Below are 144179 nucleotides of genomic sequence, written 5' to 3' on the forward strand. Positions count from 1 at the left end.
ATTCCAAAATGCCCTCAAGCTGACTTCAAGTTTTCTGCCCACAGCTCTGTAGCCAATTTGGGGCATGTGTAGCGTCCACACCATTCCATGACCTGGAAGTTGGCGTGGAAAACAAAAATTGCACAATCTCCCTCATACGTGGAATCTAAAAAATTCAAACTCATAGAAATAGAGAGTAGAATGGTGGGTGCCAGAGGATGGGGGCATGCGGTGTATGTTGGTCAAAGGGTACAAAGTTTCAGTTAGACAGGAAGGATAAGTTCTGGTGATCTATTGCACAACAAGGTGAGTGTATTTGTTTGTTCTGGCATTGCTGTAAAGAACTATGTGAGACTGGGTAATTTATAAAGAAAAGAGGTGTAATTGGCTCATGGTTCTGTAGGTTGTACAGAAGGCATGGCTGGGGAGGCCTCAGGAAACATACAATCATGGCGGAAGATGAAGGGGAAGCAAGCATATCTTGCCATGGTGGTGGAGGAGAGAAAGAAGGAGTGAGTGGGGAGCTGCCACACACTTTTAAACCATCAGATCTCATGAGAACTCCCTGACTATCACAAGAGGAGCAAGAAGGAAGTCCACTCCCATGATTTAATCACCTCTCACCAGGCCCCTCCTCCAACACTGGGGATTACAATTTGACATGATATTTGGGTGGAGACACAGAGCCAAACCATATCAGTGACTGTAGTTAATAATATACTGTAGATTTTTAAATTGCTCTAAAAATTGGATTTCAAATGTTCTCACCATAAAGAAATGACAAATATGTGAAGTGATGATTATTTTAATTAGCCTGATTTGTTAATGCCACAATGTATAAATGTATAAAAATCACATTTTAACCCAAAAATATATGCAATTATTATTTGTCAATTAAAAATAAAAATAAACTGAAAACTAAAAATAGTAAAGGGAGTTCCCTCCATGAAGGATCAATGAGTACATGCCATAGATTTAATTTTGGCAGCAAGAAACAAGAAGGTTGCAACAGTCCAAACACTGTGTGATAAATGGTTGCTCTTAAAAAGATTTTAATAGTTTGCCTCAGTAAGCTAGGACATAAGTTATAATCTATTAGGTAGGAGTATATTCATTCAGTGGCTCACTGTTATACTCATAAACAGCTTCATCCTACTTACCCAAGAAGGTTAGTTTTCATGAAGACTGCTCATCTGAATAAATTTGGTTGCAAATACTAATTATTGAAATTAATGGATACCTACTGTGGATGTCTATTGTTCTAAGTATTCAACACATATTCAAGTGGGTTTCATCAATGACTAAAGCAAGGCTCTATTAACCTATTTACAACCAAGATGGCAGCCCACCGTGAGACTCATGATGGTGGCCCACTGTGAGACTTCTCTCCCCAGACTCTGGTAATCGCCAGTCTACATTCTATCTACATGAGCTCCACCTTTTTGAGTTCCCACACAGGAGTGAGAATATGCACTGTCTTCCAGTGGCTGGCTTACTTCACTTAACATCATGACCTCCAGTTTCATCCACGTTTGAACAGTTTTAATCAACATGAAATTCACAAGAAAGCGAAACAGTGGAAACAGAGGACTGCAATCAATTGCCTTGATCAGAACCTGATCAAGAACTAGTCACCACTTTGGAAAGCACCATCTACGGAAATCCTCCTGCTGCTATTTGAGTTGCCAACACAACACACCAGTGTTGGCAGTTCTGGTATCTATCTCAATGATTAAATCTAGAGCAAACCTGTGGGTCTTTTGTTCCATCCCTACCTTATCACTTACCTATTAAAATGCCATGGTGTTTTAAAATAAGAGTTGCTTTCCTGTTACATTTCTGTTTTACATTGCAGTTACAGCCTCAAATACATGTTTTGAAAATTATTTGTGCAGTTGTGTTCATTATCAGTGGTTTTCATTACATTTTTGTAAAAGGAATGCTATAAAACATTCACCATGAAAGAGAGTCTAACTCTGAGAAAATGTTCCTTGGAGGCATTAACCTATTTACAACCAAGATGGCGGCCCACTGTGAGACTCATGAGACTCAAAGTGGGCTGCTATCTTCATTGTAAATAGGTTAATGGAGCCTTGCTTTAGTCATTGATGAAACTCACTTGACTCTGATTTACAGGTGTATGTTGTTATTTGCAGCTTGCTGAATGGGGAGACATACAGAGGTTTAGAAAGTAGTCTGTGGACTACTACCTCTTCTTCTTTATATAGTTATAGCTTGCCCAAGTTATATTCTGATACCATTCTTTCAATTTTCTTAGATCTTCTCTTTTGTTCTTTTTAAAATTTTATTATTATTATTATTATTATTATTATTATTCTTTTAGAGACAGGATCTTGCTCTGCTCCTCTGGCTGGAGAGCAGTGGTGCAATCATGGCTCACTACAGCCTCAAACTCCTGGGCTCAAGTCATCCTCCTGCCTCAGCCTCCCAAGTAGCTGGGACTAGAGGCGCATGCCATCACACCTAGCTAAATTTTTTAGTTTTTTTGTAGACACAAGGTTGCACTGTGTTGTCCAGGCTAGCCTCAAACTCCTGGCCTCATGCAATCCTTCCACCTTAGCCTCCCAAAGTGCTAGGATTTATAGGTGTGAGCCACTGTGTTCAGTCTTAGATTTTCTTAAAGCCTGGAAATGTTTGATCTCTGTGTCTTATATTGTAATGTTTCAATTTTTTTAAGTCCCTGTGTGGATTTAATCTGCAACCCCACCATGATATATTAAATCTTCACAGTGTCCTCATAAACTGGCTGCTCCTTTCTGAATTCCACCCATTTAGTCAGCTGAAACACAGAAAGCTTTGGTATATATAAAGAAAAAAAGGCAGGTTGGTCCAGGAATGACTCACAGTCTTGTTTACTAATTAGGTCATGATCTGAATGAGATTTGATGAGAGAGATTGCAGTCCTAACCAGTGGTTCTCAATGTCGAGGGAGCATTAGAAGCTTATGGAGGGCTTGTCAAAACACAGAATGCTAGGTCCCACTCCTTCTCATTTCGTGGGTCTAGGGAAGGATTCTAGAATTTGCATTTCTACCAAATTCCCAGGTGATGAGGCTGGTCCAGGTACCACACTTTGAGAACCACTGGGAAGACTGAAGGAAGTAACATGGGAGTTTTTCTAAGACATTTTATTTGTAGCCAATGAAGAAATCTTATAGCCTTCTCCCTTTTGAAACTTTGTGTGCAGGCAAGCAGGACCTGAAAGACTTACCCAACAACAGCTGTCTTGGACTATGTGTTATAGGACCACTGAGTCTGTATGCCCACTGTGCACTAACAAACCAATACACTGAGACAGCAGGGTTTGCAGCAGAGAAAGAGCTTAATTATTGCAGCACACTGAGTGAGAAAAATGGGAGGAGATTCTCAAATCTGTCTCCCTGTGGAGTCCTGAGCTGTAGTTTTTAAAGGCATTGTAGAGGATAAGGGGCTGGAAAATTGGGGTCATTGACTGCTTTGGGTAAGGAGGATGAAGTCATCAGCATATGGAAACTGCATTCTGTGGTGAGTTAGCTTCTTGTGGTGTCCTTCAGACCAGCTGGCATCAGTAGTTTCATCAGTATGCAGAACCTGAAAGAATATCTCAAAGGGAAAACTTGTTTCATAATGTTGAAGTTGTTATCTAGAAAGCAGTTAAGGGAACTCTAATCTAGGGTCTATGTGATTCTAGGACAAGAGGCACCAAACAACTATGACAAAGCAGGTCAGGGAGAAAGCTGACCTCAGGATGAGTGTCGAGTGTGCTGTGAGCTTGGTTTATTTTCATTTCTCCCCTTTCTTTTTCCCCTGTTAAATTTTATAAAGTTTATAGGGATGATTTCACATGTGTGTTGATAGTTCAAGATGTAGCTCTGCCCTACTATGAAAAGTACAGAAATCCTTCTCACAAAGATCATAGAATGAGTAAAGGTTTGGAAAAGTAGATTCAAGGGAAGTTATCTTTCAAGAATAAAACTAGGTTGTCAGCAAGACAAGACCATATAACAGGTCCATATAACCACATGTGGGCTAAGGAACATGATATATTACCTGTTCTTGGTTCTTGTATCACCAGGACATAATTTAGGGACCAAGCTTTAGAAAACTTAGCACAAAAATTCATGGAGGGAGGAAGGGAGTAATATATTAACAAATTGGAAATAAACTGAAATTTTATCTTTCAGAGAGATGTGCAGAAATGATGGATTCCAGGGTAGAGACCAGATATGGCCAACAATTTGGGAATGAGCTCATGAAGAGAACACATTAGTTAATTATGAGAAAATTGCTATTAATTGCACACAGAATGCTGAGCTAAAATGATGGTAACCTGTGTTTAAAATGTATAAAAATTAGTGTGCAGGCACTGATTTGAAGCATGCTAAATGAAACTTTCCTTCCCTACAACTTGGCCTGAGATCCCACCTTGCTTGATTTTTGTTTCCCCCTTCCCCCACTCTGGATGGTTCCACCAACATTCCTACAGGTTTCTTGGGAGCCCTTCCTCTCAGGGTCTACTTCTGAGGAATCACATGGATATAACAAGGCTTGCAAATAAAATGAGAGGGAATCTGAGTATTTAAAAAAAAATAATTGTATTTTTAATTATTTTAAAGAATGAAATTTAAAACTGATGAAAATTGGGTTTTGCTTTTGCTTTTAGGATGGATGTATTGAATACCCAGATTCCTGTTTTTCTCTGGGAATTTTACCCATGGGAGGCATCTAATGCTGGCCATGCACCAGCAAGAACTGCACATTTATTCTAATTTTAGTCCAGGATCTGCAGAAGCACAAGCCTTGCCATGGTGCTTCCTCAGAGGATGTCAACTGAATAAACAGAAAAGTTTGACTCAACATTGCACCTTTCCACTGTACAAAGCAGTTTTCACTCCACTGTGGCTCCAATAGCAGGAGAAAGAACTGATACTCAATTCAAGAACCTTGCTCTTTCTTTCGTCCAGCCGCATGGCCCATTGATGGAGGAAGCCAGGCACCCAAAGTTCTGCTTATACAGAAGGAACAGACAAAGAAGTTTTAGAGACCTAAACAGGAGAGTCTTCATACCCATACTTCTTAGGAAATAATTAATGTTTCCCCTTTGTCTCAGCAAAGGAGATGACATTATACTTTTTTTTAAGAAAGGAAATATTTTAGATTTAACAAAATTTAGTTTTTCATAGTTTAGCTTGATTAGTACATATTTTTTAATAGACTTTATTTTCTAGAGCAGTTTTAAGTTCATAGCAAAACTGAACACAAGGTACAGAGAGTTCCCCAGACCCCCTGTCCCTATAAATGTATAGCCTTCCTCAACATAAATTTATCAACAATGGAATGTTATTCAGTGCTAAAAATAAACGAACTATTGAGCCATGAAAAGTTATGTATCTTTGTTGTACCAGTATCTATATCTATCTTGAAACATATAAAACGTATCTAGAAATATGCTGAAGTTATATATATAATATTAGAATGGAATATATATATCGGAATGAAATATTTTCTATGTATTTATATATAAATATATAAAATATATGTATATAAATTTTTACATAAATATATATTTACATATAATATATAAATTTATATAAATATATAATATAAATATCATATATAACCTATATATATTTTGTATAATATATTTACTTATTAAATATGAATATCATATGTAATATAAATATATATATAAAACCTATATTTGCCTAATGGAATACACGAATATAGGTTTAAAAAGTTTGTTATGAGTATCTGCTATGGTTTGAATGTGTCTCCTAAAAAGCATGTGTTGGAAACTTAATTCTTAATGCAACAGTGTTGAGAGGTGGAGTCTTTTGGGAGATGTTTAGGTGATGAGGACCCCACTCTCATGAATGGATTATAAAAGGCTTTGAGGTTGTGAGTTTGATCTCTTGTTCTCTCTCACCATGTGATGCCTTCCCCATGTGAGGAGACAGCAAGAAGGCCCTCACCAGATGCAGCCCCTTGATTTTGGACTTCCCAGACTCCAGAACCATGACTGAAATAAATTTCTGTTCATTTTCAATTATCCAGTCTGTGGTATTCTGTTACGGCAGCACAGAACGGACTAAAATGTTATCTCTTGGTTGACATACCCCTTAATCATGGTTCTCATCTTTTCCAGCCAGGCAAAATGACACTTTCAGCCATGAAGAAATGTTCCCTATCTTTCCATCTTCTCAATTCAAGGACCTCACTTTTCCTGCTAATTATTCTAGTAGATTTTCAATGCTCTCTCGGCAAAAGCAATACATTTTGTGGCCGTATATTTTGCAGAAATCACCTCATAAATTGTTCAATGCATAATTAAACAAAAACTTTATTTCTGCATTGCTTAATATATATATGTATGTATTGAGCCAGTTAAAATTGTGCATTCAGAGTACATTGTCTAGAAGGCCATCCATGTTGTTGCTTTTCATTATGACTGACATGCCAGGAACCACACCAGAAATCCTAAAGGTGATAATAATTATCATTAACTATGCAATAAACCCAAAACATCGTTGAGATTTGTTGTTTACAGGCAAGAGTGCAAAACTCAGCTTCATCTCTTCCTAGAAGTGCCACATAAAACTAGTTCTCTTCTCTCCCTCAACTTGGGCTTGGGGCCATGTAGTGCATGCACACCTCTGGGGTTTTCTGAAAGACTGTAGACTTCAGTGCAAAATGCCCAGCCCAGTGCCTAGCTCAAGATACTCAGTCAAGAGTCATTAATATTGTAAGTAATGTTAAGGAAAATATCAGAAAATACACATTAAAATATGGTTATTAAGGAAAATTTCAGAATGGAGCCACTTTATTTGACCCAACAGAGACATGACATGTTTAGAAGCCTTCCGTTTGCATGAACTATTGGGAAAGCAGCTACAAGTTGATGTTGGATCCCGGTTAAATGCTGAAGTACATATACTAATTCTCCTGTTTCTGTGTCAGACTCTCTGCAGGAGGATCAAGGAGTAATAAAAAGAGCAGAATATCTGCAGCTGCCAAGACCTCGGCTCTAATTCTAGATTTGCAGCCCATGGCAGCACAATAGGCACAAGAATGAACCAACGTGACCACCAAGGAAAGTGGCACAGCTGAGCTGCACCCACGTCTGACTCCAAGGGACCAGCTATTGACAGCTATTCACCATCTAGTTTCTGTGAGTCCCAGTCCGCACATGGAAAATGGGCAAATATTATCTGCTTCATCAAGTATTCCTGGGAACCTAGAGGAAGCACTAGCCAACATCATTCACTTATCATACCGGAGTTACCTTTCCATTTTCTTAATTCAAGAACCTTGCTCTTTTTGCCAGTTATCTTAGTAGATTTTCAGTGACCTCTCGGCAAAAGCAAGACATTTTGTAGCCTTATCTTTCGCAGGAATCACTTTATAAATTGTTTGATGTACAATTAAACAAAAACTTTATTTCTGCATTGCTCAAAGAATATATATTTCATTTGTTATAAAATATTATAGCATTCAGCTAAGTCTCATACATTTATTTATTTACTATTTATTTATTTATTTATTTTTATTTACTTTTTCTCTCCAAATTCTATTTTATGTTCAGAGAGTTCATGTACAGGTTTGTTAAATGGATAAATTGCACGTCACGGCGGTTTGGTGTACAGATTATTTCATCACCCAGGTAATAAGTGTAGTATCCCACAGGTAGTTTTTTGATCCCCACCCTCCACCCTCAAGTAGGCGTTGGTGTATATTGTTCTCACCTTTGTGTCCATGTGTACTCAATGCTTAGCTTCCACTTATAAGTGAGAACTTGTGGTATTTTGTTTCCTGTTCCGTTCCTGTGTTAATCCGCTTAGAATAATGGCTTCCAGCTCCATCCATGTAGCCGCAAAGAACATAATCTCATTCTTTTTATGGCTTCATAGTATTCCATGGTGTACATGCACCACATTTTCTTTATTCAGTCTGCTCTTAATAGGCATCTAAGTTGATTCCTTATCTTTGCTACCGTGAATAGTGCTGCAATGAACATACACGTGCATGTGTCTTTATGGTAGAACAATGTGTATTCCTTTGAGCATATACTGAGTAACGGGATTGATGGGTCGAATGGTAGTTCTGTTTTCATTTTTTGAGAAATCTCCAAACTGCTTTCCACAGTAGCTGGGCTAATTTACATTTCCACTAACCGTGTATAAGTGTTCCCTTTTCTCTGCAATCTTGGGAGCATCTGTTGTTTTTGACTTTTTAATCATAGCCATTCTGACTGGTGTGAGATGGCATCTCATTGTGATTTTCATTTGCATTTCCCTGATGATTAGTAATATGGAGTATTTTTTCATGTTTGTTGGCTGTGTGTTATGTCTTTTTTTTAGGTGTGTCTGTTCATATCCTTTGCCCATTTTTTCTTTTTTTTTTTCCTTTTTTTTCTGAAATAGTATCTTGCTCTGTTACCCAGTGTGGAGTGCAGAGGCATGATCTTAGCTCACTGCAACCTCTGCCTCCCAGATTCAAGCAATTCTCCTGCCTTAGCCTCCCATGTAGCTGGGATTACAGGCATGTGTCACCATACCTGGCTAATTTTTATATGTTTAATAGAGACAGGGTCTTGCCATGTTGGCCAGGCTGGTCTCAAACTGCTGGCCTCAAGTGATTTGCCTGCCTCAGCCTCCCAAAGTGCTGGGATTACAGGCATGAGCCACTGTGCCTGGCTGTTTGCTCATTTTTTAATGTGGTTGTCGAACATTTCTTTGACATCAACACTGTACACTGCAACAATATTGGTAAGTGTTTATGTATATTATTTTGATTATTTTTTGCCTTAATAATGCTCTCTTATCACTTCCATCACAGGATTCCCTTCTGTCTGTCTGAATGTTTTCTTTTCCAGGCTTCATCTGGTCATGTGTTATTGCATGACTTTTGTTAAATCTTTTAGTATCCTTGGTCTACGTGGCTTCCGTTATTACACATCTTCTAATAAAATGAGAAAATTATAATGAAGGGTTTTTCAAATCTTATGGCAGTACTTCTTGTTCTGCCTGACCTTCCTTTGTGCTCCCATGGTTACAGTTACCAAAAAATAAAATAAAATATCTGATGGACTGCAACTGCATACAAGTATATAATTCATCTCGACCTCTTACTTTACTAGTGCACTTACTAGAGATTTCAGCTCCAGCATGATTCATTCTATAGGCACGTGGAAAGAGCTTTAAAGAGATTTGGGAGAAGTGCAAGCTTTTGTGGGCTCCACCCTTAAGACTGAAGCCATGCACCAGGCCCGAACGAGCCCAGCTTGCTTTATTTATCCTGGCAAATTAACTGGCAGTGGGTGGTTGTTTTGTGGGCATAAGGCTGCACCAAGATCAATTAAACCTTTCAACTAATGAGAATGTCCTTCATCTCATTGAACATATACCATTTGTGATGATGAAAACGGAACACATTGAGTCTCCCCTCTCTTGCAAAGCAAACGTGATTTTTTTAACCCTTCTTAATTTTTCTCGTGCTTATTTTGTGGCTGACAGCGGGAGAAGCAGAGTCTGAGTCACGTCCGTGGCCTCAGTAAAAGCTGCACCCTGAGGTTGTCTCCATCCCTCTGTGAGTCTTTGTCGTGAATACCCGCAGGGACCCATGATTTCTGGGCTTTCCTTGCAGTGGGCTGTGGTGCCCCCAATTCCTGCTGGATGACCCCATGGGCCATGAATCACAGTGGGGTCTCAGCAGTAAAGTCTGCAATTCTGCAGGCCAGCTGGGACTGTTCCTCTGCCTGTGGTTCCCTAAGCTGATTTGAACGCACTTTTTGACAAAGGCAGATTTTCTTGTTTGAAGCTGCATTGCCTCAGTTGGGGCTAATTAAGGAAGGTTTTATAGGAAGCTAATAAACCTTTCAGCAATCTGCAATCAGCGCACACTTGGGATTATAATAATTGGATCTCAAAACCCAAATAAAAATTCCCAGTGTACTTCCTTCAACACTTTGCTCTGTGTCTCCAAATCCTTTTTGTACCTGGCTACGGTTTTATTTTTGTCCTCATAGTCTAAGCTTTCTTCTCTTTGTGTCTTTGGCTTTGAACATACTAATAAATATTGAACAGTCAAAGAAACTGAACTTTAAAATAATGGAAAAGAAAAAACATCTTAATGTGATTGTTTCTGAATCTGGTGATATTGAATGGAGATCTGTCTTTGTTATTTTTAATTATTTGCATGATGCCCTCAATTCATTATCTAGAAAAACAGTCCCCCTTTCAGCCTCCCCACTCTGGTTGAATGAGACATGTTACTCATAGTCACTCAGGTTCAAACATTTTTTGGAACTTATATTTCCTTTTTTACATGCAGACAATCACCAAATTCTAGAGAAGCTCTCTTATATTTTGCAACTATTTTTTGTAATTTCTATTTTCTCTAGAACCACTTTATATCAAACTTTTATTAATCCTTGTCTAAATCATGACAATCACCTCCTAACTATTTTTGACCAGGTGGTCAATTAATTTTCCCTAATGAAAATCAATCCAACGCAATCCCCTATTAATTTTCCTGAAATTTCTCACTGATCTGACAATCACCGCCTAATTTTTATGAGAAAGCCGATTAATTTTTTCTAATGCAAATCCATCTAAGTCGCCATGCCTCTTTTAATGTTGTTTAAATTCCTTACTGATTACATACTCCAAAGTATCTCGCTAAACCAAACAAAAACCCCACAACTGTTCCATATTGACTATCCAATTCATTCCAATATGGAACATGCTTTAAAATGCAGTACAGGGGCTGGGAACAGTGGCTGACAGCTATAATGCCAGCACTTTGGGAAGCCAAGGTGGGAGAATCTCTTGAGGCTAGGAGTTTGAGACCAGCCTGGGCAACATAGTAAAACCCTTCTCTACAAAAAATTTAAAAAGTTAGCCAAGCACGGTGGTGTGCACCTGTAGTCCCAACTACTTGGGAGGCTGAGATTGGAGGATCACTAGAGCCAAGGAGGTCAAGGATGCAGTAAGCTATGATCACGCCACTGCACTCCAGCCTGAGTGAGAGCGAGAGCCTGTCTCTAAAAATAAATAAGTAAAATAAAAAAGTAAATAAAATGCAGCACAACACGTCCAGCATTTTCTTCCACCCCAAACCCCATACAAGCCATCTTTAAGCCAAACTGAACCACTCATTCTTTCCCAAAATCACCCTAAAGAACCACATCCCTGGGTCTGGCTCAAGCTGACAATTCTCTGCTAAAGGGGCTTGTACAAATCACAGCCATCCCTGACTGACTTTTCTTCTAAGACCCATTTCTAACCCAAATTTATTCCCTTTATAGTTCCCTCATCTACCTCTGCTAATGAACGTATAGGAGGTCATCTAGTCTGTCAACACTCACTGAGGCGTCTGTCTCGTTTCTTCCATCAAATGGTGAATCATGTTCAATGGTAGGTATTCACTCAATATGGAAAAGTGTAAATGACTGAAACTGAAATATATGGAACAACACTGAATTATCACATCCCTTTTTGTTCAAACTGGCATGCATGGTCAACTACACTTGGAATTCTGTGGCTAAGAACTAAAGTTTGAGTTCAATTAAAAAACAACTCATTCATAAACATGTTGTCCTGATATTTCATCAGCTATCTTAACAGCAAATACAATAGAAACATGATGCTTCTATTGTATAAAGGTAACACAAATAATGCTTGGTAAAGTAAACTCTGTTGGCACCTTTAGTTATTGACAAACTCAAAGCAGAAAAGGCAGTCGTGGAGGGGAGAAAATTCCAAGACCCTACTTAAATATGTATGTGGAATTTGGGTGGGAAGTTAGAGAATATGAATTACTCCAAGTTATACTTTTATTTCATTGCTTTTCAGACCATGTGAAATTCATTAGTTTTTTTAAATTATAACTCAGGTTTGAGGGTACATGTGAAGGTTTGTTGCAATAGTAAACTTGTGTCGGGGGGGCATGTTGTGCAGATTACTTCATTACTCACATATTAAACCCAGTACCCAAGAGTTATCTTTTCTGCTCCTCTCCCTCCCTCCCTCCCTCTCTCATCTCCTTCCTCCTACCTTGCCCCCTCAAGTATACCCCAGTGTCTGTTGTTTCCTTCTTTGTGTTCATAATTTCTTATCATTTACCTCCCACTTGTAAGTGAGAACATGCAGTATTTGGTTTTCTGTTCCTGTGTTAGTTTGCTAAGGATAATAGCCTCCAGCTCCATCCATGTTCCCGCAAAAGACATGATCTCATTCTTTTTTATGGCTGCGTAGCAGGCAGAAATTCCCTTTGACCCAGCAATCCCATTACTGGGTATATACCCAGAGGAATATAAATCATTCTTATATAAAAACACATGCACGTGAATGTTCTTTGCAGCACTATTTACAATAGCAAAGTCATGGAATCAACCTAAATGCCCATCAATGACCGATTGGATAAAGCAAATGTGGTCCACATACACAATGGAATTCATTCTTTCTATTTTCTGGGGAGCAGTCTGCCACACAGAGAGAATTATGTATCTGAACACCAAACGGCCAGACTTGGTGGTCACTTTACTTGTGAGAAAGCAAACCTGGGAAGTCTTGAAATGGCAAACCTTTCAGAAGAGATGGCAGAGATGCTTCACCACATTCTACTCTCAATGCTCTATCTTGTTCTTTCCATCCCAGATCTCCCTCCCGTCAGTCTTTTACTACTCAGTCCTGAGGCCTGAACGTACCCACAGAAGTGAGTTCTATTGATTGTGGTAAGCTGTTAAAATAAAATATGCTTTCCCTGAATGTGATGTTAGGAAACAACTGTTTATGTATTTATGGGACAGACCAAGAGTCTTGCAAAGTGGCATGGTCAAAGTCGACACATCATTTCTTTGGGGAAATCTTGCATCAGATTTCAATACACATCTGTTTTATAAACTCTGACAGCATCTGACATCTATAGTACTGATCATAACTGTATTATCAATTGGTTATTGGGATAATTATTCATTGAAACTTTGTCTTCATTACTGAAATTTGTGTTACATTCTTCTTACCTTGTTTGGCATATAAAATATGCCCCTTATTAAATAAAGGCATGGATGAGATTATCTATATAATAGGTGGTGTGCTAAGCAAACCATCTCTCAAAATACACACACATACTTGTTAGTGGTGTTTGCCAATTCCCACGGTGTAAATTCTCCCACTATGGTTCATTTCAAGCTACATACGGTTGGACAGATGGCCACACAATTCCTGTATGTTTCATGGTTAGCTCCTAAAAGTCAGAATGAGCCCATTCCAGAGCATCGCTCATGCATAAAGGTGTGAGGATGCCCTTGCTCAATTTCAACAACCTTTCCCAAAAACAGAGTACACTTAATAATCTAGACTTGGGAAGATTCTTCTTAAATGTGATGGACATTTTCTTTTGGCTACGGGGTGCACATTTTCTTGAACAGAGAAGTCCTTTTTTAGACAATCTGCTAAAATCAGAACCAGAGTTGAGCATTACCTACAAAAGGCTGTCCCAGGGACATTTTTCTTCTCTAAGAATCAGAAACATTGCCAACCACAGCTTTGGAAAGTGGCCAGTAAAATAAAACAAGAAAAAGAAGCCAGAGATATAACTATGGGAAGAGAGGGAAAGCTATATTTTTCCACAGGCAGTATGACCAATTAAGTAGCTCAGCCGAAAATGATGCAAATAAATAAGACCTTCCCAAGAAAGTTTAGCAAAAGCGTTCAAGGCTTCTACAAAGATGCTGAAAACCTGGAAATATATATGTCCTTGCATGGGAAAACACAATGTTATAAATAATACATACTAAAAATTTGATTCGTCTTTTAAAAGAAATCCAATTAAAATCTCAATGACTTTTGGTGATAAATATTTAGTAAATGAAATTTATCTAAAGACAAAAATTAGTATGAACACATATAACAGTATGGAAAATATAAGAAAGCATGGGTTTTCGTATTAAAATATGTTGTAAGACACCCTACAATAAAACAGAGAACAGAAACTCACATGGGTATTTAATGTGAGTGACATTTATGGTCACTGAGGAAATAATAAATTACTTAATACGTGATGCTATATGGTTTGGCTGTGTCCCCACCCAAATCTCATCTTGAATTGCAGTTCCCACAATCTCCACATATCATGGGAGGGCCCTGGTGGGAGGTAATTGAATCATTGGGGGTGATAGTCTTATAAGGAGTTTTTACCCCTTTGCTCAGCTCTCATTCTCTCTCCTCCTGCCCTGTGAAGATGTGCCTTCCACCATGATTGTAAATTTCCTGAGGCCTCCCCAGCCATGTGGAACTGTGAGTCAATTAAACCTCTTTTCTTTATAAATTATCCAGTCTCGGGTATTTCTTCATAGCAGCATGAGAACAAACTAACACATGATATTAGAAAAATTGGTTTAATATTCAGGTAAAACAAATTTAGATCTTGATTTCACACCATATTGCCAAGTGAGTTCCAAATGCTTTAAGTTTATATATATATATATACATATGTACATATATACGTGCACCCCGTAACCAAAAGAGAGACCTTGCCTCTAAAATATATATATACACATGTGTATATATATATTTTAGAGGCAAGGTCTTGCTTTATTGCCCATGCTAGAGTGCAGTGGCACAATCATAACTCAATGCAGCCTCCAACTTCTGGACTCAAGCAATAGTCCTGCCTCTGTTTCCCAAGTAGCAGGGACTACAGGCATGTGCCACCACACCCACCTAACTTTTTTAAAAAAGCTTTTGTAGAGACAGTTTCACTGTATTGTCCAGGCTGGTCTGAACTCTTGGCCTCAAGCAATCCTCCCACCTTAGCCTCCCAAACTGCTAGGATTACAGGTGTGAGCCACTGTACCTGGCCAAATTCTAATATTTAAAGATGAAAAAATATTATAAAAGTATGGGAGCAATATCTCATGTCAGAAAGAAGAGTGACCTTCTAAACACAAACAAGAGTGAATAACAAAGGAAAAAATGAAAGATACAGCTACAAACAATTTAACACTGCTGTAGCTTCCAAAAATGCAGTTCCATAAACAAAATAGAAAGAAAAATGATAACTGTGAACAAAGTATTTTTTATATTTAGAACAATATTAATGCCTTCTTATGTATTTGCTATATTTAAGGCTCGCTATGTAGATTAATTCTTACTGCTCAGCAAACTAAGGCTGAACAGCTCAGTAGATAAAGGATACAAAATTACAGCTAGACAGGAAGAATAAGTTCTAGTGTTCTATGTCCTTGTAGGGTGACTATAGTAACACAAATATATTATATAGTTTCCAATAGCTAGAAAGAAGGAACTGAATGTTCCCCACACAAAGAAGTGTTATATGTTTGAGATGATGAATATGCTAATTACCCTAATGTGATCAGTATCCATCATGTGTATCAAAACATCATTATGGACCCCCTAAATTATCCTACGTCAGTTAAAACTTTAAAAAAGAAATGTAAGGACAAAACAAAAAATAAAACTCTTCCAAGAGATGGCCAAATTAGGTAGTTTGGCAAAGAAGAAGGGGGTCGGGAGGAGGAGGAGTAAAAAGAGGAGGGGGAGAAGGAAAGAAGAAGAAAGGAAGAAGAAGGAAGAAGAAGCAGGAGGAGGAGGAGGAGGAGGAGGTCATTGAGACAGGTGACTTTGCAAAAGGTGGGGTGTGTCTCAGTGCTGGTGTGCATAAAAGAAGTTGAGGCCAAGTAGGGATGTTGATGGCTCAACTCAGCATAGCGATTGGAATTTGGAGGTTTACTGCTACCACTTGGCGGGATGAGAGGTTGGAGTAAGATTGCATCTAAAGATTCAATCTAAGATTTCATCTTGTAATAAAAGTAAGGAGATAGAGTGAAGACTACAGAGACACAAGCTAGAACAGCAGTTCTCAATCTTGGCTGAACATTAGAATCGCCAGGGAGTTTGCACAAATACCAACACCCAAACAAAAAATAACCAAGATTTCTCTTTAATTATTATTTGTGCTCCTGCAAGACGAGGAGGAGGAGGAGGAGGCAGGAGGAGGAGAATGAGGAGAGTGAAGAGGAAAGAGAAGAGGAGAGGGAGGAGACAGGAAGAGCATACCGCTTTGTGGCTATCAAATTACGAGTTGTTAAAATGATAGTAATTCTTGGGAAGTGTGGAGGTAAAATGTGCACTCTCATAGGCTGGCATGGTGACAATATAAATTGGAAAAATCTCTTTGAAGGGCATTTTGGAAATGTTTTGCAAGAGCCTTAAATATGCTCATACACTTCACTGTGGCCATTCCATATCTCAGAATTTCAGAGACAACGGGGATTCTTTGCAGAGGTGGGCAAAGTTGTGAAACAGTCTAAATGTCCCCCAAGATAGGATTAAATACTTAGTGACACATCTATACATCCACAGGATGAGGCTGACTAATGTTGGGCTATGCAAATCACATATTGGGGTTTTGGGGGCGGAGGTGAACTTTACACCACGTGATCTGATTTATGATCCAAACTGCAATTACATCGTGTGCATACACACTAACCAAAATCTGGGCATGTTCAGGATATTTATCTTTGAGGAATAAGATCGCAAATAATGTTTATTCATTCTTTTCTATTCAAATATATATTACATTATATAGAATATCATATTCTAATATATGTCTATGTCTTGTTATTTATAACAGTTACACTATGAAATAAGGGCTTTTCACAAAGACAGAGGCTAGTGCCAGCTATGTGTGTGAAAATGCTGGAAACTTATTTTTCCCCTCCAAAGAGGGGCCGATTCTCCTTCCCAAATGCCCTTAAAAGAGTTTTTTTTTTCAATTTATATTGTCACTATGCCAGCCTATGAGAGTGCACATTTTACCACGCTTCCCAAGAATTGCTGTCATTTTAACAACTCCTAATTTGATAGCCACAAAGGGATATGCTTTTCCTGTCTCCTCCCTCTCCTCTTCCCTCTCCTCTTCCCTCCCCTTCTCCTCCTCTTTCTCCTCCTCCTCTTCTTCTTCCTCCTTATCCTCCTTCTCTCCTCCTCCTCTTCCTTCTTTCTCCTTCTCCTTCTCCTCCTACTCTTCCTCTTCCTTTCCTCCTCTTCCTCCTCCTCCTCCACCTACTCCCCCTTGTCCTCCAGCCACCTGGCTCCAGGGTGGATTTTTGTGCCTGCTCTTGTTTCAGCAAGGAGGACATCAAGACAGATTATCTTTCTCTGTTTGAGAATGTATTAAATGCAGTATTTTCTGTAGCAAAATATCAGTGGTTATTTTTTTTCCTATTAGTTTAAATCCTTGCCTAATAAAAGTCTCACTTTTCCAGAATCAACAATGAAAAAATAAAACTGCAGTGGGTTTTAATCCAGTCATCTGAAAATCATTTTTTATCTTTTCCTTTAAGTACTTACTTAAAATGAACCTCAGCCTCCTACCATCGTCTAGCAAGGAAGATAGAAAATGTTTATACATATAAGCTATTTTTATAATGATTCAAAGCCAAATCTTGAGGAAAAACCATGAACTTCAACCCCTCAGCCAGGCCCAGAAAATGTATGATTGCATTATGTTGACATATTTCACAAAAGCTTATATAACATAAAATAATGAAAAAAGACTGTGTGAGCCTTCTGTTATACATGGAAACTCTTAGATTTTTCATTTGCTTGTTTTTTCTTATTGTCTTAAAATTCACGTTGCTGGACATTAATGAAAAATAGCTTTGCTTTTTCTCTTCCAAAAGCCACATGTCCATAGTTCTTTTTCATAACAGAAAGTTGAAGCTAGATTCCACTAACAATACTTCACTATTCCCCAACCTCTTCATGGCTTTTTTAAAACATAAAATATGCTTGTTTAGAAATCTCTTAAATGATAAAGAGGGTTAACAGTCTTAAGATTGTGAATAGAGACTTGTAGAAAATTGTAATGTATGCTGTGATTAATAACCCAACTAAATTGTACCAAGGACACTTGCCTGGGCTGCAGACGACATTTCTCTATCACTTACTTGTGGGGAGAACTTAAGTTGATACATAATCCCATGAACCCTAGTACTCTAATCTGGAATAAAGAAATAATGTTCAGCCTACAGTATTGTTACACACTTTAAACGGCAGTATAAGGATATGCTTTTAAAAAATTACAATTCATTGTGTAAATTGGAGTTATGCTATTAATACCATTGCATCCAAGAAATAATAATCATCATCCTCAAAACAATAATAGATGGTATTTATGTATCATTTCTAGGGTAGCCTTTCACAAATACTATTTCATTTAAACATGACAGGCCGGGCACGGTGGCTCACGCCTGTAATCCCAGCACTTTGGGAGGCCGAGGCGGGCAGATCACCAGGTCAGGAGATCGAGATCATCCTGGCTAACACGGTGAAACCCCGTCTCCACTAAAAATACAAAAAATCAGCCGGGCGAGGTGGTGGGCGCCTGTAGTCCCAGCTACTCGGGAGGCTGAGGCAGGAGAATGGCGTGAACCCTGGGGGGTGGAGCCTGCAGTGAGCCGAGATCGCGCCACTGCACTCCAGCCTGGGTGAAAGAGCGAGACTCCGTCTCAAAAAATAAAATAAAATAAAATAAAAATAAACATGACAACATTTTGTGGCTTTGTGGAAATATACTATGGGTAAAGTAAACCTCAGTCTAACAGAGGCATACCTTGATAAGTATTGCTTTCTGATGTCAAGAGCAAGAGTGTTTCTCAAGAGGTATGGCAGCAGTGAGGATAAGAAGATAAGGTATAGTATGATAATAGCCTTTGTGGACACCCATTGAAGGTGCTCTGAATTCATTCAAGAACTCAAGTTCTTCCCACCTTGCCTTCCCCATACCCTAGTGCCTTATAATCCCTTTGTTGAGTGGGGAATGAGAACAGAGAGGTAGAAAAGCATCCTTGCTTCTTTACTCCTGAGCCTAGAAAGGACACACACGATTGATGGGAATTCATCACATCACCCTGTTGGCGGGAATCCATCACATGACACCACCTCAGAGCAAAGGGGCATGGGAAATGTAGTCTTTGCCTCGGGATCTACATTCAATGTGGCAGGCGGTGCGTGGCGTTTGGTGGACAGGTAGCCAGCTCTGCCTCAGGGCAGTTGCATCGCCATCAGCGTTGCAGGTCAAGGAACTGGGCAATTCAATTACTGGGAGTCAGATGTAGGTCCAGGCTACATTATGGCAGAACTGCTTCTTTAACATATGTTTTCTTTTGCACTCAAAAGGGAGGAATGTGTCAAACAAAAAATAACCAAGATTTCTTTTTAATTTATTATTTGTGCTTGAAAATGTCCCCCAAATTATGTTTTCCCTCCTACATGTGACTGTTTGGATTATCCATCTCTCCACTTGGAATCCCATCTCTTCATTTCTCCATCTGTTATTCCATAACTTCCAAAGAGAAATAGAAAAAGACTTTTAAAATAAGAATGAACAATTCAGGCTACATTAAGATGTGTCCAAGAAGTTGGATAATATTCACGAGTGTGGTATTCTCTTACACATAGGAAGCTTTTTATAAACAGATGACAGACATGCTCGAATGAAATTCTTTAACTGGGTTTAATGAATCCTAAAGGTGCAAGGTATGCTATTTTTATGGTGTGGACTAAAACAGGCAGCAGTAATTACAGTGTGAGATTTGGGTAAGTGTTTTGTGTAATAAAGGAGTTATCAGGTTATTTTTACATTGATTTAATAGTAGTCTCAAAAATGAGTCCCTCGATCTTGAATCTATTCATACACACACATACTCATACACATACATATAATTTTATACTTATATTTTATATTTATATGTTTTATATTATATACTATATATTCTATCTATCTACTTATCCCAGACTAATAATTATTTTTAAAATGGCTCAAATAACATATATTCTGAGGCTAGTTTCTCTTTAGAAGGAAAAAAATACTATTTAAACCAGTGCACTAAGGTGCCAAATAATTCCATTTGGAAAGAAAATTGTTATTTTGGGGGAGTAAACTAAAATGTCAATGAGCCTTTTTGACTTTGCAAAGGATAGAGTGTGTCCCAGTGCTGGTGTGCATGGAACAGGTTCAGGCAAAGTAAGGATGTTGATAGCTCAGCTCAGCATAGTGATTGGAATTTGAAGGTTTACTGCTATCAGTTGGGGGAACAAAAGGTTGGAGATTCAAGCAAGATTGGATCTAAAGTTCTTAGAATGAAAGTAAGGAGGTAGAGTGAAGTCTACAGAGATGCAAGCTAGAACAGACGTTCTCAATCTTGGCTGATCATTAGAATCACAGGGAGCTTGCACAAATACCAACACCCAAAACATTCCCTAAACTAATTAAATCTGAATTACTAACAGTGGGGTAAGGGGAAGAGAGAGATGTTACCAAACATCAGATTTATTCAACTCTTATGATGATTTCAAAGTGCATCCAAAATTAAGAACCACTGAAGAGATTTATCAGGGTTTGACATTTCCATTGCCTTAAGGAGTGGTGATAGTTGAAGTTTTATTGTCCCCATGTGCCCCATCCTGTATGATATTGCCTTTCATTATCTTCTATCCCATGTTCATGTGACAAGGTTGTACAGAGGTTAAGATAATGGAATGTAGAGCAGAAACTTCCATGTTCTGAAGTTCTCACAGAACAGAAGAGGAACATGAATATAAAGCACAAACTTTCTAGATTTAAAGTTCTCATTAAGAAGGTAGGAAGATGGAACAGTAATTGTACCATCTTAGAACTGAATGACCAAAGGCAAGCTGTAACAGAAGAGGAACATGAATATAAAGCACAGACTTTCTAGATTTAAAGTTCTCATTAAGAAGGTAGGAAGATGGAATAGTAATTGTACCATCTTAGAACTGAATGACCAAAGGCAAGCTGTTCAAACTCACTGTGCCTCAACTTCCTACTATGTAGAATGCGAGCAGTGGTATTGGCACCAATTTTGCAGGGTGGTTGTGATAATCAAACAAGTAACATATGGAAACTGGCCAAGACTGTCAAGACTCTACATAGATACAAATTACTATCATCAGTATTGAATTTGGAAGATGAAGGAGAGAAGTTGAATTTGAGATTGGGACAAATTTACCCAGTCATTGAGACAGAAGCCTTCCAAGGTCATACATTGGCAGGTAGAGTAGATGGAGAATTTTGCCAGAAGCTGGAGATTGAAGCAAGAGGAGGCACATTGCAACCCAGTGGCTATGAGAACAATTATTCACCTTTCTCCCACTGAAGCACCTCAGAATAGGAAGTAGCTATGGGCTTTCCGTAGTCTTTGGGAGAGTACCAAAATCATTCTACCGGGATGTTTAAGTGAAGGGCAGAGGGAGGACCCGAGTCATTTGGGTGACACACATAATGAGCAAAGGCAGTTTTTGAGAATTCTAGAGGCAGTAAAAGTCAGGAATGCAGGGGAAAGTGGTATAACTGGGAATATTAGTTTTTAAATCACCATCATAGAAAAGTCAAAGGCCATAAATGTGTGAAAGGATAAAGACAGGAGATCGAAAATGATACATAGCTGCTCACTGAGCCTGGAAGACCTTCCCCATATCCAGCTTCTGAAAAAAATTATATTAATAAAATAAACTTTCAAAAAAAGAAAATAAACCAGTACCATTTTTTTACATTTATCAACAACTGATAATTCTCATCTAATTGTTTTCATAATCTTTGTCCTTTGTACATACATCATTTGATGCTTATCTTATCATGTTACAATTAATGTCTGAATCTACAACTTGTAAGTTCGCTGGGATACAGGAATCCCATGCAATTCACTTTTCATTCCACTGTCTGACTCAGTGCTTTTCCCATGCTACATCTCAGTAAATGTTGACCGAATTCTGAGAGCACGGTGAGAGTAAGAAAGACAAAGAAATCTTTTACAAGGTCTGTGATTTTCATTTCTAGTTTACCAAGTTTGTTTCAAAGAGGCAAAGCTTTATTTCCAAAGGGAAGCTTTTGCAAAATTTTACCTCCGCTGATGTCCAGTCTAAGCCTGCATAGTCTGAAAGTGCAATGGCCAAAGGGAGAGAGGAGTAAGAGGAGTGGCCTTGCAGTTGATACACAGGATGATGATGCTGATATCAATGATGATGGTGATGATGGTGATGGCTGTGATGGTTGTGATGATGATGATGATGATGATGATAGTGATGGTGAGAAAAGTCTTTGATAGAGGGTCACAAATGTTTGGGTGACAGATGGAGTAAAAAATGAAATGGAAGACTTGAAAGGTAGCCAAAGCCCTTGTTTACTAATCCAAAGTGGTGGAGTTTATTACGTAAATTTGAAGATCCAATCTGAGGATTTTTGACTGAAGTAGCATGACTGGAACTCTAGAGCAGAAGACTAGCTTAGCGGTATTGTGTGTTGAATGCATTAAGGTGAAGACTTTAATAGGCAACATCAGCAATAATCCAAGTGAGATCTCAAATTCAGTATCAGCACCAGAGCAGTGATAGACCAGGAACAGGGAGAAATAGAAGGATAAGATCTATGTTACAAAGGTATCTCAACATAGCTTGCTGAGTGATTGAAAGGAAAGCAAGAGAGAGTAAGTGTCATAAAACATTCTAGGTTTATGAACTGAAAGAGGTGGTGGCATTAACAGAAATAGCAAAGGAGGAAAAGCTAAATTTGGAAGAAAGATAGTGTATATGTCAGCTTCTGCTGCAGTAACAAATACTCCAATTCAAAAATAAATGTGCTTGTGTGATAGGAAGGCTGCAGGTCAGCTACAGCTCAGTTGGGCTCTGCTGGGTTCAGCCAGGCTGGATTCCTATTTTGGAACCAAAAGAAACTTTTCCTGCTGACCTCGTGGTGGAAGGCAGGAGGTACAGGATTAAGGAATGTCTTGAGTCCTTTGCTTGGATAAAATTTACATCATATCCACTAACATTTCACTGGTCTAAACATGTCATACGGTCATGAGTGAAGCTGTATAATTTCCTTCTTATCTGAGGAAGCAGCTCATTGGGAACATGATCTAATTTGTCCCAGATGGTGAATGCAGTTTGGAACACAGTGGAAGATTCTAGTGAGTAGAGAGAGAGAGAGAGAGAGGCAGCAAGTTGCAGAAAAACAAGGAGAAACGAAACTAAAGAAAAAGTTAGAAACATAAGTAAAATCCCTTAATATATAAAAGTTATGGTTGAAGCTAGTGGGATTCATGAGGGAAGACAGAAAAGACTGGATTGAAGATAGAAAAAGAAGAAAATTGGGTAAATAAAGGTTGAGGAAGAAAAAAGACATTGGAGTATAAAGAAAATCAACAGTGACAGTTATGGTGGGACCCTACCATAGAACAGATATAAAAAGTAAAGGAATATGTAGAATTTCCACATTGTTCTCAAAGGTCCCTTGGTCATAAAAAGCTTAGACAATATCGTGGATGTTTGCATCATGGTTCTACTCACTTGCCCACACGTGCACAGAATTGGGCTACTGTGAAAAGCTCATATGAAGATCACCCTTGCTTTTCTTACATGCTGTAGTTCATTTGAGTGGGTTTCAGGTGGGAAGGGAGAGATAATAAGGGCAGGAATCATTTCCTATCCTTATGGCATTCTACAAGCATCACAAAAACCTAAAAAATTGTATCCCTGAAGATACCCAGCAGATAAGCATAACATTGGGTTAAATGGCAGTGGATGCCTTCCTGGAATCAAAGAAAAGATGATAGTGGGAAAGGAGCATCCTTATTTTTGAGAATCCATGATGTGGCAGACATGAGATAAGAGTTTTATACCCCAATCTAAGGATTTCCAGTTTTGCCAGCCTTCCAGGGACTATCCTTAATTAAGTGACGGCATACACTGAGTCAAGTTGAGTGTCAAGCAGATTTGCGGTCTTTCCCAGTACTTCAAATAGTCACAGGCACTGTTTACCTTCTTCATCTGGATTTTGATAATCTCTCAGATCTTTATATTACGTTTATTCAGGTTGTTGTTTTTCCCTCTCAAAGTCTTCATCAACAGAAGAGAAAGCAGCGATCTTTCTTCATGCCCCAACACACCACCAACCCAAGGTTGCTTTGTGCCACAGAACTTTACCAAAGTTTTGCAAATATTGGAGAATGAAAATTGTGCATAAGTGGGCACAAATTAAGAAGGAATTATAAATATAACAGTCCATGTGATCCTTATTACTGCCATAAAGCTCAGAATTCAAGGCTTTCCCCGGAGGAAGACAAAATGAAGTCAACTTCATAATCATCTCCCAGCCAAAGAGAACATTCAAATACGTTTATTATAGCCACTCAAGACATTTTTTTAGTATCTACCATGTTCCAGGCACTGGCCAGGTCAATGTGCACACATCACTGAAGAAACTAGACAAATGTCTTCAACCAGGCATTGTGAGTAGTGGTCCTCTTCTATACCAGCTTTCCTGTCACCAGTTTCCCTTGTCTACTTCCTGTATATCTTCAGCTCTGCATGGCAAGGAGGACGTCCCCAACAGAGCTTCTATCAGCTGGCTTGTTACTGAAGTCAGCAATGGGACAGGTTAGCAGGAATTTGGAGGAGAAGTGGGAGGAATGGAAGGTGGGTGCATCTCCTCTGTTTCAGCCTTGGGCAGCAATGTTGCAGCCACAACTGATACATCTTCACTCTGCAACTCACTCTCTGAGGTGCCTACTGCTCTAGTTGGGCTCGTCAGCCCTTCCTTTCCCTCTGCAGACAACACCATATAGTAATTCCCCTTGACTGAAAACACTCCGACTATTTAGCCCCTGAAGTTTTTTCTATTTACCTAATTAGAAAGCATCATAGAGTGCTTTCTAAATCAAAAAAGGTACGTTTTTCTTTCAGATAACTTATGCTACCCTACCAGGGAGTGGACACAGTTTCAGTGTTTTTCTTCTTTTTTTAATGGAACTTTCAAGTTTTGTCCCACCAGCTATATGCAGTGGCTTTCCCAATGACCCGGTAATGTGAGTGGTGTCATTCCCATTTGACACACACAAAGAAACAGAAGTTTAAGTAGATGACATCTACGCTACCACAGCTATTAAAGAACAGGACCTAAATTCAAGCTTGTGTCTCATTCACTTGAAATCTTGTTTGGTCAGCCATGTTTTCCCAAAGCTCCCCATCCACCCAAAGCCTTGTTTGATCGGCCATGTTTTCCCAAAGCTCCGTGGTTAGGCACAACACAGCGCAGCACACACGCTGGTTCTAGCTTTGGTTTCTAGTTTTGGTTCTGCTACATGGCTTAGGATGCATAAGCTGCAGCTGAAGTTGGATGGTGTAGGATTGGACTTACACCAATGCTCCAATCCTACACCATTATAGTGGTCATATCTAAGCACGCTTCTTCAGAATTCAACTCTCCCAAGAGTGGTTGTGATGCTTAACTTGAATGCACTTTGGAAACCATTGCTCTTCAAAGTACTGGAGAAATGACAGCGATAAATATGAAAATAACCAACATATACTGAGTACTTGTGATTGGACAGGCTTTGTTCTGAGAATCTCATCTTCTATTTTCACAATGGCCTTATGAGGTGAGTGTCCTATAAGTTTCCTCTTTCCCACAAATTTGAAAACAGAAGCATGCAGAATTTCAACACCACACCAAGGTTCTAGTGTCTTCGGTGGGGAGGCACCACCCAATATGGTACAAATTAGCACAATAGGTTGCCCCATAGAGGGTTAAATCATAAGAAATATGTGATGGATCACAGTATAGTTTTGCCAAACCACTTCAGGAACAAATGAGTTCCAGCGCTAAAGATGCCACTTCCTCATCACATTCTTGCTGCACTTTGTACTCACCCAGGCTTCTCTCTCAGAGATTCTGATTTGTAGGTCAGAGTCTGGTGTAACAGGTGGAATGGTGGCCCCCAAAGACGCGTCTATGTCATAACCTCTGGAACTAATAAATGTAAGCTTATTTAGATAAGATATAATTGACTTAAGTATCTCAAAACGAGATCATCCTGGATTAGATGAGCCCTAAATCTATGGACAAATGTCCTTATAAGAGACAGAGGACTGGGAGGCTGAGGCAGGAGAATCGCCCGAACCTGGGAGGTGGAGGTTGCAGTGAGCAGAAATCATGCCATTGCACTGCAGCCTGGGCAACAAGAGTGAAACTCCGTCTCAAAAAAAAAAAAAAAAAAAGAGACAGAGACAGAAGAGGAGAAGGCCACATGGAGATGGAGGCAGAGACTGGAGTGATGTGGCTACAAGCCCAAGGTTGCTTGGAGCCCACAGGAGCTGGGAGAGGCAGGAAGGATCCTCCCTTAGAGCCTCCAGAAGGAACTGGATACAATTGTAATGGATTGAACCATAGTCTCCCAAAAAGATATGTCCACATCCTAACCCCAGAACCTGTAAATGGAACTTTATTTGGAAATAAGGGCTTTGCAGGTATACTTAAATCAAGGATCTCAAGATGAGATCATCCTGGATTAGTGTGACCCTAGATCAAATGACAGGTGTCCTTCTAAATACAGAAGAGGAGACACAGATGGAGAGGAGTAGGCCACATGGAGATGGAGGCAGACACTGAATTGATGTGGCCTCAAGCCCAGGGATTCCTGGAGCCTGCAGGAGCTGGGAGAGGCAGGAAGGATCCTCCCCTAGAACCTCCAGAGGGAGTGCAGCTCTGCCCACACTTTCACCTCAGACTGCTGGTCTCCAGAACTGTGAGATAATCAATTCCTGTTGTTTTAAGCCACCAGTTCTGTGGTCATTTGCAATCGCAGTCCCAGGAAATGAAGACACTTGGACATGAGGATGTTTAAATCAATCCAGGAGATGATAACATAAAGCCAACAAGAACCAAAGGTTTCTTGTGTTCTAACAAGGTTAGAACACACACACAAAAAAATACTGCTAAAAAGGAAGCTGAATAGCCTCTCAGGATGAAGGTAAACCAAACCAACGTTTGTTTTTTTTTTCCAAAATAGAGTCAGTTCGTGCTGGCCATCCAGGAACTCACTAACACTACCCCTCTTAGTTTCATCATTAATCTGTTACTGAACTTCCACCTCCAAAAGACTTGGGTCCTTTTGTTATTTTTGGAGACCGTCTTGCTCTGTCGCCCAGGCTGGAGTGCAGTGGTGTGATCTCAGCTCACTGCAGCCTCAACCTCTCGGGCTCAAGTGATTCTCCTACCTCAGTCTCCAGAGTAGTTGGGACTACGGGCATGCACCACCACGCCCAGCTAATTTTTGTATTTTCTGTAGAGATGGGATCTTGCTATGTTTCCCAGGCTGGTCTTGAACTCCTGGGCTCAAGAGATCTGCAGGCCTTGGTGTCCCAAAGTTCTGCGATTACAGGTGAGACTTGAGTCTTAAATGACAAAAGTGCAGAAAAGGATCTTGTGGGGTTCAGTGTCTTGCAGATTGAATTCAGCAGCAGGGTTGGGGTCTTCCTCATCTTGTCCCACATTCAGCCAAGCTTCATTGAAACAAGAGCTGACTTTGCAATTACAAACCAGGCTTCAAGGACTAGAGCCTGGCTGGAGTTTTGTTTTTCTGTGAGGGCCTGAGAGTAATTAAATGGTGACAATGGACTGTTAGCTAGGGATTTTGCTTGTGTCCACAGATTTACAAGCACATATACCAGATGTTAGAACTTAGCCATTTAGGGAGGAAAAAAACAACTATCTTCTAGTATTAAATTATTTACAAATAATGATACAGCCATATGTGATTCTGTTTAATGATCTGCTCAAATCACACACCTTCGTGTTCCCGGACAAACTGGTTTAAATGGCTCTTGTTTTACCTCAGTCATGAGGTGCTAAGTACCTCTCTTTATAACCATCCCTACAAGAAAATTTTAAATATTTGCATTTATTTCTTAGGGCGTCTGTAACCAATCACCTCAAAATAGGAGCTTAAAACAACAGAAATGAACTGTCTCCCAGCTCTGGAGACCAGAAGTCTGAGGTCCAGGTGTCTCAGGGCCATGCTCCCTCTGCAGGCTCTAGAGGAGGATCCTTCCTGCCTCTCCCAGCTCCTGGTGGCTCCAGGCGTCCCTGGGCATCACTCTAGTCTCTGCCTCCATCTCCACATGGCCTTCTCCTGTGTCTGTGCCTCCTCTTTTGTCTCTTAAACAGACACCTGTCATTGGATTTAGGGCCCATCTAATCCAGGATGATCTCATCTCAAGATCTTTACCTTAATTACACCTGCAAAGACCCTATTTCCAAATAAGGTCCCATTTCCCGGTTCTGGGAGTCAGAATATGGGCATATATTTTGGGGGCCACTGCTCAATGCACTACAATTGTATGCAGTTCCCTCTGGATGTTCTAGGGGAGGATCCTTCCTGCCTCTTCTAGCTCCTGGGGACTCCAGGAATCCCTGGGCTTGGGGCCATGTCACTCCAGTCTCTGCCTCTGTCTCCACGTGACCTCCCCCTCTGTGTCTGTGTCCCCTCATCTGTCTCTTATAGTGACACTTATTGCATTTAGGACCCATCCTTATCCAGAATAATCTCATTTCCAGATCCTTCACTTGATCACATCTGCAGACTCTTTTTCCAAATAAGGTTGCACTGACAGGTTCCAGGTAGAGATGAATTTTTTTGCAGAATGTTATTCAACCAATTACAATATCCTACCATGTTCAACCCCAAATGAAACACATTTTAGACTCTAGTCCAAATATGTATTATTTTAAAAAAATTAATTATTACTTTTTAATATTCAGAAACAGGGTCTCACTTTATCACCCAGGCTGTAGTGCAGTGGTGTGATCGTAGCTCACAGCAGCCTCAAACTCTTGGGCTCAAGTGATCCTCCTACCTCAGCCTCCTGAGTAGCTGTGACTATGGGCCCGCACCACTATTACGTTTTATCTATCCCTAGACCCAAGGTCTCCTTGCTTGAGGCTCAAACTTTCTTCATGATGTTTTTGCCGCCAGGAGAACATGTCCTCCCATTTGTCCATATCATTCTGCCCAGCCATTCTTCTCTTCTTGACTCCGTAAAAATGTTATCTCAGTCATCAAAATATAGCTCTTTCTTAATGGGACTACAATCCCACCTGTTTTTTTAATCCTCTAGAATCTGAATGCTCTCTGAACCACTTTTAATGTTTCCAGATGCCTCTTCAGCCCATCACCTCATGTGAACGCAGAAGTTTGGGTTGATAGGATGTTTTTACCATTTTTTTCCAGGTAAAATTGCACCAAGGTATGTCCTGCAGAAACATTATCTACACCTAGGAGAATTTACCTCCCCAGATCTCAGTTTCTGCATCATGCACTGAAGCAGGCTGTCTAAATGAATGTGTTTCTAAAACCCTCTGCTGCATGTTTTTATCTAGCACAGTGTTTTCCAACCAGGGATGGTACAGCCTCACGGGGAGAATGTGGCTACTATGTCTAGAGACATTTCTGATTATCACACTGGGGTGGTGGATGCTCCTGGCTTCTGGTGGGTGGAGCCCAGGGATGCTGCTCAGCACCCTACAGTGCACAGGATGGTCCCACCACAGAGAATCCTCCAGCCCCAGATGTCCATAGTGCTGAGGCTGAGAAATCCTTAGCATGAGAAACTCTATTACCCATCCAGTCATCCATGATCGATCGATCTATCTATATCTATCTATCTATCTATCTATCTATCTATCTATCTATCTATCATCTATCTTTCATCTATCTACCTATCTATTATCCATCCATCCATCCATCACCCATCCAACCATCCATCATCTATTTTTCTATCTACCCCTCTGTCATCTACCCAATTACCTATCTAATCCACCCAACCATCTATCATCAGTCTATGTATGTATCTATCCATCTATTGATCATCCATTCAACCATTTATTATCTATCATCTATCTATAATTCATCCAAACATCCATCATCTATTTATCTATATACCTATCTATCATCCGCCCAACTATCCATCCTTTATCTATCTGTGTATCTATCATCCATCCAACCATCTATTATCTGTCTACCTACCTACCTACCTTACTCCTTTCCATACCTATTATCTATTTATACCTATAAATCATCTATCTGTATCAATCCTTATCTATTTATGTCTCCTATCCATATCTATTATCAACCTATGATCTATCACTTTATATCTGTCAATCATTTATCTATCTGTCATCTATCTACCATCTATCTATCACTTATCTATCTACATCAATCATCTGTCAGTTATCTATCTACCAATCTAATCTATCCTTTATGTCAGTGGCTCTCAGCTAGGAGCAAGTTTGCACCCCCTAAAGGGGCATTTGGCAATGTCCAGAGACATTTTTGGTCATCACAATTTTGCTGGGGCAGGAGGGTACTAGTATCTGGTGGGTAGAGCCCAGGAATGCTGCTCAACACCCTACACAGGACACTCTAGCCCAGAGAATCATCCAGCCCCAAATGTCATTCATGTGCATTTTGAGAGACCCTGCACCATCTGAAGAGCCTGTCTACTGAGGATAAACACTCCAAGCACCGCCTCCTCTTCCACCTCTCTGCCTCCTCAGGCCTCTCTTGAAATCCAGTACACAGTAAGGGCTGTGCAGACATATTTAAGCAAATAAGTGGATTCATGAACGAGAGACAGGCTCTATGCACCCCACAGAGTTAAAAAAAGAAAAAGCTGCATTCTTTAGTTTCCATGACCAACATTCTTTAACAATCGGCGACAGTGCATTTCTTGAAATGCTGACAGTCATATTTTTCCCAAATGTTTATCTTGTTTGCCTTTTTCCTTCCTCTCAGGGGAAGCGAAAGAAGGACAGTTTTGCATATTTGTGGAACATCAGTACATGTATTTCCAGATGTCACTTTGACAAAAATTTAAAAGGAAAAATCCTGGAGGATTTCCTAGAGCACTGCTTCTCAGTCCCCACACTGTCTTGCTGCATACTGAAATTGTCACTACATGCAAGTAGCGCTCAAACCCTGCCTTCCTGCCTGCCAAATCTGTCATCAGAATCATTGCCTTTGACTCAGTTTCTTTGCCTGTTAAAAATGTGTAGAGAAGATAATCATTGAGAGAAGGTGAATGAAAGCTGTTTTTTCAACCGCTCTGATGGAAACCCAAATTCATGTGACCCTCTTTTGTCCTTGAAAATAGCATTGTCATCACTGCCCGGTTTTGGGGAGAATATTATTTTATTATCAAATGTACAGTATATTGACCTTAAAAATACAGTAAAGCAGTCGTGGAAATAACAGGTCTTGTATTATTCATGGGCACAGACTGACTCATGGCTGGGGAAGAAGCAGCCACCTTAGACCAGATAGACAACTCAGACACTGCAGAGAAGTTTCTGGGCTTTTCGGGGAAGACTCTAGATTCAATTCTGTAAAGTTATGATGCAGTTTTCTCCTTCCTCTCCTCTCACCTCCCCTGAGCACAGCTTTCAACAAAAACTTTGCATACAAGGAAATCTAATATCGCAGCCTTCCCCAGTGCAGGTTTCCTGGAGAAGGTAACATAACAGTGGTGACTGAATTTGAAGGAGGTTGGAGAGGAATTTTTTAAAATTGTATTTCCATGTCTGCTGTAATGTATCCAAGTCTTGTAAAGACCAATAATTTATTAATTTTAATGAGACAGAAAGTATTTCTCCTTCTAGTCTCATCGTCTGATTTGAAAGGAAAAAATTATATATATAAAACATTATATAAAAAGTGAGTTCCAGGAAGAAATGTTTTTTTCATATAAAATGGTAGCTGTATGTATTTAACTCTGAATTAAAATATATATATATATATATCAATCACTCTGGTTCTAAATCCTTATTGGGCAAGCTGGAGTTTTGAAGTGACAGAAGAAATAACTGAAAGATGACTTGTCAATCTGGAACAGTCTATCATGTAAAAACTGCAGCAGGTTAACTAGGTGATGCATCTTCAATGGGGTAGTGAGGAGTTGTTCATGTCTATGGCTTATTTTTGGTGAATGTTCCTCAGATATCCTATGGACGCTTATGAAGGCAGTCGAGTGGCATTTGCGAAAAAAGAAAAATTGCAGTCAGAGCATAGATACCCTGAATGAAGCCTCTGGCATGATGTAAACACAAAAGAAAGTTCCCAGCGAGGCTGAGCCCTCCTTCTCGTGTCTGTATTTCTTCCTTTTCCCAACAATTGTAGATCAATATCAACCTCAACTTGATACCCACCGGGGGCCACCATGCACTGTGACACATTATTTAAGAGCTCTGATTCCCCAGCCTGGCTTCCCTTAACACACTCTGCTTTGTTGTCAGTTCCTAAGCAATCATTCTGGAATCCACATTTCAGAAGACGTGGATGTAAGTTGTTTTGGAGTCACTGCCGAGAATGTTTTTTGCCATGCACTTGTAGAAGCCGGCGTCTCTCTGTGTGGCATGCTGGATGGTCAGTGATCCCTGGGGGTGAAGAAATCTGTTTCCATACAGACGAGCCTGAACCCCTGCCTTCAGATGCGACTTATCCGGTAACTCCCACGTGATGTCAGCTTTGGGAATCCCCATAGCCATGCAGTTCAGTTTCACGGAGTTCCCGGGCCGGGTGTAGATGACTGGGGTGGGCTCGCTGGTGATCCGGGGAGGATAGGCGATCACAATCACGGGGATGCTGGTGACCGAAGGGCCGTACTCCGTCTCCATCCTGCACACATAGGTACCCCTGTCAAACACCGAGGCCTCACGAACCGTGAGGGTGCCATTGTCCAGAAGAGAAACGCGTCCCAGTGTTTGGGGGCCCTCCAGATGCATGCCACTGGGGAGCGTCCAGGAGAAACGTCCCTGCCCAGCCCCGGGAGGGGTGCAGGGGAGCTTCAGGGTCTCACCATTGATGATGCTGACCAGGTTATGATACTGCTTGTTTGCTTCCGGTTTCAGTCCCACCTTCAGGGAGACCAGCCTCTCCGTGTGGCCAGCGGCGTTGCGGGCCACGCAGCGGTAGGCCCCAGCGTCCACCGAGGAGAGACCGCTAATGTGTAGCATGCCGTCAGCCTTGTGGTAGAAGCGCTGTAGCTGCTGTCCACTCTGCAGATCGGTGCCATTGGGAAGGACCCACACCAGGCTGGGTGTCGGGGTCCCCGCAGCAGAGCAGTTGAGGCTGATGGTGTGGCCCGCCATGGCCGTGATCTTCTCGCTGATCGGGTCGTGGAAGATGGGTTTCTCCATGGGCTCCAGGACAGTGAGCTGCACGATCAGCCTGGCCTCCCCTCCCTCGTTGCGCGCCATGCATACCAGCTGGACGGAGTCACTCTTCCTCAGACTCCTGATGTCCAGGGAACCGTTGCCATGGACAGTGACCCGGTTTCCATAGTATGGAGCTGGCAGAACCACGCCCTCGGGAAAAGCCCACAACACCCTCGGGGTGGGGATGCCTTCAGCTCTGCAGTCAATCAGTTTCCGACTGCCCCCGGCTGCTATCTCCCGCACAGTGGTGATGGGGTTGGGGTTACCATTGATCTTGGGTGGCTGGACGTTGACGTGAATCCACACCGTCTTCCTATCCTCTCCGGCGCCGTTCCTGACCAGGCAGGTGTAGTTGCCGCTGTCGGAGCGCTGGGCTTTCTGAATAAGGAGAGTGCCATCTTGGTATATCTGATATTTCTCAGAGGAGATGGGGATCACCTTGTTGGTTGGGGACAACCAAGTCACCTTGGGCATGGGTTCTCCTTTGGCCTCACAGGCTACGGTGACCACGTCTCCATAGGGCACCTGAACCGCCAAGTAAGTCTTGTTCCGGATGGTGGCGGGCGCTGTCACCACCTTGACTCTGACTCTCATCTCGTCCTTCCCGACCTGATTTTCGGCAAAGCAGGTGTAGTCTCCCTCCTCCCTCATCCCCACTTCGTTAAAGTAGAGTGTCCCATTGTTGAAGACGACATAGCGCTTGGTGCGTCCACCGCTGTCATCCGACTGCATGAAGGAGTTCACCAGACTCCCATCCGGGAGGCTCCAGGAGATCTCAGGATTGGGAAGTCCGGTGGCCACACAGTCCACTTTCAGGTCACCCCCGTAGAAGACTTTGTGGTCGTTCTCCTCCTTGTGTTCAATCTTGGCCGGTTTCATCACCACATCCACCTTGAGCACCACGTAGTCGTCACCAACCTTATTTCGAGCTACACACAGGTAATCTCCAGCGTCTTTGTCCGTCACCGATTTCACCACCAGGGTCCCATTGGCAAACACCTTGATTCTGCTATCAAAACTACAGAAAAAAGAAAAAGGAGGAAGATGTCAGTTCCCCAAATGCTCTACCGTGGCATTAGGTCCCTGGAATAACACAAAAATAGGTGGTTCTGTGATGCATCAGCCCAGGTGGCTGCTATTGCAAAATGCCCAATGGTTTTTACAGCCTGGAGAAGGTTGTGGAAAGTGATTGACTGCAAATAAGAACTCCCTGTTGAATCTGATGTTAGGCTGGCCTGACCATGGGTTCAAGGACATGAAATGTAGTCAAAGACGTCAATCCCATTCCTGCGAGTGTGTGTGGATCAAGTATTTGCACGGTGGTCATTACAGAAGTCATTGTAACAACAAAATCAGATAAAATGCTACAGTCATGGAGATGGTGATGAATCTGGGTCAACCTTATAAAGATGTTAAATTCTTCCTGGAGAAAATGCTTTAGACACGGTTTCTACTCTTGGCAATTTCTTTTTTTAAAGTTGTTGTATCCCAGTTTTGGGCAAGAGTCAGAAAAGCAACTCTAATATGGTCATGTAATTATGGTTATGCCAGAGTTTCAAGGTGAGTTTCAAGGATAAAATTGGGCTCTTCAGAAGCTGGCACTATTGGTGTAACAGGTTTTCTAGAATTTGTAATTAAAGCTAAATAATGCTCACTAGCTAAAACCTCAAGGCTGGTGTATCATTCTTCCCCATGAAGTCCAAGCACTGCTGAGTTAATAATTACAAAAAGGTTTAACAGAGGCAACCTAGAAAGGATGATAGGAAAATCTTCATTATGTATGTAAGAGTTTTATAAATACTGAAGTATTCTTTAGTTATTCAGGACTAATATGTTGAATAATCCAGTGAAAAGATTGAGAAAGTTCTCATTTTTAAAATTGTCCCTATTGAATTCTCAATTACACATACATTATAATGGGAGCCTTAATATTTCCTAAATACCACACTTTTTTTTTTTTAAGAACTGAGGGCTTGTTTGTCACCCAGCCCTAACTGTAGTCTCGATCTCCTGGACTCAAGGGACGCTTCCATCTCAGCCTCCTGAGTAGCGTGGACTACAACCATACACCAATATCCCTGGCTGGAGTTTTTTAAATTTTTTATTTTGTAGAGAAGGGATCTTGCTATGCTGTCCAGGCTGAGTTTGAACTCCTGGACTTAAGTGATCCTTCTGCCTTGGTCTCCCAAAGTGCTGGGATTACAGGCATGAGCCACCATACCTGGCAACACTCCATTTTTCTAATGTCATGTCTAAGACAGTGTCATAGATCTTTTAAAAAATGAGCCCAGTTGTGATTACATTCAACCTAATCATTGTAATAAAAGCAATGATTAACAATGACCATATACACTGTTTTGTGGGCCATGAGTGAGAATCAAGTCAATCTAACTTGGTAAGGAATTTAATAGGTGTGGGACAGGCAAGGACATTTAAATGTGCCTTGGAATTTGAATCCAAAAATGAGTATGGTAGCATGTGTCTGTAAACATTCTGAGGCTTCCATTAACAGTGATTCCTAGCCCAGTTGTCATCAGAATCAACTGAGCAAATCTCAAAGCCACAGATGCCTATGCATCGTGAGAGATTCAGCTTCAAGAAACGAAGCTCTGATATTTGTTTTTGTTTTTGTTTTTTGAGATGGAGTCTCGCTCTGTCACCCAGGCTGGAGTGCAGTGGCCTGATCTCGGCTCACTGCAACCTCTGCCTCCCGGGTTCAAGTGATTCTCCTGCCTCAGCCTTCCGAGTAGCTGGGTCTACAGGCATAGGCCACCACACCCTGCTAATTTTTGTATTTTGAGTAGAGACGTGGTTTCACCGTATTGGTCAGGCTAGTCTCGAACTCCTGACCACAAGCAATCCACCCACCTCGGCCTCCCAAAGTGCTGGGATTACAGGCGTGAGCCACCGTGCCTGGCTCAATATTTGTATTTTTAAATAGCAGGGCAGAGCCTGCTCTTTGATAAAATGCACATGGTTTGTTCAATTACACTTTACTAAGAATATAGTCAGAATTTACTAAGAATGAAGTGACAGAAATAATGGTTTATAATTTACTTAGGATTTATATGGAAACATTAATGGAATGACTCAAAAATCTTACTGGAACTGCATTCTTGTACTGTTATCCATTCAAAATTGCCTCCACCATGCCAAATTCAATGGAAAACAGTTCTCTATGTGGCAGCACATCTGCTAAGCTGGAAGGCATTCCTGGATAAATTGGGTACATGGTTCTTCTGGATTGATTGTGCAAGCTCTTCAGGGCACCACCCAGCCATCTAAAGTATAAAATACAGGCAGGGAAAAGGCATCTCAGCCCTTTTCCTGAGTTGCAAAGAGTCCTGGAAGGTCAGACACAACTGTGCAGAAGAAAACCTTGGACGCTGATTTTGCTCCCACCCTGGGGAGGGACCCACGGTGAGAGGCTTTCCTGCTCGAGCTACTGAGTGCTGAAGACAGCACAATCCAGGGGTTCTCCACCATGGCACTGTGAATTTAGTTGGACTCCATTTTACCTTTCCTCTACTGTCTGGGTCCTCTATTTTTTGAAACGCTTATTAAAGAGATATTAGCTCTTTTTTGGTATCTAGCTCAGAGTTTCTCAACCTTGGCACTAGGGACATTTGGGGCTAGAAGATTCTCTGTGAAGGGGCCATCCTGTGAACTGTAGTGTCCCCGGACTCCACCCACCAGATGCCAGTAGCATCCATCCCATCTGTGATAACCAAAAAATGTTGCCAGACATAGCCAAATGTCTCCTGGGAGTAAAATCTCCTTGGCTGCAAACAACTGCCATAGCTAGCTAGATAGATAAATCAGTAGACAAACAGATAGATGGATGGATAGATAGATAGATAGATAGACAGACAGACAGACAGACAGATAGATAGATATGGATGGATAAATGGATGGATAGATGGATGGATGGATGAATAGATGGATACATAAGAGATAAGAATGGATGGATAGGTTAGGTAAATATACATGGATGGATGGATAAGCAGGTATATAGATAGATAGACCAACATTTTCATACTAAGATAGGGTTTCTTGGCTTCAGTACTAGGGACATTTAAGGCTGGATGGAGGATTCTCTGTGGTGGGTCTGTCCTGTGCACTGTAGGGTGTTGAGCAGCATCTCCGGGCTCCACCCACCAGATGCCAGTAACATTCATCCCATTTGTGACAACCAAAAAAATGTTGCCAGACATAGCCAAATATCTCATGGGTATAAAATCTTCCTGGTTGTAAACAACTGCCATAGACAGATAGGTAGGCAGATTAGATAGATAGATAGATAGATAGATAGATAGATAGATAGATATAGATAGATATGGGTGGATGGATGAATGAATAGATACATAAGAGATAAGGATGGATGGACAGGTTAGGTATACAGGAATGAATGAATGGATAAATAGATAGGTAAATGGATAGGCAAAATCTTACATGCTAAGACAGGGTTACTTGACCTCAGCAGTATTAACATTTAAGGCAAGATGAATGCTAATCTGTGGTGGGGTGTCCTGTGCACTGTAGGGTGTTGAGCAGCATCCCGGGGCTGCAGCCACCATATACCAGAAGCACACCCTCCACCCCAGAGTCGTCATGACCTAAAATGTCTCCATACATCACCAAGTGTCCCTTGGGGACAAAGGAACACCTGATGCCTGGTTGCAAACCACTGCCATAGATGATGGATGGATAGACAGACAGACAGACAGACAGACAGATAGATAGATAGATGATAGATAGATAGATAGATAGATGATAGATGATAGATGAAATAGGTAGAAGGATGGATGGATAGATAGATAGATAGATGATAGATAGATAGATAGATAGACGATAGATAGATGATAGATAGATAGATAGATGATAGATAGATAGATAGATAGATAGATAGATAGATAGATAGATAGATAGATGATAGAATCTTTCAGGCTAAGACAGAGGTACCTGACCTCGGCACTATGGATATTGAAGGTAGGCTGGATGACTATCTGTGATGGGCCATCCTGTGCACTGCAGGGTGTTGAGTGCTGTCCCTGGGCTCCACCCACCAGATACCAGAAGCACCCACTGCCACATTTGTGATAATCAAAGGTGTCTTCAGATATTGCCAAGGGTTGTCTTGGGGCAAAATCACCCTTGGTTGAAAAGCATTGCCATAAACCTGTATATCTGGGAACTGATGACACTTGATTAGAAGGTGGCTTGGCTTTCTTCATAGCCCAAGTACATTTTTATCATTTCAAGTGCACTATGTTGGTGTGGTAATGATGCTTTTAAAACAATGTATGCACTTTGACTGTATCAATAATGCCATATTAAAATAAAGCCTAACACGTCTATGTATTTTGTTGAAATCAATGATGGAAATAGAGGCAAGCTGAATTGTTTGTCCTAACATTATAGTTAAACATATAATCACTAAAACAAGAATTTCTTGGTTCATTTATCTTTTTTTCTTTTTTCTTTTTTTATGGGGCAAGAGAGGAGGAAGTTAAGTATTTGTTAAGAAGTTAAGTATTTGTTCTGGATCCGAGTTTAGAGGGACAAAATTTCATTGCATAAAAATCACACACCGGGGCTGGGTGCAGTGGCTCACGCCTGTAATCCCAGCACTTTGGGAGGCCGAGGTGGGCAGATCACGAGGTCAGGAGATCGAGACCATCCTGGCTAACACGGTGAAACCCCGTCTCAACTAAAAACACAAAAAATTAGCTGGGCGTGGTGGCGGGCACCTGTAGTCCCAGCTACTCGGGAGGCTGAGGCAGGAGAATGGCATGAACCTGGGAGGCGGAGCTTGCAGTGAGCCAAGATCTCCAGCCTAGGCGACAGAGTGAGATTCCGTCTCAAAAAATAAAAATAAAAAAAAAATCACACACCGGGCCAGGCACAGGGGCTCAAGCCTGTCATCCCAGCACTTTGGGAGGTCAGGGCGGGAAGATTGCTTGAGGTGAAGTGTTCGAGATCATCCTTGGGAATATAGCAGATTTCATCTCTACAAAAAGTAAATAATAATAATAATAACAAGCCGTGCCTCATGGTGCACACCTGTAGTCCCAGCTACTCAGGAGGCTGAGGCTGGACGACTCCTTGAACCCAGAAGTTTGAGGCTGCAGTGAGCTATGATCGCACCACTGCACTCCAGCCTGGGCAACATAGTGACCCCTGTCTCTAATGAATTTATTATTATTATTATTTGAGATGGAATGTCACTCTGTCATCCAGGGTGGAGTGAAGTGGCATGATCTTGGCTCACTGCAACCTCCACCTCCCGGGTTCAAGCAATTCTCCTGCTTCAGCCTCCAGAGTAGCTGGGACTACAGAAGCTCGCCACCACGCCTGGCAAATTTTTGTATGTTTATTAGAGACAGTGTTTCTTTCACCATGTTGGCCAGGCTGGTCTGGAACTCCTGACCTCAAGTGATCCGCCCGCCTCGGCCTCCCAAAGTGCTGGGATTACAGGCGTGAGCCACAGTGCCCTGCTAATTAATTTCATTTAATTTTATCGGACGCAGGGAGCAATGTGTGTGCATATTCATCCTGAAAAAGGACTCATATTCGTTGGGGCCACGAGCCCAGCGATTTACAGGAAGCCACGCAGAGCCGCCTACCTGAAGAGCACGTCGATCATCCTCTTGGACGGCAGCCTCCAGAGGATGCGCGGCCAGGGGTCCCCAGAGGCGCTGCAGTCCAGCTTGAGGGTCCCTCCGTACCTGACGTCCGTCCTCCGCGGGGAGGTGCCCGTGATGCGCGCGTTGGCTGCTGCACGCTGCACGTTCAGCTGCACCGTCCTGCGCGCGGAGCCTACCAGGTTGGCGGCCACGCACTCGTAGCGTCCGCTGTCCTTGGGCGCGAGGTTGCGGATGTAGAGCGTCCCGTTGGGGAAAACAAACAAGTTCCCGTGGAGGAACTGCGAGGGGCGGATCTGGGTACCGTCCCCGAGCACCCAGCGCACGCTGGGCAGGGGCGCAGCCTTGGCAGTGCAGTGAATGTGAATGCTGAGCCCTGGGGGCAGCGAGATGTTCTCCAGCTTCTCCTGGTGGATAACGGGGGGCAGTGCCGCCACGTGCAGGCGGATGGCCAGGCTGTCCGCCCCGGCTGCATTGCTGGCCACGCACTTATAGACGCCTCTGTCTGAGAAGGACGCCTCCTTGATGGAAAGGGTCCGGTTTTCGTGCAGGGTGATGCGGCCCTCCACGGGGGACACAGTTTGCCACACCCTCCTGTCGGGGAAGATCCAGGAAATTTGGGGGGCTGGGGTCCCTTTGGCCAGACACTCCATTGCAATGGTGTCTCCCAGGTAGACAGTGACGTCCTGGTAGTGGGAGGCTAGGATTTGAGGTTGCTGCATGGTGACCGAGAGCAAGACCACCATCCTGTCCAGGCCGTGCAGGTTGCTGGCGGTGCACATATACTGGCCTCGATCCTGCACTTGAACCTTCCGTATCACTAAGGTACCGTTCTTGAGAACCTCAAACCGTTGTATCCTGGTATTCGGAGTCATAAGAGCTCCTGGAGAAAATTAACACAGTCAGCTTTGGCATAAACTGTGCCCTTTTGATAATGCTCAAACGAGCAGTATTAGTTAATCTAATTCTCCACTTTATCACCCGGACAGCAAAAGCAAATGTAGAAAGTAGAGTGTTTTAGTGTTTTTAAAAGTTTTTTTATGTTTATTTTATTTGTTAGAGATAGGGTCTTGCTCTGTCTCCCAGGTGAGAGTGCAGTGGTACAATCATAGCTCACTGCAGTCTCAACCTCCTGGACTCAGCCTTCTCAGTAGCTGGGGCTACAGGTGCAGGCCACCACTCCTGGATAATTTAAATTTTTTTTTTTTTTTTTTTTTTTTTTTTTGTAGAGACATGGTTTTGCTGTGTTGCCCAGGTTGGTCTTGAACTCCTGACCTCAAGTGATTCTCTTGTCTTGGCTACCCAGAGTGCTGGGATTACAAGTGTGAGCCACCACACCCAGCCTGTTTTGGTCCTAATCATTAAAGAAATGTAAAACTGAGATATCATCTCATGCCTGCTGGAATGACTATTATCAAAAAGACCAAAAACAACAGACGCGGGTGAAGATGTGGAGAAAAGGGCACCCTCATACACTGTTGGTGGGAACGTAATTTGGTACAACCAGTATGGAAAACAGTATGGAGTTTCCTCATAAAACTCACAATAGAGGTGCCTATGGTCTAGCAATCCCACTACTGGGTATTTATCCAAAGGAAATGAAGTCAGTATGTTGACAAGACATCTGCACTCCCGTGTTTACCACAGTGCTATTCACAATAGCCAAGATATGGAATTCAGCTAAGTGTCCATCAATGAATGAGTGGATAAAGAGAATGTGGCATATATGCACAATGAAATACCATTCTGTCTTTTGTTTTACTTTTTTCTTTTTTAAAAAAACGAAATTCTGTCATTCGCCACAACATAAATGAACCTGGAGGACATTAGGTTAAGTGAAATAAACCAGGCACAGAAAGACAAATAAACTGCATGATCTCACTTATATGTGCAGTGTAAGAAAGTTGAACTCATAAAAGCTGAAGCAGATAGTGGAATGGTGGTTACCAGGGGCTGGGGGTGGGAGTAAAGGAAAGATATTAATTAAAGAGTATGAAGTTCAGTTAGGAGGAATATGCTTAAGTGATATTATACTCATGGCAACTATAGTTGATAACAATTTAGCTTATACTTGAAAATTGTTGAGAGTAGATTTTGTGTTGTTTTGTTTCTCTTTTTCATTTTTCCACTAGTCCCAGAAACAGGGCCATCGTCAGGCAAAGGACAGCAAACGTGGGTTTAATAGAGAATTCTGGAAGCAGGCGTGAGTCCCAGCCACTTCCAAGGTGAGCTAAGATGCCACAAGCTCAAGTACTAGAGACACAGCCTCTCCCTTCCGTATGTATGCTCATGCTGTTCTCCTGAACTCCTCGGGCTAGCTGGCTGCATGGGCATCCCCGGCTTGCAGTGGCCAGCCACCCCTGCCCAGAGAGGCCCTTGAGTCCATAAGAAAGGTAAATGAATCCTAAAGTCAGACTCCAGTACCTTTCTCCTACACAAACTCCGGTTAAAGTGTAGATTGGGTGCATATGGACATAAAAATAGGACAAATAGACACCTGGGACTACTAGAGGAGAGAGGGAGGGGCGGCAAGGGCTGAAAAATCTACCTATTGGATGCCATGCTCACTACCTGGGTAATGAGATCATTTGTGCCCCAAACCTCAGCATCACGCAATATACCCATGTGACAAACCTGCACATGTTCCCCCTGCATCTAAAATAAAAGCTGAGATTATAAGGATAAAAATAAACACTTATTCGAGTAAAAGAATTCCCCAAATGTGTTATAAAAATTTTTCCTAATGTGTTTATGTTGTTCACCACATGCTGTTTTAATGTATTATATTGCTAGCCAACAAAATGAAAACTGAACAACGAAAAAAAAGTAGATGCTTAAGCATCTTACCTGTGGAAACCTTTGTCCAAGTAACGAAAGGCTTTGGTTTTCCTGCTGCCTCACAGGGGAACACAGCGTCTGTCTCGGCGGTGACGGACACAGTCTGTGGGGACTTGGTGAGGATTTGGGGCTTTTCCCCAAGAGACCAGAATTTGGATGCAGGCGGTCCTCCTGCAAAGAACTTTGAGCTGCTCTGGTGGAAGCTTCCTGAGGACTGGATAGAAGATGTTATAAAGGAGACAGAACTCTGGGTGGAAGACACCACAGGGATATTCTGTAAGTTAGTTGAGGGTGACCCCGTGGTCCGCGGAGTGTGCAACAATGGAGGTGCCGGAGGGCCAAAGTCCAGATGGAAGGTGCTATGGGCATGTATCGTGTTGTAGGAACCTGGAGTAACTTTTCTCTCTCTTGTTACTGGGGCAGGAGAAGTGGGTATCTGGGGTCTCCGGGTGACTCCCAACTGTGGAAAAGAAAGAGTCTTGTTGGTGAAGAAAGGGAAGCTTCCATTGGAATAATGAGGAATTCTTGGACGGGGAGGCTTTCCAACTGGGTTTCTTGCCTCAGGGATGTTGTTATTTCCAAACACTTTGGAGTAGCCATTGGATTGGGCAGTTCTTCGGTCGGTAAACTTACTAGAAATGCTGGGTTTGGACATGTGCAATGGGAGAGGAGTTGTTGTACTTGCTAATCTTGGAGTTGTAAACTGTTTGTTCTCTGGCAAAGTCCTAGAAGGATATGTAGTTATTTCTGGTTTGTTGGTCCAGTGACGAGGTGACTGGGAAGTTACAAAGTATCTGGAAGCACTTTCTGTGGACATTTCAGGCAGCCTCACTGTTGCCGTTGGTAGGATGGGTTTGGCAGGGGCTCTGGTTAGTTGATGAGAAGCATGAACTCTTTCATCCTGGTGGTGGCTATCTGGGCCACGTGGTAGGCTCCTACTATTAAATACTTGCTTTTCCAATTCCAGCTTTGTAGACAAGTTAAATGCATCCTGGTCGGAAGAGGGTGTTGATAATTCATTTGGCCCTGACATATGCTGTGTTCCTTCATTGTTCACTGGGGTTGCTTCTGTTTCTGGATTCCCCACATAATTCAAGAAAACATTTTTCTTGGAGTCTCTAGATGCTTGAGATATTCTTGGACTGGGAAGTGCTGGCTTAGTGGTGGTGGTTTGTCCCAAAGACACGAGAATCGTGGGTGGGGACAAGGATGCTGGCTCCTTCATCCGGGCAGCAGTAGGGGTGTGATTCTGTGGTCTAGTTTCAGAGTGGAGAATAGCCACAGTGGTTTCATGATGATCTCGATCAAGGGTGGTGGTTTCTGCCTGACTTGAAGCCACCTCCACTTTTATGCTTGAGAGAGTTGTGGAAGAACCAGCTTCTTCTTGGTGAAATGGTGTGGAGACTGTCACAGAGGACGAAAACTCAGAAGTAAAATCCACAACCTCAAGCTCTTTAAGAAGGGGAGGGTCTGTAAGGTTTTCCCCAGAAGTGGTAACAGGTATGTCTGTCTGTAGCCTCCCAGGCTGGGCTGTCCTTGAGGGATTCCAGGTTGGAGTTCCTGGGAAGCCTATAGGAGCGGATTCTTCCTTAAATTCTCCCATAGTGGAGACCAAGGAGCGAGAAGTTGGTATGACATTAGTAATTGACTCACCAGTGACTAAAATGTCACTTTTATGTTTGTCAACATTTGTGGCAACATCATCCTTAATTTCTTTTCCATCTGATGTGGGTTTATATGTGACTGGAAGTGTCTCTTGGACTTTAGGGTAAGATGAATATATTTTTGTGGTGGTTGTCATGTAATCTAAGGAAACATAAGGGCCCTCAGTTTTCAGAGAAACATTTCTAGGCAAAAGTATAGTTTCTGAACTGGGAGTAACAATGTTTCTATGTTTATTTTCTGGAGAAGGGCTGGGCTTGGATCCAGACGCTTTTGAGCTCACTGTAGAAGGGGTATATCGATGTTTGTTTGGCCTCTTCCCGTGTTTTCTCCATGGTGTTCCCTTGGATATGGGTTCTGCATTCTTCTCCATTTCCAACTGTTTGGGGGTATTAACTGTGTTATCCACCCAAGCTGTAGGAACCAGAGAACTCTCCACTTGATTTGAAATCTTAATGTCAGGGGCTTGAGTTGGTTGAGTAGAAAAAGTCTCTGATGGGGCAAAAGTTGTGGGTGGGATTTGCTTGTGCCGGTGGCGGAATTTGTTGGGGCGTAATCTCCTTCTCCCATTGGGTCTCCTTCGAGAAGGGTGAGTGCTCACGGTGGATGATGGAGCAACTTTTTGCCTTGGTGTTGTTGCTGTTGTGGTGTCTTTGTCTAGCAGGGTGCCAACTGTGGTTTCCGTGGGCTTCTTAACTGGAGACGTACTGCTCATTATACCTAGTGTGGAGTCAGGCAAAGTGATGGATTTGCTCTCTTGGCCCTCACTCTCAGAACTTCTGGAGTGTGTGGGGTCTCCCTCTAGCATATTTCCTCCCTGTGGTGTCTGAGACATCTCTTTCATACCCTTTTTAATCAGTAAGGTGTCTTGCGTGCTTAGACTACTTTTCACAAGCTGGATGTTCTCTGTCAGTCCTTGTAGATGTGATTGGCCTGGGACACCTGGTTCCCCTACAGTAGACTCCTCAAATGACTGTGATGTACTGGAGTCATTAACCCAGACGGTGGGCGTTGGAGTAAGGTGTGCAAAGGTGTCTTCTTTCATCTTATCTTCATCTGGTTGTGACTTAGTCTCCAAATCTGGGTCAAAGTATTGCACGGGCTCAGACTTAGCCAAGGAGACAGCATCCAATGGAGGCTCATACTCACTGGATGTGGGCTCTGGTGAGGATCCAACATCTGCTGCAGACCAACCTTCTGTTGCTGTCTCTTCATGGATGGGCTCTTCATAGACTGTGTCTAAGGTGTGCAGAGTAGGAGATGGCTCATAAGGCTCAGATATAAGTGTAGGGGCTGCCGTCCCCTTCAGGTCGCCCTCAGTGGAAGTTATCTCCTCAGTCTTCTCGGAAAGCTCATCAACAACTTCTTCCAGAGGTGTGCTTGTTACTTCAGGTTCAACAAGAATAACTCCATTGTTGTGGTGTTCTAGTCCCATGCTGGCCGAGGAAATGGTACCCAAAACGTGCTCTTCTTCACCAAGTAGAGGTACATCTGCTGAGGATTCTTCAGCACTGGTTACTGTCTGCACAGGAGATGCCGAGGGGGGAGAAACAGCAGGCAAAGGTGGCGTGACTTCTAGACTCAAGGATGGAGGACTTGTGGTTTTAATCACTGGGGGTACTTCTGTGCCCTTAGGGAGATTTTTCCCACGGACTTTGGCTAAAATATCAGCCCAGCGCTCTGGATTAATCTTTTTGTTTGCCATGTTTATCCTTCGTCTAGATTCAAACACTCTGCGACCTTCTGCAACATTGGTCTCTGGTTCTTTTTCCGAATGCTTCCAGAGTTTCAGCTTTCTTCTCCCTTTCTTGGCTTTCTTATCTCCATTGATGGCGTCATCCTTTGTTTTGAGGAACACCTCTTGGTCCTTTGGATGCAGAAGTCTCCTTGAAGTGTTCTCTTCATCTCCCATGCCTGAGCCCCCTTCATCCTCCACGATGTCTTCTCTGACTCTGGAAAGAGCCTTTGCACCTGGGCGTCTGCCTCTTTTGGATGGCGAGCCAGACCCTTTCTTGGTCACTGTGATTCCCACCGTAAAATGGTCTGCCCCTTGCTGGTTGACAGCCACACATCTGTAGTAACCACTATCGCTGACTTGGACCTTTGGGATGGAAAGAGTTCCATTTGGCAGCATGTATACATGTGATGTGTTAGCCAAATCATTAATTATCCTTCTGTTTGGAAGAATCCAGCTAAGGTGGGCTTCGGGTATTGCTAAAGCATTGCAAGGCAATGTCACCGGCTCCCCTGGGTTCTTCCCAATTGTCACTGTGTCTTTCTCGGCTGGCTGAGTGGAGGGAGACTGCACAAGTACCCTGTATACCATACGGTCCATTTCGTCCCTCACTTGAGCAATGCACTGGTACAAGCCCGAGTCAGATGGCTCCATGGACTTGATCCTCAGCCAGCCACTGCTGAGAATGGAGAACTTGCTGTCTGGGTCATCCATGGGCGCTTTCAGGATGGAGCCATCTGGAAGCACCCAGAAGATAGACGGACTCTCAGAAGCTTTCACATTGCAGCTCAACTGGCATGGACCCCCTTCCAGGACAGTCTGATCTCTTTGCACAGCTCTGCTAGGCTCAATCATTACCCAGCTTCTGCCCCGAGCCTGCCTTGTATCTTTGGTGGATATTGTTTGAGAATACTGGGTGTAGCAGGAAAGTAGCACCTTCTTGGCCGTACTCTGACGTCGGTTCAGCTGGATATCTATGGATGGCTGCATGACCCATTCTGGTTCTGCAAGAATCTGGGCTCTCACACCTGTGTAGTAAAGAGCTTCCTCATCAGCATCCTGCCTGTACTGGTAGCTGACTCTGGGGTCTTTGCTGAGCATGAGCTCTCTGTGTAGCTTCACGGGAACTTCACTGTAGTATGCTATCAATTTCCATAGCTTTTCGTAGTTTTCCCGGGTCATTGGACACTCAAAGTCCAAGGCAACTGTTGCATTTATGTCAATATCTGGAGGATCCGTTTGGTTTAAGTGAATTTTGTACACATCCATTGGTTTCTTGATGTCACAGACCAAGTTCACCATGTTCCCGTGCTCATCAGTCATATTCAAAGAGACGCTCCACTGGGGGAGTTGGAATTTCTCCAGGATGAGCTGGCTGTCACCATCCTCTTCTGGTTCTTGCTCCTCCTCAATACTCCTGCTCCTGTTCTGTCTCAGAGGGGACTCTATTGAAGGCTTCAGACAAGTCAGGTCCTTCAGCTTGTGAATCTCATGTTTGTACAACTTCTTTGGACTGAAGCACATTGCACACAACTGACCGCCTTCATAAGCTTTGTCCTTTTTACACTTCAGAATTCCTAAAACAAATAAGCAAATAGACACTCAATAGGGTAAGGAGCCAAAGAATAGCACACCTTCACATGGCCAGAGGATAAAGCTTATGTTTGCGTCCTTATCACCAGCTGTAATCCCGTAAGCAAGGAATCCTATACATGAGTTGCGTCTGAGGCTTCATGTTAAACCACAGTTTTAGCACACTGTGTGGTAACTAATGGGTGCTTTATAACTGCTTAACCATTAATAATAATTTTTACTTAAAAATGTCTTAAAATTCTTACTAATGGGTATTTAAAAAACATTTCTAAGTTAAAGAAAACAACTTCATTCACATACATTATACAATGTACCTTCTGTGAAAGTTTAGGAGAATCTATATAAATAACTGCAAACTGGGGAAGCATTTCATGGTAAAAGGATGAATCTTTGCATGTATCACATCATATCTACTTTTTGTTGTTTTTCATCTTCATATATATACCAATATATATTAAAAAAATCTTGATCTATATCTAGCTCAATATATACAAATATGTATCTATCTTAATAGATATATAGATAGATAGATAATATATAGATATATAATAGATATATATCTATAGATATATATCTGATATATCTATATATCTGATATATATCTAATATAATAAATATATAAATAAAAAAAAAAAAATAAAAAAAAAATAAAAATATAATATATATCAGATATATAGATATATATCAGATATATATCTATAGATAGATATACAGATATATATCTATATATAGATATATAATAGATACATATCTATATAATATATCTACAACTATATATAAACATATATTGATATATTAATAAATATATATTAATATGTAGATATATATTGACATATAATCAATGTATATTTATATCTAAGTATATATAAATAATATATATGGATATAAATATACAAACCCGTGAAAGTATTTTCAGGTAAAAGGAAGAATCTTTGGCATGTATCACATCATATAGATGTACATATATTTATATATATAATAATATATTTATATATAAATATATAAATTATTTATTATAAATTTATAATTTATAAATTATTTATAAATAAATATAATCAATATGTATGTATCTGGGTAACTATATTTATATTTATAACTCTGTATATTTATAAATTTATAATATATAATTTATATATAATCAGTATGTATCTATCTAGGAACTATCTATATTTATAAATTTGTAATATATAATTTATATATAATCAATATGTATGTATCTAGGTAACTATATCTATATTTATAACTATGTTTATAAATTTATAATATATAATTGATATATAATCAACATGTATCTATCTAGGAACTATATCTATATTTATAATTGTATAATATATAATTTATATATAATCAGCATGTATGTATCTAGGTAACTATATCTATATTTATAACTATATTTATAAATTTATAATATAATGTATATATAATCAATATGTATGTATCTAGGTAACTATATCTATATTTATAACTCTCTCTATATTTGTAGTAAACACTTCACAGAGTGTTTGCTTTTGAGTTCACATTGTCCTCTTGGTCTCCTGGATATGAAATCCTCTGGAATTTTCTCCGTCCTTTCTGGCCACAACTCGGTCTCAGTCACTGCTTCCTCCTCCTCCTCTGCCTGAATCTTTGCTGACTGGGTCCTCCTTGACTTGGTCCTAAGCCCCTTTCCTTTCTGGTCGGCTTCAGCGTCAATGGCCTCTCCCACATGTGTGGTTCCAATTACCATCCACCCGCCAGCGATGACTACCATATGCGCTTCTCTAGTCCAAACACATTCCCTGAGTTCCACACCCCATTGCCTCTTTGACATGTCTATTTAGATAGCAAGAAGGGTCCTCAAACTGACATCTATGATCGCTTCCCTGTCCGTAAAATAATGACCTTGTAGCCACTCCTCTCACCAGCCTGCTCTTTTCCAAGCATCCTTTGTGACTTTCTCATGGAACATGCACTCACAGCCCCTTCCCAGTTCCAGTTTCCCACATTAAGCTGCAGTCCAAGGCTGGCATGATCCTCCAGATACCCATTCCCTGGCAACCCACATCACCTGTATGCAACTGATTACATGAGCACTGCATTTCACTAAGGGATAACTGCCTTTGCGTTGGGGAATGGAGATGTCTTAACATTTAAGTGGTAACGTTTAAAGTGTGAGTTCCTGTCTCGCTGATTGGGTGCTCAGATTTCATCGAAGGCAAGATGAGTAAGTCAATATAAGAACCTTGGAGAATGGAACGTCCCCAAAAAGATAAAAGAATGTGCAGCTAGGAGTGGTCTGCTCTCCTCTTTTCTTACCTCTGGATTTTGCATCCCATTCCAAAAACCATCTCATCTCACAGTCGCAGGTCCACGGATTTCCCTGCAAGTAAAGATTCTCCAGAAGCGGCATGTTCTGAAGCATGCTGGCAGGAAGAGTTCTAATCATGTTCTCCGCTAAGTAGAGGTGCCTTATGGTGGAGAGTCTGAAATGATCCAGAAATGTGAACGTGGAGAAGGTGCTGGGGTGCAGCTGGTGGAGGAGATTTCCTTCCAAATGGAGTAGCCTCAGAGACATTAAGCCGTTGAAAGCTTGAGGGTGGATAAACTCGATCTTGTTGTGGTCAATGTGCAGCCTCATTAAGTTAGAGAGACCCTGGAGGGTCTGTCCTGTGATCACTCTCAGCTTGTTGTAGCTGAACTTGAAAACCTACAAGGACAGAGGAAAACAAAACAAAACAAAACAAAACAAACAAAAGGATTCTGTTTATAGTTTAAAAAGCCACAACCACAAACAGAAGCCAGTACAAAGGGCTGGAGAGTAATGACATGAAGCTTGTCTTTCATGTCAAACAATAGCCGTTTTATTGATCATTAAGGAGAATGACATAGTTTCCATTCTTTATTACTGGTCTTAGAGGATGCAATTGATGACACTGATAAATGCCGTGGGTTTACCTGAAGAGAGCTGAGGTCTCTTAAGGCTCCGTCGGGGATGCTTGGGATCTCATTGCCGTGAATCATAAGTAGCTCCAACTTGGTCAGTCCTGCAAATGAGGTTTCTGCCAGGGCCTGTATGCTATTAAACCTAAAGAATAGTAATAATAATAACAATAATAATTAAGAAAATAAATAGCAAATACTTAACTCCCATATGGGAAACGTTCCCTAGCCTGCCCAAGAGCAAATTAGTAAAATGGTGAGTCTTTTTATTTATTTATTTATTTATTTATTTATTTGAGACAATCTTACTCCGTCACCCAGGCTGGAGTGCAGTGGTGCAATCGTAGCTCACTGCAGCCTCCACCTCCCAGGCTCCAGCAATCCTCCCACTTCAGCCTCCCAAGTAGCTGGAACTACAGGCACAGGCCACTATCCCTGGCTAATTTTTTATTTTTCATTTTTGTAGAGACAGGGTCTTGATATGTGCCCAGGCTGGTCTGGAACTCCTGGCCTCATGTGATTCTCCTGCCTGGGCTCCCAAAGTGCTGGGATTACAAGCATGAGCCACTGCACCTGGTCATGAAGTAGTGATTCTGAGGTTATAGGGGTGCCATTCCCAAAGACGTTTATCCCTTTGTGTCCCTATCTCTGGGGTCAAGAAGGAAGTGACACAAATTTATTTGTCTTCGTTCTGTTAAGGAACATTCACGGAGAACTTTGACTTGGAATATGCTGATGTGATCAGGAGGCTATTTTGTGTCCATCAGTAGGATTTAGAATTCAACATGAGGCTGTTCCACATGTCTCTTTCTTGGAAACTCTGTGCTGAAGTGACAGCAATAAAGAGGGACACACGGCTAGCAGGAACGGGAAAATCCACAGCATTGGAATTTGCTTTGCATATGGTAAGAAAGGAGACAGCTCCGTGCTAAGGGCCAAATAGAAATGTTGACCACAGCACCGACACTCTTATTTCCCATGGACAGGCTGCCATGTCTGACGGATGATCAAAGTTACTCGTAGACATGCTAGGTTTCTTTTTTGTTTTGTTTTTTCCTGTAACCTGTCCTCAAGATGAGTTCTTTTTGTTTTAAATTTTTGGTTTTTTGTTGTTGCGTATATAATTGTCAAGATGCTTTCTTGACCAATTTAGAAATTTCTCATTGCCATATTGGTAATAGCGTACAACAATGCTTAAACTTGATCCCTGGATAAGCAATTTGAAAAATGAATAGAGAAGCCTGCACACTGTTACCATAAATCACTGTTTCTGCTGAGATATAACACATCTAGCCTGATATCATTGATTGCTTCTCCTTATCACTTAAATAAAAGGAAATCAATTCGCAGAGAACATAAGTGAACAGCTCATAGCTAAATGCAGCAGATGCTAGCATGGTCCAATTTTCTCATACTCATATGTGCTCAAACCTGGACTACAATTCCAAAGTCAACGGAAACACCAGGTTAGGTGTGACTCCCCTAAGACCCCGCCTTAGGAAGCACCTTTCAGCTACAAATTTTTGAGTGCAGGAAATTTATAAGCTCTACCCTCAAAAACTATTCACCTTGATTGCATCAAACTTTTCAAAGACATCCTTTCATAATTGCATTCTTCTTTTTAAGACCAATTTATGCAAAGAAAACATCAGATGGAATTAAGTGCATCCCACCTTGTTGAAATAATGCTGTATAGATTCAATATGGTATATGGGGATAATATAGTAGAAGATGATCCTATTTCCTGTTCATCATTTTGACTCATGTAGTCAATGAACAATCATATATAGTGGTTCTCTCTTCTTGATTACATTATATTTTCCGCTCTTATTTTTAGTGCGTTACTCCAGTGTCTTGTCAGCTAAGCTCTGCTTTATTTAACACTGGTGAGAGGTAAAATATTAAAAGAATTGGGCTCATAGCTATGTGTGTACCTTATGAACATGCTTTGGATTCCATAGAAGGTGGGAAACTTAGTTGGAATTGAGCCTTGTCCTCTTTGTATTACCTTTTGCCCTTTATCACCTAAACCCCATGAAGCAGGCTAACTTTCCACAGCAGAAACTGAGATTCAAGAAAGTTTCCAGGTTGGGCATGGCAGCTCGTGCCTATAATCCCAGCACTTTGGGAGGCTGGGGAGAGAGGATCACTTGAGCCCAGGAGTTCAAGACCAGCCTGGGCAACATAGTGAGACCTAATCTCTACAAAAAATACAAAAATTCGTTGGGTGTGATGGTGCATGCCTGTGGTCCCAGCTACTCGGGAGACTAAGCAAGAAAGACCACTTGAACCCAGGAGGTCGAGGCTGCAGAGAGCTGTGATTGTGCCACTGCACTCCAGCCTGGGCAACAGAGCAAAACCTCATCTCAAAAAAAAAAAAAAAAAGTAAGAAAGAAAGAAAAAAAGAAACTTTCCAAAATTTTCAAGGAATAGGAAAAAAGAGGTTAAACCATGCAATGTTCCATTCGAAAGTTTTTTTCCTATTACCTAGTGGTATTTTGGTCTTATTAAAACAAGATGGGAACTTAAATATTCCACAAGCAAACACAGTAACAACGACAATAATGTCCCCATTACAGAGAAGAGGAGACTCACAGAAGACATTGAATGCATTCAAGAATACAGTCAGTGAGAGTAAAATCTAGGTATCTTGAGACCAAACTTCAACCTGCATGCAGACACTGTTAACTGAGGTGGGAGAAGCTGTCAATATCGACATTGTATTTTATTTAGTGAGTTCAAATTCATGGAAACATGGTGCAAAACCCCCCGAAATATAATGCTGCAAAAATAAGTGAAATTCAAGGGCATGAAGCTTCATTTCATGTTAAGGATCATGAACCTCCTCAGTGGGTAAAATTCCAAGTAAGAGAAGAAAGAGGTGCATTTTTTCCAATCATGAGCTCAGCAGTTTCCTGTGGAGTATAATAAAGGGGAAGGAAGGTGTTGACTACTGCAAGCTGGGTGGGGAATGGAAGTCCCAGTGTGTAGACGTGAGATCCTTAGAGGTGAGATAGAAGCATAGAAAGGTCTCTGTTTCTCTCTCTCTCTCTCAAGACAGGGTCTGGCTCTGTTGTCCAGGCCAGAGTGTGGTGGCACAGTCTCGGCTCACTGCAACCTCTGTGTCCTGGGCTCAAGCCATCCTCCCACTTCAGCCTTCTAAGTAGCTGTGACTATAAGCACACACCACCACACCTGGCTAATTTTTGTATTTTTAGTGGAGATGGGGCTTCACCATGTTGCCTGAGCTGGTCTTGAACTTCTGAGCTGAAGTGATCTACCCACCTCGGCCTCCCGAAGTGCTGGGATTACAGGCGTCAGCCACCACACCCTCTAGGCCTCATGTTTTGAGGTCAGGCACACTTCACGTTGCCTGCTGGCTATCCCAGAGAAGTGACCAAGCTCTTTGGAAGCTCAAACTCTTCATTAGTAATGCTACTGAGGATTCTTTTTTCGGAGAGCCATGTGTGGGTTACAGGACACAATGTCTGTAGCCACTCAGACATTGCTCTGTGTCAAGGACCGCTACAGAGTTTCTGGAGGGAATAGGTACAACAAGGCTGATACTAGGGAGATCAAAGGGAAAGTCACAGCCAAGGAAGACACAAAAAGAGACATGATAAGAATCCACGAGTTAAAAATGGCAACTAAAATGTAGTTAGGCAGGGGAATAATGAGCAATATGTTATATGAATAAAGACATTCAATGAAGACATATTCAGATGTTCAAAAATTTATACATAATATGAATAATGTAAAAATCATACAAAAATCATAATATTCGTAAACACGTCCATTCAATGATTCTTCTCAGAGACACTCAAACGACCAATTTCAGACCTGATTTCAGCTGAGTCCAGAGTAGAAATCTACCTGATACATTTCTAATTCATTCTTTGCTACGTTATCTTTCCAGGAACTTTGCACCCTGATTCCATACGTTTCAACTCACTAAATAAAATAAAGTGTCAAGTAGATATTGATAGCCCCACCCGCCTCAGTTAATGGTCCCTGAATGCAAGGTAAAGCTTTGGTCTCAAGATCCCTGTATTCTGCCCTAGTGACTGTGTATTCTCGGATGTATTCAGCGTCTTTCAGAGTCTCCTCTCCTCTATAACGGGGACATTATTGTTGTTGTTGCTGTGTTTGCAGGGTTTTTAAGTTCCCATCTTATGGGTCAATGAAGTGTCAATTATGGATAATGACCACACTAAGTTGCCATTTTTTATTTTTTATTTTTTTATTTTTATTTTACTTATTTATTCATTTGAGATGGAGTCTCCCTCTGTCACCCAGGCTGAAGTGCAGTGGCGCCTTCTCCGCTCACTGCAACCTCCACCTCCTAGATTCAAGCAATTCTCTGGCCTCAGCCTCCCAAGTAGCTGGGACTTCAGGTGTGTGCCACCACGCCTGGCTAATTTTTGTATTTTTAGTAGAGACAGGGTTTCACCATGTTGGCCAGGCTGGTCTCAAACTCCTGACCTCAGCTGATCTGCCCGCCTCGGCCTCCCAAAGTGCTGGGATTACAGGCGTGAGCCACCGCGCCTGGCCGCCATTTTTATTTTTAAAAGAATACCTTATTTCTTCTTATTTAAACACAAGCACAGATGATTTGGCACACAAGGGAGGGCCAAGAAAGTCTTACAGGGTGGGTCTGCAGATGGCATCCTCAGAATCATTCAGAGGTTTTTGTTTGACTGAAATAACAACCATGAAGAAAAATGCAATGCACGTGAGTGAGAAGCAGAGAGTCTAAATGTACGTTTCAGAAATGCCAACTACAGAGTGGGACTCTACATGGCACATATTCTCATTCACTCTTTAAATTGATTTTCTGCAAAATCACTATGCAGTGGCAGTAATCATTGCTCAAGATGCACACTACAAAAAGGAATGAAGCTCTGACACAGGCGACCATGTGGGTGACTCTTGAAACGTGTTGTTCACTGAAAGAAGTCCTACAGGTCACCTATTGCAGTGGTCCTCAAACCCTAGGCCACAGAGCAGTACCGGACCAGTTAGGAACCAGGCTGCACAGCAGGAGGTGAGTGGTGGGTAAGCCAGCAAAGCTTCATCTGTATTTACAGCCATTCCCCATTGCTGGCATTACTGCCTGAGCTCCACCTCCTGTCAGATCAGCGATGGCATTAGATTATCATTGGAGCACAAATCCTATTCTGAACTGTGCATGTGAGGAATCTAGGTTACACACTCCTTATGAGAATCTAATGCCTGATGATCTGTCACTGTCTCCTGTCACCCCCAGATGGAACTGTCTAGTTGAAGGAAAATAAGCTCAGGGCTCCCACTGATTCTACATTATGGTGAGTTGTAGAATTATTTCATTATATATTACAATGTAATAATAATAGAAATAAAGTGCACAAAAATGTGATGAGCTTGAGTCATCCCAAAACCACTCCCTCCCCAATCCTGTCTGTGGAAAAATTGTCTTCCATGAAAACTGGTCCCTGGTGCCAAAAAGGCTGGGGACCGCTGATCTATTGTATGTACATGAAATGTTCAGAATAGTCAAATTCATAGAGATAGAAAACAAAGCGGTGGTTCCCAAAGGCTGGAGGAGGAGAGGGAGTAGAGAAAGACTGCTTAATGGATATGAGGTCTCCTTTTGGGGTGGTGAAAATGTTTGGAACAAGATAGAGATGATGGATACACAGTAGTTTGAATGTACTAAATGGCACTGAATTGTAGAGGCTACAAGGGTGAATGCCATGTCTTTTGAATTTTACTTTAAAAAATTGCAAAAACATTGTACAGATCAGCTTCCTATGTGCCTTCAGGATGTAGTGGGCTCTGAAAACAAGTTCTAATGCTTTTAGAGATGGAGAAATCAAAGGGAAAATAAGGCAGGTGCTGTTTGAACTTCACTCAATATGAAACGATGTCTGCTACAGATTCTACATGCATGGATTCATTCCGCAACGCAGTCACAGCTATAATTTGAGCTTTGTGTGTCTGCAAGTCACTATTCTGGGTGGGTCAACCAAATAGGCAAGCTCTCTTAGCAAGAAGGTGATGAGAAAGGTGAAGGTGATGAGAAAGGTAAAAATAATGAAAAAGATCATTTCAGATGTAAATTTCATAAGGAAATAATTAAAGCACAGGAAGGAGAGTAGAAGGGGTTTGGTTGGCCGATGTCTGGGGCAGGGCTCTCTGGGGAGCTGAGATTTGAAGTAGGGCTTAAGAAACAAAGGGACTTTTGGGCATGGCCTCATCATTTTAGAAGAATGCTCCGTGGTGGACAACTAGTTAGCTCTCTGGTATTTTGTTGTTTGCCATAAAGTTCAGAGTTATTGACCATCTTTCTGTTCCTTAGACTCACCAAGCTTGCCTGCTTTATGGCACAGCCATTGATTTGTTCTCTGTAGAGATGCTGCTCGACATCCTGTAATGCACACGATGGCCCCTACAACCCAGATTGATTCAGTCCTAAACATTAAGATTGCAGAAATTTGGTAACCTTACCTTAGCATGTGCAAATTTGTCTATCTGTCTCTCTATCTGTATCTATCTACCTACCCTATACCTACCTATCATCCATCAATCTATCTATAATCCTCTCTATCTATCAATCCATCTATCATCATCCTATCATCTATCAAGCATCTATTATCATCTATAGATCAATTATATATCTATTCATCTGTGAACTGAAGTATGTGTTAAAACAGCAATGTTGGCCACTACCTGGAGAACGTGTCAGAGCTGGGCAAGAAAGGGAAGCAGAAATGAGGTGAATCCTGCAGAGATATTGAGGGATATTGGATTTATGACCAGGTGTGGCAGTAAACATGAAGGCACACAGAACATTTCCAAATGTACTTAGAGGAAGAGCCAGCAGGCGTTGCTGAGTGGTGGGAGTGAGAATGAGGACAAACTTGGGGGAAGGACTTCTACTTGGAGGGGAGTAAGTGGGTGGATTCTATCATTTGCTGGACAGCAAAGGCTGGGAGAGACAGATGTTGGGGAAAGAATTCAAAGCTGTATTTGCCATGCGATGTTTGAGAATTTTGTAAGAATCTAAGGGGAGAATAGGGCTCAAGACCAAGATGGAGACCCAAGATGCACGTTCAGGGGAGACTGGCCAACCGACCAATGGAATAGAGCCCTGGGAGTAAATAATATCGCCTGAACAGAGCCCAGAAGGAGGAGGCAAATCTTCAGACAGAGGAGATAGGGCTCTGAGGCTCAGTCTCTGAAATGGGTCAGAAACAGCTGGATGTTCCTCAGCACATTTTACTTCAAGGGTGTGATATGTTCTCCTTCCATAGTTGTGGTCACCAAAAAGGTCTCCAGATGTTGCCAAATGTTCTCCAGGGGCAAACTCTTCCATTGTTGATAACTACTGTCATAGATAGATGATAGATAGATAGATAGATAGATAGGCAGATAGATAGATAGATAGATAGATAGATAGATAGATGATAGATGATAGATAGATAGACAGCCAGACAGATGATAGATAGGTACATAGATACATAGATAATATATAGCTCAACAGATTGATAGATGATAAAGATAGATGACAGGTACATAGAAGATAGATAGATGATAGATGATAGGTAGATAGATAGATAGATAGATAGATAGATAGATAGATGATAGATAGATAGATAATAATAGATAGATAGGATACATGATAGAGATAGATTGATTGATAGAGATGATAGGTAGAATATAATAAAAAAAAAAATAGAATAAAATAGATGATAGATAGATAGATAGATAGATAGATAGATAGATAGATAGATAGATAGAATAGATACATCAATAGATAGATGATAGATGATATAAGATAGCAGAAGATGATAATAGATGAGATGATAGAGATAGGTAGAGAGATAGATTGGCTGATGATAATAGGTAGGTAGATAGGTGATAGGCAGATGCATAAGAGATAGATGATAGATAGATAGATAGAGACAGGTAGAGAGATAGATTCATTGACTGATGATAGAGATAGATGTTAGGTGGGTAGACAAGTAATTGGCAGATGATAGATAATAGATAGATAGATAGATAGATAGATAGATAGATAGATAGATAGATAGATATTGAGAAAAACAGAATGGCTCATACTAAAGCCATGGATAGCTGAATGTCAAATTTAACCTGAGAATTTTGATCACAACTATCAAGGTGGAGAAGAAGGGAAAATAGGAACAAAGGATAATACTAGCTGATTTCCCTTCACATCTGAATAAATCCCCCTGTTCAGGAAGGCACCCAAAGTCTGGGATGGGCTCCACATCAGCTCAGAAACCTGCCTGACCCTGTCATCTTCTCCCTGCTTGTTTCGTTGTTGTTGTTGTTTGTTTTTTGTTTTGTTTTGTTTTTTGAGACAGAGTCTCGCTCTGTCACCCAAGCTGGAGTGCAGTGGCGCAATCTGGGCTCACTGCAAGCTCCGCCTCCCAGGTTCATGCCATTCTCCTGCCTCAGCCTCCCAAGTAGCTGGGACTACAGGCGCCCACCACCACATCCAGCTAATTTATTTGAATTTTTTAGTAGAGACGGGCTTTCACCGTGTTAGCCAGGATGGTCTCGATCTCCTGACCTCGTGATCCACCTGCCTCTGCCTCCCAAAGTGCTGGGATTACAGGCATGAGCCACCGTGCCCGGCCCCTCCTGCTTGTTTTTAAGGGGCATTAGAGAGCTTGCAGATGCAGATGCCAAGGGTGCCAGATGTGAGAATGGGGTGGATATTCTGGAACAGACAGAAGCCCTGGGAATCACTTCAGTACCCCCTCTCAGAACCTGAGGGTATACATGTACCCTTTTTGCATCCTTCTATAAATCAGCAGAGAGTCTGGGAAATTAGCACGACACTCAGGGAACAGAATCTAACTGCAGACTGGGATGACCCTGCATAAAGTGCAGTTCTGTGGCTTATTAGCCCCTTGGCTTACATTTCAGACTATCTTCATCACCTATTGATTGGCAATCACTGAATATATAACCAACTCTGTGAAATGTTTATGGCAGACAATATTTGCGAAATTATGTCTTAGGTTCCGGTTAATATCACAAGGCAGAACTTATAATAAAGTAGGCAAATATGGGCATTGTCGAAGTTACAGAAAGGCATCATCAAAACCAGTCTTTTAATCGAGGGAAAAAAATATTTAAGAATTGGTAAATCCATCTCTAGGTGGATGCTATGTTGTTGGTTCCTGAAAAAAAATATTTGGAAAGCAATTTTCAGAAATGCTTTTAGTTTGTCCAAGCAGGAAACAACAATGCTGACAACCCTAAAAACAGCTGTGTGGGAATAGAAGGTTTCATTAGCACTTGGCCAAAAATTCCTCATTCCTTGAGAGTCTTATATTTTCTCCAGACTGTTAAAACACATATCAATCTCTGAGTTTTATCTGTTAGACATTGCTCCTGCTTCAGTTTTTTCCCCAACAAAATGCAAGATGCCAGACTCATTACCTGAGTTGAGATTGATTGTTCTGAAACAATGCTATTATGATATTATTAGTGATGTTTTTCAAGTAGTATGTTAGTTCTGTTACAAATTAAACCAGATGGGAGTAATAGATGTTGATGCAGTGAAGTGATTCTCTAGGGTTTTAAACTTTTTCTTTTCTTTTTAATATTACAGAAAACTGTCTCTAGATATTACTGGCAGCAATAGGAAAAAGAAACATTAACATGCTGGGATGTCTGTTTTCTTCCTACGTTAAAGTCCATCTTTATTGTGAGTTGTTTAAAATGAAACCATCAGAAATAGTGGTGTAATTTAGAGGTTAGTTATGTTTTGCACTTACAAAGTACTTCAGTTTAAAAATGAACGGGAAGAAAAGCATCCCAGAAACTGTAAATGAGATGCAAACAACTTCAGAAGTAATAGTCTTGTTGGTGCTGTAAGTCTCAGGCCATTAAACAAATCACCTCTTTGGGGAGGGTGCATGCAGGGACTGTCCCCACCCTCATTTCCAGCCTGATATCCCCCTTCCCCACACACAACACAAACACACAAACCTGCTGTGCAGGAAGCACTGCAAATATATATATATACTGCATCAACCCCAAGCTTTTTAGAGGGCTCCACCAAGGCCTGGCTGATGGTACCCCCAGCATGGGACCTGCCAAGGTGCTGGGTTTGAGAGATGAGGCAGCTAATCCCAGCAAGTGGGACCATGTGTTAAAGTGGTTCATGTATAAAAAAGAATTCCTAGACAGAGCCATTTTGCACACCAAGGGTGGAAGAAAAAGAAGTTACAGTTAAAGCCCCACTTTCTGTTCTGCAAATATCACACGCACCATCCCCCAGGATTCAAATGGGCTTTAGCAGACATGGAACCAACCCAAATGCCCACCAATGATAGACTGGATAAAGAAAATGTGGTACATATACACCATGGAATACTATGCAGCCATAAAAAGGAATGAAATCTTGTCCTTTCCAGGGATATAGATGAAGCTGGAAGCCATCATCCTCAGCGAACTAACAAGGGAAAGAGAAAACCAAGTGCTGCATGTTCTCACTCATAAATGGGAGTTGAACATTGAGAACACATGGGCACAGGGAGGGGAACAACGCACACCAGGGCCTGCTGGGGGGTGGGGGTTGAGGGGAGGGAACATAGAGGATGGGTCAATAGGTGCAGCAAACCACCAGGGCACACGTATACCTATGTAACAAACTTGTACACTCTGCACATGTATCATGGAACTTAAAGTTTAAATAAATAAATAAATAAAACAATAAAACAAATGGGCTTTAGCACCTCTTCCCTTTTTCTTACTTCCATTGCACAAGAAATGTGTCCTGATAAATTACAAGATTGTAAAAAGGGAAGCTGGCTTACGTGTTACTATTCCCTCCTCTGGCAACGCCAAGCTGTTTTCCCCAATGAGCTATCATCATTGTGGTTGGATGTTCAGATGGTCAACTCATAAATTCTAACAGCATTTCATTGAGAAACCTATTTAATGGTCTGTTGCCATGGGTTAGGGAAATTATCATCTTACTCCCTCAACGTTTCATTCTCTGACTCTACCACTGTCGATAGAGAAATTTCCATCTTATTATCTCAATGTTTCATTCTCTTCTTCTACCATTGTCAATAGAGGAGAGTTTTTTTTTTTTAACTTTGTTCTATAAGATGTCCAGGTACATTTACAGTTATTTTCCATTGGCTCAAATCTGGACATTTTATTTTTACTAAAACATTTCCATGGTGGATATTTCTCAAACACTAATTTAATCAGTTGTTCTGGGGATAGATGCTAAAAAGTAGCTAATATATTTTGTTGAAGAACTCCAAATGATTGTTGACTATTAAAATTGCAGTTGAGTACCTGTAGTTCATAGCAACTAACACTTGGGTCCACAAAACATTCGTGTGTATAAAACGAAACCAATATATTAAAAGTCTATCTGGCAAGCCACATCGAAATAGGTTTTTAAAAAGATGTTGATATTTTTAACAGGCAAAATCTGCAGGAACTCTTTTATTGCCTCAAAGTCACAATTCTATCATCTACATGACTTATAAAATGGCACAGATGTTCTGATTATTTTTATTATTCTTAAATCGTTGCTGAAGTCTACTTAAATCATCTTCATATGTTTAAGTGTGTGTCTCATGCATTCACCTCAACAATGTATTAAAGAAATGCTATCAAGGGAATTTCTCAACAAACTCTAAAGTTGCTCATGCTGCTCGTTAATAGACCTTACAGCAGTGGCAGCTGATGGATATATTCAGATAATCATCGAAAAAGCTGCGTTTAGCATAACTAAAACTTTTCCTCTTTATTCTGCCCATCTGCAGCTCCATAATTCTCGACAGAGCTACACAGAGGAAATGCACATACGAAGTTAAGTAAATGCACATACACGCATGCAAAACCAGATCAAGACGCACGCACTGACAGTGGGATGGTTCGGGAAGAAAGTGGTACAAACCCCAAATTGATTCTTTCCACGTGTTTAGCAATGCCAGCGGGCACGGAAGCCAGGGATCGGAACGTGCAGTGGACCTCGCTGGGGACGTAGCAGGCACAAGGATGCGGGCAGGCCAGCGCCACTCGCGGATGGCCCCAAAGCAGGATCAGCACCACGGAGAGGGCCCCCCAGTGCGCGCGCTTGGGCATCTTGTCGGGGTGCCTGATTCTCGGATACCTGAGGTAGAACAACGAAGAGATGCGCTTATTCACAGGTAGCACCAACTAACTATGGGCAATTTTTAAATTTGAATTGTGCATCAGGGTTTCAAGCTTCCCAGGACTTCACACGATGTGTTGTAGTGACGCTTAAACCATGGGAATTGAGAAAGATGAAACATGGTTTTTTTCTAAACTTTTCACCATTCACTTTAATCATGACTATAGAGTATAGTCATGATTCTTGGCTTGGATACTATGATTTGGAAATCTATCTTGCAGTCTGTAATTGTGGGTATGAAATAGAGAGAGATGAGAGAGAGAGAGAGAGAAGAGGTTTATTTTTATGTTTCCATAATAAAAAAATAATAAAATATTGTTTCTGCCTCCAACGACAAGACTGAGCCGTTATATATTGCATATATTTGAATTTAAAACTTCCCAAGAAAAGTGTTCATTCGTATTCTTTCCTTTAATTATATTTCTCAAACCTTTAATTCTAGCTTCTTGAAGAGCTTAAAGAGGTGTTTGCTAGAAGGATATTCATCCTGTTATTTCTGGGTTTATTTACTATCCTTAATTTTTGTCTTGGAAACGCCAGAGAGTTTTTTTGATGATATAGAGTTGCTGTTAATCGGGGAGGAAGTTTGGGGGAACCTCTGATCATTCAATAAACAGGAAGGGATTGCTTATGAAATATATTCAGGCAAACAGAAAAAATTGAGTCACTAAAAAATGGAAGAGCTCGGGTAAATGCTAGATTGCATCAGCTACTTCATTTAGAATGGCGGTGATCATTTTCTTCGTGTCCTGGCAATGCCTATGTCGTCTAACATTTTTGTCATCTCTTGAATGGCGTTCACTTAAAAATAGTGACACACATGGAAAGTAAATAGGGATACACAACAAACACGCGCCTGCCCATTCGCCCGGGTTCTGAACGAGCGCTAAATGCTGATTAAAAATTCTAAAACCCAGGCCGGACTCGGTGGCTCACGTCTGTCATCCGACACTTTGGGAGGCTGAGGCGGGCGGATCACCTGAGGTCGGGAGTTCGAGACCAGCCTGACAAACATGGAGAAACCCCGTCTCTACTAAAAATACAAACAAACAAACAGAACAAAATTAGCCGGGCATGGTGGCGCATGCCTGTAATCTCAGCTGCTCGGGAGGCTGAGGCAGGAGATTCGCTTGAATCCGGGAGGCAGAGGTTGCGGTGAACCGAGATCGAGCCATTGCACCCCAGCCTGGGCAACAAGAGCGACACTCCGTCTCAAAAAATAAAAATAAAATTCTAAAATCCTTCCTATAAGAGAGGAGCATCCCAAACCTGTAGCTTTTCCTACGTTTAAGTGACCTAGAAAAGGTTATTCTCTTAAGCCGGGGGGCGCGTCTCCCTTCAGCTGCCCATAAAGAACTGATGGCACACAGGTAGCTTTGCAAAAAAGCAAGTCCAGGCTCCGCCTCTGAGCGCTGGAACAAACCGGCTCCTGCAGCTCTGCAAAAGTCCTCGTTTTCCCTCTCGCCAGAGCCCGGGCTTTCCCCGCCCCTGCCTGCGCGCCTGACCTCGGCGCTGGGCTGGTTCCAAGGGCAGCCGCGCCAGTCCCCAGAGTCCTGTGCCTGCGGGCGGACTTCGCCCGGGCGTTCCAGAGGACTCTTCAGCCCCAACTCCCTGTCCGGCCTCCCACCCCGGCACCAACCTCCCGGGAGACCCAGAAAACTCGCCCCCAGGCAACCGTAATCCCGGGGAGGCAGGGTCGGGTCTCTCCGCCGCGGAGAAAGTGGCCCCACGCCAGCTAGGCCGCCAGAGACGGTCTGCGAACCCCGCCGGGAAGCAGGGGTGGGGGCGTGAGGCCGTCTGCTTTCGTCTTGGCCCTGGGCGGACAACCTGGAGTGGCCGGGCGGGCAGCCCTGAGCCCCTGGCCGGCTTCCAGAGTCCGCTGGGTCGCGTCGAGCTGGCTGCGGGATGAATTACTAGCTTTCCCGGAACGCGGCTGGGGTGGCCCTGCGAGTCCCCGCCACCCGGGACTCGGACATCAAACCCCTTCTATCTGCGTGATGACTGTCCCGGTTTTTTTGCATGGCTCAGATCACTCTAGGCGTTGGGCTGTCCCCTTTCCAGGGAAAGCCTGGGTAAGAGTAGGAGGAAAGAGGCGGGGAAGGAGGGGGGGAAGAGAGGAGGGAGAGGAGACTTGAAGTAGCCACAGCCTGAGCAAGTTGGAAAGAGGCTCCTCAAGCGTCCTTTCCCCCACCGACTGCAAGAGCAGAGTGGGCTTCACTTGGGAATTCCGTTGGCAGCTTCCTATTAACGCGGGATGGAGGGGTTGAAGGTCTCCAGAGAGAGCCAGGGATGGGGAGCGCGTTGGGGAGAGGGAGGAAAGGAGGCATGGGATGTCTGGGCTTAATTAGACCTATTCAGTGCATCCTCCTTCAAGATCCGGCTCTCCTCCTTATCTGATCCTTAGCTACTTAAAATTGCAGGAATTCAGGTATCCTGATTTCTCAGCAACTTCAAACAGTGCTGGGGAACGGTGCAATCTGCCTGCATGCGGGCCCTTTACCCCCAGTGTTTCCCTTGGGTATCTCAAATCCCTTCACCCCCTGCAGGCAGACACGGCAGCCCTCGGGCGCCCTGGCCACCCTGAGTCCTCACCTGTCCTTGGGAAGCCGCCGCACACGGGAGCGGTGCGCCGGGAGCATCCACCGAGCCGGGGCGCGCGAGTCACGGCCGGGAGTTTGCCGGGGCCATGCCCTTCCCGGGGCCGGGGGTGAGGCAGCTCGGCTTCCCAGCGCGGCACAGCAAGCCGGCGCCCTTTTATTCCCGGCGCTGCGAGGCTTCCCCAAGTCCACGCCTCGGCACACCCCCACCCTGCCCCACCCCGGGGAGACGGGGCGCGGGCCCGAGCCAAGGGACCCTGGCCGCGCCGCTCTGCGCTCAGCCTTCCTCTCGCGTCTTCATTGCGCCTGGGCCCGGATGGGCATGCCTCGCCCACTCCCGCTGCAAGAACGGCAGGCGGCTCGGGGAAGGAGGGCCCTTTGTCAGAGAGAAGTCCGGGGACCCAGGAGGGAAGGGCGAGATGCAGGGAGCGCGGTGGGAGCCGCAGTAGATTCCGCGCTTGGGGAGCGCCTAAGCAGCGCTGGGAACGTTTCCGTTCCTTTCAGGAGAGAAGGAGCAGGGTTTGCGCTTCTCCGGGCCAGACGGCGTTTTCTCTGGCAGCTCTTCCCAGACCGTGTGCAGGCAGGAGCGGGCTGGCCCCGCCGGCATCCCGCTAGCTGCAGGCAGGGCTGCAACGTGAGAGCCGCCGCCACGCCCTCCCGCCTCTCCAGGACTCCCCGGCGCCCGCCTCTCTCCCCTTGCCAGAGTCTTCCTGCCAGAAAGGTGGAACGGCTCCCCTCCGGCGTGGGGAGCCTTCGAGGGGCAGGGCGAGGGCTGGGACGTTCGGAGAGTCTGATGGTATTGTCTGGGAGGGGGCGGTGGGAGGGTGGGAGCTACCTGGCGACAAGGCAAAAAGTAGAGAGTGCAGAGAGTAGGTCCCTATTCCAGGAGGCAGAGGAGGAGGAGGAGGCGGCTGCCTGGCTTCCTGGATAAGTCAGACCTGGAATGGTGGGGAGAGGTCAGGTGAGGATCTTCAGTCAGCGGAGCCCACCTGGGATAAAAACATGGAGCTGAGACAGGTGTGCAGGGCCCGGAAAGGCACCATTGCCCCAGCTTGTTGCAGGGTGCACCAGCGACTGCTTTTCGCTGTTCCTCTGGTTAGCCGCATTCCTCTCCCTGAACCAGCATTTTGACATGTCCTTAGGGTCAGTGTTTGCCTGTTGTGTTCTTTGATCTACAAAAGACATCTGTGAGTATAAAAAACAATTTTTTTTTACAAGCCCAGTGGTACCATGTACTTGTACAACGAATCGTGTCTGCTGAGATGCCCCTGAAGCAGGCCGATGGCGTGCGGCATTTATGTATGTATGTATGTATGTATGTATTTGAGACAGAGTCTCGCTCTGTTGCCCAGGCTGGAGTGCCAGTGGTGTGATCTCGGCTCACTGTAACCTCCGCCTCGGAGGCAGAAGCGATTCTCCACCGCAGTCCCCCATGTAGCTGGTACTAGAGGCTTGCCACGCTGGGCTAATTTTTTTTTTTTTTTTTTTTTTTTTTTTTTTTTTTTTTGTGCAGACAGGGTCTCACTATGTTGCTCAGGCTGGACTCGAATTCCTAGCCTCAAGTGATCCACCCACCTCGGCCTCCCAAAGTGCTGGGATTACAGGCGTGAGCCACTGAGCCCAGCAGGCATGCAGCTTTTAAAAGGCAATGCATGGAAAAAGTATAATTGAGAAGTACCTGCTCTTTAGATTCAGAAGTCCTGCCCTACATCCAGCTCTCTGTCAGGGGGCTTTCAGGAGGAAGGAAGGAATAAGCCTAAGAAATAAGTTGCCTCCCCTGCATGGAGCGTGGACCATCTTAGCTCCTCCTAAGAAACACAGTGTCTAGGAATTCCTCACCACCTGCCTCCTGCACCTAGGGTGGCTTCCACAGAGTTGATAGTCAGGAAATACTGATTCATAAATGGGAATTCATTCCTTCTCTAGCTTTAGTTTTCAGTGTGTGTTGACATAGTTCCAGGGATTAGTCAAATAATGCCCTTAGGTAGCCTCTTTCTGGGCATGCCCCAAACCCATTGATTAAATTATGAAACAAAGCAAAACAAAAACAACTGTCTCTTGAACATCTCTTTACCCTTGTTAATGATGTTGCCACCCATCTCATCAGCTAAACTAGAAACTCAAGCCATCCTTGCCTTCTGCCTCTCCTTCATGTCTTCCTCATAGTCAACTGGTTGCCAAGTTTAGATCCTGATGCCTAAGAATCTCTGGGCCCAATGTGCTCTTCTCTCCATCTCTCTCACTGCAGTTGCATGGATATGTCTTAGATTTTGACAACTTCTTCCTCCACCAACTCCTTCTCATTCATCCCTTCCAGACCATCACTGAGACTTAGAGGGGTGCCATCATCCTCAAACCCAAGGCTGAAGTTTTCCATGGGTGGCCCGTGCCATGCCCTGTGCTTCCCAGCCTGTCCCTGGGATCTTCCTTGTGGTGATAGATCTGGCTTGTCAAGAACAGGTAGCACTTCCCTGATTTTTGTTGTTGTTGTTGGTTCACGCCACTGTTTTGACAAAGATCTCCTCAATTTCCATTGTATAGTATTTCCTTACCTCCATGCCCATTGCTAATGTGGGCTTTTTTCCTGCATTGTGGACAATCACTCATCTTCTTTTTATGCCATCATAGCTTCTTGACACCTGGAATATAGCACAGACCTTAGCATACACTAAGCATTCAATTGAATGAATGAATAAATGAATGAATGAATGAATGAATGAATGTGTGCATGACTGAGGTTGAATTCTATTAAGAAATGTCTAGATTTGGCCAGGCACAGTGGCTAATGCCTGTAATCCCAGCACTTTGGGAGGCCAAGGTGGGAGGATTGCTTGAGTCCAGGAGTTTGAGACCAGCCTAGGCAACATGGCAAAACCCTATCTCTACAAAAAAAAAAAATTAACCAGGCATAGTGGCATATGCCTGTAGTTCCAGCTACATACTGGGGGCTAACATGGGAGAATTGCTTGAGCCTGAGACACAGAGTTTGCAGTAAGCCAAGTTCACACCACTGCACTCCAGCCAGGGTGACAGAGCAAGACCCTGCCTCAAAAAAAAAAAAAAAAAAAAAGTCTGGATTTCCCTGCAGTAAGGAAATCTGTTTATACTACCTTATACAGGGGGATTATTATTGGCACATTTAATAGATAATATCTATTAATACCTCTAAATACTTGTGTTACCTGTACCATCTGCACCCCAAAAATGGTTTATCGAAGTCTAGTTAAAGGCACAGGTTTACGGAAATGAGATGGTTAACTCAAACATAATGGTTTTAATTCCTTACAAGTGTGAAGTAAATAAAATATCAAGTCAACTAATTCAATTCTGCTTTGCAAATTTCATGCATGGGATGAGGGGGAGTGAGCAGTGGAAAGAGACCACTGAATGGGTGCAGGGTTTTAGCTTGGGGTGACAGAAACGTTTTGGAACTACATGTAGGTGATGGTTGCACAATATTGAGGATGTACAAAATGCCATGACATTGTTACTTTAACACGGTTTACTATACGATGTGAATTTTACCTCAATAAATTATTTTTAATAACACACATACTAATAAAAATAAATGCCTAGATTAGAAAAGTCCCAGGGCATAACTTGTACAATAAATCCACAAATAAAGCATTATGGAATCTCGTCCTTCTGTACTTTTTTAAAATGAAATGCATATTTTGCGGCATTTAGTCTTTTTTGTTTTGATGTTTGTCCTGCTAATGTTGCCTGCTTGCTTGGTGATGTGTTCCTAGAGCAGGGACCATGTTTTGTTAATTGTTGAATCCCTTGAAGTGCCAAGAGATTTCCTTAAATGCAGGAGGTTTGGAGTACATGTCGGTTAAATTAAATTCATCCGTTTGCTAATAATTCCACCATGTGGAGGGTGAGGAGGGATGACCAAATGAAGGGCAGGTCAGTCCTTGTAGCTACAGAATGTACTTCAAGCAAAAGCTCAGTGATTAACAAAAGGTCGGAGCCTTCCTAATCGCCAGATGCCATGGAACCTGACGGATTGCAGCTTGTCGCAGGATGCACCAGTGACTTTTACCAGCCACTGCTTTTCACTGGTCCTCTGGTTAGCAGCATTTCCATTCCTGAACCAGCATTTTGACAACATGTCCTTATTATCAACGTTTGCCCGTTTTGTCTTTGATCTACAAAAACGTGTGAATATAAAAAAAAAGCTTATTTTTTTTTACAAGCCTAATGGTACCACTTCCTTGTGCAACCGATCCTGTTTGCTGAGATGCTCCTGAAGCAGGCTGATGGCGTGCCGGTTTTAAAAAGTGATGCGTGGAAAAGACATGATTGGGAAGTGCCTGCCCTTTAAATTCAACCCCCTGGACTCACGCATTCAGAAGGAAATCCAAACAGGTTTGCTAGCTCACTTCCCATCACCCAAGCCCGCCCCTCCATCGAGACCCCCTTTCCTCTAGAAATGTGGAGATAGGGAAACTTGCAGCCCAGGAGACTTAGGAGGCCCTTACCGTGGGGGAGCCATCATCCCTCTGCCTCCATCATAAGATCTTTAAAATCCACTTTTCCTGCAAGGCTTTAACCAACAGCAGAGCCATAGGTGATTGAGTCAGACAGATAGTAGAGCTCAAACCACCTCCTCCTACTACTCGCTATTTCTTGGCCAGAGGGCCTAGAACACACTATTCTCCCTTCCTAAAACCAGATTTCTCAAGGGTACAATAAGGGTAATTTTACCTCTTGGAGGTGTCGTAAAGACAGAACGCAATGCTGTATAGAGGGAACTGAACATACTACCTCACCACATCTGTAGTTAATATTTATATATAGGATCCAGCAAATCTACAGTCATTTTTTTTCAACTTTGTTGCTGTGTCTTTCATCTTCCTATCCGGGTTTTACCCCAATGCAGAGTCCCTGGAGGTGCACTGGCTGTTTTGTGTATGAACTGCAGATCGTGGCGATTCTGATTTCAATGTGAAAGTCTAATATTCTAAAGGACTCTGTGGATCACTGTGTAATTTTTTTAACAGGAGTTGTAAAAGTAACTTTCTTAGTCACATGACTGCAAACCCCACTGCTTCCCAAACTCTGTAATCAGGAGAAGAGCTGACCTAGTGAATACCCTTGGATGACTGGAGGGAAAAAAAAAGTCTACACAGGAAATCTCTACTTCAGACTCATGGGCTTGCATAGCTCAGAAATCCCAGGGGCAGACTAATAGCTAGTGGGGTTGTATCTTTGTTTGAGCAGAAACAGACTTTTAGGAATTTTCCATGGGAACTTGCCCTCATCTGTCTAGGGTAAACCTGAAATGAAAATACGGGCTACTGGCCACCTCAATGAAAATGAGGGGGTATTTTTGTTTTGCTTCTTATCGTAGCACAGTCAGTAGGAATACCCTGTTCTGTTGCATGTACTAAAGTGCTTCCAGATTTTCTCAACAGCATACTTTACAATAGAACAGCAGCATGGAAAATAAGTAAATACAAAGAACATGTCAGAGAAACCCTCTCGATCTCCTGAGCACGGCTGAGTTATCTCTGCAGATTAGGCTGGAGAAAATTCTGCTTAGCACGGTGCACATCAGCCTACAGAGAAAACACATCCTGGCTAAGTGAACTAGCCTGACCCAGCCTGGGCGGATGTGCTGATGGGGATTTCTGGGCAAAATGAAAGCTGTTTATCTGCTACTGTCTCTTACCGGGACCAGCGGCACCTAGAATGATGGAACTCACAGACACAGGCTTCTCCGCTCTGGATCCCTAAAATTTCAGTTGGTAGAAAACCAGCTGCAGAAGATGAGATCACGGAAGGTGATCCCCTTCCTCCCCAACCCAGACCACACAGGCCAGTGAATTGCAGACAGGGAAAGGCAAGAAAATGTCAGCAATTATTAATGAATCCCTTCAAAGACCTCAATCCTGGATGGGTAATTCAGCAGAAATCAAGACCTAGCTCACTTTTTTTTTTTTTTTTTTGAGATGAAGTCTCACTCTGTTGTCCAGGCTGGAGTGCAGTGATAGAATCCTGGCACACTGCAACCGCCACCTCCCGGGTTCAAGCGATTCTCCTGCCTCAGACACCCGAGTAGCTGGCACTGCAGGTGCGCACCACCATGCCTGGCTAATTTTTGTATTTTTAGTAAAGACAGGGTTTCACCATGTTGGCCATGCTGATCTCGAATTCCTGACCTCAGGTCATCCATCCATCTCGCCCTCCCAAAGTGCTGGGATTACAGGCGTGAGCCACCACACTCGGCCCATCTCACTTTTCCAAATAAAAATGGCACAGGGTTTATTTTTCAACATGAAACTATTCATTTCAGAAAGATGTTCTATAAATGATGAATACTCAAAATTCTGGAGTTCACATCAAGAGGGAGCCCTAATGAAAACCACGGACTTTGGGTGACTTCAATGTCTCCGTGTGGGTTCATCTGTTGTAACAAATGTCTCACTCTGCTGAGAGACATTGATCATGGAAGAGGGTGTGTGTGTGTGTAGGAAACGGATATATAAAAATTTCTGTGCCTTCTGCTCAATTTTGCAGCTCAGACTGCTCTAAAAATAAAGTCTAGTTTTAAAAATTCTATATTTAAAGAGTCAAGACTCTTTTTTTTCCTCCAATCTGTTTTGGCTTACTATTTTTGCTGACTTGTCTTCTTTCAGACAAGCGGCCTCTTGGAATCAAAACCAAATGGCTTCTAGGGGATTCCACATGGGAGCTGCCCTAGAAGCTTGTGAGGAAGAAGGAAAGAATGTCACTGAAACTGGTTCTGAGCACTACTGGCTGGTGGCGACCTTGCCCTCGAGTGGCATGGTCTAGAAATCTCCTAGGGCAGTGGTCCCTAACCTTTCCCGCACCAGGGACCAATTTCATGGAAGACAGTCTTTCCATGGAGCAGGATGGGGGTGGGACATATGGTTTTGCAATGATTCAAGCACATTACATTTATTGTGCACTTTATTTATATTATTATTCCACTGTAATATGTAATGAAATAATTCTACAACTCACCATGATGTAGAATCCATGGGAGCCCCATGCTTGTTCTGTGCAGCTAGACAGTCCCATCTTGGGATGATGGGATAGACAGTGACAAATCATCAGGCATTGGATTTTCATAAGGAGCCTGCAGCCTAGATCCCTCGTGTGTGCAGTTCACAATAGGGTTTCTGCTCCAGTAAGAATCTAATGCTGCTGCTGATCTGACAGGAGGTGGAGCTCAGGGTGGGAAGCAGCTGTAAATACAGATGAAGCCTCACTCACTGGCCTGCTGCTCACCTCCTGCTGTGCAACCTGGTTTCTAACGGGCAGATAGCAGTCCATGGCCATGGGGTTGCAAACCCCTGTCCTACGACATTCTTCTTACTTGTGGATGGATTCCAAGACCCATCTCACTTTTCAGAATAAAAATGGCAAATGGTCTCTCCTTCAGCATGAAACTACTAATTTCAGAAAGATGTCCTATAAGTAATGAATACTCAGAATTCTATAGGACACCGCGTGAAGTGCTTTCCCTTTTGGTAAGATGTCTCTTTCATGAATTAGAAGAAGCGGCCTTAGTTAACAGACCAGGGGTGACTCATGGAACAAGTTTTAAGTTATTCTTAAAATACAGAAAAGGAAATTAGTTCTTAAACACAGTGACCTTTGATTCCCTGCATAATCATGAGATTGAAACATACTGAGATTTACTCGATTATAAATATAGGTGTGTGTTTGTAAGTGGACAAGCTTAGAGATTCACTAAAACTCAAACTAAATTCAAAGGAGCACTAATGTATTTTAAAGAAGTATCAAAACACTTCGGAACATGCTCTTTAAAGATATAAATATAACTCTCTTATGAATAAAGTGAAAGAAACAAATAACTCAAAGCTGTTAGAAAGCCTGGATGAGAAAATTCAGCTTCTAAATGTTGCCCTGGATACCTTACAAAGAAGAAAACGGCAAAGAAAATATCTAGCTTAAACAGAAACTGTGTGGTTTGGTAATGATTCCTAATTAGCCTTCAAACGTGGGCACAATCTGTATGCATCTCCCAGGACTGCCACACAAATCGCCACTAACTGAGTGTCTTAAAACAACAGAAATTTATGCTCTCCCAGTTCTGGAGGCCAGAAGTCTGAGATCAAGGTGTAGGCAGGGCTGCACTCTCTCTGGAGGCTCTAGGGGAGGATCCTTCCTGCCTCTTCCAGCTCCTGGAGACTCCAGGCATTCCTGAGCTTGTGGCCGCATCACTCCAGTCTCTGCCTCTGTCTCCATGTGGCCTTCTCCTTTGTGTCTGTACCATCTCCTCTTCCGTCTCTTAGAAGGACACCTGTTGTTGCATTTAGGGTCGACTCTACTCCAGGATGATCTCATCTCAAGATCCTTAACTAAATATTTTTACATCCTCTTTCCCAGAACCTATGAAAATGTTACCTTATATGGCAATAGGGGAATCAAAGTTGGAGGGAAAATGAAGTTTGCTCATCAGCTGATCCTAAAATGAGGAGATTATTCTGGCTTATCCATGTGGACCCCATGTAATGGCCACGGCTCTTAAAAGTAGAAGAGGGAGGCAGAAATGCAGGTTAGAATGATGAGATGGGAGACGGTCTCTGCTGGTTGTTGCTGGTTTTGAAGATGAAGAAAGAAACCACATGCTGAGGAATGCAGGCAGCCTCTAGGAGGTACAAATTGCAAGGAAATGGATTCTTTCCTGCATCTTCCAGAAGGAACCAACCTGGCTGACACTTTGATTTTAGCCCCAGGAGACTCACTTAGGACTTCTGATTTCTAGAACTGCACACGAATAAATGTGCGTTGTTTTCACCCAGCATTTTTGGTATTTGCTTTAGCAGCCACAGGAAACTCATACAGAGCTCTTGCACAGGGTCTACCATCTGTCCTTATAATTGATGCGTGATTTGTGAGCTGACTCCCTGGACAGGCATGTGGTTGCTGAAGGGAAGATTTGACACTTCTTAAATTACCAAATCCGCTACTCCTCTGGTAAGGAACTAGAGGAAAGAAGCAAGAACCAACACATGAAGGGAGGTTTTGCTTTGTTTTTATTATTATGTTATATTGTATTTTTATTATGAGGGAGAGTATTTTACCCATGGGTTTTTATTTTGAAAATTATTAGATATGATTATCAATATTATCTTATCTAACAATATTATACTTATTAATAGCTTATCTGATAATATTATAATGTTATCTTATCTAATGATATCATTTATTTCTCAGGCATTGTAAAGATAGGCATAAGTACGAGTGTTATTCATTCATTATTTAAAATATTTTAAATGGCACACATCCATATGTATTAATACACGATTCACTATATATAAAAATTCAGAGAAGTTAAAAGAAATTCCTGAAGGCCACTTTGTGTTTAAGACTTAGTATTGAATTTGTTTTCTTTTTTTTTACTCTACGCATTTTTGGTTTTATACCCAAAAGGGCGACTTGTTTGGTTTAGAAAGAATGTCTTCTGATTTTTATGTTTAAAAGGACCACTGAATATTTTATTGCCTTGATGTTTAAACTTAAAGCCATTAAGGAATATGAGTTTAACTTAGCTAAACTCCTAAAAGACCCCAGGCACATAGTGCTTTTCATCTCCTGGTTTTTCTTTTTTTTCTTCTTTTACTCTGAAGTAATCTTTTTTTGGTGGGGGATAGAATCTTGCTCTATTGCCCAGGCTGGAGTACAGTGGTGTAATCTCGGCTCACTGCAACCTCCACCTTCCGGGTTCAAGCTATTCTCCCGCCTCAGCCTCCCAAGTAGCTGGGATTACAGGCACACACCACCACACCTGGCTAATTTTTGTATTTTTAGTAGAGACGGGGTTTCACCATATTGGTCAGGCTGGTCTTGAACTCCTGACCTCATGATCTGCCCGCCTTGGCCTCCCAAAGTGCTGGGATTACAGGCGTGAGTGACCGCGCCTGGTCGAAATAATCTTTTAAAAAGAAATATTACTCGTTTAAATAAAATGTGTCTGAAGTTTAGTAATTCCATGAGTTTTGCTTTCTATTTTGGGGTAAAAATCTCATATAACATAAAATGGACTATTTTAACCATTTTGAAGTATGATTCAGTGGCATTTGGTGCAGAGGTCCCCAACCCTTTTGACACCAGGGACTGGTTAAGTGGAAGACAATTTTCCCACGGATGGTGGTGGTGGGGTTGAGGAGGTTGGTTCCAGGATAATTCGAGTACATTACACTTACTGCGCACTTTATTTCTATTGTTATTCCACTGTAACATATAAGGAAATAATTCTACAACTCACTATAATGTGGAATAAGTGGGAGTGCTGAGCTTGTTTTCCTGCAACTAGACAGCCCCATCTGGGGGTGATGGGAGACAGTGACAGCTCATCAGGCGGTAATCAGGCATTAGATTCTCATAAGGAGCATGCAACCCAGATCCCTCACATGCTCAGTTCACAGTAGGGTTTGCTGTCCTATGAGAATCTAATGCCACCACTGATTTGACAGGAGGTGGAGCTCAGGTGAGCTGTGAGCCATGGGGAGCGGCTGTCAATACGCATGAAGCTTGGCTCACTCACCTGCCTGTCACCTCCTGCTGTGTGGCCTGGTTTCTAATAAGCCATGGACAGGAGCCAGTCCATGGCTTAGGGGTTAGAAACCCCTGATATAGTGCATTCACAATATTGTGCAATTACCATCACTATCTAGTTCCTAAACATTTTAAACATCCCAAAAGGAAACCCTATGTCCATTAAGCAGTCACTCTCCATTCTCCTTTTCTCCTAGTCCCTGGAAACCACTTATTTTCTGTTTTCTGTCCATAGATTTAGCTATTCTTGAAATGTAATGTAAATGGAATGAGATAATGTGTCTTTTGTGACTGGCTTCTTTCACTGAGCATGATGTTTTCAAGGTACACACATATAGTAGCCTGTATTCGACCTTCATTCCATTTCATGAGCGAATCATATTAGACTGCAGGAACTGAACATATTGAACATATTTTGTTTATTCCTTGATCCTTGGATGGATAGGTAAAATTATATGTAACGCTTTTTTTTTTTTTTTTTTTTTTTTTTTTTTTTTTTTTTTTTTTTGAGACGGAGTCTCACTCTGTCGCCCAGGCTGGAGTGCAGTGGCGTCATCTCGGCTCACTGCAGCTTCCACCTCCCAGGCTCAAGCGATTCTCCTGCCTCAGCCTCCAGAGTAGCTGGGATTACAGGTGCCCGCCACCACGCCTGGCTAATTTTTTGTATTTTTAGCAGAGACAGGATTTCACCATGTTGGCCAGGCTGGTCTTGAACTCATGACCTCAAGTGATCCTCCCACCTCAGCCTCCCAAAGTGCTGGGATTACAGGCATGAGCCACCACACCCAGCCTATAACACTTTTTAGAAAAGAACCAAATATATTAGCATTCATTTTCGGTCTAGTGAAATAGGCACAGAATCTGCACATCATGAAATGAGCACCCATGAATATGATGTGCAGAACATCTGAAAGCCACCGTGAAACCACACTTCCCATGTTTCTCCAGGGGCGTTATGATAGAAACCTTATATAGACAATATTTGCACGGCAAGCACAGACTTCTTATTTACGAACTCTTAGCATACTCTATTTTTTTCTTAATGAGTAAACTTATCTATCCATCCTCCATGTATCCATCTATATTTCTATCAACCTATAGATTGTCTATGTATACCTATGTATCTAACCTCTATCAGTTGTCTAATTTATCACCTATTGATTGTTTATCCTATATCCCAGGGGTACCCAACCCCCAGGCCATGGACTGGTACCAGTTGGTGGCTTGTTAGGAACTGGCACACACAGCAGGAAGTGAGCAGCAGGTGAGAGAGTGAAGCTTCATTTTTATTGACTGCTGCTCCCCATCCCTTGCATTACCGCTTGAGCTCCACCTCCTGTCAGATTAGCAGCCGCATTAGATTCTCACAGGAGCAAGAACCCTATTGTGAACTGTGCATGTGAGGGATCTAGAGTTCGCTGCATGCTCCTTATGAGAATCGAATGCCTGATGATCTGTCACTGTCTCCCATCACCCCCAGATGGGACCATCTAGTTGCAGGAAAACAAGCTCAGGGCTCCACTGATTCTACACGATGGTGAGTTGTATAATTATTTCATCATATATTATAATGTAATCATAATGGAAATAAAGTATACAATAAATGCAATGCCCTTGAATCATCCTAAAATCACCTCCCCACCAAGTCCATGGAAAAATTGTCTTCCGTGAAACTGGTTCCTCATGCCAAAAAGGTTGAGGACTGCTGGTCTGTCCATTATCTATCGTCTCTATTGTCCATCTTTCTATCTATTTTCTATCTATCTTTATATCCACCTACCTATACTTGAGATAAGTTTAAACATTCATTTTTTATTAGTTTCATTAAAAATATAGCCTTCTTCAAAGGTTAGCTTAGAATCATGTTTGATCATTTTTTCTTCAATATAATAAAATGCAGTTGTAATAAAATACAATCTAAATTCTTTAAAAAGTGACTTTATTGTAATCCTTTCATTTATTTTTTTTTCTCTTGGCAAGTGTGTAAGATTTTCCTAAAACACTATATAAACTTTTTGCATGCACATATGTCTGGTTTTTGTTATTGTTGTTGTTTGTGCTACAGTGTGGGTAATCAAAGAACAAAAATATTTGTTTTATTCTCATCGTACAGGCTTTATATAATTCTTGGGACTTAATTGATGAGTGATGTATTGGAGGTGTCTAGAAAAACGGTGATTTCCAGTTCTTTCTTTTAGTCAATCCTTCAAAGTCCGTACATTCTCCTGTTTCCTAAGGGGGCAGGGTGTTAAGAAAAATAAAAAACTTGACTTGAAAGTGCTTGTACAATTTAAATACTGTGTTTGTTTGGCAGAAATAGTGTTTCAACAAGAGCACCATTTGTTTCTCCCTCATTTATAAGAATTCTCGAGATGGAAAACCCAGGGCTGAAGTTCTGGGATGCTGGCACCTTCTTCCCTTAGCATGTGGACTCCCACGTTTAACAAAAGCTGCTGGCCAGGAGCGGTGGCTCACGCCTGTCATCCCAGCACTTCAGGAAGCCAACACAGGCAGATCAGTTGAGGTCAGGAGTTCGAGACCAGCCTGGCCAACGTGGCGAAATTCCATCTCTACTAAAAATGCAAAAATTAGCCAGGCATGGTGGCCATGCCTGTAATCCCAGCTAGTCAGGAGGCTGAGGCAGAAGAATTGCTTGAACCCAGGAGGCAGAGGTTGCAGTGAGCCCAGATCGTGCCACTGTACTCCAGCCTGGACAGAGCCAGACTCCATCTCAAAAAAAAAAAAAAAAAAAAAAAAAGACTAAAGCTGCTGACTCTTCAGCCACCCCATCTGTATTCCAGACATAACTCAGGAGAACAGAAGGAAGGAAGAAAAACAAACAAAACAAGACCCCCTCCAGGAGCTCCCAGCACCACTGAACTTACAAAGTGTCAATTGGAAGAATCTTTAGAAAAGAATAGATTTTTCGTTGAGCTTATTGCATAGTGTGCGGGTATGTGAGTGTTTTTCCCCGACAGCTGCTGCAACCAATTACCACACATTTAGTGGATTATAACAACGCAAATGTAGTATCTTACAGTTCTGGAGCTCAGAAGTCCAAAATTTAGGTGCTAGCAAGACTGTGTTCCTTCTGGAGGCTCTTGGGTGAAATCCTTGGTCCCTTTCTGTATGTTCAAAGCCAGCTGCCTAGTGTCTTCCAATCTTTCTCTTTCTGACCCTTCTCCTTCCCTCTTCTACCGACCCTGTGATTACATCAGGGTGCAACTGGACAACCCAGGCTCATCTCCCCATCTCAGGATGTTTAACTTAATTATAAGGTTGCTACAAAAGTAATTGCGGTTTTTGCCATTAATATTAGGTTGGTGCAAAAGTAATGGCAGTTTTTGCAAAGTCATTTTTTTGCACACAAAGTAACATATTGATGGGCTCCAGGGATTAGGATGTGGACATCTTTGGGCACCTGTATGCAGCCTGTTACACTCAGTAAAGAAGTAAGGGAAAATGAGTGTCACGTAGGTATCTGACCATCTCAGCCACGGTGAAATGGGAAAAGTTCCGTCATCTCCCTTACAGGGCGTGCAATGGGGGTGTGGCTCACTCCTTCAGTGCCCCACTGCGCAAACCCCTCGGAGGTGCAGGCAGACTGGGAGGTTGTGGGGTTCCGACCCCTTGGCAACATCTAGGGGCGAATGTTTATAGCTCCTGAAGCCCCAGTGGGCGTGTGTTACAGGGTGCTCTTTTAGTTTAGCCGTCCATAGGCGGCTTGTGTCACTCGGCTCAATTAGATCCCCTGCCTTATCACAAGGATGGAGGGTTTTCTGTATCCCGTGTTTCTCGTCTTTGTGTACCGGAAGAATCAGATCACACGTGGCCTTGGAGAATGAGTGCAAGGTTTTATTGAGTGGAGGTAGCTCTCAGTAGATGGGGGAGCCAGAAGGGAGAGATGGTTTTCCCCTGGAGTTGCAGGCCGCTTAGCAATCCAGGCTTTCCTCCGACCTTCCCCGCCAAACTCCATGTAGTTCTGCTGCTCAATGGCCGCCGGCCCGCTGGCTTCCGCCGGTGTACTCTTCCGCTGGCGTGCTCCCCTCGAGGTCCGGCTGCCTGTGTCTTCTTCCGCCGATGTGTTCCTCTCAATGTCCAGGCACTTGTGTGTCTGCCTGCTAGGTCTCGAGGTTTTTATAAGCACAGACTGGGGGCATAGCAGGCCAGAATGGTCTTGGGAAATGCAACATTTGGGCAGGAAAACAGGAGTGCCTGTCCTCACTTAGGTCCGTGGGCACAGGCCCACAGGTGGAGCCCTAGCCAGGGTCCACACCCTCCTCCACCCAGCACTTCCCTGCCCCCCTTCCATATGAACAGCGCTGTAAATGAAAAAGTAGATGACTGATTTTTATGAAGATTCATGGAGCTACAAGTACACTCAGCCTAGACCTATCTGTAACCTCTATGTGCATACCAAATTTTATGGTAGATCCTTAACATGTAAGCACTTTTCATTGGTTTGTTTTTCAGACAGAGTCTCGCTCTGTCGCCCAGGCTGGAGTGCAGTGGCATGATCTCGGCTCACTGCAACCTCTGCCTCCTGGGTTCAAGTGATTCTTCTGCCTCAGCCTCCCAAGTACCTGGGATTACAGGCGTGCACCACCACACCTGGCTATGGGGTTTTGCCATGTTGACCAGGCTGGTCTTGAACTCCTGACCTCAGGTGATCCGCTTGCCTCAGTCTGCCAAAGTGCTGGGATTACAGGTGTGAGCCACCCCGCCTGGCCTCTTGTGAGCATTTTAATTGCCACTAAAAGATATGATGGGCTGTGATTTTGTTTCAGGGTAAAGTGAGCCACACAGCGAAGTACATTTAAACATGCTTTAGCAAGATAGCTATTCACATACCATGAGATTTCATCCTACACCAGTCAGAATGGCTACTATTAAAAAAACAAACAAACCCAGAAAAAACAGATGTTGGTGAGGATGCAGAGAAAAGGGAACACTTATGCACTGCTCACGGGAATGTAGATTAGTACAATCTCGAAGAAAAAGGGTGTGGAGATTTCTCAAATGACCAAAAATAGAACTATCATGCAATCCAGCAACCCACTACTGGATATCTACCTGAAGGAAAAGAAATCATTATATCAAAAAGATACTTGCACTGGCTGGGCGGGGTGGCTCATGCCTGTAATCCCAGCACTTTGGGAGGCTGAGGCAGGTGGATCACTAGAGGTCAGAAGTTCGAGACCAGCCTGGCTAACATGGTGAAACACTGTCTCTAATAAAAATACAAAAATTAGCCAGTTGTGGTGGTGCACACCTGTATCCCCAGCTACTCGGGAGGCTGAGGCAGGAGAATTGCTTGAACCCGGGAGGCAGAGGTTGCAGTGAGCCGAGATGGCGCCTCTGCACTGCAGCCTGGAAGACAGAGTGAGACTCCATCTCAAAATGAAAAGAAAAGTTACCTGTACTAGAAGCCCTATTTACAATAGCAAAGATATGGAATCAACCTAAGTGTCCATCAATGGATGATGGGATAAAGAAAATGTGGTATATATACATAGTGGAACACTATTCAGCCACAAAAAGGAATGCAACCATGTCTTTTGCAGCAACATGGATGAAAGTGGTGGTCATTTTCTTAAGTAAAACAACTCAGAAACAAAAAGACAAATACTACATGTTCTCACTTATAAGTGGGAGCTAAATAATGTTTCCAAATAGGCGTAGAGTGTGGAATAATAGACATTGCTGACCAGGAAGGGTAGGAGGGGGGTGAGGGATAAGAAGCTACTTAATGGGCACAATATTCATTATGCCAGTGATGGATATTTCACCACTGCGCAATCTGTCTAGGTTACAAAATCACACTTGTACCCCATAAATTAATACAAATTTTTTTAAAAACCAATTACGCTGCTTCTAAAAGTCATAATTTAAAAAGTCAAGCGATAGAAAATGCATTTGTTGATTTAATCATTTGTCTAGTTAATAAATCACACAATGTCGAGTGTATTGATGTAGATTGAACTCCACATGGGCCTAAATTGTGTTAATCCCACTTGCTGAATTCTTTACTCAGGCAGGGAGGTTGGAATGTGAACTCCTGGCTGCACTCCGCATCTCAGCAGGAACAGCATGCGCTGTCTTGCCTGTCTGCCCCTGCAGATCAGTAGCAACCTGTCTGAAGTGCAAATAGAGAACCAGTCTGGGGATGTGTCTGGGCTAAGCAGAGAAAATCACTTCGAGAAATCACTGATGTCTGCCAAGGTCTGGGAGAAAGGAGGACACAGGGGCATTCAATTAGCACACCTGCCCTCATCAGTCCGAATGCTATTTCAGTGCAAACTTTGATTGCATTCTGTCTTAGTCCGTTTTACGCTGCTGATAAAGACATACCTGAGACTGGGAAGAAAAAGAGGTTTCATTGGACTTACAGCTCCACATTGCTGGGGAGGCCTCAGAATCATGACGGGAGGTGAAAGGCACTTCTTACATGGCGACAGCAAGAGAACATGAGGAAGATGCAAAAGTAGAAACCCCTCATAAAACCATCAGATCTCATGAGACCCACCCACTACCATGAGAACGGTACGGGGGGAACTGCCCCCATGATTCAAATTATCTCCCACTGGGTTCCTCCCACAACACATGGGAATTACAAGAGTAATTCAAGATGAGATTTGGGTGGGGACACAGCCAAACCATATCACATTGGTAACATGCTTGCCTGTGTAGTTTTACGAATGTGCTCCTCCAGCCTACTAAAACCTAATTTTAACATAGAATATCTTATTTCAATTTTTAAAGATTTTTCTAACAGCTTTTTCGGAGAAAAAAAAAGATTTATATCAGTTTATTTACTGAAACAAAGATAATAGATTTGTTTGTAAATATCTCCTAATTATGCAATATGGAAACTTCAAAGGAAAGTGAGCGTCTTTGTTTGTTGTTGTTGTTGTTGTTTTGTTTTGTTTTGTTTTTGAGATAGGGTCTCAATCTGTCACCCAGGCTGGAGTGCAGTGGTGCAATTATGGCTCACTGTAGCCTTGACCTCCTGGGCTCAGGTAATCCTCCTTCCTCAGCCTCCTGAGTAGCTGGGGCTACAGGTGTGCACCACCATGCCCGGCTAACATTTATATTTTTTGTAGAGACAAGGTCTCATTATGTTGCCCAGGCTGGTCTCAAACTCCTGGACTAGAGAGATCCTCCCGCCTTGGCCTAATAAAGTTCTGGGATTACAGGCGTGAGCCACCACACCTAGCCTTCATTTTTAACATCTTATAACACCTATACGAGATCACTTGATTTCCAGGCACATCATGTTCTATCACTGGTTTCTTCAAAATTTATTAGAGCAATTTTATCTTGTGTATATTTGTTAGTAATTGTATCACAAATGATTTAATATAGTAATTATTATAATATTTATTGTTAATAATGCAAATAATACATATTATATAAATATATGTCTTTAAGTATATTTTATAAGCTATATAGGTGTACAAGATATATTATAAACTTATATCATATTCATAAAATACACACTATATTATAGTATATATAATATATTGCATATAAGTTACACGTGGTGGCCCATGCCTGTAATCCCAGCACTTTGGGAGGCCAACGCAGGTGGATCATAAGGTCAGGAGATTGAAACCATCCTGGCCAACATGATGAAACCCCATCTCTACCAAAAATACAAAAATTAGCCGGGCATGATGTAGCTACTCGGGAACCTGAGGCAGGAGAGTCGCTTGAACTCGGGAGGCAGAGGTTGCAGTGAGCTGAGATCTCGCCACTGCACTCCAGCCGGGGTGACGCAGTGAGACTCTGTCTCAAAAAAAAAAGTTACATATGAATATATAACTTGCATCATAGCATAAATATCTTTCTATAATATGTAATATTTATGTTATTGATGATATATTCATTCTATTATATAATATATTCATATATTATATTATATTTATATATCTGTATATTATATATTATACATTCATTTAAATATATCTAACATTTATCTAATCAAGTTATCTAATTATCTAACTTAAAACATCTAAATAAAATTTATATTTTATAGTATATCAATACATTTAAATGTATCAACATCAATATATTGTGTATTATGAAATATGTATGTATTATAATACAATAAATTCATATTTATTCAAACATGTATACATTTAAGTTATGCACTTAAATATGTATGAATATCTTATGCAGATTTCAATATTAATTAAATAAGCATGCAAACATATTTTCCCTTTGCCTTTAGGGAGTTCATTATTCTGTATAAGTTTTCCTTCTTTTTCAGCTGGAAAAAACATAAATAAACTTGAGTTAAAATCTAAATGCTTGATCTGTTTATTCCAACATTTCTTACACTTAATTTATCTGTCTATAGCTCATACGACTTACATGGATTGCTTGAAAGAGTTATTGGTAGGGTTGTGGTAGGGTTACTGGGGTAGGGGTTTAAGCAGAATTAAATGTAGGGAACTGAGTTCCCCCTAGAAGCACAAGCAGACTAGGATTTGAGGGTAAGGTGTTTATGGGGAGGTGATACCAGGAAGGACCCATTGGAGAACCAGAAAATGAGACAGTCGAGGCCCCATTCCAGAAACCTTCATTGAGCTAATCCGACTGTTTGACCTGGGACTGTGCATTTTTGGCGAACACTCAAGTTGTTTCTGAAGCAAGTAGAATATGGATCGTGCATCTCCCAGAGGATACTCTGATGTGAAGGAATCTCCTGTTTACACTGGCTCATTGGCTTTTTTGAGTGATAACCCTGACTGGGCCCATGACAGGTTAATTTCACCTTGAGAAAGAGTAGTTCAGGGACACTTGCTCTTCTGTTAATCTTCCTAGTTATTCACAAGGGTGCCCAATGGCTCACAGATGAGAAAACCAAGGTACAGCAGGGGGGATCGGCCGTCAATTCCTACCACTAGAAATGACTCACATTGTGGCCCAGTAATTCCTGATGTACAGTGCATTATTACTGGATAAATGGCTGCCTCCTGGGAAGATACAGAATTCACAGGCCCTCACCCATTTGCCAGCTTATTAATTTTCTATGGCTGTTGTCACAAATTGCTATAAACTTAGTTGCTTAAATGATGCAATTTCATTTTCTTACACTTCTACAGTTCGGTAATTCTGGAGGTGAGAAGTTCAACGAGAGCCTCATTGAGCTAAAATCAAGATGTCAGTAGGCTCGGCGTCACGCAACGTAACAATGTAATAAATCTGCACGTGTATCCCTTAATCACAAGTACAAGTTGGCAGTTATTTTAAAAAATAAAAACCTTCACCAAGAGTGAAAAATCCTTGTGGATTTCCTTCTGGAATCTCTTTTGAACAGATGTATGGTGTATTCATTTTTTAAACCTGATCTTTGGTCTGATACAAATGTTGATTTTTTTCCTAATTTTTACATTAAATCGTTCATTAAAGTGGTTATAATTATAAAAGTGAAAAAAATAGCAAAAAGGTGTCAGTAGGGCTGCATTCTATTAGAGAAGATGTTGGGCAGAATTCATTTCCTTGCTTTTAAGGGATGGTGGCAGAATTGTTTCTTGTGGTTGTAGAATCGAGGTCTCCCTTTCTGGCTGGCTATAAACTGAACGTCATTTCCAGCTTCCAGAGACCACCATACTCATCTCTGAGTCTTCTGCTGTTTTTTGTTTGTTTGTTTTTTGTTTTGTTTTATTTTGTTTTTGAGACAAGGTCTTGCTCTGTTGCCCAGGCTGGAGTGCAGTGGTGTCCTCACAGCTCACTGTAGACTCGACCTCCTGGGATCAAGCAATCCTCCTGCCTCAGCCTCCCAAAGTGCTGGGATTACAGGCATGAGCCGCAGCGCCCAGCCTTTTAATTTTTTTGAGATAAGGTCTTGCTCTATCACCCAGGCTGGAGTGCAGTGCCATGGTCATAGCTCACTACAGCCTCCAATTCCTAGAATCAAGCATTTCTCTCGCCTCAGCTTCCAGAGTAGCTGATATTACAGGTACGTGCCTCTATATCTGGCTATTTTTTTTTTTTAGTAGAGACAATGTCTTGCTATGATGTCCAGGCTGGCCTTGAACTTTGTCTACTTTTAAGGACTCTCATGATTAGATTGGGTCCAGCCTGAATAATCTAGGACAATCTCCCAATTTTAAGGTTGAGTGAATTAGCCACCTTAATTCCATCTGCAACCTTTATTCCCTTTCTCCATTGCAGGGTACCATATTCACAGGAGATTGGGATGTGGCCCTGTTTTGGGGGCCATTATCCTGCCTCCTATACCTTTCTCTCTTCGACTCTGGCTCATGTCTGCCATGGAATCTTGTCTCCACCTGATAGCCCAGAACCGCCCCAAATGCTGACCAGTTTTGACACACAGAATTCTCAATAGGCTCAGCTCCTCAGGTGATAGGCACTGAATCCCAGCACATCTGACAGCCACACCAAGGCCATGGTGCTCCAAAGGAGCATTCAAAGCTCTTTCAGTGTACACCACAACACTCTCCACCCAGTGTCTGAGCATGGCTCGTGGGCCTGGGGCTCGTGTTGACCCAAACTCTTGGTCAGTGTGCTAACCCACCTGATATTTCTCATTGATTTTCATGTTGCCTCTAACCTGAATGGTATTAGTTTGGTACACTTGCTGTAAAAAATTACCTCTTCTTGCTCTATCACCTGCCTCAGCTGCCTGGGGTCCTAGTGGTTCACTGCACCGTGAAGACAGATTCCAGATGCAGGGAAATCGCACCTCCAATCCCAGACGCTGTGTCCAGCAAAGGCTCCATGGTTCTGGCCCACAGGGGTGGCCTGGACACCTCTTGCATCCTCGTGTGGCTGAAGGAAAAAGGCCATGATGTCATTGCCTACCTGGCCAACATCGGCCAGAAGGAAGACTTCAAGGAAGACAAGAAGAAGGCATGGAAGCTTGGGGCCAAAAAGGTGTTCATTGATGATGTCAGCAGGGAGTTTGTGGAGTTCATCTGGCCGACCATCCAGTCCAACACCCTGTATGAGGACCACTACCTCCTGGGCACCTCTGTGGCTAGGCCCTGCATCGCCCACAAACAAGTGGAAATCACCCAGCAGGAGGGGGCCAAGTGTGTATCCTGCGGCACCATGGGAAAGGGGAGTGATCAGGTCCGGTTTGAGCTCACCTGCTCACTGGCCCTCAGATTAAGGTCATTGCTTCCTGGAGGATGCCCGAGTTCTACAGCTGGCTCAAGGGCCTCAATGATCTCATGGAATACGCAAAGCAGCATCGGATTCCCATCCCGGTCACTCTCAAGAACCCGTGGAGCACGGACGAGAACCTCATGCATATCAGCTACGAGGCTGGAATCCTGGAGAAACGCAAGTGCCATAAGCACCTCCAGGTCTCTACATGAAGACTAAGGACCTCACTAAAGCCCCCAACACCCCTGACATTCTCGAGATTGAGTTCAAAAAAGGGGTCCCCGTGAAGGTGACCAACATCAAGGATGGCGCCACCCACCAGACTTCCTAGGAGCTCTTCGTGTACCTGAACGAAGCTGCAAGCAAGCACTGCCTGGGCCATATTGACATCGTGGAGAACCATTTCATTGCAATGAAGTCCTGAGGCATCTACGAAACCCCAGCTGACACCATCCTTTACCATGCTTTACCATGCTCATTTACACATCCAGGCCTTCACCACGGATTGGGAAGTGCGCAAAATCAAACAAGGCCTGGGCTTGAAATTTGCTGAGCTGGTGTACACCGGTTTCTGGCACAGCCCTGAGTGTGAATTTGTCCGCCACTGAATCACCAAGTCCCAGGAGCTAGTGGAAGGGAAAGTGCAGGTGTTCGTCTTCAAGGGCCAGGTGTACATCCTCAGACAGGAGTCCCCACTGTCTCTCTACAACGAGGAGCTGGTGAGCATGAGTGTGCAGGGCGATTAGGAGCCAGTTGATGCCACCGGGTTCATCACCATCAGTTCCCTTAGGCTGAAGGAATATCATCGTCTCCAGAGCAACGTCACTGCCAAATGGGCCCCTATACAAGTGGGAGCTGGGGCCTCCTCACTTTGCAGATCTCCCAAGTACAGGCACTAATTCTTGTGATAATTTGTAATTGTGACTTGTTTTCCCCAGCTGGCAGCGTAGTGGGCCTGCCAGGCCCCAGCTTTGTTCCCTGGTCCCCCTGAAGCCTACAAAAATAGTCATCAAAGGGAAGGGTGGGGGGCAGCTGCAGTGGGGAGCTATAAAATGACATTTTTTTGAGACAGGTTCTGACTCTGTCACCCAGGCTGGAGTGCAGTGGCTCAATCTAGGCTCACTGCAACCTTCACCTCCCGGGTTCAAGTGATTCTCATCCCTCATCCCTCATTCTCATTCTCATTCCTCAGTAGCTGGGATTACAGGCGCACACCACTATGCCTGGCTAATTTTTGTATTTTTAGTAGAGACAAGGATTCACCACGTTGGCCAGGCTGGTCACGAACTCCTGACCTCAGGTGATCTGCCCACCTCGGCCTCCCAGAGTGCTGGCCTTACAGGGGTAAGTCAACACGCCTGGCCAGAAATGACAATTAAAAGAAGATTAAAAAAAAATGACCTCCTACTGGGTGGCTGAAAGCAACATAAATGTATTATCTCCCAGTTCTGTTTTTTTCAAAATTTGTTAATTTTTGTGGGTACATAGAAGGTGTATATATGTTTGGAATATCTGCAATGTTTTGATACAGGCATTCAATGCATAATAATCACATCACAGAGAATGGGGTATCCAGCCCCTCAAGCATTTACCCTTTGTGTTGCCAATAATCCAATTATACTCTTTTAGTTCTTTTTAAATGTAAAAGTAAGTCATTTTTGATCTCCTAGTTCTCTTGTTGGCCTCTCCCTAGCTTCCAGTAGCCACTGGCAATCCTTGGCATTCCTGGACCTGTGGCTGCATCACTGCAGTCCCTGCCTCCATCTCCATGTGGTCTTCTCCTCTGTGTCTGTGTATCCTCTTCTGTCTCCTAGAAGGACACCTGCCATTGCATTTAGGGCCCAACCTAATCCAGGATGATCTCGTTTTGAGATCCTTGACTTAGGTATATCTGCAAAGACCCCATTTGTAAATGAGGTCCCATTCACAGGATCTGGGCATTAGGACATAGATACATCTTTTCAAGACCACAGTTTAAGCCACTACAGGTGTACTTAGTTCCCTCTGGAGGCTCTAGGGGAGGGTCCTTCCTGCCTCTCCCAGCTCCTGGGGGCTCCAGGCGTCCCTGGGCTTGTAGCTGCATCACTCCAGTCTCTGCCTCTGTCTCCACGTGGCCTTCTCCTCTGTATCTGTATCTCCTCTTCTGTCTCTTACAAGTACACCTGTCATTGCATTTAGGGTCCTGAATCCAGCATGACTTCATCTTGACATCCCATACTAATTACATTTACAAAGACTCAATTTCCAAATAAGGTCCTATTTCAAAGTTTCGAGTGGACATGGAATTTTTTTAGTGGGGAAGGTGGGGAGAAGACACAGAATACCTGTTGTGTTTCCCGCATCCTCTGGCTCCCACTGTTTTCTCCCAGCCAGTGGGATCCTGGTCTCTCACATCCAGCCATTAACTGGAATCTTGCCTGCAGGGAGCTTCCCCAAACGCCTGCCCTGACTGGCTCCAATTGGGTTATGTATTCCCCGTCTAATTGTATCACCACAATTATCACAACGTATATCTCATGATCATCGTCCCCAGTTTAGGGACTTTACCTTCAACCATCCTTTCATTAAAATGGCTTATTAAGGTGCTTACTGCAAGTTAGACTATGTAACTGGTTATATTTTTAAAATACCTGAATTGAACAACATAATTTGACCTGCTACTCTCTGTTTGTCCTAGAAAAAAGCAGTAAGTACACAAGAATTAGAGTCTTAAAATATGAGAGCTTTTCAGGTTGGGCACGGTGGCTCACGCCTGTGATCCCAACACTTGGGGAGGCCAAGGCAGGAGAAGCGCTTGAGCCCAGGATTTCAAGACCACGTGGGCAACATGATGAGACCCCTCTCTCTACAAAAAATACAAAAAAATTAGCCGGTGTGGGAGCACGCACCTGTAGTTCCAGCTACTCAGGAGGCTAAGGTGGGAGGATCACTTGAGCCCAGGAGGTGGAGGCAGCAGTGAGCTATAATCAGACAACTGCATTCCAGCCTGGGCAATAGAGCAAGACCCTGTCTCAAAAATAAATAAAATAAAATAAAATAAAGTAAAATATGAATTGAACAACGTAATTTGATCTCCTGCCCTGTGTCCATCCTAGAAAAAAGCACTAGGTGCCCTTGAATTTGAATCTTAAAATATGAGACCTTTGTTCTAAATGAACCACCCACACTCTCCACACCTGTTGTGAAGAAGTAACTAAAATGCCCTGATTTTGTTTACTTAGCAGAATCCCCTATATCCCTAAGTGACTCATAGCCTGTTGCTGTTATGTAACAGCTTGCTAGAGAGACTAAACATTTCGGGATTGTTAAGGGAACAAAATGCAGGTAAGGTGTTCCTGCAGAAACATTGCCCCTGGCTATGAACACCTATGAGACACTTGGAAAATGATGTCGTTTTGTTTTGTTTTATGGGAAGACAGATACACTGCATATTGCCCACATATGGAAACCATAGTCTGAGTATATAACCTGGGTGGCCGAATTAGTTGCAAACAAAGATACAGTAGCAATAATACAGTGTAACCCTGAGAGAAGGAGAATGAACAGATCCACAATAGGTCAGAAGATCTGAAGTTGCATCCACCTTTATTCATTAGGAAGCCTATAAAAAGCAGGAAACAGTAGCTAATGTGCTTAATTCATGTTTAAAGAATAATTGAAGTAACAGATATCAGTGTGTTTTCAAAAGAAATAAAATTCAATGGCTGCAGTTTCCTATCTGGTTATATAATTCCCATGTAGTTGTATCACCCAAATGATGACTAAGTTAAACCCACAACATCCTTGCCAAGGCCTGCCCAGCCTCCAGCGATAGGCAGTGATATTTCAATTCGTTTAGGGGTAGGTTTGTTCCACATTCCACCAGCTCTATTGTGTGGGTTTTCCTTTTAGGGAGATTAAAATCCACCTCTAGGTAAGCTTCATGGATCACAGGTACACTGCTAGGGACCCTGTAGAATGTCTGTGATATTTTGACTACACAGCAGCCCTTCAAATCTTAATGGCACACACACAAAAATAATCATGCTTCCTGTGTCTTAATTTGGTTTAGAATAAATATGCACTCATGCATGTTGAGGTTAAGAGTCTCCTATGGTCTGCATGTCTATGTCCCACCCCAAATTCATATACTGAAATCCTTACCCGAAAGGTGATGGTGTCGGGAGGTAGGGCCTTTGGGAGGTGATGAGGTTGTAAGGTGGAGCCTCATGAGTGGGATCAGCGCCCTTAGAAAAAGGGCCCCAGAGAGTTCTCTCGCCCCTTCCACCATGTGAGGACACAGCCAGAAGGCTCCATCTTTATCCAGGAAGCGGGTCCTAACAAGACACTGAATCTGCCCCGCCTTGACCTTGGACTCCCAGCCTCCAGAAATGTGAGCAGTAAATGTCTGCTGTTTGTGAGCCCCCCAGGCTATGGTATTTTGCTAGAGAAGTCTGAGTGGACTAGAATACGGTTCCTTACACCAACTTTCGCTTTTCTATATTTCTTCAAATTCACGCACTCAGTGCCAGGAGTATCTGGATGAGACCAGGTTGCGAGTCCTCACTAGACACTGAATCTGCCATTCCTTGATATTAGACTCCCAGCCCCAGGACTATGGGAAATCAATGTCTGCTGTTTATAAGCCATGCAATCAAAGGTATTTTGTTACAGAAGTCTGAATTGACTGGGATACAGTTTCTTATAGCAGCATTCACTCTACTATATCCCTTCAAAACGGAGCACTCAGCACTGTGGATATCCAGGGAGACCAGGTTGGGATGACTGTTGGTGCCTACACTTCAGCCGATTGGAGCTGAATATCACAGCACATTGTTTGATTTGGACAGGTATTTGTCAGTCTTGGTTTACATTCAACCAGTTGTAGACATTTCTAAAAGTTTTTCAAGCCACTCAGTCATCTCTGCTCATCAGGTATGGTGTGGAGAGGTTCAGAACACCTGCCTTATCCAGGTGGGTCTGCTATCATCACAGGGATCCTTACAAAAGGGAAGTGGGAGAGTCAAAGCTACACAAAAGACACAGGCTGCAGGTTGGCATGATATAATTTGAAGATATAGGAAGGGGTCATAAGCCAAGGAATGCAGGCAGCCTCTAGAAACAGGAAACAGAAAGAAATCGTTTTTCTCCTAAAATACTCAAAACACAGCTCTGCAGACATCTTTATTTTATTCTGATGTCCAAAACTGTAACAGAATAAATAGGCGTTGTTTTAAGCAAAGACATGGGTTTTAATTTGTGACAGCAGCCACAGACTCGCACACTCATTGTCCTGCTGGTCAACCTTCCCTACAAGACAAATGCACCCCAGGCCCTTTGCACCTGCTGGCCCCTCTGCTTGGAAGCTTCTTTCTCCAAATACTAAATGATTTATTCCAACACCACCTCCTCAGAGTGGCTTTTCACCAGTCCCTTTCCAAAATAATCTTCTCCTTTCCTTTTGCCCTGATTCACTTTTGGAAACAGTTCCTATGTGAGTTTAGTGTTCATTTTACTGCATTTGTTTCTCTCACTAGAATGTGAGCTCAATGGAAGCTTCAGCGTTCTCACCCATGGCCCTGTGTAGGGTTAGGGTTAGGGTTAGGCAATCTGGAGCCATCAATAGCTATTGAATGAACAAGCATGGCCAGGTCTGTGTTTAGAGGGTCAACTTCTGGACAGGGACATAATATCTCCTTAAGCAGTGAGGAAGTCAGCAAGAGCCATCAATCTGTCATAGGGAAAGAGTAGAAGCACACATATTGCAAGTGGAAATCAGAGTTAGGGGACACTCCATGGGTCTCTCTGATTCTGAGACACCCAACTGCATGGTGAGACATTGTATTAGTCCATTTTCACACTGCTGATAAAGACATACCTGAGACTGGGACATTTATAAAAGAAAGAGGTTTAATGGACTCACAGTTCCACTTGGCTGGGGAGGCCTCAGAATCGTGGCAGAAAGCAAGGAGGAGCAAGTCCAGTCTTACATGGATGGCAGCAGGCAAAGAGAGAGCTTGTGCAGGAAAACTCCCCTTTATAAAACCATCAGATCTCATGAGACTTATTCACTATCACAAGAACAGCATAAGAAAGACCTGCCCCCATGATTCAATTACCTCCCACCAAGCCCCTTCCACAACACGTGGGAATTCAAGATGAGATTTGGGTGGAGACACAACCAAACCATATCAGACTTCTTCCATAAGTGGTTTTGGCTCCAGTTACACAGTGAAGTCACCTGTGATGACCGTTAAGGTGACTTTGGAAGTCACCTGTGAGCTTCCAAAAACACCTGCACCTATGGTTCTAACTACATAGATTTGACTTCACCGGAACTGGGTGTAGTCTGAATTCTGGGGGTGCGAATGTTCTTCTTCTGAGTCTAACAACCTGTAAATGGATATGATAATGCCTAGATCCCAGGAGAGAAACACATGTGAGCATCAAATTGGTTTGGGATGTGGGAGGCAGAGGATGTCATGGGTCAGGGAAAATGGGACATCTTGAATTTGCCAATCTTTCTTATAAAGAAGGTCGTATTTTCCTCAGAAGAGTAAATCAAACCTAATTTTAAACTTGATTTAGACAAAACATGTGTCTGCACATGGGTGTCTATCCCTTAAGGATGTAAAAGTCGTTGTACTATCCATTTATATTTATGAAATATAGTTCTCTACAGGGAGAAAAATGCTGTAATTTTCTTTTATTTGAGGCCAACTCTGTTTTTTGGCCATGTGTTCAGCCATAAGTGGAACTGGCTGAATTTTAATTTTCCACGAGTATCATAAAGAATAGAAATGGAAAGTAATAAAGAGAAAGTGATTGAGTGGGCAATATTTTCCTTTTTGCTCCCAAAGAGAATGGCCAATATTTTTCAACCCTAAAGAATGCCTGTCATTTATTCTCAGAAGCAATGTAGGAATTCATGGGCAACCTCAAGAGATGCCGTGAGAACAAAAGTGTAGACCCTAAACAAAGGTATCTAGTGTCAGCACATGATGTATGATGCAATTTGAAGACCAGGAAGGAGTTGAAGAGAGAAAAGGAGGGACATTGTGTCTCGCATATAGAATCACATAGGGGAAAAGATGTGCAGTGTGCCAAGTGAGTGTTTTCCAATTGGCAGTAGACATCAACTCTTCTACTGAGAAATAGTATGGGGGAAAGAGAAAGAGAAGGCTAGAGATATGTTGCCTCTCTATTGGAACAACTCTTTGAAAAATGTGTATAGAAAACTTCTAAGTGTCCCAAGACCACAGACATATAGGATGTAGATTTGGCTATGGACCTTTGGCAATGGAACATTTGCACTCCCAGAATCCAGACTACACCCAGGACCAATGAAGTCCAATCCCTATAGGCAGAACCATTGGTGCATGTGTTTCTGGACGCTCACAGGTGACTTCCAAAGTAACCTTAAAGGCCATGACAGGTAGCTGGGGCCCAGAACCACTCAAGGAAGGAGGCTCACAATGCAGTCGGGTGTCTCAGAATCAGAGAGACCCATGCAGTGTCCCCTAACTCTGATTTCCACTGGCAATAGGTGCACTTCTACTCTTTCCCTGTGACAGCTTATGGCTCTTGCTGTCCTCCTTAAGAAGATATTCTGTCACTGTCCAGAAGTCGACCCTGTATACATAGACCTGGCCATGCTCATTCATTCTTTCAATAGCTATTGATGGCTCCAGGATGCCTAACCCTAACCTAACCCTACCCCTAACCCTAACCCTACCCCTAACCCTAACCCTACCCCTACCCCAACCCTAGACAGGGCCATGAGTGAGAACACTGACGTTTCTACTGAGTTCACATTCTAGACAAAGAGTCAGACACAGTACAATAAACACTAACCTCACATAGGAACTGTTTCCAAAAGTGAATCAGGGCAAAGAGGAAAGAGAAGGTAATTTTGGAAAGGGACAGGTGAAAAGCTGTTCTGAGGAGGTGGTGTTGGAATAAATAATTCAGTTTTTGGAGAAAGAAGCTTCCAAGAAGAGGGGCCAGCAGGTGCAAAGGGCCTGGAGTGCATTTGTCTTGTAGGGAAATCTGAATAGCAGGATGATGAGTGTGTAAGTCTCCTGTGGTTGCTGTTACATGGGTCTGTAGGGTGATAAAATGAGAATATTTTAGTCAAATATTTCAGTACCCAGTTTGAGGACAGTAGGTTGATAAACCAGCCAGGAATATTCCAGGCTTTCTCTCATCTATTTGCAAGACTGAAACTGGCCTTGTCTGTACCATGTTTCAATAACAGGCTGCCTTATTAACATGTACTCCTGTAGGATAGGAAAAACACTGACTCAGTAATAACACTGCCTGAAAAAAATGCAACAAAATATGTTTTTCCTCTTTCTCCCTCTCTTCTTATTCCTCCTCCCTCTCCTCTAATTGTATAAAGTGATATCTTATTATGTTCACTTTTATTTCTCATTACATTTTGATTTTGGCATCTCCTCGTACTCATTGAATGAGTTTTCTAGGGATGCTGCAATGCATTCCCACAAGTTCAGTGGCTTAAAACAACACACATTGAGCATCTTCCAGTTCTGAAAGTCAGAGTCCAAAATGAGTCTCCCTGGGATAAAATTGACATATTGGCAGGACCCCATTCCTTCTGGAGGCTCTACACAGGGAGGATCTGGTTTTTTGCCATTTCTAGCTTTTAGGAGTGTCAACTAAAAATAAAATTCTAACACCCCCTCCCCAGCCCCCCACCCCCACCCCCGTTCCCTGGTTATCTGAACTGATCCCTCCTCTCAGCCAAGGGCACTCCAAAGTTAACCTGAAAAACTGGTTCAGGCCGTGATGGGAAGTGGAAGCTGGGCATGCCTCATCATGCCCTCCTCCCTTTTGGAATCACTGATAGAACAGACTCTCTAACTCTGATAAGAAACCTTTACAATCTATTGTCTCTGGAGCCTGCTACCTGAAGGCTTCATCTTCATCATAAAACCTTGGTCTCTACAACCCCTTATCATAACCCAGACATTCCTTTCTACTGATAATAACCTTTTCAACCAATTGGAAGCCCCTCTGCCTGCCACTTTGAGTTGTCCTGCCTTTCTGGACCAAACCAATATACATCCTACATGTATTGATTGATGTGTCATGTCTCCCTAAAATACATAAAACCAAGCTGTACTCCAGCCAGCTTAGGCAGATGTCATCAGGACCTCCTGAGGCTGTGTCAAGGGCACACCCTTAACTTTGGCAAAATAAACTTTCTAAACTGATTGAAATCTGTCTCAATTACTTTTGGTTTAATGGGAGCTACCAGTGTTTCTTGACTCGCAGCCCCTTTCTCCATCTGCAAAGCCAGCCACAGCCACTGGGTCTAGTCTTTCTCAAGTTGCCATCTCTCCAGTTCTCCCTCCCCCCAACATTTTAAGGACCTTAGTGGTCACAAGGGGCCACCTGTGTTACTCAGGATACTCTTCTTATTTTAAAATCAACTGATGAGAGAAAACTTAATTCCATATACAACCTGAATTTCCTATTGTCATGGTGCATAACAGTTGTATAGGCTCTGGGAAGTAGGACATGACATCTCTGGGATGGGAGAGATCACCCTGTCTGCTATATGCATTCAAACTATTCGAGTTTCTTCTTGTAGGAATTATCATTCCTACCCATTTTGCCTTTCTTTGTGGGTTTCATTTTCATCTTAATAGGCATACTGGCCAGGAGCAGTGCTTCGTGCCTGTAATCCCAGCGCTTTGGTAGACCAAGGGAGGAGGATTGCTTGAGCCCAGGAGTTTGAGACCAGCCTGGCCAACATGGCGAAAACCCATCTCTGCTAAAAATACAAAAAATTAGCTGGGCGTGGTGGTGCATGCCTGTAATCCCAGCTACTCGGGAGGCTGAGGCACAAGAATTGCTTGAACCCAGGAGGCAGAGCTTGCAGTGGGCCAAGATAGCACCACTGCACTCCAGCCTAGGTGACAGAGTGAGGCTCTGTCTCAAAAAAAAAAAAGTAGAAAGATTATTTTTTAAAAATAATATTAATAGGCATACTTTGTATAGTTTAGGTATTAGCCCCTCATCAGTTTGATACTGTGTGTGTGCATGTGCATGTGTGTATGTGCGTGTGTGTGTATGTGCGTGTGTGCGTATATGTGCATGTGTGTATGTGTGTATGTGCATGTGTATGTGTGTGTGCATGTGTGTGCATGTGCATGTGTGATGTGTGTGTGCATGTGATGTGTGCATGTGTGTGTGCATGTATGTGTGTATGTGCATGTGTGCGTATATGTGCGTGTGTGTATGTGTGTGTGCGTGTGTATGTTCATGAGTGTGTGTATGTGCGTGCACATGTGTGTATGTGCATTGAGTATGTGTGTGTGCACATGTGTGCATGTGCATGTGTGCGTGTGTGTGCATGTGCATGCGTGCATGTGTGTGTATGTGTGTGTGTGTATGTGTGTGTGTGTATGTGTGGGTATATGCACGTGTGTGTACTGTACGTGTGCATGTGTGCACGTGTGTGCATGTGTGTGCATGCATGTGTGTGCACTTGTGTGTATGTGCATGTATGTGCATTTGTATGTGTGCACGTGTGTGTGCACATGTGTATATGTATGTGTGTATGTGCGTGTGTGCTTATATGCGTGTGTATGTGTGCATGTGTGTGTTGCATGTGTGTGTATGTGCGTGTGTGTGTGTGAGCACTTTTCTGTGAGGTATTTCTAAGATATTTTTCTTTCTTCTCACAATTCAAATACTTAACCAGAATACTTCTAGTTGTTATTTTTCTTTCCATAACTTTCATCTGGGACTAATTAAGAACCAGATAGCCAGAAAGGTCCTATGAATTATTATTTTAAGAATCAAGACGATGTTATTTTGTAGATGTTACAAAAATACAATGAATTGATTTCCAAGAACACCATGCACCCTTTTTTGTTTGTTTTTAGTGTCTCCAATAATTTATCTTGTAGGTAACCTATCCTCACAGAAGCACTCCGGGCAGAAGAGGAGACAGAGGTTTCTGTGCAATTATTTATTTGGAAATGGAGCCCATTCCCTCCCGGGAGCAGGAGCTCAGGAAGTGGAGGGAAGGACGTGAAACAGGAAAAGAGGAAAAGCCCATTTGAGGATTTATGACTGGATTTGCTGCCAAAGTGGCAACTATAGTTTTTTTAGGGTAACTGTAAGGCTGCACTAGGGAGATGAAAGAGGAAGCTATTTCTCCATCTCCTTCCGTCCTCCACGGGTGAAGGATGGCTCCTTCTCTCTTCTGATCCTGAGTGCTGGAAAGCTGAAGACATTCTTCTGAGAACTGAGTGAGTTCAGCCAGCCTGGATTCCCTGGAATTCTGGTGAAGCCTGACTGGGGTAAGAACAAAGATTGAGAAGGTTTGACTTGGTAGACAACCAGTACCTCATGAATAGATATCCTGTAACATAAAATAATGGTAATACTAATAATAATTATCATTATTATTAGCAATAATGCTGCAGGTTTGTCATTACTGCCCATGTATATTTTTCCAGGATGAAAAAACTTCCTCCACATTCTAGGACAGAATTTCGCTCCATGAGCAGGTAGTCCACAGAATCTTAATCTCACAGGATGGTTCATTCAAAACAGATTCAATAATAAAACACACTTTAGAAAGGTTAAATATATATTATCCTTGGTAGTGACTCATAACCCCGTTAGTTATGGCTGTGTAACAAATTAACCCCAACACTGAGCCGTTTAAAGCCACACACAACACACATGTATTGTCTTGGTTTCTGTGGGCGTGGGATCTGAGAATGAGCCGGCATGATTAGCTGGGTCTCACAGCTGAGGATCTCCTAGGAGTTTGCAGTTGAGGTGGAGGTGGGGGCTACAGCATCTCAGGGCTTGACTGCAGAGGGATTTGCTTCCAAGCTCACTCACATTGCTGTTGGTGGGATTCGGTTCCTCACTGGCTGTTGTCCAGAAGGTTCCTTTCATTCTGAGTCACGTGGACTTCTCCATTGGGAAGCTTACAATGCAAAGGCTGGCTTCCCTCACAGCAAGCACTCAATCAAGCCAGTGAGGGGGGATGAGGGATATGGAAGCCACAGCCTTTGTGTAACCTAATTTTGGTAATTGCATTCCATCGCAGTCGACACATTGTGTTCATTAGAAGCAAGTGGTGCATCCTGCCTACACTCAGGGAAAATGATTACACAAGGGAGTGAATGCCGGGAGTGCGGGGTTCTTGAAGTTTCTCTGAGAGCGAGCCTTCCTATGTTGGCAACATATGCAGAATCTCTAGTATATCAGGTTCAATCAGGAAGAGATAACCTACAAAATGGGACAAAATATTTGCAAACTCTGCATCCAACTAATATTCAGAATCTACAGGGAACTCAACAATAATGAAAAAAATCCGTATAACCCTATTAAAATGTGATCAAAGAACATGAACACACAGTCTTCAAAAGAAGACATATCAATGGCCAAAAAGCATATGAAAAATTGCTCAACATGACTAATCATCAGAGAAAAGCAAATTGAAACCATAATGAGGTATCTTCTTATTTCAATCAGACTAGCTATTTTTTTTTTTTTTTTTTGAGACAGAGTCCCTCTCTGTCACCCAGGCTGGAGATAATTTGATTATTACTGCCATGCCTTGGTATTTTTGTTTCAAGAGCTACCAGCAACTGCTATTAAAGGATGCATTTATAAACATCCCTGTGAAATTAATTACTGAGTCAGCTCCTGAAATATCTGGAAAGACTGGGTCCACTTTATGTATCTCTCCTCTATATATAGGAAGTGCCAAGAAAATGGGAGTCCAGTATCAAAAAAGGATTTGCTTCTTAAATAGCACCACACTTTCTGCTATTTATTATTGAAAACCGTCAAGGACTACGTTCTTTCTTTCCTTAGACCGCCAGAAAGTACACACATCACCATCTGTGTTCATCCTCCATTGTCAGCCCTCACTATCATATCACCCTGGTTTTCTATCACTCATTTATAACCTGTATTCCTTATAACCTATTTTCAGTTGCGTTTTGTATATCTTATGTTATTCTGTTTCTTCTTTCCTGAAGCCTCCTCCTTCTTTTCAAAGGACAAGGCAAGACCAGACATTCTTGCTCATGCTTGTAGTTCTAGCATTTTGGGAGGCTGGGGTGGGGTGATCTCTTGAGCCCGGGAGTTAAAGATTAATCTGGGCAACATGGCAAGACCTTGTCTATAAAAAATTAAAAAATTAGCCCAACATGCTGGTGAACACCTGTATTCCCAGCTACCTGGGAGTGGGAGGTGGGAGAATCACTTGATCCCAGGAGGTCAAGGCGGCAGTGAGCTATGATTGCACCACTGCACTCCAGCCTAGGAGACAGAGCAAGACCCTGTCTCCAAAGAAAGAAAGAAAAAAGGACAAGGCATGGCCTGTAAGTTGACAATCAACAAAAGAATCACTACAATTACAAACTGCCCTCCAGTTTGGAGCAGTTCTGGTGGCTCAGACCATGTGGTTAAATACCCTGGTTTCTAGTGACTTTGAGGGTGTGAGGTTTCCTATACACATGCACAGCACAGCTTCTCAGAGGCCCGAAAATGGTTTCCTTTTCTGGTTTGCACTCTCCGCTCATAGGTTTTACAACAGACGTAAATGTTCATGTCCCATGTAGCCTGTTCGACAATTGTGCAATGTATAATTTCACCATTTGCAAGGATACCAAGTGAGTGGAAAACTGAATTTATACTATTAATGTGCATTACACCTCTTGCCTGATGTATTAGTCAGGATAAATGAGAACTAATAGAATGTGTTTGTGTGTGCATGTAGTTGACCCTTGAAAAACACAGCTTTCAACTTATACGTGAATTTTCTTCTACCTCTGCCATCCCTGAGACAGCAAGACCAACCCCTCCTTTTCCTCCTCCTGCTCCTCAACGCGAAGACAGCGAGAATGGAGACCTTTAGGATGATCCACTGAAAATGAAAGTGTAAAAAAAGAATATATTGGATGGGCATGGTGGCTCACGCCTGTAATCCCAGCACTTTGGGAGGCTGAGGCGGGCGGATCACGAGGTCAGGAGATCGAGACCATCCTGGCTAACATGGTGAAACTCCGTCTCTACTAAAAATACAAAAAAAATTAGCAAGGCGTGGTGGCGAGTGCCTGTAGTCCCAGCTACTCGGGAGGCTGAGGCAGGAGAGTGGCATGAACCCAGGAGGCAGAGCTTGCAGTGAGCCGAGATCATGCCCCTGCACTCCAGCCTGGGTGACAGAGTGAGACTCCATCTCAAAAAAAAAAAAAAAAAAAGGACGTATTTGCTAACATCATAAATAAATAAATAGCAAATCTATTTTCTCTTCCTTATGATTTTCTTTCATGACATTTTCTTTTCTCTAGCTTACTGTGTTGTAAGAATACAGTATTGAGGCGGGGCGTGGGGGCTCATGCCTGTAAGAGCTGATGCTACAGCTCAAGCCCAAAGTCCTCTGTGTGGAGGCAGAATTTCTTCCTCCTCCAGGGCCCACAGTCTTTTCTTCTCTTACGGTCTTCAGCTGATTGGACAAGGCCCACGTACCTCATGGCAGGCAATCTGCTTTACTCAAAGTCTACAGATTTCGGCATTAATCTCATCTAGAAAATACCTGCACGACAATGCCTAGGCTAGTGCTTGACCAAATACTTGGGTTCCATGAGCTCACCAAGCTGTCACATCAATTTGACCCTTGTTCTAAATTTTAAAATGTTTTATATTGCAAACTTGCAATTTCTTTGCTTGTACACACCCCTCTATGTAGGACACTTGTGCTCCACAGTCGATCCTGCCAACTGCACCTCTTACTACAGTCAATGCCACCATGGCCAGTCGCCTGCAGCTTTTGCCATGTTCCCCAGGTGTCTCGTGGCTGGCTTGTCTCAGGTGTGCGGTGGAACCTTCCTCCCCTGCCACCTTCATTCTCTGCAAATGGTTTGACTTTTGCAACCAAGCAAGCAAGACACAGGAGAGAAGAGCCTGAGACGGAGCAAGGACTCCCCTCTTTGGAGCCTGTGGGATTCCCCACACATGGAAATAAAGGAGACTCTTGAGTTCCTTGGAGGGAAATTCCAGGCATATAGCTAGCTGGCTCTGAGAAGTCAATGAGCAGCCTGATAAGCAAGAAGGTAATCGTAGCTTAAAACAATTGCCAAGGAAGAAGTTAGAGTCACGAGATGCTCGGCTCCCCTACAAGAACTAAATATAACACCTTAGCATGTGTCCCTGAGTTGTGTTTGCAGAAACTCAGACCTCCACCCAATAAATCTACTACCCTCTCCCCAGACCGCAGATAAGGGGGACTGGGGGTTACACTCTGAGCACCATTCCTTGTTCTCAATTTCTTCACAAGGGGCCTGGATGTCACGGCCCTGGGTCAGAATGAACCTTCTTTCCTGCTGATCCCAAATTTTAAGACAAAGCTTTGCCTGCTTCACTGATTACAAATCAGAGGGACTTTGAATCTACCTAGACCTGTAAGCCTCTGCTTTGGGATTTCTCCCCGTTTTAGGTCAAACCAATGTATAACCTCCATGCATTGATTTATGACTTTGCCTGTAACCTCTGCCTCCATGAATTAAAGAATTCATACCAAGAAGCCATCATGAAGGCCAGGGTTTAACCATGAACTGCCCAATTCTCCTTGTTTGGTTCCCTGCAAATAAACACCCTCCTTTCTCCCACTGCAAACCTCGCTGTAGACATCTGGTCTTACTGCACTGGGTGAGCAGACCCCAGTTCCGCTCCAAAACAAGATGATGCAGCCTCTGCACCTGGAGAACTGCAGGCTGCTGGACAAATGCCTTTGCTTGCAGCCCTTGGGAGGACAGTTCTGAGACACATTTCTCAAGTCCAGGTTAGATAAGACCCCCGTTGTCTGTAACAGGGATGAAGACCACAACCCAATCTTGTTTGCCTTTCTCTCTTCCCAGTTTCACACTTGACCCATAAACCACTTGGCAAGGAAACTTCCTGCACACAGCCCTGCCTAGGCGAAGATACCCTTGAGTGAGCATCTGATAAGCCAAAACAATTAAGAATGAAGGAATGCAATGACTTGCACAGTGAAGAATGCGAGATCCAAAGTAAGGTCTTAGCTGTGAGACCAGCCATGACATGAGTGTCAAATATTGGAGCCTGTGGCCTGCACTCAACAGAGGGGGTTTGCAGCTTATATGGAAATAAAATTCATAATACTGTAGGGTCAGAATAGGTAGAGGGTTTTGGATCGTGGGGTGTATGTGTGTGTATGTATGTGTATGTGTGTATATATGCACATACGTGTATATGTGTGTGTGTGTATATATATATGTATATATATTAATTAGCATGTGTATCTCTACCCTACTCCTTGAGGCAAAATTCATCTTCTCATATACTGGGCAGAAATATTATTTTCCCCCCACAAAGTCGTGTTCAAATATTGTGACCCTACCTTATCCAATTTTATTATTCACATAAGTTAGTTCACACACTTCTGTAAGGCAGTTCAAATCCTTGATGAATATCTACATCTACATATAGCCATACATACACACACACATACATGCATCTACATCTAGACAGGCATAAATGCATGCACATACATCACAGATAGATGATAGATAAGTAATAGGTACATAGATAATAGATAGATAAATGAATAATAGATGATTGATAGATGATATGATAGATACATAATGCCTATGTGAATGCATGATAGATAAACAGATGATAGCTAGGTAGATAGGTAGAGAATAGATAGATGAATGGATGGATAGATGATGGATAATATATAGATAGAAAGATAGATAATAGATCAATGGGTGGATGGAAGATAGATGGATAGATGGAATAAATATATAACAGATAGCTTGATAGATGGATCAGATAGATAGATGATAGGTAGGTAGATAATAGATAAAGAAATACATGATAGAAGAGATACACAATAGCTAGATGGATAGATGATAGTAGATAGATAAATAGATGATTGGTAAATAGGTAGATAATAGGCAGATAAGTGGAGAATAGATAAATGGATGGATAGATGAATAGATGATACATAGAAAGATAGATAGCAAATGAATGGATGGATGAAAGATGGATAGGTAGATAGAAAAAATATATAATAGCTTGATAGATGAATGATAATAGATAGGTAGATAGGTAGATGATAGATAAATGGTAGATAATAGATGAACGAATGGATGATAGAACAGTTACATAATAGCTAGATGGATGGATGATAGATAGCAGATACATAAATAAATGATAAGTAGGCAGATAGATGATAGGCAGTTAGGTAGAGAATAGATTAATGGATAGATAGATGAATGAATAATACCTAGAAAGATAGACAGATAGATAATAGATGAATGGATGATAAAAGGTAGATAGTTAAATAATAGATGAGACATAGATAGATGACAGATAGATATCCATTAAAATAAAATGCAATGTCATGTGCCAAATACTTAATGCAATGCAGTGAAGGAGACAAAAGCATCTTCTTGTTGGACTTCTGGGCTCTGTGTATATCAGAGATTCTCTAAATTATGGGAGGAGGTGACTCAATTTCATATTAACTCCTCATACGCTGATGCCTCCAACTCTCCACTCAAATTCATCTACCTATCTGCCTATCATCTAACTACTTATCATCTATCTATTTATCTGTCTACTCTCTATCATCCACCATCCGTCTAGCCATTAGGTCTCTATTTTGTCTATCTGTCATCCATTTAGACATGTGAGACAAGGGAAAAGGGAAGAAGACAGCAATGGTAAGCCCAACGAAACTCAATGAGAGCATGTTTGCAACAGTGGATGCCATTTATAAGTAACTTTTTACTTTATTTTACTAAATAAGCGAATGCATGAAGAGCACAGGTTGCTGCGGCAAGGCAGGTGACAGAAGGAAAGGGTGGCCTGCTCAGAAAGAAAAGGTAGACAGAAAAAAAGGGGGGGGGGGCTGCAGGACACCCAGAGATAAACTGGTCAAGATGCACTTGTCCTTAGGAACAAAGAAACACTCATTAATTCACTCCGCGGCGACTGTTTCTCCAGCAAATGGAGAGACAGTAATTTGCTCCCCTGAACATGGCCCCAGTAGCAAGGTCAGCTCTGGGCCAAGTTATCAGTTGGGCAAAAGTTCCCAGAATGCCTACCTCGTCCTTTTTGGGGACAGCCGGTTCCTCCACGCCAAGCCTATTCCTGCAGTTCTAAGTCTCCAAGTAGCCACTCATCTCTCCTCCCAGGCACATGTCATCTTATACACACCTGCTGTCTTTCTTTTTTCTTTTTGAGACAGTGTCTAGCTGTGTCATCAGGCTGGAGCACAGTGGCATGATCTTGACTCACTGTGGCCTCTGCCATCCAGATTCAAGCGATTCTCCTGCCTCAGCCCCCTGAGTAGCTGGGATTACAGGTGCGCACCACCACACCAGGCTAATTTTGGGGGGGGATTTTTAATAGAGACAGAGTTTCACCATGTTGGCCAGGCTGGTCTTGAACTCCTGACCTCGGGTGATCCACCCATCTCGGCCTCCCAAAGTACTGGGATTACAGGCATGAGCCACCACGTCAGCCCACACCTGCCTTCTGAGGCATTGAAGATGCACCATTCCCTGTACTTATTAAGGTTGCAGGATTAAATATAAGACTTCGATTTAACTTAGGTTTGAAGATAAACAATTATTTTAAAATATATATTGTGAGTATATCCTACATATTTAATAAGTCATACTAAAAATGATCCATCATTAATCTGAAACTCACTTTTAATTGGACATTTTGTATTTTTGTTTGCTAGACCTGACAATCCTAATACAGGGCATTGTCATTTTGAGAAGTAAAAGATACGTGGATTGCTGTGACTCGAAATATCTGCCCCTTTAGCATCTACATGTGTGTGTGTGTGTGTATGTGTGTGTGTATATATATATATATGTGTGTGTGTTTCTATACATCTAGCTATTGTGTATCTAGTCTATCATGTATTTATCTACTATCTACCTATCATCTATCTATCCATTATCTATCTACCTATCATCTATCTATCCATTATCTATCTATCACATCCATCAGGCTGTTATATATTTATTCCATCTATTCATCTATCTTTCATCCATCCAATTCGTCTGTTATCTATCTATCTTTGTATTTATATATCATCCATCATTTATTTATCCATTCATCTATCTATTCTCTACCTATCATCTATTTTTCTATCATGCATTCATATAGTTATTATGTATCTGTTATAGCATCTGTGTATCGATCTGTCATCTATCTATTATCCATTTATTTATCTATTATCTATATACCTATTACTTATCTATCATCTATCTTTTATGTATGTGCATGCATTCATGCCTGTGTAGATATACATGCATGTATGTATGTGTGTGTGTATGTAGATGTAGATATTCATTAAGAATTTGAACTGCTTTATAGAAGTGTGTGAGCCAACTTATGTGAATAACAAAATTGGATAAGGTAGGGTCACAATATTTGAACAGTATATATTACTGGGATGATTTTCCTGTTTTCTTCAAATCCCACCTTGTTAGGAACTGCTAATAAGGTCAAGTCAGGTTCCTCAGCTTTAGCCATGAGCTGCATCTTCCTTCTTCCCTGGGTCAGAAGACTCACAGATGATCCCTTGTGCCCACAGGAAACAGAAGCTTTTATTTGAAAGTAGCAATGCAGACAGAATGTATTTTTAGAAATTCATTAACATATGGGATGCTAAAGTATTAATCTTATCCTCCTTTGATCACTTTCAGCTTCATGCTTTCTGGGTGTTTTTAGAACACATTTCTTCGCATTTGCAAACTATTACATGACTCACATTTGGGAAATAAAAGTGACATTAGTTCAAAGGATTCAAACTTCTTCATTTTGACTCTGAAGTCAGAAGTAACCTTTGATGATCTATAAACCCTCTGGATCTTTAATCCAACTATATACCAAAGGGGAAAAAAATTGGCATTTTTAAAGATGTTTTTATTTGAACTCTTTTTACAGAAGAAAAATCTGCAGTTATTTTACTATAACAGAATATACCGGCAGTGCAAAGCATAAAGCATTTTAACTGAGTATGCAAATGCTGCATGGTTATTCCAAAGGGAAGAGAGGTGAATGGAAAAGAAGATAAAGAAGATGATTTATAGTATGTCAGTGCCTAAGACTGTTACCTTCTTAAAGTAACCAATAAAGAAGAGCAACTGTATCTACTTACATAATTTTAGCAAAGACCTTGAAAACTGCAACAATTTACAGCAAATTCATATTTGAGCTGTCATTAAGCAGGTAGATTAAAAGAAGAAAATAGTGGTAGTTAAACACAAATATTATGATCAGAAGCGTTTAAAATTGAATGAAGCACATGGCAAGCAGCCATCATTCTGCTGCTCCACATCTAGGAAGAAAAATGCCAAAATAAAGAAGCCAATTTCCAAAATAAAAAAATAAAGCCTTCGCTGGAAGAACGTCTCCATTTTTCTTTATTCTTTGTGAGTTATGCCTACTCTTCCAGTTACTGGTCATCTGGGAATCTGTGGTTGCAAATTGTTAACATATAATTTCTTTCTAAGATATCACATGGTGCCCCCGGAATTAGAGTAGATGTTCTTTGGGGGCTTAGCTTTGGTTTAGAATTAACAAAATGATGAGCAGGCGGAGGATTTACTTTAAAGGAGGTTTAAGATTCCTTCTTGGCTCCAAATTTATCCAGCATTAAATTAAAGGCCTGTGAGAGCAAGCAGCCACTAAATAAATCTTTTTGCAAACTTTAAGTGTGTATGTCATATTTAGGCATACGAAGGTTTCTGAGGTGAATGTGTTTCATGGATGGATTGCCTGGGAAGGGCGTCCTAATATAAAATTGGTACTTTCTAATTTGGGTATGTATGGCTTTATTCATAAAGAAAAAGCAAACTAGAAAGATATGAGACATCACCCACAACCATGCTTCAGAAACTTCAATGTACATATGGATCCTGTTAAGATGAAGATTCTGGTGTGGCAGGCTGGGGCTGGGACCCAAAATTCTGCATTTCCAACAGCTCCCAGGTGATGCTGATGCTATGAGCCCGTGGACCACACTGAGGGGCCATGCCCCAGCCCGCCACATGTAAGTCACAACCTCCAGGAGCAGAACCTGGCATTGGATTCTTTTTTAAACTCTCAGGGGATGCTACCACGCAGTCAGAATTCAAAAGCGTGAATGTACACTCATCGATGGGTTTTCCAGAAGAGAATAAAACCTAAAATCCCTTAGAGTTGTCCAAGTTCATATTACAAGATAGCAGCATCGTGAAGACTACAGGCTACTTCCCTGATCTCTAGGTCTTGGTAGCTGACACTTTATTACTCTAATGCGGGGGACCCCAAACCCCTAGGCCATGGAACAGTAGTGGCCTCTCCATCATAGTTCCTCCTTTTACTAACATCACGGCTGCAGGATGCCCTCTTACCATTTAAAAAGTGACATCAAACCAAAGGAGGTGGCTGGGCACTGTGGCTCATGCCTGTAATCCCAGCACTTTGAGTGGCCGAGTGGACCAGTCCTGGTCCATGGCCTGTTAGGAACTGGGCTGCACAGCAGGAGGTGAGCAGCAGGTGAGCGAGCTTTCATCTGTATTTACAGCCATTTTCCATTGCTCCTTACTGCCTGAGCTCCGTCTCCTGTCAGATCAGCGGCAGCATTTGATTCTCATAGCTGTGTGAACCCGATATTGAACTGCGCAGGCGAGGGATCTAGGTTGCGTGCTCCTTATGAGAATCTAATGCCTGATGATCTGGCACTGTCTCCCATCACCTCCAGATACAACCGTCTAGTTGCAGGAAAACAAGCTCCAGGCTCCCACTGATCCTACATGATGGTGAGTTGTAGAATTATTTCATTATATGTTACAATGTAATTATTATAAAACTAAAGTGCACAATAAATGTAATGCATTTGAATCATCCCAAAACCACCCCTCCCCAATGTCAGTGGAAAAGTTTTCCTGCACGAAATCAGTCCCTGGTGGCAAAAAGATTGGGGACCACTGCTCTAGTATATACGGTATGAAGAATTTTAACTGATTAAAAGCAATTAAGTGCTAACGGTGAAGAGGTATGAATACAAGAGTAAAGGGAAACTGAATTACAAAAAATATTTTTCCATTCCTCCTTTGGTTTTGAGGATTTGGGGTTTTGTTTTGTTTTTTGAGACAAGGTCTTGCTCCACTGCCCAGGCTGGAGTGCAGTGGTGCAATCTCAGCTCACTGCAACCTCTGCCTCCTGGGCTGAAGCAATTCTCCTGCCTCAGCCTCCAGAGTAGCTGGGACTACAGGCGTGCACCACCACACCCTGCTAATTTTTGTATTTTTTTGTAGGGTTTCACCATGTTACCCAAACTGGTCTGGAACTCCTGAGGCCAGGCAATCTGCCCACCTCGGCCTCTCGAAGTGCTGGGATTACAGGCATGAGCCACCATGCCCGGCTCCCTCCTTTGGTTTGATGTCACTTTTTAAATGGCAAGAGGGTATATTGCAGTCGTGACGTTAGCAAAATGAGGAACTATGATGGAGAGGCAGAAAGTGACAAGAAAAGTGGATGAGGAGAGAAGAGAGACAGATCAGATGGGGAAGATTTGGTCAGGAATTGCTTGGGCTTGAGTTTGTAAAAGAGACTCCTCTGGCAAAGCCTGATTGCCATGGTGCCGATATGTCACAATCTTTCTCCCACCCACTGGCTTTTCCTGACATGCCCACTCAACTTCATTAAAAGGCGCAGTGGCTCACACCTGTAATCCCAGCACTTTGGGAGGCCGAGGTGGGTGGATCACCTGAGGTTGGGAGTTCAAGACCAGCCTGACCAACACGGAGAAACCCTGTCTCTACTAAAAATGCAAAATTAGCTGGATATGGTGGCACATGCCTGTAATCCCAGCTATTCAGGAGGCTGAGGCAGGAGAATCACTTGAAACTGGGAGGCGGAGGTTGCGGTGAGCTGAGATCGCACCATTGCACTCCAGCCTGGGTAACAAGAGCAGAACTCCGTCTCAAAAAAAAAAAAAAAAAAAAAAAAAAAGGCCTTATCGGTGTTAAATGTTGCCCACACCACAAAAGGACTTTCTTAAAGAGCCATTGACACGTTGCCTGAAGTCCTATTGACAGAAAGCAGACAATACGGTCAGCCTGAACAATTACTCCTTTTGAAGGCAGCTCCAAAAGACAGGCTCTCCTCTCTGCTCAGAGCTTTGGAAAGAAAAAATCCCAGCCAGGGCTAAAGAGAAAAATGCTTGCAAGATCAACCTGCATCGTTCTGTCACAAATAAGCACAGCAGGGAATATACAGGAATGTCCAAATTGCTGCCCTTCTGAGATTTTTATGTCTTCAAAATGACAAGGCATTCAGCAAAACATGAGAAACAGGTTTGCACAGATTGTCTTGTGGGGAAATCTTACATTGAGGCATATCCTTTTGGCAACTTTGTGGAAACCATCAATGAAACATGTCTGGAGGGAAGTCATTGATTCTACATTGAGAAGGTGCTATGCAGTGGAACCTCCTACAACCCCACTTCTGGTTTCAGTTGGCATAAAATAGCAAGCATTGTTCATATATTTCTCACCCTAATATGCTTTAGAGTATTTCTTATTTGAAGGGATCATCATTTTACTTTAGTTATATTTTTCTGATAGGAGAAAGAATAAATAGAAAAAATGTTAAATTCACAAGAGCAAAGACATGGAATCAGCCTAGGTGCCCATCCACAGTAGACTGGCTAAAGAAAATGCACATATACACCATGGTGCATATATACCATGTAATACTATGCAGCCATAAAAAAAGAAGAAAGTCGTGTCCTTTGCAGCAACACGGATGCAGCCATTATCCTAAGTGAATTAACACAGAAACAGAAAATGAAATACTGCATGTTCTCATTTATAAGTGGAAGCTAAACATTGGGTACTCATGGATATAAAGATGGCAACAACAGACACTGGGGACTACTAGAACAGGGAGGGAGGTGGAGGGAAAGGGTTGAAAAACTACCTATTGGGTGCTATGCTCACTACCTCAGTGAGGTGATCAATCATATCCCAAACCTCAGCATTGCACAATACACGCATGCAACAAACCTGCACGTGTACCCCCCTGAATCTCAAATAAAAGTTGAAATTAGTACAAAAATAAAAATTTTAAAAAAGGAAACACTGAAAAAGAAAAAAACTGTAGCAAAAATATTTGTTTTACAGAAAAGAAAAAAACATTTATTTATGTTTTGAAAGGACTCCAAGATCCTGAATGAAGAAGGAAAAAAGAAAAAAAACACCCACATATAATGATCATACTGTGTCCTGAAATATTCTGTTGGGTAGAGTAGTAGTTAAGAACTCACAGTCATAGCCAGATCCCTGCATCTAGAGTCCAGCTCCCATTTGGATAATTATATGAGCTCTGACTCACTGGTTTAAGAAAGATAATGTGTGCAAAGCGATTAGCAATCAGCCGAGCACACAGAAAGCATTCAGTAAATACTATCGTGATGATTATATATACTTTTTATTTCTTTACAACAGAGAAGTTTGTTCACTGGTGCCTTTCTCATTACTTTACACATGCTAGCTATTGGTTTTACTTTGATCTGTTCCAGACATACCATCCACTGACAAGGTGCCAAAGCCATAAGATAATTTAAGACTCGTATGAGGAGGAAGGTAGGGGCATCCGGAGGTGAAAATACCCCCAGGGCATTGTAAGATAACACATGCAAATAATAATAATAGTTGTTATTATTACCAGCAATGTGAAGACTAGGAAATAATGATTTATGATTATCCATTGGTCCTGCCAAGAATGATCTCAGCAAGCAGTATTTTAGGTAGATAATGTGTGGGAGGTTCTTAGGTTAATATAGCCATTGAAATTTTAAAAACCCAATTCATGAAGCAGGAGTTCATTTCCCTTGTTATACAACAGAGCTGTGCGTTGGCTTTGTGGTCAAAGACTTTCAGTAAGCTACGCCAGCCTGTGCTATCTGCATGAACGCAGCGAATTCCCTGCCAGTCTTAACTCCCCGTCTAGACATGGAGATAGTCTCCTGATTAGATATCCAGTAGGGAAGCTTTGTAAGAATGCCAGCAGCAGACCTAGGGCACCAGAGGATGCCTGCCATATCTTGCCTCCAATAAACATTGTAGACTAACTCTGAAGCAGAAAACATCGTTACATTACAGAGACATTTCATTTGGCATCTAAAATGTCACACCTCCTTCAAACATTGAGGTGTGTGTGTGTCTGTGTGTGTGTTTGTGTGTGTGTTGTCCCATTAGCGTGTTCTGTTGGTCTGGCCCTAATAATCACTTCACTATATATTGATCATTGAGCGTATTTTTACAAAATGTAACCATATGTAGGGATTGAACCTGATTGATTGAGTTTGCTTTTTTTTGGATGCTCTAAAAACACTATCCTTTTTGTATTCCATTTCCCTTGTGTTTTAAAAGGGCTCCTGACTTAGGAGTTTCTGTAACCATAACCATGGATTCTCCCTTCCCTTTCCACCAGCCTTTGATTGCTATGGCTGGAGTATTTGTCCTCTCCAAAACTCAAGTGGAGATGGGCACAGTGGCTTATGCCTGGAATCTCAGCAATTTGGGAGGCTGAGGTGAGAGGATTGCTTGAGACCAGGAGTTTGAGACCAGCCTGGCCAACATAGCGAGCCCTCATCTCTACAAAAAATAAAATAAAAAATTAACGAAGTGTGGTGATGTGCACCTGTAGTCCCAGCTAGTCAGTAGGCTGAGATGAGAGAATGGCTTGAACCCAGGAGTTCAAGGCTGCAGTGAGCTGTGATTGCACCACTGCACTCTAGCCTGGGTCACGGAGCAAGACCCTGTCTCTATTAAGAAACAAAACACCAAAACAAACAAACAAACAAACAAAAACTCCTGTTGAAACTTAATCACCAATGTGGCAGTATTGAGAGGTGGAATCTTTAACAGGTAATTGAGTCATGAGGACTTTGCCCTCCTAAATAGATTAAACCATCTGCGTATTAATGGGTTAATAGATTAATGGGCTTTCCCAGGGATGGGACTGGTGGCTTTTTAAGAAAAGGAAGAGAGACCTGAACTAGCACCCTCAGTCCTCTCACCATATTATGCCCTGCACTGCCCCAGGGACACTGTGGAGAGTCCCCACCAGCAAGAAGGCCCTCAACAGATGCCACTCCTCAACCTTGGACTTCACAGCCCCATAACTTTAAGAAGTAAATTCCTTTTTCTTATAAATTACACAGTTTCAGGTATTCTATTATAAGTAACAGAAAATGGACTAAGACACCAATAGAAATCAAATTTTTCATAATTTTTATACTTATTTCTTTTTAACACAGTTGTTATGTGAATCCAACTGTGTCACCCTGAGCCAGCATTCTCTGTAATGTTATTGTCCACCCTCTTATTGGACCTTTTTTTTTCTTAGTAGAGTTGGGAATCTCAGTCTGTCACCCATGCTGGAGTGCAGTGGCACAAACGTAGCTCACTGCAACCTCAAACTACTGCACTCAAACGATCCTCCCGCATCAGCCTCCTGAGGTGCTAGAACTACAGGTACATGCCAACACATCTGGCTAATTTTTTAAAATTATTTTTAATTTTTGTGCAGACAAGGTCTTTCTGTGTTGCCCAAGCCGGTCTTAAACTCCTGGCATCAAGCAATCCTTCCACATAAGCCTTCCAAAGTACTGGGATTACAGGCATGAGCCACTGCCCAAACCTATTGCATCTTTCTGGATGTACTCTTCAATTCTTTACGTGACTAGATATTATTTCTAAGAATTGGCTCAATACATATTTTGTATGTTCTCTCTTCCACACGGCTACATCTTACCCAGGAGGAAAAGTTTATATCTTCTTTGTAAATTCTGCACATGGTAATGATCCGAATTGCATTGGTATGTTTTGTATCTTGCAGTAGTGACTCATTTGAACTGAGACAGAAGAGTCTTATTCTCACATCAGGTCTTAATACATTTTAGAGTTGCAAAGATGAACTTGCATTTATGGCAGAGCCTTTAATACAACTTTTAGGAGCTCTGCCCACTTCCATTTATAATGAAAATCACACTTCTTGCCAGTGTTAACCTAAGCAACATGCAACAACACCCAATGATGTTATTATCTTCCTCATGAAAGGACAGAGACATGAATTGGTCCTTGAGTTTTCCTAATGGAAAGACCTTAGAATAGACTCAAGTTCTGCTAGGCAGTCTGAGAACTACACTGTATTAGTCTGTTCTTACACTGCCATAAACAACTACCTGAGACTGGGTAATTTATAAAGAAAAGAAGTTTAATTGGCTCATGGTTCTGCAGGCTGTACAGGAAGCATGTTGGCTTCTACTTCCAAGGAGGCTGAGGTTCCAAGGAACCTTACAATCATGGTGGAAGGTGGAGGGGAAGCAGGCAAGTTTTACATGGCTGGAGCAGGAGAGCGAGAGAGAGAAAGAGATGGGGGAGATGCTACATACTTTTAAACAACCAGCTCTTGTGAGAACCACATCAGCACTAGAGGGATGGTGATTAAACCATTAGAAACCATCCTCATGATCCAATTGCCTCCCACCAGGCCCCACCTCCAACACTAGGGATTACAATTCAACAAGAGATTTGAATGGGGACATAGATCCAAATGATATCATACACCAAAACTCTTCTCCAGATAGATAGCTACAAAGAAAATGCCAGCAAGAAAGCTTCTTTCACCAGGTAGAAACTTCTTTCACCAGGCAGAAGCTGACTTGCTTGCATTTGGAAGAATTATTTTTTCTGTGTGTAAGTTTTTGTAATACAGTGATATTTTAGGAAAAAGCATCTAACTATCTTTACAAAAAGAAACCAACTAAAATACAATACTGTTGGTTTATTTTGCCTTTGTAATTTTTTAAATTCAGGTGTGCATATTCAGGTTTGTTTTATGGATATATTATGTAATGGTGAGGTTGGGTTTCTAGTGAACTCATGACCCAAATAGCGAACATTGTACCCGAGAGGTAGTTTTTCAACCCTCACTTGCCTCCCACCTTCCCACCTTTTGGAGTCCTCACTATCTATTATCTATTATTTTCATCTTCATGTCCATGTGTACACATTGTTTAGCTCCCACTTATTAGAGAGATCGTGCAGTATTTGACTTTCTGTTTCTGAGTTATTTCACTTAGAGATAGTGGCCTCCAATTCAATCTGTGTTGCTGCAAAAGACATGATTTCATTCTTTTTTATGGCTGAGTAGTATTCCATGATGCATGTGTACAACATTTTCTTTATTCAGTCCTACAATGATGGACACTTAGGTTGATTCCACGACTTTGCTATTGTCAATAGTGCTGTGATAAACATATGAGTGCAGGTATCTTTTTGATATAATGATCTATTTTCCTTTGGGTAGATACCCAGTAGAAAGATTGCTGGATGGAATGGTAGTTCTATTTTCACTTCTCTGAGAAATCTCCATATTGTTTTCCACAGAGATTGTATTAATTTACATTCCCACCAAGAGTATATAAGTGTTTGGAAGAAATTGATTAGTAATGTAGTAAAAGCTAACATATATTGAGCATTTGTTAATATCCAGGAATTTTCCAAACAGTTCTATGGAGTTAAATTGATTGCCATGAGTAACCTCATTCTACAAATAAGGAAAAAGGGACTTTGAGAATGCACACAATATGAACTAGGGCCACAGAGCTTTGGAGGTACTGAGCAGGCATTAGTCCACTGCTATGGGCTGAATTGAGTCCCTCCAAATTTACATGTTGAAGCCCTAACCCCTAGTTGCTCAAAATGTGACTATATCTGAAAATGGGGTTTCCAAAGAGGTAATTAAAGTAAAATGAGGTCTATTAGAGTGGGCCCTAATTCAATATGACTGGGGTCCTTATAAGAAGAGGAGATAAGGACACAGACACATACAGAAGGACAACCCTTGGAGGACGCAGGGAGAAGATGGTGTCTCCAAGCCCAGGAGAGAGGCCTCAGGAGTAACCAGCCCTGCCCACACCTTGATCTGGGACTTCCAGCCTCCAGGACTGTGGGAGAATCAATGTCTGTTGTTTATAAGCCACCTAGTCTATGGTATTCTGTGATAGCAGCCTGAGATGGACTAAGATACCTCATAAGAGAAGGAGATGAGGACACAGACACACACAGAGGAATGACTCTGTGAGGACACAGGGAGAAGACGATGTCTACAAGCCAAGGAGAGAGGCCTCAGGAGGAACAAGCCCTGCCCACACCTTCGTCTGGGACTTCCAGGCTCCAAGACCCTGACAAAATAAATTCCTTTTGTTTAAGCCACCCATGCTGTGGGACTTCATTATGGCAGCCCCAGAAGACTAACACATACATGAACATTGGAGTTCAGAGCCATGTCTTAAAGCAATAAGGTCTGTTGCCTTAGATTAAAGGTTCATAGAATTGAAGCTCCCAAAGCTATGACTCGGACTTGAAATGCATTCATCCTCTAATCCTCCTCACCTTTGACCGACCTGAAGAAGTGCTGATATTCATCTCGATGCAAAAATCTGTTCAACATTACTAAGGGTCTCACAGAGCCAGCCCCACGTCTCAGGGCAATTCGGGGGCCACTTGTTCTGGCTCCTTTAAGCTGCCCAGAAACATTTCCTAAGTCCACATAACCTCTCTACTCAGCTGTGAAATCTTGACACTTCACTAAGTATGAATCTGTCAGAGACGTGCGAAGCAGAGCAACTCTATCTTGAACAGGAGCTAGGTAAAATGAGGCTGAGACCCACAGGGCTGCATTCCCAGACTTAGAAGTCACAGGATGAGACAGGAGGTCCGTATAAGATACAGTTGACAAAGACCTTGCTGATAAAACGGGTTGCTGTAAAGAAGCCAGCCAAATCCCACCAAACCCAAGATGGCCACGAGAGTGACCTCTAGTTGTCCTCACTGCTACACTCCCACCAGCACCGTGACAGTTTACAAATGCCACGGCAACCTCAGGAAGTTAACCTACATGGTCTAAAAAAGGGAGGCATGAATAATCCACCCCTCGTTTAGCATATCCATAGAAATAACCATAAAAAGGGGCAACCAGCAGCCCTCGGGGCTGCTCTATCAAGTAGCCATTCTTCTATTCCTTTACTTTGCTAATAAACTTGCTTTCACTTTACTCTATGGACTTGCCCCGAATTCTTTCTTGCATGAGATCCAAGAACCCTCTCTTGGGGTCTGGATGAGGACCCCTTTCCTGCAACAAATCTTCCAAGGTTTAACAGACCTGTACTTAAAGGAAAATATCCTCCCAGAAAGGACACAGGGATAAAGCAGAACGCAATGTGTTTCTCTGAGAAAGGAAGGCCAGGACGACGGCTAGATTGTTGAGCAAGCGATGTGGGAGGAGAGGGCATGGGAGGGAAGGATGGGAAATGACAAGGCAGAGACGCTTTGGGGCCAAGGAGGTGATAGAACAAGAGTAGGAAGAGAGAGAAGATCGGGGAGAAAGCAACTGCAATTCTGACTGCAGATTTCCTGCCCTGCTGTTAGAGTTCTTCCTCCTCAGCTAGCCCTGGGGCTTCTGATACACTTCCTTCCATCCTTTATCCCCCACATGGGAGGCCAATTTCCTCTCCAGAAACTTGCTCCCTCCGGCAGCAGCCAAATTCTCACCTGCAACATTTCCGGCGGCCTCCGAGAAACCAACCGACCACTAGGTAAAAATCTCAGCCTAGCTGTGTTCCTTCAGGAAAGAAGAGCCTGTCACCACCTTCTGTGGGACTCCTCCCTGCTCTCACGTCGCTAGGTCACACTGTCTGTCTCCTTTCCCTCGCCCAGGAGGATTGGCTGTTGACCACACACTGAACACCCAGGACGGTGGCCGGAGTATCTGGAGGAGATGTCCTTCAACGTGGTCTGGCCCTTTCATCCAGCTAGGGGCGGAAATGGCTTTTGCAGCTAGGCCTATGTGCAGAGAAATGCTGACATCCAGAGAAACAAAACTGCTTCCCACATGCAAGCTGGGCAGCTGAACAGGCTTGTTTGGGTGGCGGGGGATTCTTCTGACTTCTTCTGGAATCTGTTATAATTCTTTTCCCAACATTTTGAACATGTATTTTCAGGAATGGTTCTGCTTTTCATAGGCTTGGTGACTTTTGGAAATTCTTAGAAAATAAACGTTATTTATCTTTGCCTATTAATTATCTCTGTTCCAGGCTTTCAAGGACAACAACCAAAAAAACTCTTTTGGGGGGAGATAAGAGATATCTAGATTGTACTTCAGTCGGTGAAATGTAATGCACAATTTCTTACTGAATTGAAACCGTATTGAGGACAAAACTCTGACCTTTTTTCTTCTCTTGCCAAAATTCCTATCTAAGCGGTCTCGGGAGTCATGCCCTACAAATCATGAAGTCTCCTGACAGGGGTTTTATTTAACCCTGTATAACGTGGCTTACTTTCCAACCTGACTCTCGCATAATACCATATGACAGTTAAGAAAGGAAATCAAAATATTTTAACCCCAAATATGTTTCTTTGCCATCTCTTGAAATAGCCCTGCAAAGCTGTCTCTTGTGAGGGAAAATCTACTTTCTGTAGCGAATCTCTTTCCCTTCTCCAGGACTCCCTACCTTGACCCACACATTTCCTTTCTATTGATTCCAGGTCTTTAGATGAACTCTTTCAACCAACTGCCAATCAGAAAACCTTTGAATCTTCCTGCTATAACCTCGAAGCCACCACTTCCAGTTGTCCCACCTTTCCAGACAAAATCAATGTACACCTTACATGTATTGATTGATGTCTCATGTCTCCCTAAAATGTATAAAACCAAGCTGTAGCCCGACCACCTTGGACAATGTTCTCAGGATCTCTTGGAGCTGTGTCACTGGCCATTGGCCACTCGTATTTGGCTCAGAATAAATCTCTTCAAATATTTTACAAAGTTTGACTCTTTTCATCAATAATATATATACAGGTAAGAAAAATAATAAGAAGCAAGTATTTTCTTTCTGATGATGTAAGATATGAGATACCAAATGTAAATGACATAAGATGATGGGGAAACATAGAAGAAATGAACATTAGCAATATTCTTTGAGTTGTAGATACCTGAAGTCTCCATTCCCTTCATTTTTGGCTCACTCTAATCTTGTAACTGCCCAATGGGTTCACCTTGCCCACTGCCTAGACAGAGACGATTCATTAAGACAGGGGAATTGCAATGGAGAAAGAGTAATTCATGCAGAACCGGCTGTGTGGGAGACCAAAGTTTTATTATTAATCAAATCAGTCTCCCTGAGCATTTGGGGATCAGAGTTGTTTTTTTTTAAAAAAACAAAAAACAAACAAAAAAAGAAACAATTTTATTGAGGTATAATGGACATACAATAAACTGCATATATTTAAAATGTACAGTTAGATCATTTTTGCACCCATTAAATCATCACCACAATCAAGGTCATGAACATATCCGTATCCCAAAATGCTTCCTCTATCCCTTTTTTTTTTTTGAGAGAGAGTCTCACTCTATTGCCTAGACTGAAGTGCAGTGGCGCAATCTCAGCTCACTGCAACCTCGGGGATCAGAGTTTTTAAAGATAATTTGGTGAGCTGGGCCTTGGGAAGTGGAGAGTGCTTATTGGTCAGGTTGGAGATGGAACTGTAGTGGGTCAAAGTGAGGTTTTCTTGCTGTTTTCTGTTCCTGGGTGGGATGGCAGAACTGGTTGATCCAGATTACTAGTCTGGGTGGTGTCAGCCGATGCATCAAGTGCAGGGTCTGCAAAATATCTCAAGCACTGATACCAGGTTTTACAATAGTGATGCTACCCCCAGGAGCAATGTGGGGAGGTTCAGACTCTTGGAGCCAGAAGCTGCATGACCCCTAAACTGTAATTTCTAATCTTGTAGCTAATTTGTTAGTCCTGCAAAGGCAGACTGGTCCCCAATCAAGAAGGGGGTCGTTTTGGGGAAAGGGCTATTTTCAATTTTATTTCAGATTCAAACCATGAACTGAATTCCTTCCCAAAGTTAGTTCAGTCTATGCCCAGAAATGAACAAGGACAATTTAAAGGTTAGAAGCAAGATGGAGTCATTTAGGTCTGATCTCTTTTATTGTCATATTTTCCTCAGTTATAATGTTGCGAAGGCAATTTCAGTCTGAAATTTATCCTATGACTTAATCACAGCTCTCTGCAAGCTCACTATAATTCAATCAAATCACTCAATCCACTGGATGCAATTGACCCTCACCGTTCAACAGACAATTGAATGTTGGAGCACCTCAAAACTTTCTCCTGGACTATTTCCTCTTATTTTATTCACCTTTTGTAAGTTTTTCCATCTCTGCCCCGACTTCTATCAACGTGTGTAGATCAGTCACTCCAAATGTATGTTTCCAGTTCAGATCTTGTCTACATACTCCAGACCCATATATCCAAGTCCTTTCAACATTTCCTCTCAGATATCTCAAAGGTCATGACACTTATCAATGCCTGATATGCTTTGGGTATTTTTCCCTTCCACATCTCATGTTGAAATTTCATCTCCAATGTTGGAGGTGGGGCTGAGTGAGAGGTATTGGGTCACAGGGGTGGATTCCTCATAAATGCCTTGGTGCCACTCCCTGGTAATGAGTGAGTTTTGGCTCTGTTGGTTCATGTGAGAGCCGGTTGTTTAAGGGAGCCTGGTATCTGTATCTGGCTTCCTCTCTTGCCATGTGTTCTATACACACACCGGCTCCCCTTGCCTTCTGTCATGATGGGAGGACGCCTGAAGTCCTCACCAGAAGTAGATGTGAGTGCCAAGCTTCTTGTAGTCTGCAGAACTGTGAGCCAAATAAACCTCTTTTCTTTAAACCATCCAGCCTCAGGTATTCCTCCGCAGTAATGCAAAACAGACTAACACAAGAACAAAGAACAAACTTGTGTCCCAGCCTTTCACGTCCAGTTCCACAAGTCAGGAATCTAGAGGTCTTCATTTTCTCCTTGCAATCAATCTATCTCCAATCCTCATAGATGTTTCTCATTTCTCTGTGTTTCTCCTTTTCTATCACCAACCATCTGGTGGAAACTACCTTGGCCTCTTACCTGGACACTTCATCTGCTTCCTAAGTGGCCACCTGCAGACCTGGTATTCCTCCTTCCTTCATCCTTTTATTTATTTATTTTGCATCTCAAAGAGTTTTCACTCTTGTTGCCCAGGCTGCAGTGCAGTGGCACAATCTCAGCTCACTGCAACCTCCGCCTCCCAGGTTCAAGTGATTATCCTGTCTCAGCCTCCCAAGTGGCTGGGATTACAGGTACATGCCACCACGCCCGGCTAATTTTTTTGTATTTTTAGTAGAGACGGGGTTTCACCATGTTGGCCAGGCTGGTCTCAAACTCCTGATCTTAGGTGATCCACCTGCCTCGGCCTCTCAAAGTGCTGGGATTACAGGTGTGCCTTCATCCTTTTAACTGCTTGCCATTGCTCTTACAATGGATGTCATTCTTGATGGCCCTCAAGATGCTCTGCTTTGCCTGGTTTTGGCTCTCACTTCTCTCTACTTTTCACCTTCCCTGAAAACCTAGATTTTCTCTAGCCCTACCTACCTCTGCTGCAGACCCTTTGCCATGCTGTGTCTTCTACTTGGAGCATGCAGAATTTATCTGTGACCTCCTGAACTAGTTCATTCCCTTTGTTACAATTTCTCCTGGCATCATATTTATTTCCCTCATAGTACCTACCACAGTCTATAATGATACAGCTATTTGTCTGATTTTTTAATTACTGTCTGCCTCCAGTAAACCATGCATTCCAGGAGCATGCTTGGCTCATTTTGTTCACTCCCTTATCTCCTTCATTGAGTATTCTGCCTGGAAGAGCATCGGCACATCACCCATACCCATGAACGAATGGATATGAGCACCACAACTGCTGAGCTATCTACAGACTTAGCAGCTAGGAGCTTGTCCTTACAGCAGCAGCTTGTCCTGGATGAGAATGTGAAACAGGAAACTCTATCCCTCAGGTGTTTCCACTCTGGCTTCTCCTACTGATTCTGAAAAGCAAAGCATGTGCTTGAGTGACTCACACAGCACAGTGCATGAATATGTCTGAAGAGGTTCCTTATGTAGCTCATGGGACCGTGTTTAACTGAATAATGTTCTACTACTCAGGTTTTTATCACTTCTGTACACTGGAAGTCTGAGAGGAAATGATTCTTCTCAATGCATTTCTTACCTCCAATTACATTCACCCTAATAATTGTGTTATTCATTGTATGACCTCAGCCTATGAAGCAAGCTGTCATGTTTTTCCTCAAGCCACCAAGACTTGGGGTCAAGATGCTTGGCAGGGAATGGGGCAGTTGGAAAACACTGAGGAGCATTTCTTCTCTGCTCAAGGGCAATGATTAATTTGGAAATGGGAGATACTTTGATCAACCGATGTTACTGTTGATCTCCTTAAATTATGGGTATTAATTATTCTATTATCCCAATTGCAGCAATGACAGAGTCATAGAGAGATTCCTGTAAGACAGAGTACCTAAAAAGGAGAGTGGTGTGTGTGTGTGTGTGCATGCGCACACTTGTATATAGAATTCCACCAACACTAGGATAAATGTTTGTCTCCGTATTTAGCTTGGCTATAACTCCATGACATGAAAGTAGACTCATTTAAGTCATCAGTGAACACCATGTTAAACCCTAAGACAGACAGACAGATATAAGGATAATATGTATGCATACACGGGCCAAGGTTGCAGCATACAGCATATTAATGAATCCTGTCCCAAACCCAGCAAGTTCCTTAGATGTTTAAAAAAAATTACTCAAATTGAAGTCAATATCCAACTACAGGTAGCTTAAACTTTGCAAAAGAAATGTCTTATTAGATGCTAGAGTGCCTTAGAAACATTGAATTCCATGTCTGAAGCTTTTTTCTTAACTCTAAAGCTTTTTAATGTTATGAGTTGACGCCAGGGTAAAATTTAGAATATGTATATAGAGGGACTGAGTATCCCTCATACAATCCTTCATTACTAATGCAGTTTACCTTAGAGTCTAAAGAAGATTGAAGAGTAGAAATTTCAAAGTTAGCATCTTCAGCAAGAACCTAGTCCAGATACTGATGACAACTGAGACAGCAAAAGTTAGCATTTGTGTCTCCTCATGAAAATGGAATTCTCTAGCAAAATGTTGCATCTGATGGATACCACCACGCAACCTTGCTAGAAAAGGGGCTGGGAATAACTCTGGTGGGGAAAAAATTTCCCCAGAGAATAATTCTGCATTGGCTTCAGTGAACATATGGTTGTTGAAGACTTACTAACAGGAACATTGACAAATAATGATGTTTCTGGATTAATTTATTTACTCATTTACATTTTTAAAATCATTTATTAACTCACTTATTGGTACCATGTGCCAATCTTCCACTTTGCCCAAAGGGGATGCCAAATTCACTTACCACATCAGTTAACACTGAAAACAAACAAACAAAAACTTGTTTTTCATTAAAAGCAAATTCAGTGTTCCAAAATGGCTGATTTGAATGATCTAATGTCTCTGTAAAGAAAATCTCTTTTTGACAAAAGAGAAAACTACTTGGCCCCTTCCCATCCCACCCACAAGGACTGAAAGAGATATTCTGCAGTTTTCCCTAAAATAGGCATGTGGCTTTAATGTTAACTGTTGGTACAACTTTGTTTTGTGTTGAAGCTGTGCTGGGAAAAAGCAGGTAGAACAATAAATCTACCTTTTATTAGTCTTACAATGGAAAAATGCATGTAAAAGGATTTCGATAGGACTTTTCAATAAAAGAGAAAAATGAACTTTCTGTCTTCCAAGAATACCAAAAATAGAGCCTGCAGGAACATCAGGCAGGAGCTATTAAATGCCCTATAGATCACACAAACAAATAATAAGTTCCTGGGATCCTTTTTGGTCATTTATGATACCATTGATCTGAAAAAGCAACCAATAAACAGATAAACAGATAGCCTACTTTCCTTGCTCTCAAGGAAAGAGTCAATGAAACGGAGATTTTAGAGATAATCCATTGGTATACCAGCAAGACCAAGTATCTCTGGGCTCAGTAGGGGTGTATGCAGAGCCACGTGGAAAGAAAAATCTGTGCCGTAAATACGTGTTTTCCCACAAGCCCTCCCACATCACACAGAGGTCACCTTTGGGAAAGATTTTGTTATTTTAACTAAAATTGATCTGTTTCTTTTAATTTTAAAATATTTAATTTATACTAAACAATGTAGAAGAATGTTCTTTAAATTTGATTCAGTATAATTTTTATGTATGAAAATTGGGCAATATTTTGGAATATACCCTTTATGTTATATATATACACACACACATAAGCACATACACATATACATAATATTTATTTCATATGTCTATAAGATGTGAATACACATATATACACACAAACATATATATTTGTTTATGTGGGTACATGCTATGGACTGAATGTATCTCCCCAAAATTCATGTGTTGAACCCTCTTCTCCAAGGTGATGGTGTTGGGAGGTGGGGCCTTTGGAAGGTGATGAGGTCGTGAGGGTGGGGCTTCATGAATGGGATGAGTGCCCTCATAAAAGGGATCCCAGAGAGCTCCCTCGCCCCTTCCACCATGTGACAACACAGCAAGAAGGCGCCATCTAGGAACCAGGAAGCCCTCACCAGACACTGAATCTGCCACACCTTGATCTGGGACTTCCAGCCTCCAAAAATGTAAGCAATAAGTGTCTTTTGTTTATAAGCCTCCCAGTCTGTGGTACTTTGTTATAGTATTTGTATAATTCCATTTCCTGAGCAGTTTTGAGTAAAGTAAATCAGGAATCTTTGAATTTATGCCTTTTCTTATCTGCTTTATCTTTAATCCTTATTTTTCTTCTTATAGAATATTGAGACATAAATATTTAAGTGTAAAATTTTCATCATAAAAACAGGCAGAAGTTTGAAAATATGTTGCAGATTGAAATTAGACTTTAACGAAGTGTATTGTTAAAGATAACAATAAAAAATATTTTACTCTGCACGCTAGTAATATCTGGAAGCTCAAACATCAAACAATATTTATAGTATTCATCCTGATCCCTTCGTTAATGGCAAGTGAGACTGAGCATAGCACCTGTTGGCCTAGGACCATACATTTTCATTTTTCAGTAAATATTAACTTCATAAATGAAATTATTGGCTCCCCACGTTTCCCATGTAAAGTATCATATGGCATGTACGTTTGAATATCCAGCTTCAAAAGTTACTAATCAATAAAATTGAAAAGTAGCAATGTTGCAACAGAAGCATCAGTTCAGTGAGTTTTCAAAGAAGCTCACAGAATTATTTACTGTTTGTGAAACTCACATTTTCCATCTGTTTTCTAGGAAAAAGTTATCCCAGGCAGACAAATCAGATCCTGGTAGCTGAAATGATCTTAAAGCTGTCAACTACTATAAGCAGTATGTCCCAAGTGGTGGGTGAAGGGTGGCACAGTATCCCGGTATCTATCAAAGCGATCTCTAATTTATTTTTTATGGGCAATGAGGAATGCCACTTAACTTGGAGAACATTTTTCTTGTTTTTCTCCATTACATATAAATAACATTGCATTTGGAAAATAGCTCAATTATCCAGTTGTAAGAATACAATTGAACTATAGATTCTCTCTCCTTACATCTCTTCTTCTGTCAGCTTTTGCTTTTTTCTCAATTATTCCTGCTTCCCTCCTTTTCCTCCCATTCATCTTCTTTATCCCTCTTTGGAAGCTGTGCCTCCTATAAAAGATGGGGCCAAAATGCTAAAGAAAACACGCTTTGTCTAAATCTGCATGCCACTAATATTGGAAAGCTGGAACATCAAACAATATTTATCGTATTCATCCTCCTGATCCCTTCATTAATAGCAAGATCATTGCCATCAGTATTTTGTGTCACAAAAACCATCTGCTTTGTATTACTTTGCTCAGGCTTACATAACAAAGAACCATAAACTGGGAAGCTTAAAAAACAGACATTTATTTCTCACAGTCCTGGAGGCTAGAAGTCCCAGAGGAAGGTGTGGGTGGGGCTGGCTCCTCCTGAGGCCTCTCTCCTGGGCTTGCCTACAACGTCTTCTCCCCGTGTCCTCACAGGGTCGACCCTCTGTCTGTGTCTGTGTCCTCATCTCCTCTTCTTACGAGGTGTCTTAGTCCATCTCAGGCTGCTGTCACAGAATACCATAGAGCGGGTGGATTATAAACAACAGACATTGATTCTCTCACAGTCCTGGAGGCTGGAAGTCTGAGATAAAAGTGTGACCAAGACTGGCTCCTCCTGAGGCCTCTGTCCTGAGCTTGTAGACACCATCTTCTCCCTGTGGCCTCACTAGGTCGTCTCTCTCTGTGTGTCTGTGTCCTCATCTTCTCTTCTCATAAAGTCTATTAGTCCATTTCAGGCTGCTACAACAGAATACCGTAGACTGGGAGGCTTATAAACAACAGACATTTATTGCTTGCGGTTCTGCAGGCTTGAAATCCAAGTTAAAAGCATGGCGGATTCAGGCCCCACGTCCTGGTTCATAGACGGCGCCTTCTCATGGGTCCTCACATGGTGGAAGGGGCGAGGGAGCTCTCCGAGGTCCCTTTTGTAAGAGCACTCATTCCATTCATGAGGCTCTTCTTAAATCTTGGGAGTAAGAATTCCAACGTTGAATCTTAGGAGGACACAAACATTTAGACGATACCATAAGGCCAAGAGTCCTATTGAATTAGGGTCCAGCCTAATGACCTCATGTAACTTAATTACCTCGTGAAAGACCCAATCCTCAAATACAACCATCTTCCATGGCACTAGGAATTAGGACTTGAGCATATGAATTTCCAGGGACAGAATTCAGCCGGTACTAAGTTCCTTCACCATCCATGTTATCATCCTTGCTCCCTAGAACTCAGACACACATCTACCCACCCACACCCATACACACACACCACACACACACACACACACACACACACACACAGATCCAAATGTCCATTGGGATACATAGGACCTCTCAGGTTAGTGATATTCTTTTTTAGGTTTTGGAGATTCTACCTGCATTCACCATTGAAGCTCACTCCATCCTCTGGGATATCTTGATTTAAGATGGTCACCAAACCAGTAACACTACAGAGACTGTTGTGACGTTTGCAAATGCTTGTAGGCACCTAACGGCCAGTTCCTCTTTTTGTCTTATTTTTCTAAGTATTTTATTATTTCTAAGTATCATATGGTATATACATTTGAATATCAAGCTTCAAAAGTAACTAACCGGCTAGGCACAGTGGTTCACGCCTGTAATCCTAGCACTTTGGGAGGACGAGGTGGGCAGATCACTTGAGGTCAGGAGTTTGAGAGCAGCCTGGCCAACATGGCGAAATCCCATCTCTACTAAAAATACAAAAATTATCCGGGCGTGGTGGCGTGCACCTGTAATCACAGCTACACAGGAGGCTGAGGCAGGAGAATCACTTGAACCTGAGAAGCAGAGGTTGCAGTGAGCCAAGATCATGCCAATGCACTCCAGCCTGGGCAACAGAGAAAGACTCTGTCTCAAAAAAAAAAAAAAAAGTAACTAATCGATAAAATTAAAGGTGGCAATGTTGCAATAGATGCAGCCATTCAGTTATTTTTCAAAATAACCTCACAGAATTCTTTGTCTATTCAACTCACATTTTCCACCTTTGTTTCTAGGGAAAGGTTATCCACATGTTCTCATTTAAAATTCCTTAAATAAATTTAATTGTGTATATGTGAGGTTTGCAACATGCCGTTATGGGATACATATAGATATTATTAAAATACAAATTTAATATATCCATTCTCTCACATAGTTACTTTTTCCATGTGACAAGATTGCATTAGGGATCTCTGTGCCTTATAGTTTATGATGGTGAAGTTAAAGTCACATGGGCTCTCCATGAATTCCAGGTGAAGCCAGAGCAGCCATGAAGAATTCACAGTCGATGAAAAATTACACTGCTAGAGGCACCTGTTTTCCAGAAGTCAGTAATTCTGCTTCCTCCACTCTTGGGTAATACTTTTCAAAAGGATAACATTCCACAAGAATGAAAATACATGTGGGCTTTCTGTATTTTTAGAGTCCTATTGAAAAGGTTAGGAAGTCTAGAAAGCTAATTCTCTGGCTGTCCAACTAATGATTGTGTAGGATGTGAGCATGGACACAACTACGCATTTGTAACTCTCATCCCTTCCACATTCCAGAAGGCAATCCATGATCTGGACAGAAATTTAAGCAAAATATTTGCCACTAATTCAAGGGCACTCTAAGTATGTCTTGAGTGCATACCATTGATAATTAATTCCATTTTCAGTGTGATAATAAAGATTCTGCGTCTAGGTGGCTTGCCAGTTTTAAAGTCTCTCAGGACCCAGCTAAGACTTTGGGATCAATTACTCTACCAGGACACCCTCCCCAAGATTCTTCTGATGCCCCCTGGAATTCCCAGATGGCCAGAGCTAGAAACGTTAGCCAAAAGTGGCTCACGTGTCAGACACTCTCTATTTCCCATTTATGCTGAGTCCTGTCAATTACCCAGTAAGAGACCATTTGCAAACAGTTTGCACTGACGTTTCAGTAAAGTCACCTCTGTGATTTTTTGTTTCCCAAAACAAAGACAGTGGCAAGTAACCTAAGTAAAGCAGTGAATGTGTTCAGGACTGGCTATGCAGTCTGTAAACAGTTCTCTCTCTGTAAAGATACCACAGACCCTAGCTGTCCTGAGTACAGGGTCACGCAAGACCATTGTATGAGTCAGCTGAGGCCATCGTATCAAAGGTCCACAGACCAGGGGGCTTAAGAAACAGACATTTATTCTCCCACAGTCCTGGGGGCTGGAGGTGTGAGATCAAGGTGTGGGCAGGGCTGGTTCCTCCTGAGACTTCTTTGCTTGGTTTGTAGACATCATCTTCTCTCTGGGCCCTCACAGGGTCATCTCTCTGTGTGTCTCTGTGTCCTCATTGCCTCTTCTAATGAGATGTCTTAGTCCATTTCAGGCTGCTGTAACAGAATAGCACAGACTGGGTGGCTTAAACAACAGGCATTTATTCTCGCACAGTCCTGGAGGCTGGAAGTTGGAGATCCAGGTGTGGGCAGGGCTGGTTCCTCCTGAAGCCTCTCTCCTGGGTTTGTAGATGTCATTTTCTCCCTGTGTCCTCACGTGGTCGTCCTTCTGTGTGTGTCTGTGTCCTCATCTCCTCCTCTTATGAGGACACCAGTCACATTGGATCAGGATTCACCCTAATGACTTCGTTTTACCTTAATCACCTCTTTAAAGACCCTGTCTCCAAATACAGCCACATTTTGATGTCCTGGAGTTGAGGACCTCAATATATGAATTTTAGGGGGATACAATTGAGCCCATCACAGTTTTTTCCTTTCTGACTCAATCCTGGGGGACAGAACAAGGACAGGCTTTCGGTAACTTGCCCTGAACTTTTTTCAGAATGGCTGAGATTTACCTGATGAAACAAACCAATCTAAGAATATTTCCTCGGGGCTCATTATGTATAAAAAAAAGTGGTGCAACAAAAAGCTCAGACTCAAAACACCGGGTTTGAGTCTGACCCTGGTCACTCACTAGATCATGAGTCCTAAACAGTACACATACCTTATGGATGCCGGGTTCATCACTCTGAAAATAGAGATGTTTCCATCTGCTGGTAGGCTTTTTCCAAGGATTAAGGATTTTTCCAAGGATTAAGGATAAAAAGATTGCATCACATGAAATGTGATGTTCATTTTATTTCCTTCTTTTGAAAATGTAAGCTGACGTGTGTCTTATTACTAAATATCTGATGCATCTCCCAGGATCCTATAAGAGTTTACTGTCAAATGGGCATGGCATTATAACACATGTGCATAAACCCACAGGCATATACATAAACACATAGGCATGTACACACACTGTACTGCAAGGTAAAATAACAGCCGTTCCTGTAAAACAATGAGAGACAATAGCCTTACGCTCCTCTTGAAATGAATCAATGAACAGACATTTGTTAGGAAAAGATAGAATTCAAAGGCAATACCAGCCATATAGGAGGTACAGACATAGACACGGACATAATGAAATGTGAAAGAAAACATAAAAACTCAGGACCTCAATTCACTCTTCCAAAAGGAAAAAACAAGGTGAAAGTTGAATCATGCAAGAAGATGCCTTTCCTTTCATTCCTAAGCACATAGCTACAGATAAAGGGTGAAACGTCTCCACAGGTAGCTGCATAAGCTAGGTTCACCTTATGCAAAGTGCTAATTTCCTAAACATGAGACAAATATATGCTTTACTACCGCCCCTCTTGCTCCCTTTCTCTTGCAATTTCAATTCAGTAATGTAACCATACCCGCCCTCTTTCCCTTCAAGCCCACTTCTCCCCTTTAAACATTGAAGGCTTCAGAATCATCTTTGGAGAAAGGCACAGACCAGAGACTGTTTCTCTGATTCCATGTTTATGCCCTCTGGGCATGTCCTTAACCTTGGCAAAATAAACTTCTAAACTGATTGGGATCTATGTCAAATACTTTTTGGTTTACAGAAACTTGAGCAGGCTTGAGGAATAGAAAATTGTCCAGTCTGCCAGGAACACACAGAAAATGTGCAAGGAAGAAGTAAGAACTAACACTAGAAGTGGAGGTCATGGTAATACGGTTGGGGACATTGGATGCCAAGCTAAGAAGGCTGTGGAAAATTAATGCCTTCCAAGCCATCAAAAGTGATCTGTATTTCTTTGTTGTTGAGAATGAGAACAAGAAAAGCCACGCATTAAGAAAACTTAACCCAATAGCAACATGCAGGAATGCAGAGAGACCACTTAGATGTCAACTGCAAAAATGGAAATGAAAGCAAGTGTATGAGTCTCCTATTTGCTGCGGTAACAAATCACTACAAACTTACTGGTTCAAAACAACACCAGTTTAGTCTGGCAGATATGGAGGTCAGAAGTCTGACTTGAGTCTTAGTGGACTAAAATCAAGGTGTCAGCAGAGCTGTGCTCCAGGTTAGGGGAGAATCCTTTTTCTTACCTTTTTCAGCTTCTAGAGATCTTCTTCCTCCATCTTCAAAGCCTGCAAGGTGCATCTCTCTGTGCCTTTTTTGGGTAGTCAAATCTCCTTTGCACTCCCTTCTTTCTCCCTCTTCCACTTTTAAGGACTCTTTTAATGACAGTGAATCTACCTGGATATTCCAGGATAAAACTCCCACTTTTTAAAGTCAGCCAATTAGCAACTTTTATTGCATCTGCAGCCTTCATTCCCCTTGACATCTAATTAAGTCTGTTAACATGTTCCAGGGATAGTGATGTGCACATCTGATATGGCTCGGCTCTTTGTTCCCACCCAGAAGTCATCTTGAATTGTAATCTCCAGGTGTTGAGGGAGTGAGCTGGTGGAAGGTGATTAGATCTTGGGGTGGTTTCCCCCGTGCTGTTCCTGTGATAGTGGGTTCTCTCAAGATCTCATGGGCTTATAAGTGGCACTTTCTCCTTTCTGACTGTCTCTTGCTTGCCGCCATGTAGGCGTGTCTTGGTTCTCCTTCACCATTCGCTATGACTGTAAGTTGCCTGAGGTCTCCCCAGCCATGTGGAACTGTGAATCAATTCAACCTCTTTTCTTTATAAATTACCCAGTCTCAGGCAATTCTTTATAGCAGTGTGAAAACAGACTAAAACAACATCCTCAGCGAGTGTTATTCTGTCTACCACTGAGATAAATGTCCTGATTAAGTGAGATTTTCCCAGCCTTCCTGTTTTGAGGTAAGCTTTTTTCTGGCTCTCAGAGGAACCAAACAGGGGCTGGACCCAAAAGTTAAAACAGAAATAAAGCAGTGCTTCTCAGCATGTAATTCCATCTTTAGCTCATCAGATCTTAGGGCATTCAGCTTGGTGGTAGGCAGAATAAGACCCACCAAGGATGTGCACGTTGCAATCCCTGGAACATGTGAATAGACTTGGTTAGACATCAAAGGGGAATGAAGCTTGCAAATGCAATTAATGTTGCCGATTGTCTCAGTTTGTGAGCACAGGATGGCTCTCCTTGCAACTGCATCTCTGCCTTGTATTCACTACTGCTATTTCCAGAGGGACCCACTCTTCCTAGAATGGACTAGGAATGTGTGTTTCCAACCAAGACGCTGTGGAGAGTGCCAGAGAGCACCAGGAATGATAGCTGAGACTAGAAGTGAGAGCCAGGGCTGGCAAATGTACCTCTACCCCAACCCAGAGGAGATGTAAAGACAGTAGTTCACCTCTTATCTATGTGGGATACATTCAAAGACCTCTTCCCCAACCCACCGTGTATGCTTGAACCAGGAGATAGTACCTAACCCTTTACATATTATGTTTTTTTCTACACAATACATACTTATGATAAAGGTTAATTTATAAATTAGGCACAGTGAGAGATTAATAGAGGTAACATAATAAAATGGAACAATTATAACAGTACGCTGTAATGAACACTATGTGAATGTGATCTCTTTGCTCCTAAGTGAGTAACAAGAAGGTAGCATGTACAGCATGGATGTGCTGGCAAAGGGATGATTCCTGTCCCTGCGGCCACAGAGCAAGATGGCGTGAAACTTCATCATGCTTCTCATAATAGCATTCATTTTAAAACTTATGCATTGTTCATTTCTGGAATATTCCTTTTAATATTTTTAGACTGTGGTTGTGGTTGACCGCAGGTAACTTAAACCGTGAAAAGCAAAACCAAAGATAAGAAGGGGCTACTGTAATGATTTTAGAAAGTGGGAAAAATAAATTTACCAAGGGAGAATGATACTACGGACAAATTGGCACCATGGTGTTATTTTTTTCCAGAAACATCTAGCTCAGGTGAGTTGGCAGGCGGGGTTGAAGTAGAATTGAGGTTGCATCCTGTTATCAAAGAAAGAACCAGAGCACTAAAGGTGTTTGCAGGGTAGTGTTGTGGTTTCCAACCAGACATTGAAATAAAAGTGGTTTGGTCCATGCGTCTGCACCCAGATGGCACAGTGAAGACCCTAGAGAAAGTGAGTTGGAAGGACCCAGAGTCTTGGTGAATTCTGAAAGCCACTATTTCAGATACAGTGATGACAGCAAATGTAGGTATGATCACTGCAGGGAAGAAATTGAGAGAAGTGAAGAGAAGGCATATTTGGAGTTCAGTAAGTCAAAGATGACTTAGTAGTATCATGCACGAGTTCCATAAACTTCAAACCTATTAGAATTTTAATTACCCAACTTGAATATCCTTTGCATGTCATCATTTTAAAGTTGGCTAAAAGAAGTCATAAAAATAACGTAATGCATTTGTACATTACTGGAGAGGGAAGAATCTGTTTTCTTCATTCCTCTGGCATTTGGAGTAGACACAGTTTATGATTTGGCTGTAAGTATATCTTAATATGCACGGAAGAACATATATTTTTCTTCATGAAAATATATAAATTTAAAATGACTGCAGTGACACTTTGGATCACAAAAATACCTTAGGAGGGAAATCTTGTTAAATCATTTTCTGCTTTTACTTTTTGGTTGTGCCTTTAGAAATAAAAAAAAATTGGGGTAGTTGGGGAGGAAAGGGGTAAAGTCGAGCCAAAAACTAATCAAAAATAGCAAGGAATGATGAAAATCCAGTGTTTGGATCCCATTTGCAATAAATGAATGCACATGAACTTTGACACTTCCAGTCTTTGGAGAAATAGTTTCGCTCTCAGAATATTTTTAATCCAGGAGGCGACAAAGGCAGGAATGTGTGAATCTGTCTAGTTTAATTCTAGTTTAATTCTTCAAATATAAATAAACCCTGTGGTTACAAGTTGCTTCAGGTGGTATAATCAAAATGGAGTGTTATTAAAAGATTAATCACAGTAAATATTTCCTCACAGGATGCAGTAGCTAAATCTCACTAAGACCAGCAAGTCTGCTAGCGTAGGCGTAAATGCCTCCTTCACAGACAAAATTTTGGAGTGCTCAGGGATGCTTAAGGGTGAGCCCAGCCTACTTTAGTGGTTCCAGGTCAGCCCTGACAGACTCTGTCTCTTCTTCTCCACCCACTCATTCATGGATTCCACACCCAGAACCCATCTCAGAAGCAGAATCCTGTGCCACCCCCCAAATCTTACACATGCCCCCCAGAGGCCTTTCATCCATGGGGCAGAAATTGAACCCATGTTCCATTAGGACCTTGAGATTGTCTCATTTACTTTCCTGCCTGGACTTGGCTCTTTCATTCTACACAAAGCAAAACCATCACTTGGAATCCCCACTGGACCACAAACAATGGATGGTTTATCAGTCTGCTTGAGGCATCACAATAAAATACCCAAGGCTGGGGAGCTTCAACAACAGACATTTATTTTCCCACCACCGTGGAAGATGGAAGCCCAAGATCAAGGTGTGGGCAGGGCTGGTTGCTCCTGAGGCCTCTCTCCTGGGCTTGTAGACGCCGTCATCTCCATATGTCCTCATGTGGTCATCCCTCTTTGTGCGTGTGTGTGTCCTCATCTCCTCTTCTTATGAGATGTCTTAGTCCATTTTAGGCTGCTGTAACAGAATACCATAGACTGGGCAGCTTAAACAACAGAGAGGCCTGAGACCCAGGAGAGCCAAGGGTGTGAGTTCCAGTCTGAGTCTGAAGGCCTGAGACCCAGCAGAGCTGAAGGTGTGGGTTCCAGTCCAAGTGGAGAGGCCTCAGCTCCAGAAGGGCCAATGGTTTGAGTTTTAGTCTGAGAGCAGGAGAAGACTGACGTCCCAGCTCAAGCAGTCAGGTAGAAAGAGTGAATTCTCCCTTCTTTTTTCTCTTTATTATATTTAGACCTTCAATGGATTAAATCATGCCTATCTACACCTGTGAGGGCAACCTGCTTCACACAGTCCACCAACTGCTAACCTTATCTGCAAACATTTTCACAGACACATCCAGAAATAATGTTTAACTAAATTCTGGGCACTTTGTAGTTCAGTCAAGTTGACCCATAAGTTAACCACCACATCAAGATGCCTATTTCATTGAATCTCTGTTATTTCCTTCCTTCTCTTCCTTCCTTCCTTCCTTTCTCCTTCCCTTTCTTCCTTCCTTTCTCCTTCCCTTTCTTCCTTCCTTCCTCCTTCCCTTTCTTCCTTCCTTTCTCCTTCCCTTCTATTTTTCCTTCCTCCCTTCCTTCCTTCCTTCTTTTCTTTCTTCCTTCCTCCCTTTCTTTCTTCCTTCCTTCCTTTCTCCCTTTCTCCCTCCCTTTCTTCCTTCCTTTCTCCCTCCTTTCCTTCCTTCCTCCCTTCCTTCCTCCTTCCTTCCTTCCTTCCTTCCTTCCTTCCTTCTTTCCTTCTTTCCTCTCCTCTATAGCTACCAAGCTTCTACTATGCCTCAGACACCACACTGGGAACATAATACAGACAGTAACATAGTTCCTGCTCTTGAATCTTTCCAATGCATTCCACAAGAGAGATTTTTCAGTTTGTGCGTGAGTTTTTAAAATTAGATATATTTTCTAAAATAAAACCCATGAATTCAGGTTCCAGAGGGGGAAAAGCCATCTGGGTGCACAGAAAAATAAGGCCAATATTCTGTTGGCAAGTATGGTTGACCCTCTAACAATACGTGGGTTAGGGCCACTGATCCGCTGCCCAGTCAAAAATCTGCACACAACTGTTGGCTCCCCAAAACTTAACTACCAATAGCCTACTACTGACTGGAAGCCTTACTGATAACATAAGCAGTTGATTAACATGTATTTTGTATGTTATGTTCATTATATACTGTATTGTTTCAATAAAGCAAGCTAGATAAAAGGAAATCATGAAGGGAAAGAATATTTGCTATTCATTAAATAGAAGTGGATCAACATAAAGGTCTTTATCATCAATGTCTTCATGTTGAGTAGGTTGATGAGGAGGAGGAAGAGGAGAGGTTGGTCTTGCTGTCTCAGCAGTGGCAGAGGTGGAAGAAAATCCACGTATTAGTGGACTTATGCAGATCTAACCTATGTTGTTCAGGGTCAACTGTACAGATAAAGTCATTTCACTTGTTTCCAGCAGGGATCATTCTGTTCTGGAGATGCTCACATCCTCATTGATCAAGAGCCCAGGATATACTTTGAATCCTCATATTTGCAAAGACTTTGCATAGGATTTCAGAAACCCACAGGTCCTAGGATTGCAGTGTGTAACAGGATAGCCACTAATTGCATGTAGCTATTTAGATTTAAGTGACTTAAGTGAATTAACATTAAATAAAATAAAAAATCCAGTTCCTTATTCGCCACTAGCCACTATGTTTTCAGTGTTCAATAGCAGCTAGCCAGCTATTGGACTGTGCAGATTATAGCACATTTCCATGACTGCAGAATGTTCCGTTGGACAGACTGCTTCATGACCTGGAGTATGAAGGTGAACCCCAGACGCCAGGTGAGTGATGACTGGGTCCGAGAATGTTTAAAGCTCTTCCAACATGCGCAAGGTTCCTATCTCTAACCTGAGTTTCAGCAAACCAAAACATATCATGCACAATAGCCCAATTAATGAAGGGAAAGACAGAATTTCCCCCTCATTGGCCACATGACATCTCCTCATGCTACACCTACAATCTTTGTATTTTACGGGTTTCTATCCATATGCAAGACAGATATTACGGCAAGACATTGGGGACAGAACAACCTCCACAGGTCTCCTGTCTCTACTCCTCCTGTCAATGTTTGTTTTGTATTTTTACACTGCCGTGCTCTGTTTCTGGTTTTAAGAGTTCGGATAGAGGCTAGGCGCTGTGGCTCATACCTATAATCCCAGCAATTTAGGGGGTCGAGGCGGGCAGATCGCTTGAGCCCAGGAGTTGGAGACCAGCCTGGACAACATGACAAAACCCTATCTCTGCAAAAAATACAAAAATTAGCCAGACATGGTGGTGCGTGCTTACAGTCCCAGCTACTCAGGAAGCTGAGGCGGGAGGATCACCTGAGCCTGGGGAAGTCCAGGCTGTGAGAAGCCAAGATCATGCCACTACACTCCAGCCTGGGCCACAGAGTGAGACTGTCTCAAAAAAAAATTAAATTAAATTAAATTAAAAATAAATAAATAAATTTTAAAAGGGTTCAGATAGATAATTCTTGAAGCTGTTAATACTGGAGGTGAATTCCTGGGTACTAAAGGTCAATGCCTCTGAGCTATATCAGCTTAAGTGTGTGGTTTTACCTGGTTAAGCCTCAGCTTCTGCACCCCTTAATCTCCCCGAAAAAAATGGGGCCGAAGATAAAAACACTTCCTGGGGTTGTTGTAAATAGCAAGTATCTAATAGAGCTTTCAGAACATAGCAAGTGCTCAGTAAAAGTTTGATGACACTTTGTGAATACACTTGATTTTCTCTATAGGACCTCAAAAACATCCCTGCCAGATTCCTCTCTTTTAAAGAAGAGGAATTTTTTCTTTTAAAAAAAACAAAAAAACAAAAAACAAACAAAAAATCCTCTTATTTTTCTTTTTAAAAAAATCTCTTATTTTCAGTACACATGAAGGTTTGCTACATAGGTAGGGCACATGTCTATGGGTGATTCTTGTACAGATTATTTCATCACCCAGGTATTAAACTCAGCACCCAATAATTATATTTTCTGCTCCTCTCCCTCCTCCCACCCTCCCCCTTCAAGTAGACCCCAGAGTCTGTTGTTTCCTTCTTTGTGTTCATAAGTTCTCATCATTTAGCTCCTACTTTTAAGTGAGAGCATGCGGTATTTGGTTTTCCATTTCTGTGTTAGTTTGCCAAGGATAATGGCCACCTGCTGGATCCATGTTCCTGCAAAAGACATGATCTCATTCCTTTGTGTGGCTGCATAGTATCCCATGTTGTACATGTACCACTTTTTCTTTATCCAGTCTGTCATTGATGGGCATTTAGGTTGATTCCATGTCTTTGCTATTGTGAAGTGTTGCGATGAACATTTGCATGTAGGTATCTTTATGGTAGAATGATTTTAATTCCTCTGCATATGTACACAGTAATGGGATTCCCGGGTCAAATAGTAATTCTGCTTTTAGCACTTTTTATTTATTTATTTGAAACGGAGTCTCACTGTGTCCAGGCTGGAGCATAGTGGCATGATCTAAGCTTACTACAACCTCTGCCTTGAAGGGTTCAAACGACTCTCACGCCTCAGCCTCCTGAGAAGCTAAGATTACAGGCACCCGCCACCACGACCAGCTAATTTTTGTATTTTTTGAGTAGAGAAGGGATTTTGCCATGTTGACCAAGCTGGTCTCAAACTCGTGACCTCAGGTGATCAACCCTCCTCGGCCTCCCAAAGTGCTGGGATTACAGGCAGGAAGCACCATGCCCAGCCTGCTTTTAACTCTTGAGGAATCACCACACTGCTCTCCACAATGGTTGAACCAATTTACAGTCCCACCAACAGTGTGTAAGTGTTTGAGAAGGGGAAATTTTCATCAAGAGTCTGATCTGGGTGTTTACTCAATGTTCTGCTTTCCCATTCTTTGCTGATGGATGTGAGCTAGAGCCAGCTAAAGGTTGTCAGGTAAAAAGAAAAGCATTGCCATTGCATTCGCAGAATTTTAAAGGATGCTCGTCACTGGGAGACAAGGTAGAAGGATGACATCACACATGAATGCAGTTTTGCAACCTGACCCTGGGTCTTGGAAGCTGCAATTGTTGCAAGTCCCATGAGGGTAGATTAGGAGATAACAGGGCAGCCAGTTAGTTGTGCAGCATGTCAGCCATGGCTGGTGCTATGAGGAAATACAATTTAAAATGTCATTTGTTAAATTCTGTTTGTTAGGAACCTGGAAGGACTCAATTTACACTGTGTCTGAATGGGCATGGATGTTCTTTCATTATAAGAAGTATTTTGGCCGGGCGTGGTGGCTCATGCCTGTAATCCCAACCCTTTGGGAGGCTGAGGTGGGTGAATCACTTGAGGCCAGGAGTTCAACACTAGCCTGGCCAACATGGTGAAACCCCATCTCTACCAAAAATACAAAAATTAGCCAAGAGTGGTGGCTTGCTCCTGTAAGCCCAGCTACTCAGGGGGCTGAGGCAAGAGAATTGCTTGAATCTGGGAGGCAGAGGTTGCAGTGAGCCGACATCACGCCACTGTACTCCAGCCTGGGCAATAGAGCAAGGCTCTGTCTCAAAAAAAATAAAAAAGTATTTTTAACAGCACAACAAAGATCTCATGAAGCCACCGTGATAATAATTGTTTGAAAAGAAAGGAATTCACCATATTCCTATTTTAAAGGAATATTTTGACCTTGTTTCTTGAGAAAAAAACAACAGAATTAAAAATAGCACATCATACAGTTAAAACATCACAATACTTTTCTTGGATGGCTGGAAAAATAGATTGCTAAACAAACATGTTCAAAAATTGTCATTTTGTCCCACGGCTGGGTATCGACCCAAAGGGAAAGAAATCATTCTATCAAAAAATTACCTGCACTCCTATGTTTATCACAGCACTATTCACAATTGCAAAGATGTGGAATCAACCTCAGTGTCCATCAATGAATGGTTAGATAAATAAAACTACTCAGCCATAAAAAGAAAAGAATGAAATCTTGTCATCTGCAGCAACATGGATGGAACAGGAGGCTGTTATCCTTAGTGAATGACTCCGAAACAAAGAGTCAAATATTGCACATTCTCACTTATAAGCAGGAGATAAACCACTTGCACACATGGACATAGAGTGTGTGGAATCATAGACTTTGGAGCCTGGGAAGGATGGGAGGGTCAGGGGTGAGAGATGAGAAATTACTTATAGGTACAATGTGCATTATTTGGGTGCTAGATACACTAAAAGCCCATACTTTACCACTACATAATACACCCACTCAACATGATGATCCACTTTTATTTAATGAATAGCAAATATACTTTCCCTTCGTTATGATTTCCTTTTATCTAGCTTGTTTTATTGAAAGAACACAGTATATAATGAACATAACATAAAAAATACATGTCAATCAACTGCTTATGTTTTCAGTAAGGCTTCCAATCACTAGTAGGCTATTGGTAGTTAAGTTTTGGGGAGCCAACAGTTATGTGCAGATTTTTGCACTTGTACCTCCTACATTTATACGAATTTTTTTAAAAATTGTTATTTTAATAGATTTGCTTAACAAGAAAGGCACACTAAGGAGATTTAAGGTTTCATGTATGCTTGTATTTACATATTCAGTGCATAATTTATACATATTTAAGACATTATATGCTTTATAAATTATAACACATGCAATTTAATATACTTTTTTTTGAGACAGAGTCTTGCTCTGTTGCCCAGGCTAGAGTACAGCGGCGTGATTACTGTTCACTGCAGCCTTGATGTCCCGGGCTCAAGCAATCCTTCCACCTCACCCTCGAGTAGCTGGGACCACAAGTCCACGTGCCACCACACCCGGCTAATGTTTTTTGCATTTTTAGTAGAGACGGGGTTTCATCATGTTGCCCAGGATGGTCTCGAACTCCTGAGCTCAAGCAATCCGCCTGTCTCAACCTCCCAAAGTGATGGGATTACAGGTGTGAGCCACCGCCTATAGGCCAGGCACTGTGGCTCATGCCTGTAATCCCAGCACTTTGGGAGGCAGCAGCGGGTGGATAACTTGAGGTCAGGAGTTCGAGACCAGCCTGGCCAACATGGCAAAACCCTGCCTCTACCAAAAATATAAAAAATTAGTCAAGTATGGTGGCGCACACCTATAATCCCAGCTACTCAGGAGGCTGAGGCATGAAAATGACTTGAACCCAGGAGGCAGAGGTTGCAGTGAACCAAGATCATGCCACTGCACTCCAGCCTGGGCAACAGAGCAAGACTCCATTTCAAAAAAAAAGAAAAAAGAAGTATTTTTATATATTTAATCTGCGCTTAACATTTTAAATTTAGATTTTTAGTAAAGCATTACAATTCAAAGAGAAAGGAGTACTTTTTTTTTTAATCTGCTCTTAATGGAAGTCAAAAGCAACAAAAAATGATGAGAATGCTCTTTCCCTATCTTGGCACTGATGTTGGACTTTATGAACAACTGCTAAGAGAATCATTTTAACAGAATATTCCTGCTGAAATGTCAGCGTTCCTCAGTCTTATAATTTGTGTAACGAGATATTATATTATAAACACTGCATCCTGCATTTCAGAAAAATCACAAAGTAGCTTCAGACGGTGTCCATGGGGAGAAATGGGGAGCTCCGGGGAGTCCAGGTGGAAATGAGGCGGGTGTTGTTTTGTGAAGGAGATGAGTCTAAACTTATCATTCACAAGCTTTCATGTCTGAATGTAGAAGTTGCAAAGTGATATTGTTTTTATCCACACACATTACAAATTCAAGGAAGCCCTGGCTTTTTGGTAAGAATGTAAGAGGTACAAGTGCACTTTTCTTGCATGGACATATTTATTGCACCGTAGAGAAATCTGGGCTTTTCGTAAACCCACCAACTGAATAGTTAACATTGTACCCATTAAGTAATTTCTCGTCCCTCACTCCCCCACCCTCCCACCCTTCTGAGTCTTCATTGTCTATTATTCCCTTCTCTGTGTTTGTGTGTGCCCCATTATTCAGCTCGCACTTATAAGCGAGAACATGTGGTGTTTGACCTTCTGAATTGTTTCACTTAAGGAAATGGCCTCCAGTTCCATCTACATTGCTGCAAAATTTCCTTCTTTCTTCTGTGTGGAAAGAATGTGTTATGCATTAAATTGCATGTGTTATAATTTATAAACCACATATAAATTGCCTTAAGTATGTATAAATTATGCATTGAATATGTAAATACAAGCACACACTAAACCTTAAATCTCTTCAGTGTGTCCTTTATGTTAACCAAATCTATTAAAATAACAATTTTTAGGCCCGGCGCAGTGGCTCACGCCTGTAATCCCAGCACTTTGGGAGGCTGAGGTGAGTGGATCATCCAAGGTCAGGAGTTCGAGACCAGCCTGGCCAACATGGTAAAACCCTGTCTCTACTAAAAATATAAAAATTAGCGGGACATGGTGGCGGCGCCTGTAATCTCAGCTACTTGGGAGGCTGAGGCAGGGGAATCACTTGAACCTGGGAGGCAGAGGTTGCAGTGAGCCAAGATCGCGCCACTGCACTCCAGCCTGGGTGACAAGAGCGAAACTCCAACTCAAAAAAAAAAAAAAAATTAAATTAAATTTGAGCTGGGCACAGTGGATCACATCTGTAATCCCAGCACTCTGAGAGGCCGAGGCAGGCAGATCACTTGAGGTCAGGAATTCGAGACCAGCCTGACACACATGGTGAAACCCCGTCTCTACTAAAACTACCAAAATTAGCCGGGCAAGGTGGTGTACACCTGTAATCCCAGCTACTTGGGAGGCTGAGGCATGAGAATCATTTAAACCTGAGAGGCAGAGGATACAGTGAGCCAAGTTTGCACCACTGCACTCCAGCCTGGGTGACAGAGCAAGACTCAGTCTCAAGAAAAAAAAATTTGTATAAATTTAGGAAGTACAAGTGCAGTGATGTTGCATGGGTATATTGCATAGTGGTGGAGGAGGGCTTTTAGTGCATCGATCACCTGAATAATCTATGTTGTACCTATAAGTAATTTCTCATCCCTCACCCACGAACTGGCCATAGGGCAACCTTTGGCCAAATGGCTTAGGAGATGGAAGGAAATTGATGGGAAAAACTCTACTTTCCACCCCCATTTGTTGGAACATCACAGGTGCACCATGATTCCAAAGGGTCTTCTCAAGAGACAACACAGTCAGCTGAATTATCTACAAAGCCAGGGACAGCTCAGGGCACCCTCCCTCCCACTGGCTTTCTTACCTTCTTTCCCAACACTTTCCCCTCTTCCTTTATTCCTGTTTCTCTGTGATCAAAATCCCCACCACTTCCCCAAGGGTACTGTTTTCTAGAGAGGCCAGGCAGTGGCACAAATGAATAGTGGCCACTATCATAGGTCATAAGGATTAATTGAGATAATATACACATAGTGCTTCTCACTATGTCTAATCCATTGTAGGTTCTCTGGATCTGCGAGGCCATCAGAAGGATCTAGAATCTGTGTCTGAGAATCGTTTTGGCTGTTGCGAGTTGTTTTCCATAATCTTATTACATTCTAACAGCAGCAAACAGTTAATAGAGCTGACCACTGAGGGAAGGTTGTTAGAGGAACCACCTTGAACAGACAAAAATGATCTGAGAATTCTATTCTAGCTACCTGAACAAGATGTACCAGGTAGGAGAAAAGATACGCAGGGAAGTACCTGAGGTGTCCAAGTGCATCCATGTTCAACTTGATGGTTTGATCATTTTAGCTCAGACCAACACAGGTCATATGGTATCCATGAACATTATCCTGGAAGGAACTTGCAAAGCAGAAGGGCTGTGACTAGCATACTTTTTTAAGCTATTTGAAAGAGCTGATGGTAAACCATGTAGGTCTTGGCCAATAGACTGGGGTGGAGAAAACCTCTTTATAGACAACGAGGCTCATGGCTCAGCACAAGGACTCCATGAGTCATTACAGAAGAGAAATTGGATGACTCTGAAATAGTCTATTGATAGTAGCTGGGAGGGTCCCCACCACAGCATACGAAATGCTGTGGGCTTCACTCCCACTCACTTCCAGGAATGTGTCTACTCTGGAAGAGAGAGAAGAATAAAAGCCAGGAAGAGGAAGGAGGCCATATTTCATGTCCTGGAATCACTCAACACTGTGAACATTAATCCATGAAGTAAAACAAAACAGTACAAAAGATGACCATATTCCTGTAGTTTAAAAATGTGTCTGAGCCATTGAGTAAATGCTTTTTATCAAAATTTTAGTCATTTGCCAATTGCTGACTAATCTGATAAAAATGAAGCATTCTGAAGGAACATGCATAATCTAAAAAACAGTAGTATTGAAAAGAATCCAGACTATTCTTACCCTAATTTTTTAAAAGTATTAAAAATTATTTGAGAGGCGATGGAAAGATGGTCTTTGTATATTCATCTTGAAACTGCTACATTTGCAAACAAATCCTTCAGGCTCAAGGAAATAATAATAAAGCATTAAAAGCAATTCAACACCAGTCCCAAATTCAACTCACTTTAAGAGATATCAGTTAGGAATACAAATGCATCTGTTGTAGGAAAATTAATTCAGCACCATTTGCTTAGCAAAAGATGTGATTGGCCCTAAACTGAAATTATTCAAAAAAAATTTATTTTAAGACACATATCTCTTTAAGTGCTTTGATGAATAAGAAATTTCGCAAAAGAATTGTGATAT

General features: G+C 42.2%; 1 protein-coding gene, 1 long non-coding RNA gene and 1 pseudogene across 2 annotated transcripts in view; 2 read left to right on the forward strand and 1 right to left on the reverse strand.

The window, feature by feature from the left end:
• Positions 1–7435, forward strand: part of LOC115833338 — a 12827-nt gene extending 5392 nt beyond the window's left edge. Inside the window, exon 3 of the long non-coding RNA XR_004028788.1 lies at positions 6936–7435. This is a non-coding gene — a long non-coding RNA (uncharacterized LOC115833338). The remainder of the gene's footprint in view (positions 1–6935) is intronic.
• A 23601-nt stretch (positions 7436–31036) lies between these two features.
• MXRA5 (matrix remodeling associated 5) lies at positions 31037–65382 on the reverse strand. The gene is made up of 7 exons (XM_030807463.1): positions 65251–65382; positions 62401–62616; positions 50478–50607; positions 49839–50229; positions 42563–47527; positions 39698–40598; positions 31037–34089 (listed from the first exon to the last, which is right to left on the reverse strand). The coding sequence occupies exons 1-7, from the start codon at positions 65295–65297 to the stop codon at positions 32181–32183; spliced, it is 8559 nt and encodes a 2852-aa protein (XP_030663323.1). The 5' UTR covers positions 65298–65382; the 3' UTR covers positions 31037–32180.
• A 3862-nt stretch (positions 65383–69244) lies between these two features.
• On the forward strand, positions 69245–87850 carry LOC100581569 (annotated as a pseudogene).
• The last annotated feature ends 56329 nt before the right edge of the window (positions 87851–144179 follow it).

This window comes from Nomascus leucogenys, chromosome X (genome assembly GCF_006542625.1).
Source record: "Nomascus leucogenys isolate Asia chromosome X, Asia_NLE_v1, whole genome shotgun sequence".
NCBI classification, from domain to species: domain Eukaryota; kingdom Metazoa; phylum Chordata; class Mammalia; order Primates; family Hylobatidae; genus Nomascus; species Nomascus leucogenys.

What these genes read in the sequence shown, in the direction of transcription:
- MXRA5 (XM_030807463.1), bottom strand. Translation starts at nt 65,297, where the DNA reads ATGCTCCCGGCGCACCGCTCCCGTGTGCGGCGGCTTCCCAAGGACAG. An exon ending in GAGACCTCAGCTCTCTTCAG is followed by an intron (nt 50,230 to 50,477) that starts GTAAACCCACGG and finishes CTGTCCTTGTAG; the next exon opens with GTTTTCAAGTTCAGCTACAA. An exon ending in TTGGACAAAGGTTTCCACAG is followed by an intron (nt 40,599 to 42,562) that starts GTAAGATGCTTA and finishes AATTTTCTCCAG; the next exon opens with GAGCTCTTATGACTCCGAAT.